Genomic DNA, 144,179 nt, shown 5'->3' on the forward strand with positions numbered 1-144,179 from the left:
CTGAACTTAGACACGAAGTCTCGCTGACTCCTGCACCCTAACGTGCCGGTCACGTGGGAAGCCGAACGAGACTTCCAGATTGGCCGCTCCGGTGCAGTGATGCTCCACTTTACCATAGGAGCCGACACTGCCGGCCGGACTAGGGGAACGAGGGACGTCACACAGCGGCTACTTACCTCCAAGGCTGCTCACCGCCGAAAGCACACCACCGCTACTCACAACTACGTGACCGGAAGTACAGGCGAACACTCGGAATGAATCGCTGCCCCCCCATGGTAAGATGACGGTTATAAGGGCAATAGGCCCCTCCCACAAATACAGGCCAACATATTGGCCTTAAAACATATTAATGGTTGGGATATTTTTGGACACAGTAATAACAATTCAATTTTTTTAATGTAAAATAGACTTTTAAACCCCTTAAGGACCCATGACGTACATGTATGTAATCTCTTGCCGTGACTTAAGGACCAGAGAAGTACATGTACGTCATGGTGATCGGGCGGGTGCAGGAGCTGCGCCCGCCCAATCAGTGGCAGGGGTCCGACAGTCACTGATAGCTGGACCCCTGCTGCATGCGCCAGCACATTAACCCCTGCACAGCCGTGGTCAGCGCTGACTTCGGCACGTGCAATGTCCATGCAGCGAGAAAGAAGCCATCGGGTCCCTGTGCTGCGGTGACGAGGACCCGATGGCATGGAGAGCCAATGAGATCCAGCCCCCTGGATTTCTCAGGCAGCAAGGCTGTAAGGCTGAGTTCACACGGGCGTTGCGGGTGACGTGCGGGAAAGGATGCGGGTGCGTTGCGGGAAAATGCAAGATTTTTCCCCGCAAGTGCAAAGCGTTTTAATGCGTTTTGCACGCATGTGAGAAGAATCGGCATGTTTGGTATCCAGACCCGAACCCGGACTTCTTCACAGAAGTTCGGGTTTGAGTTATTGTAGATTTTATTATTTTCCCTTATAACATGGTTATAAGGGAAAATAATAGCATTCTTAATACTGAATGCTAAGTAAAATGTCCATTGAGGGGTTAAAAATAATAAACAAATTTAACTCACCCCATCCACTTGGTCACGTAGCGGATCTCCTCTTTCTTCTTTCTTCAGGACCTGGGTAAAGGACCTTTGATGACATCACTGCGCTCATCACATGGTCCATCACATGATCCATCACCATGGTGCTGGATCATGTGACGGACCATGTGATGAGCGCAGTGACATAACCACAGGTCCTTTTCCTCCTGGGCATCAAAGAAGACGACAGAAGAGAAGTCGGGCTGCGCGAACAAGTAGAGTGGAGGTCAGTTAAATTATTTTTAATTTTTTTTAACCCCTCCATCCCTATTTTACTAAGCATTCTGTATTAAGAATGCTATTATTTTCCCTTATAACCATGTTATAAGAGAAAATAATAATGATCGGGTCCCCATCCCGATCGTCTCCTAGCAACCATGCGTGAAAATCGCACTTATATGGGGCCTGCGTTGCCTGAAAAATGCACAATATAGAGCATGTTGCGATTTTCACACAACGCACAAGTGATGCGTGAAAATCACCGCTCGTGTGCACAGCCCCATAGAAATGAATGGGTCCGGATACAGTGCGGGTGCAATGCGTTCACCTCACGCATTGCACCCGCGTGGAAATCTCGCCCGTGTGAAAGAGGCCTAAGTGTATTAAAGTGTGTAATATACTTACAGCCAATGCATGACAATACAGAAGTATTGTTATGCATTGTAAAGAGGATCAGACCCCCAAAAGTCTCAGAGGGGGACAAAAAATAAAGTGAAAAAAGTGAAAAAAATAAAGTTTTCCCGAAAAAAATGTAAAGTTTCAAGTAAAAAAAATTATAATATCCTTTTGTCAAAATAAAGAGAAACATTTTTTAAAAAATAGGGAAAAAAAGAAAAGTACACATATTAGGTATCGCCGTGTGCGTATCGACAGACTCTATAAAATTATCACATGACTTAACCCCCCAGGTGAACACCGTCAAAAACATTAAATAAAAACTGTGCTAAATAAACCATTTTTTGGTCACCTTACATCACTAAAAGTGCAACACCAAGCGATCAAAAAGGCGTATACCCCCCAAAATAGTACCAATCTAACCGTCACCTCATCCCGCAAAAAATGAGGTCCTACCTAAGACAATCGCCCAAAAAATAAAAAAACTATGGCTCAGAAAATGGAGACACTAAAACATAGTTTTTTTGGTTTCAAAAATGCTGTTATTGTGTAAAGCTTAAGTAGATAAAAAAAATATATATACGCTTTAGGTATTGTCGTGTCCGTAACAACCTGCTCTATAAAAATACCACATGACATAACCCTTCAGGTGACCAACGTAAAAAAAAAAAAAAAACGTGTCAAAAAAGCCATTGTAATAAAGTGTAATAGCAAGCGATCAAAAAGTCATATGCACCCCAAAATAGTGCCAATTAAACCAACATCTCATCCCGCAAAAATCGTATCATACATAAGACAATCGCCCAAAAAATGAAAAAACTATGGCTCTCAGAATATGGAGACACTAAAACATAATTTTTTTTTTTCAGAAATGATATCATTGTGTAAAACTTACATAAATAAAAAAAGTTGACATATTAGATATTGCCGCATCTGTAATAACCTGCTCTATAAAAATATCACATGAACTAACCCCTCAGGTGAATACCGTAAAAAAATAAAAATAAAAACGGTTTTAAAAAAGCCATTTTTTGTCACATTACATCACAAAAAGTGTGATAGCAAGCGATCAAAAAGTCATATGCATCCTATAATAAGACCAATCAAACCGTCATCTCATCTTGAAAAAAATTTGCCCCTACACAAGACCTTCGCCCAAAAAATAAATAAAAATATGGCTTTCATCAGGGGGGCTTCAAATGGGACATGGTGTCAAAAAACCAGTGTAGCAAAATCTGCTTTCCAAAAACCGTATGGCTTTCCTTTCCTTCTGCGCAATGCCGTGTGCCCGTACAGCAGTTTATGACCACATATGGGGTGTTTCTGTAAACTACAGAATTAGGGCCATAAATATTAAGTTTTGTTTGACTGTTAACCATTGCTTTGTAACTGGAAAAAATGGATTAAAATGGAAAATCTGAAAAAAAACTGAAATTTAGAAATTTCATCTCTATTTTCCATTAATTCTTGTGGAACACCTAAAGGGTTAATACAATTTGTAAAATCAGTTTTGTATACCTTGAGGGGTGTAATTTCTAAAATGGGGTCATTATTTTGGAGTGTCTACTCTAGGGGTGCATCAGGGGGTCTTCAAATGTGACATGGCAGCTTAAAATTATCCCAGTGAAATCTGTTTTCCAAAAACCACATGGCGTTCCTTTCCTTCTGTGCAATGCCGTGTGCCCGTACAACAGTTTATGACCATATATGGGGTGTTTCTGTAAACTACAGAATCAGGGCAATAAATATTGAGTTTTGTTTGGCTGTTAACCCTTGCTTTGTTAGTGGCAAAAAAATGATTAAAATGGAAAATCTGCCAAAAAAGTGAAATTCTGAAATTTAATCTCCATTTTCCATTAATTCTTGTGGAACACCTAAAGGGTTAATAAAGTTTGTAAAATCAGTTTTTAATACCTTGAGAGGTGTAGTTTCTAAAGGGGGGTAGTCATTTTTGGGTGATTTCTATTGTGTAAGCCTTACAAAGTGACTTCAGACCTGAACTGGTCCTTAAAAAGTGGGTTTTGGAAATTTTCGGAGAAATTTCAAGATTTGCTTTTAAACTTCTAAGCCTTCTAACGTCCCCAAAAAATAAAATGGCATTCACAAAATGATTCAAGCATGTAGTAGACATATGGGAAATGTAAAGAAATAACTATTGTTGGAGGTATTGCTATCTATTATATAGGTAGAGGAATTGAAATTTGCAAATTTGCAAATTTTTCCAAATTTTTGATAAATTTAGTATTTTTTTATAAATACAAATAAAAAAATTTTTACCCAATTTTACCACTGTCAAGAAGTACAATATGAGACGAGAAAACAGTCTCAGAATGGCCTGGATAAGTATAAGTGTTTTAAAGTTATAACCACATAAAGTGACACGTCACATTTGCAAAAAATGGCCTGGTCCTTAAGGTAAAATATGTCAGGGTCCTTAAGGGGTTAATTACTTTGTTGTTTATATTTTTCTTAACATTAAAAAAAAAATTGTTATTCCCCCAGGGAACTTCCACATGGGTTCGCTAATACCATAGTCTGCAACAGTATACTATTGCAATCTATGGGGCTCTCTATATTGCTTATTAAGCCCTGCGTGGGATGGGGGGCAGAGCTTAACAGGTAGTTTACTAGGGCAGTCCTGGGAGCTTTCACAGGGCCCCAAACCACCACAGCAATCAATCAGTACCCAGTGATTTCACCATGGGGGTGCCAATCTGAGGTCAGAGCTATATATATAATCACTATTTTTTCATCTGACTGGAGTGTCGTCCATTTTCTGGATTTACTTGTGGGGTAAGAAGTCGATTCCCTAGGAACGTGCACCCAACTTTTTCCGTTTATAGCCAGTGCCGCCATTTTTCTTATATATATATATAGATTTATAAATAAATATATGTCACGGATCAGCGGCTGTGAACCCGCTGTGCTACTGACTGGCTGTACCCTGGAGGGGCGTGACTAAGCAACTACCTGGTCTTTGCTAGATACTCTGATGGTGAGGATAGACTTGGGCTGTTAGGGTAGTTGCCAGGTGCCACTCCAGACTAGTCCCAGTGTCAGTAGCAGCTGGTCCAGGCAGACTAGAAGATACTTGAGATAGGTACCAGCAGTACAGGCATGGTAGACAGGCAGGGTCATTACCAGGAGCAACAAACCAGGAACCGAAGGATGAGGCAGAGTTGTAGTCAGACAGGCAGAAGGTCAGGGCAGGCGGCACAGGTACAGATCAGGCAATCCGGGTCAGCAACGGGAGACACAAAGCAAGCAGGCAGGGATCAGACGATAAGCGGAGTCCAGGGACGAAGTATAGGTCAGGAACACAAGTGGTTATCAAGCTCTTTAGCAACAGACTAGGACCTTGACACTCAGGCATCTGAGAAAAGGGCTGAGCTCCTTAAGAATGTGTAGGAGAGCCATGGTTGGTCAACGAGGTCACCTGACCCAACCCAGCCCAGCGAGTGATGCGTACCGCCCTTAGATAAGTGACACATGAAACCAGCCAAACTCATGCTGTGTCCAGGGCTGAATGAAAGCTGTGGAGCGGAATCCTTAGAAGCAACATCACTCACTCAACCAGAGTGTCCCGAACTGCAGCGGTAACTGGGAAGCACTGGCCACCAATCACCGAAGAGCACGGCGCCCGGGACCGCTGCGGTAAGCAGGGGAACAGCAGTCGCTGTTTTTATATATATATATATATATATATATAAAATTATATATATATATTCCATGTGGGTTGCCCTTCCGGATCTGATATTGATGACATATCCTGAATATAGCTCATCAATATTAAACACAAAGAAAATCCCTTTAATGGCTTTAAACACAGTGATAATTGGCATGACCTCAGCGGCCTATTACACAGGCTAATGCAAAGTGAATGTGGGAGAAATATTTGCTATCACAGTCATTGCTCTCTCACTCACTTCTACTGATTATCGGCAGCACATCACTGATTACACAGGAAAATGTACTGCTAATAGTCATGCATCTTTCATCCTGGAGAAAGATGCAAATAAGCCAACTAACGAGCAATTAATACGATTATTTTCTACCATGAACTTTGTTTTTGGCATCCCTCATGTGTGCACTAGGGCCAAAGACAGTGGCGTAGCTATCAGGGAAGCAGGGAAAGCGATTGCTTCGGGGCCCGAGCTTAGAAGGGGCCACGAGGCAGTACTGAATGTTTTTATTCGATCTATAGGATTCACCTACCTACTGCTGTGCTGTACTTTACAGAAGCAGGTACTACATACAGCAGCAGCGCTGGAGCTCCTCCCACTGAAGGTCCTTGCTCAGTGAGGAGGAAAGAGTACAATTGCTGTCTCCTCCTCCTATGGCCGTTCTCACTCTGGGATCCGCAGTACTGGCACAGCACTTGCCAGTACTGCTTTTTGTTTTCTATTGGCTGGCAGCTTACTATGACACTTGCTGCCAGCCAATAGCAGAGCGTCATGGGATCAAGCCCCACCCCAGCACGAAGCTAGTGTAGAGCAGGATGGCTGCTCCTGCACACAGAGCTCTATAATGCCTGCCCCCCTCCTGCGTGTCCTGTTCTCTGACCCCCCCATAGTAGGTTACTGATTAACTTCTCCAGTGCTGTCCCTGGATGGCACAGAGGGGTGATGGCACCTACTTCTCCAGGCTGCCTGTGAGCACCAGACATCAGCTGTCCACAGGAAAGGTAAGTGTCTGTGTGTAGAAATAGGTGAATAACTATGTTCATGTGTATATGTGTATATATACAGTATATATATATATATATATATATATATTTATATATGTGATGAGCTCATGTATAAGTGCGTCCATGTATGTGGTGACTGTGTATGAGTGCGTCCATGTATGTGGTGACTGTGTATGAGTGCGTCCATGTATGTGGTGACCGCGCATATGAGTGCTTCTATACATGTGGTGACCGCGTGTATGAGTGTGTCTATGTATGTGGTGACCATGTGTATGAGTGCATCCATGTATGTTGTGACTGCGTGTATGAATGCATCCATGTATGTTGTTACTGTGTATGAGTGTGTCCATGTAAGTGGTAAGCGCATCTATGTATGTGGTGAGTGCATGTATCAGTGCGTTCATGTATGTGGTGTGTGTGTGTTTGAGTACGTCCATGTATGTGGTGAACACATGTATGAGTGCGTCCATGTATGTGGTCAGCGTATGTATGAGTGCGTCCATGTATGCGGTGAATGTGTCCATGTATGTGGTGAGTATGTTTATGAGTGCGTCCATGTATGTGGTGAGCGCATGTATGAGTGTGTCCATGTATGTGGTGACCGTATGTATGAGTGTGTCCATGTATGTGGTGAGCGTATGTATGAGTACGTCCATGTATGTGGTGAGCGTATGTATGAGTACGTCCATGTATGTGGTGAGCGCATGTATGAGTGTGTCCATGTATGTGGTGAGCGTATGTATGACTACGTCCATGTATGTGGTGACCGCGTGTATAAGTGCGTCCAAGTATGTGGTGAGCGCATGCATGAATGCGTCCATTTATGTGATGACTGCGTGTATTGTGTCCAATCTGTGGACCTATAAAACTCCCATCATATCCTGACAAACAGGGGTTCTCAAGGCATGACTGGAGTTGTGGTTTCAGGACAGCTTGCACTCTACAGGTTGGCATCCACTGCTCTTGATGAAATGTAAATACTCATCATCTGAACTTTGAGGTTTCACTTTCTTTGTAGTATTGATCATTGATGGTGGTCTTGGTCTACAAGAGTCTGCTTGGATCTCCTGCCCTATATACTCTACTATACACAGTATATTTCTCCTGAATGTTGGATGCTGGCTAGTGTAGCATTACATGTTGGCCATTCAATAAATGACCATCTATATAATGTATTGACCTGTTGAGTCTGCCAATCTGGCTCAAAGTGATGGAGCCCTCTTCGGTCCTGTTCATGCGCCCTAATAGATATGCGATCTTTTTAATACACCGTGCCAGCTCTATGCATATTATGTAATGGGTTAAAAAAGGTATGATACACAGCTTAACCTATGTCTACAATATAACCATGAATTATGCCCCACTGCGTGTTTTCTCTGCTAAATATTGCCACACTGTTACCATAAACACAGTCATCTTCCGGCTTTGTTCAAAAAAAGAACGAGGAGGTAATGACATGTTTGGCTGAGAACCATTATATCCTGGTCATAGAAAGAAAGTGATCATTAACAATGTTTCATGTCCCTGAGAAGAACTGAGAAGAACTTTGAGTTACCTGCTACTTACTACCACTGATCCAAAAGTAGACATTGAGGCTCCCAGCTGTCTCAGGTCTATTCTTGTTACGATGATATTTTAGCCTTCCTTTGTAGTATAAGATAACCAGGACTCTGTGGTCTCTTTTCAAATTTCCAACACAACCAAAAATATTTTTTTAAATAGCTGGAAATTCCAATCAAAAGACACAAAAAAGTTAACAAATAAACCAATAAATTTAAAACAGCAGTATATAGTCCAAAAAAGGTAATATGTGCAATTATCTTTGTTTTTTTTCCCTTGATGATTATTGTAACAGATTTTCTGGCACCCCGACTGGGTACCTCCGTTGATGGATGCTCCTAGTGCTTCTTGAGGGCTCTAAGCACTCCGCTCGACACCTTAACCACCACAGGAACCAGGAACAGGAACAGCTCTTACAAGAGCTAGGGGTTATAGCCAGGGGAGTATACAGCGTATAGCAATCCCAACACACATGAGACGAGGCTCTATGTTGAAGCCAAAACAGGAACTCTTTAATGGGTTATTTTTCAGCCTTTTATGCAGGTCTCCTAGCAAGGAACACTCCCCCTGGGGACCTTGGAGAAGACTGTGACAGTTTATATATTAGCCAATCACATGCATTTACAGTATTGAAACCTTCCCAGCAATTGTACACAAAACCCCCTTCCCTCTGTCTATAACGCAATCAACAAAATACAATAGGCATTGCCTTTGACGCAATCAACAAAATACAATTACCAAAACACAATAGGCTCTGCCTGTGATACAATTAACAAACATAATGGGCTAACTTAATCACTCACAGGCAGAAAACACATGCAGCCAGCCAGTCGCAGGGGGAACACGTGAGGTTCACGGTGGACCGATGAGGGGTCAAATGGTATAACACACAGTTCATCAGTTTACTCACGGTTAGCAGATAGTCTCCCTGGGGTAGCAGCACAGTGTTGAGGTGGACAGCACGAAATCCTCCGGGGCACGCTCTGTGGTAGGAAGCATCAGCCAAGATGGTGGTTGAGGTGCCCTTGATGTTAAGGGTGCTTAGGGTGCTTGTTGCGGCTGAGTCCCTTGATGGTTTTAGTCGTGATGCCAGTACCGTTAATAGTGGTATAACCATAGGTAGTAATAATGAGGTAGACAGTGGTAAGATGCAACTCACAACTTTTACTTTAGATGTCTTTCAGTTGCAGCAGTACAAATATGCAGTCTTTAGATTATACAGAGGTAATTCTGCAAATCCACTGTTGTAGGCTTGTCAGGGTTTTGTGGTTTTGGAGCAATGGGTTAGGTGTACCTGGTTCCTTTAGATGCTTTGGATCCTATTCCTTGTCTTTCCCTACAAGCTAAATATTTGTAGACAGGAAAACTCAACTGTCCCTTAGAAGGTTGGTGTGGCTGCCTGAAGCTATAAAACCTGCACCATGCAAAGGTGTCTGTGGACCTCAATAATGGCTCTTATCACCGATGAATTCCTAGGAATGCTTGTTTCTTTTCCAGGGAGGCAAACCCTTTTCCTACTGGTCAGGGATGCAAGTCTATAGTCAAGCTACAGAAGGAAAACGCTCTTCTGCGCCTAACATCTAAGTAAACACCTCCTAGCGAAGTTGGCTCCACTCACTAATCTGTGTTGCGAAGTCTTCACTCTATCTTTCCTCCCACTAACTTGATCTGACTACCTCAGATCTGCTCTCTTCTGAACTACATCCTGGTTTCAACTACTCTGCCTCCACTCCTCAACTCCTCTGTCTCACTAGGCCTGACCAGGGTATATATAGAACCTGAACTTTATCCCCATCTAGTGGCGGGATGTATAAATTACACCTAATATGCCTGTTAACAGGGATTTTGCAGATACACAAATGTAAAGTTATACATGACAACCTAGTGCTTGTAATAGAGTAAAAAGTGCTTTTAAGCAGTGCTCACACACATGTAGTGGGACGCTGCATACACCCATGGTAAAATGTAAGTCGCCCTCGACGTTGGTATTGTCTGAAGCTGTAGATCTCTAAGCCGTGTCCTGAAATACACCAAATACACTCCACCAAATATGCACATGTGAATATAGACATTGCAATGCATTATCATGACTTTTCAATAACCTCCTGTAAATAAAGGGTTATGCACAAAAATACATTCTAGGCAAATATATAAAATACACTACATACATTTTTTTTTTCTTTATGGTAGATGTGTTACAGCCAAAATGGTTATAAGAGAATGATCTCACATAAGGGCAATAAAAGTCCATGACATGGGTTTAGAAGACAAAGCCCATTCCTAAAATGGGGTATAAAACATGTACAGGGAGTGCAGAATTATTAGGCAAATGAGTATTTTGACCACATCATCCTCTTTATGCATGTTGTCTTACTCCAAGCTGTATAGGCTCGAAAGCCTACTACCAATTAAGCATATTAGGTGATGTGCATCTCTGTAATGAGAAGGGGTGTGGTCTAATGACATCAACACCCTATATCAGGTGTGCATAATTATTAGGCAACTTCCTTTCCTTTGGCAAAATGGGTCAAAAGAAGGACTTGACAGGCTCAGAAAAGTCAAAAATAGTGAGATATCTTGCAGAGGGATGCAGAACTCTTAAAATTGCAAAGCTTCTGAAGCGTGATCATCGAACAATCAAGCGTTTCATTCAAAATAGTCAACAGGGTCGCAAGAAGCGTGTGGAAAAACCAAGGCGCAAAATAACTGCCCATGAACTGAGAAAAGTCAAGCGTGCAGCTGCCAAGATGCCACTTGCCACCAGTTTGGCCATATTTCAGAGCTGCAACATCACTGGAGTGCCCAAAAGCACAAGGTGTGCAATACTCAGAGACATGGCCAAGGTAAGAAAGGCTGAAAGACGACCACCACTGAACAAGACACACAAGCTGAAACGTCAAGACTGGGCCAAGAAATATCTCAAGACTGATTTTTCTAAGGTTTTATGGACTGATGAAATGAGAGTGAGTCTTGATGGGCCAGATGGATGGGCCCGTGGCTGGATTGGTAAAGGGCAGAGAGCTCCAGTCCGACTCAGATGCCAGCAAGGTGGAGGTGGAGTACTGGTTTGGGCTGGTATCATCAAAGATGAGCTTGTGGGGCCTTTTCGGGTTGAGGATGGAGTCAAGCTCAACTCCCAGTCCTACTGCCAGTTTCTGGAAGACACCTTCTTCAAGCAGTGGTACAGGAAGAAGTCTGCATCCTTCAAGAAAAACATGATTTTCATGCAGGACAATGCTCCATCACACGCGTCCAAGTACTCCACAGCGTGGCTGGCAAGAAAGGGTATAAAAGAAGAAAATCTAATGACATGGCCTACTTGTTCATATATACCCATTTCAATTATTTATTTGCACGTCATGCTCTTCCAAAGTTCTAAGCCCGCCTCCCAGGTCTTTTTGACTGACGGGAGCGGCACAACCACTATCCACCACACAGGGGGCTGTCGGATGCTGCACACACATTTTTCCCAAAACACAGAAAACACCTCAAAACCCCACATATCCCCATAATTTATACATCCATGGATAGCTCTGATCTGGGTGAACAACATATCCAAAAATCACCCATATCCGAGCAGGGGTTCCCGAATTCCATGGAAGTCACATTTGGCCGACCGCAAGCATGACTTTCCTGCTCAAAACAGTTCCACAGATTTAGGCTGTGCGGCCGGTCTGTCTTCTCTTCTCCAAAACCCAGTGGCGAGGTTATTTTCGCCACAATGATGATATTCAATGTTTATACATTGCTCAATATCTAATAAAGACAAAGGAGGGAAGTTATTATTCTAGGTGTATTTGAGAATACCTTTTAGATTAGAGTTGCTATGGGCACCTCCTCCAAATTTATGAAGTTAGCGCACAGTAATAATAAATTTGGCACAAAAGGTTGTTGCACCTATTTCAACAAAATTATGTCTGGCGTTGAGTTGCGACTTTTTTGCAAATTTTGAAAAATCTAATTTCAAAAATGTGTCACAAAAGTGATCAACTCTGCAATTCTGACCACATTTCTGCAGTGGTCTTGAGCTTTGTCTGCCAAATGGTGGTTTAGGTGATGGGTGTCTGACCCATGCATCAGTATCTATAAAGCTGTATTTCCCTGATCACTCTGCTGTCTTGTCGCACTGGCGCTTTCTGGAAGCAATATTCTTGATTTTGTTGTTCCCTCTGGAGTCTTGGTCTCACAGGAGAATTGGATCTGGTTCCTAGGAGTAGGAGCTCTAACATGTGCTTCCTCTCCTCTCTAGCTAGATAGGAACTTAACCCTCCTGGCAGGAAGCAGGACCAGCCCACTCCTACCAAGAGGGGAGAAACAGGGTGGTTAGCCTTGTTCCTGTCAACCATTGCCAAACATTCCTCCTGCTTGACCAAACAGCCAAAACAATAAAAATGCATAACATCACAATACATAACTATATTCTGACCAACCTTCTGCATCAGTCTTGATGTCCCCTGAGCTCAGAGTATGCTTCTAATTTATGATGAGGCACAGGCCCTCAACACGCCCCTTTTGGAAAAATATTTTGTCAACACAGGGTTTGCAACTTTTTGATGGGAAAAATCAGGCACAGGGAGATGATAAATCTCCTCCCAAATGTGTCGGTGTTGCTGGAGCCAAGAAGATCGCGTCAGTACAAGGGATAACAACAGGTCAAAGTCCAAAACAAGCCGAAGTCAAACAAACGAAGTCACACATGCAGAGAACGCTAGTGAGGTAATAAGATCAATCACAGGCAACCTCTGTTTAAATAGGTCTAATTGATGGGTCATGTGACGTGGCCAGCGTCACGTGACCCATGTCTATTAGATGTAAACACCTGAGCGCCGACTCATTGCCATCGGCATTCAGTTCCCCCCCTGCTGGTTGTCTAGGGGATGAAGGAGGACGGCCACACTGAGGAGGTGTGCGCGGCCAGGTCCTCCCTGCCCCCTTGTTACTATGGAGACGAGGACGCCATTCGCGTCCTCGCTCCTCCTCAGGGATAGGATGCCGGCAGCGCTGCAGGGAGCGAGCGCGTCGCCGGATCCCCGTTACACAAAGATTTAATAAGGTGAACTGCAGCTATGTGTCAAACATTTGGATAGGGAAGTCGCTGCTGACAGATTCCTCGTTTCTCCAATAACAAAGGAGAAACGAGGTAGACAAAATGCATCAACCTCGCCCACGGTGTACAGAATTTTTTTTTGCATAAAAATATGTATTTCTTAGGATTTAGAGGATCGAATTTTCACAACAAAGGTATGGCTATGTTTCGGGGCACCTGCAGTACATGGCAGTATGCTTATTCTGAGTTTAGCTTTGCAGGTTACAAAGTGGACCCTCCCCACTGCCCCAAATTTGTATAACTACCGTATGTCAAGCACACACAGGGGCCAGTTATATAGTAAGTAAAATAACCGATCAGTGCATTTTTGGACAGACAACCCAAACAAACAGGGAGCAGAAACCCACACATGAACATGGAGAACATGCAAACTATTTGCAGATGTTGTATTTAGTTGGATTCGAACTCAGGGCTTTAATTAGAGATGAGCGAAGTATTGAAAAATTCGATTTGGCTGCTTCGCCGAATTTACAAAAAAAATTTGCTTTGTGACAAAGTACTTCATCATGAAGGGCATTTCTTTGTAAGTAGTGGGTGCAATGAAAGGGAGTGGTGATTGCGGTGCTCCTCATCATTGTACCCCTCAGATGCCGCGTTCATAGCTGATCTGATGGCACCTGACAGTAATAATATAGTGTAATTTTTTTTTAAAGAATTTAAAAATCATACTTACCTCCTCTGTTTGATCGCAAAGAGCTGGCCGTCGCCATCTTGATTGAAAATCTTGCGCGGCCTATGATTACACCATCACGTCAATTGGCGTTGTGACGTCATATGCCACCGCGCACAGGATTTTGTGCGAGGTCTTCAAAATCAAGATGGTAGCGGCTGACTCTTCGTGCTCAAATGGAGAAGGTAAGTAGGATTTTTTTTTTTTCTTTATCGCCATTTAGGGAAAATCTATTCGCTACCATGAAGCTCAAGGAAATTCGGCTTTGCGGTAAGTCAAATTTTCCCTGAAATTTGGATTGAAGTCCACTTTGTGGATCTCGATTCGCTTTACCCTAGCCATAATGTTGCCCATGTGTTATAATAGACATACACTACCAACTGTGCTGAGCATTTGATCAGCATTCTCTCTATTGCCTGTAGTTTATTACCACAACCTTGTGGAATAAAATATCCCAGCGTCCCCATTATTCAGTCGAAGAGGGTCCATCATCTTTTTTAAGGATTTTGCTCTCCCATTGCAGTTAAGGAATGATCTGTATATTGATCATCCTCTTCTCTACGAGGAACCTGTCTGGATCTGTTGACCTCTTATTTCTTTGGATTTAATGATTGCTCACGAGAAGGAAAAGTATGCATTACTGCTCCAATACAATCCCATTTGGCTGCAGCATCCTTTTAAGAGCAATTTAATTAAAGTGTTACTGTATTTCTCAAATTCTATTAAGCTATGAGCAGAGTGCTAATTCCAGCTTCCAGCGCAGCTACAGGTAGATAATGGTACACAATGTAATTTTCTTAATTGGAGTTTACTGATCCAACATGCTTTTCATACTTAAATTCTCCGGATAATCTGTGGGTTTTGCATCTGTTACAGTTCATTTAATGAAAAGTGAAATCTGCAGACTGGGCTGCCTGTACTGGAGCTACGTGATTTTCATCAGTGCCTCAGAGAGGTGAAGCTTCAGGTGTTAAAAGTCAACATTATCTCATGCAAAATGTCCTTCCTTTAAATGTATGTTCTTACAACACAGAAACTGATTGAGTAGCGCGTGTGCATCAAAAGGCTTGTCCGACATAACTCAAACCTGAAGGGCAAGGAGGAGGTTGTATAAAGAATTTTTTTTAAATTACTTACCTTTTGAAACTCCCTCCATTACAGATGTGCGGTTCCAGGCGGTCACTGCCGGACCGAAAGTCAAGATTTGACATTTTTGCACAAGCGACCTCTGAGACAAGTCATTGCCTGCAGTCTTCTCATGACCAAGAAAGGAAAGTCATCACCTTTAGTCCAACAGTGACCACCTGGAATAGCAGAACTGTGAAGGAAGGAGTTTCAAAAGGTGAGTGACTTTTTATTAATTTTTTTTTATATACTGCCATTTTTTACATGTCTGCCATTTATGAGGCATGTCAGACAACATACAATATCAACTGGAAGGTTTATTAAACTTCTTACACAATATTTTATCTATCTATCTATTACCTATCTATCTGTTATCTATCTAATATCTATACATGTAATCTATCTATCTCATATCTATCTCATATCTATCTCCTATCTATCTGTAGGCGTTAGGCTTTATCTCCAGCTGTGAGCAGGGTTGCCATCCGTCCAGAAATTTCTGAACAGTTCATAAAAATAGGTGACTTTTTACCTATGTATGTGGAAAAAAAAAGATGTGTTTGTGATTTTTTTCGAGGCTGGTGGTTGTTGTCTAGATTATTTTGTTGGTAATTATCATAATTTTACAGCTCACAGTAAATGTTGGTAATGAGTTCTTATCAGGATATTTTGCTATAGACATGTATTAATTATAATATTTATAAGTCAAGTTTTCCAATTTGACCATAAAAATGTTGGCTGTCCATGATTTTGGGATGAGGTGTCTGAAAAAAAGGAAAATTCTGGTTGGAAACACTAATTGTGAGTAAAGATGTGAATAAAGTAATTTGTGTAAATGCTGAGCAGTATATATTCTGTCTGCTATTTTTCTTCTCTAAATGTCTATGGTATGATGTAATCTGATCCTTAAGTGAGCAGACAGCCTATCTTGGTCACAAAATACAGATTTCTCATAATTTTCAGATTGAAAGTTAGCTTAGAAAATGGGAGTGTAGCTGATTAATCTAGAACAAGACACTTTTCTTTGATAAAACATGTTACAATATTTATTATATTCACCTATACCATTGATTTATGCAAAATCCAGGAAACCATGCACTGCTCAGGTTTAGTGCTTAAAGAGGTTTTGCTATCTCAGACAATGGGGGCATATCGCTAGGATATGCCCTCATTGTCTGATAGGTGTGGGTCCCACCTGTGGGACCCGCACCTACAATGAGATCGGAGCGGGGAAATGAACGGAGGGAGCACTGCGCATGCGCAGCCGCCCTCCATTCATTTCTATGGGGCTGCCAACAATAGCTCGGCTATTTCTGTCTGCCCCATAGAAATGAATAAGAGCAGGGGCCGAGCGTGCGCTCCCATTCACTTCTATGGGAGCAGCGCTTGGTAGTGGATGGACTCCGGGAAAACCGGGGTCCTCCAGCCACAGCTCTCCCCGTTCTGTTCTCGTTGTAGGTGTGGGTCCCAGAGGTGGGACCCGCACCTATCAGACAATAGGGGCATATCCTAGCGATATGCCCCCATTGTATGTGATAGGAATGCCCCTTTGAGGCTGGGACTGCATGGCGATCTTGGGTGCGACACCCATTAGACTAAATATCTCTGTGTAGCAATAGTCATTGAACTGAATGGGGTTGCAGTGCAGTTGCTGTGAGGGTAAAGTTAAACTGAAAAAAAGATGTATCTTCTGCCAGAAGCTTCAATTATGCAGAATTCTTGCTTCATATATAAAGTACATGTTGGGCCAAGAATCGGTATGCAGTACTGATTGGATCATGTTTGCCCTTTAGTTGCTCACAATTGGGCCAAAGGTAGGTATACAGTATTGTTTGGGTCATGTTTTATATCTTAGGTGCTCAAAATTAGGCCAAAAGTAGGTATGTAGTAATGATTGGGTCATGTGTATTCTCTTAGGTGCTTGAAATGTCCTCCATCAACACTGCAAAATTCACAGATTAACACACAAATTTCCATTAGCACCAATGCCCATAAATGCTTCCAAGAACTCCCTTTATTCATTCACTGTGTGAGACTTTGCATGTGTCAAGTCACAAGAACATGGTGGCCATTTAATGGTGCATCAACTGAACCACCAGTGTGGCATTGTAACTCCATACTGTCAAAGCAAAATGTGCAAGTGCCCTATCTTGCTGAAAGAACAGTTTGACAAAGTCAGCCCTGGTTGCGAGTTGTGGCATCACCCCATGGCACAACATGTTTAGGTCATGGTTACCATCCACAATTGTGTCAGGAATCCACTACCACTAGACAGTCCACACCACACAGTGATGCCTGGCTGGTTCTGTTCAGTCTTGTGAGGATTTTCAGCTACCCTGTAAACACAAATATGCCTGTTCACATGGCCTGGCAACTTGAAATAGGTCTCATCGGACCAGATGATCTTATCAAGAAGATCTGGATGGTTAGAAATTAGGGTTTTGCATTATCAATTCATGGCTATGGCAGTAAAGCATTACATCCGGTTCCTCAGATGTTCAAGAGCCTTTTCTAGAACAAGCAAAACTAAACTCCTTGACCCACTATGTATAACCTCTACAATATCGTTACGGTTCTACAGAAGGGGGCCACTGAAAACCTTCCTGTTCCGCTCTTAACTACAAAACGTTATTAGTCCTTTTTTCAACATGGCCAAATGTGCCTGGATATGCATTGATCCATCTCAAATCAATGCTTTTAAAGACGTTAGACACATTTTGCTTAAGAGCAGGAGCAGGCATTTTATGTTTGACACTGTATTAATCAATACAGCTCTCAGACTGACTGCTCTCGTGGCTTTCTAAGCTGGACACTGCCTGGTCACACTGTCCTTAGGAGTTTCTTTCCTTGATACTTGCTGCTTCCTCTCTGTCTTCTCGAATTCCCAAGTGAAGGGCTTTTCTCAGATTTGTGCAAGTAATCAATAAACATGTTGAAGATGCAATGCTGCAAGCTGTCACTCTGAGTTTACTCCGCATCACTATGGACGGGGTTCATACGTGACCATGAAAAGTCTTTTACTCATTGATTATTATTTCTCCTTTTAATCCTTTATCAGCAGTGATGGAATTATAATTTTATATGATATGCTTTCTAGCAGTGGCGTAGCTATAGGGGAAGCAGGGGAAGCTACTGCTTTGGGGCCCGAGCTCAGGGGCCCAGAAGCAGCATCAGGGGTGTGGCCAGCAGGGCTATATTTCTAATAATTAAAAAATGTTTACATTTATTTTATAGTTCCCCTGAGCCTCTATCCCTGCTGCTGGTGGTGGTGGTGGTAACACACAAAGCCGTGCCCCATACAGATACGAGGAGAAGGGAGAAAGGGAATCTCCTACCTCCCCTCTGCTGTAATCTGATTGGTGGTGCAGCAGTGAGTAGAAGCTGCATCTCTACCAATCGTTGTGGTGGACCCTGCCGGCCTGCACACCTATCCGCCTGCCTCTAAGGCTTGGCTGGCAGGCCGCCTACACGACTGCCTGCCCACCCGCCCGCCGCGCACATAGCGCCACCTCGCTCCTGCTCTGGCTTTGAATGACAGCCAAGAAGAAGCAGCGCTGTATCTCAGCCCAGGCCCACCTCTGAGCACCACTGCTGCCTGCCAATGACAACCTCCTGCTTCAGATTCCCAGCCAGCCTGACCGACATTGGTGAGTCTGCCCTCTACCCTGTACTGTGTCCCCTACCTTGTACTGTGCCCAATACCCTATACTGTAGCCCATGCCCTGTACTGTGCCCCCTACCCTGTACTGTGCCCACTATGCTGTACTGTACTCACTACCCTAATGTAATGGTGCAGAACCCCAAACAACCAGAGTTTAAACAATGGTGGATTTATTAAATGACGGCAGTACAGTCCAGACCAGAAATCATATGCAGGTAATCAATCCAAATAATAACTTGTGCAGGAAAACTCACAAGGCACAGCCAGACCAGGCCAAAGTCCATATGCACAGCAATAGTCCGTGTAACGTAGTACCTAGGGACGAGACATTTCCAGGGTCCGATCCGAGGTCCAACACGAGACAAACTGTTCCGTATAGAAGTTTCCCACAGGCAGTCTCTAGCGGTGGATTGAGGAAGTCAGAGGTCATGCACAGATGCAACATACACCCGGGTTGTCAAAACAACAGTAGGCACTGACCAGCCAGAGAGATCACCTCTTAAACACCTGCTAGCCAACCACAGAGTGCCATGTGTCTATTCCTCATAGGCCATATGATTATCCTAATCCCTGACACTTGTGCGGCCTTGGCTGGTCATTGATCACTTAACCCATGCCTGCGCTCTAATCTACTAGAGTTTATGTACAGGTATATTCCCCGTCAGCGGCCGGCGTAGCGAATAAGATGCGCGTACGTTCGTCGGCGTAACCCTTTGCGAACCGGTGTAACCCTTTGTGGACGCTCAAGCGGCCCAGCATGGATACGCGTCAGCACGGACGCCGGAACCGCGTCCGCCCGCAAAGGAGTCGGAACCAAAGATTCCGCAGGCACATGCGTGACCGGTCTCGCTACTCCGAGCCCCACAAAAATTCCTGGTGGCCCCAGTGGACCGCGAAACAGGAGAGTGTCTTACACCTGTACTGTGCTCACTATGCTGTACTGTGCCCACTACCCTGTACTGGGCCCACCATGCTGTACTGTGCCCCCTATCCTGTACTGTACCCAATACGTTGTACTGTGCCCACTACCCTGTATTGTGCCCAATATGCTGTACTGTGCCCACTACGCTGTTCTGTGTCCACTACACTGTTTTGTGCCCATTACACTGTACTGTGCCCATTACGCTGTACTGTGCCCACTACCCTGTTTTGTGCCCACTACCCTGTACTGTACCCAATACGTTGTACTGTGCCCACTATGCTATATTGTGCCCCCTACCCTGTACTGTACCCACTACACTGTTCTGTGCCTACTACCCTGTACTGTGCCCAATGTTCTGTACTGTGCCCATTACACTGTACTGTGCCTATTACCCTATACTTTACAAAATATGCTGTACTGTGTCCACTACACTGCTCTGTACCCACTATCCTGTACTGTGCCCACTACGCTGTACTGTGCCCACTACCCTGTACTGTACCCCCTTATAATACACTATAAGGGGATACCCCTGTACTGTGCTTCCTAATCTGTCCTATGCCCTCTTATTTCCTGCAATGTGCTCTCTTACCATACCGTGTACTGTGCCCTCTTATACTCTATACTGTGCCCCATTATACCCTGTTATCCATTCACTATATTGCAGCATTTTCCAGCCACGGTATGACAAAGTTAACCAGTCACTGTATGGTGATTTTATCCAGACATGGTATGGGGCTATAATGTTACAGTGTTTGTTATCCAGTCGGGGTATGAGCTATTATCCAGTATAGCAGTGTTATTAAGTCTCTGTATGTTTGGGGATATATAGATTCCAGTATATTATATTGTAGTGTGCAATGTATTTGCCAATAGAGTAAATGAGCCTAGGGGAACACAGTCCTCCCCACTGACCACCAGGCCCAGGCTGTGCGCCCTTTCAGTACATGGCAGTCTCCCATCTCTGCTCCGCTGTGTACTAGTGCTTATTCTGGCACACTAAAGCAAACACATTTTTGCCATCTGTTTAACGTATCTAAAAATTGTATGCATTAACAAATGCCTAAGACAGATACAATACAGTGGCATCCGTGACAAAAGAAAAAATCTGTTAATGTATACATTTTTTTACTGGACTCTGCAGAATATGAAAGTGTGGTGTGCTGCACTTTTTTATCCCTTTTTTCCAATGTATATGGGAAAAACATGGTGTGAACCCACCCTTACATATGCACGCAAGCGATGTCAAGGTGGTCATCAGTATGTTTTTTAAAGTGTGGGAGGAAGCCAGACATTTTGCTGATTTTACACTTTTTCACATTGAACCATAGCACACCAGTGGTATAACCACTGAGTCACCATACCAAACTACCATATTAAGTTATAACATTTAAAATGTTTAATTATTAGTAAAATTGATAATATACCAGTGTTATCTCTCAAATGAACATTTACACGATGGTAAATTTCAAAATGGCTACATGTTACTTGGACAAGAAAATTTGCCAAAATAATGCCTCTTTCTCTGACATCACCTCCTGCTCTGCTGCTATTGGCTGAAGCTTCTGCTCACAGACTTCCTGCTCTGTCCACCCACTATATGCACTGTGCCCATGATATTGTAAATATTAAAGAGCATCTGTTGTCATGATCAACACTATTGAACACTATTCAACACTATTGAACCAGGCATACTGCCTGGCAGAATCAATCATGCTGAGTCAAATGATTCCTCTGTATTTGCAATCCATAGCCAAGAAAGAAAAATTTGCACTTTATTGCATATACCAATGAGGTGCTCGGAGCACCGAGAGGTGGGCCTAGCCCCTCAGAGCACCAATTTGCCTTTTCACCTTAGCTACTCCCTTTCCCCGTGATTGACAGGGCCATACATCATTACTGTATTCCTGTCTGGCCCATTAATCCCACATACACATCGGTGCATGTTGGACTGGCGCATGCGCAGGTCAGAACTCAGCAAGCTTTATGAATTGTGCATGTGCCGATTCAAAAGTCAACATTCACTGGCGTATGCATACGATTTAATATGGTTTATTGTGCTGACAGATTTTTTTTGAAGAGCTCTAGGGGCACAAAGTAGAGCAAGTAGTTTGTGAGATGAGAAGGGGCCCAATAACATGCAGACATTTCTCTATTATCCGGTGTTTTAAGGATCTAGGAATTCGAATCTGAGGAGCCAAAGTGAAAGGATTAAGTGCCCTGATATGCTAAATGAGGTTAGTAGTGCCATTTGAATATTTATGAAAAGGCATACCTTTGACTCTAGCCACTTTTACTTGTAGACCAGTCTGTGAATTACTAGAGAACAGTTAATTCATTTTGGATCCGATTCACATGTATCAGTTGTTAGATTTGATTCAGATCCAAGTAAATTCATCCTAAATCATAAGTGCCCTTATTACCCTGAAAAGTCACGTATGACACGTAGTGGTGTCCTAGGACCGTATCCAACTTGCTTTCAAGCTCTTTAATGCCAAAATATCATTAGTAATGTCAAAGTGCCAGCAACATAAATGGTGATGGGTAAACGGATGGTAGCTGATTGTAAAAAAAAAAACAGTCTGTTTAATAACACAATGCATCAGTTAAAAAAAAACTTTTGCCCTTTTTGACCTGTAAAATGGTGGCTGCCATGTTGAGCTATTTGTACTTAAAGAATTGCAAAATTCTTGGAGAAATTTGACATGACCAATTAGTTTAGAATCCAACCAATCATGTCGGAAAGTTAGCCAAAATTGGAGACCAGAGATGTTCTCTGAAGAGTTGTGTAAAATCGCTGTAAAAATAGTTATTAATCAAATGTTAAAAGGATTGTAAAAATTCTTTATTCATTGACCCATTTATTAATGTAATGGCCCGTTTTTCAGTGCATACTTGATTTCTTCTGAAAATTTTGTAATTTGTCCAGTTTAGGAATACTATTTAAAATTTAAATTTTTTCAGTAAGTAGCTTAACTATAATGCACCGCAATGCGTGTAGCTACAGTCAGGTCCATAAATATTGGGACATCGACACAATTCTAACATTTTTGACTCTATACACCACCACAATGGATTTGAAATGAAACTAACAAGATGTGCTTTAACTGTCAGACTGTCAGCTTTAATTTGAGGGTATTTACATCCAAATCAGGTGAACGGTGTAGGAATTACAACAGTTCACATATGTGCCTCCCACTTGCTAAGGAACCAAAAATAATGGTACAATTGGCTTCTCAGCTGTTTCATGGCCAGGTGTGTGTTATTCCCTCATTATCCCAATTACAATGAGCAGATAAAAGGTCCAGAGTTCATTTCAAGTGTGCTATTTGCATTTGGAATCTGTTGCTGTCAACTCTCAAGATGAGATCCAAAGAGCTGTCACTATCAGTGAAGCAAGCCATCATTAGGCTGAAAAAAAAAAAAAAAAACATCAGAGAGATAGCAAAAACATTAGGCATGGCCAAAAAAACTGTTTGGAACATTTTTAAAAAGAAGGAACGCATCGGTGAGCTCAGCAACACCAAAAGACCCGGAAGACCACGGAAAACAACTGTGGTGGATGACCGAAGAATTCTTTCCCTGGTTAAGAAAACACCCTTCACAACAGTTGGCCAGATCAAGAACACTCCAGGAGGTAGGTGTATGAGTGTCAAAGTCAACAATCAAGAGAAGACTTCACCAGAGTGAATACAGAGGGTTCACACCACAAGATGTAAACCATTGGTTAGCCTCAAAAACAGGAAGGCCAGATTAGAGTTTGCCAAGCGACATCTAAAAAAGCCTTCACAGTTCTGGAACAACATCCTATGGACAGATGAGACCAAGATCAACTTGTACCAGAGTGATGGGAAGAGAAGAGTATGGAGAAGGAAAGGAACTTCTCATGATCCTAAGCATACCACCTCATCAGTGAAGCATGGTGGTGGTAGTGTCATGGCATGGGCATGTATGGCTGCCAATGGAACTGGTTCTCTTGTATTTATTGATGATGTGACTGCTGACAAAAGCAGCAGGATGAATTCTGAAGTGTTTCCGGCAATATTATCTGATCATATTCAGCTAAATGCTTCAGAACTCATTGGACGGCGCTTCACAGTGCAGATGGACAATGACCCAAAGCATACTGCAAAAGCAAACAAAGAGTTTTTTAAGGGAAAGAAGTGGAATGTTATGCAATGGCCAAGTCAATCACCTAACCTGAATCCGATTAAGCATGCATTTCACTTGCTGAAGACAAAACTGAAGGGGAAATGCCCCAAGAACAAACAGGAACTGAAGACAGTTGCAGTAGAGGCCTGGCAGAGCATCACCAGGGAAGAAACCCAGCATCTGGTGATGTCTATGCGTTCCAGACTTCAGGCTGTAATTGACTGCAAAGGATTTGCAACTAAGTATTAAAAAGTGAAAGTTTGATTTATGATTATTATTCTGTCCCATTACTTTTGGTTCCTTAACCACTTAAGGACCACAGGTTTATACCCCCCTAAAGACCAGGCCCTTTTTTACAATTCTGCACTACACTACTTTCACCGTTTATTGCTCGGTCATGCAACTTACCACCCAAATGAATTTTACCTCCTTTTCTTCTCACTAATAGAGCTTTCATTTGGTGGTATTTCATTGCTGCTGACATTTTTACTTTTTTTGTTATTAATCGAAATTTAACGATTTTTTTGCAAAAAAATGACATTTTTCACTTTCAGTTGTAAAATTTTGCAAAAAAAACGAGATCCATATAGAAATTTTGCTCTAAATTTATAGTTCTACATGTCTTTGATAAAAAAAAAATGTTTGGGTAAAAAAAAAATGGTTTGGGTAAAAGTTATAGCGTTTACAAACTATGGTACAAAAATGTGAATTTCCGCTTTTTGAAGCAGCTCTGACTTTCTGAGCACCTGTCATGTTTCCTGAGGTTCTACAATGGCCAGACAGTACAAACACCCCACAAATGACCCCATTTCGGAAAGTACACACCCTAAGGTATTCGCTGATGGGCATAGTGAGTTCATAGAACTTTTTATTTTTTGTCACAAGTTAGCGGAAAATGATGATTTTTTTTTTTTTTTTTTTTTTCTTACAAAGTCTCATATTCCACTAACTTGTGACAAAAAATAAAAACTTCTATGAACTCACTATGCCCATCACGAAATACCTTGGGGTCTCTTCTTTCCAAAATGGGGTCACTTGTGGGGTAGTTATACTGCCCTGGCATTCTAGGGGCCCAAATGTGTGGTAAGGAGTTTGAAATCTAATTCTGTAAAAAATGACCAGTGAAATCCGAAAGGTGCTCTTTGGAATGTGGGCCCCTTTGCCCACCTAGGCTGCAAAAAAGTGTCACACATCTGGTATCTCCGTACTCAGGAGAAGTTGAGGAATGTGTTTTGGGGTGTCATTTTACATATACCCATGCTGGGTGAGATAAATATCTTGGTCAAATGCCAACTTTGTATAAAAAAATGGGAAAAGTTGTCTTTTGCCAAGATATTTCTCTCACCCAGCATGGGTATATGTAAAATGACACCCCAAAACACATTCCCCACCTTCTCCTGAGTACGGCAATACCAGATGTGTGACACTTTTTTGCAGCCTAGGTGGGCAAAGGGGCCCATATTCCAAAGAGCACCTTTCGGATTTCACAGGTCATTTTTTACAGAATTTGATTTCAAACTCCTTACCACACATTCGGGCCCCTAGAATGCCAGGGCAGTATAACTACCCCACAAGTGACCCCATTTTGGAAAGAAGACACCCCAAGGTATTCCGTGAGGGGCATGGCAAGTTCCTAGAATTTTTTATTTTTTGTCACAAGTTAGTGGAAAATGATGATTTTTATTTATTTTTTATTTTTTTCATACAAAGTCTCATATTCCACTAACTTGTGACAAAAAATAAAAACTTCCATGAACTCACTATGCCCATCAGCGAATACCTTGGGGTCTCTTCTTTCCAAAATGGGGTCACTTGTGGGGTAGTTATACTGCCCTGGCATTCTAGGGGCCCGAATGTGTGGTAAGGAGTTTGAAATCAAATTCTGTAAAAAATGACCTGTGAAATCCGAAAGGTGCTCTTTGGAATATGGGCCCCTTTGCCCACCTAGGCTGCAAAAAAGTGTCACACATCTGGTATCTCTGTATTCAGGAGAAGTTGAGGAATGTGTTTTGGGGTGTCTTTTTACATATACCCATGCTGGGTGAGATAAATATCTTGGTCAAATGCCAACTTTGTATAAAAAAATGGGAAAAGTTGTCTTTTGCCAAGATATTTCTCTCACCCAGCAGGGGTATATGTAAAATGACACCCCAAAACACATTCCCCACCTTCTCCTGAGTACGGGGATACCAGATGTGTGACACTTTTTTGCAGCCTAGGTGGGCAAAGGGGCCCATATTCCAAAGAGCACCTTTCGGATTTCACAGGTCATTTTTTACAGAATTTGATTTCAAACTCCTTACCACACATTTGGGCCCCTAGAATGCCAGGGCAGTATAACTACCCCACAAGTGACCCCATTTTGGAAAGAAGAGACCCCAAGGTATTCGCTGATGGGCATAGTGAGTTCATGGAAGTTTTTATTTTTTGTCACAAGTTGGTGGAATATGAGACTTTGTATGAAAAAAAAATCAAAAAAAAAAATCAGCATTTTCCACTAACTTGTGACAAAAAATAAAAAATTCTAGGAACTTGCCATGCCCCTCACGGAATACCTTGGGGTGTCTTCTTTCCAAAATGGGGTCACTTGTGGGGTAGTTATACTGCCCTGGCATTTTCCAGGGGCCCTAATGTGTGGTAAGTAGGTAAATGACCTGTGAAATCCTAAAGGTGCTCTTTGGAATATGGGCCTCTTTGCCCACCTAGGCTGCAAAAAAGTGTCACACATGTGGTATCGCCGTATTCAGGAGAAGTTGGGGAATGTGTTTTGGGGTGTCATTTTACATATACCCATGCTGGGTGAGAGAAATATCTTGGCAAAAGACAACTTTTCCCATTTTTTTATACAAAGTTGGCATTTGACCAAGATATTTCTCTCACCCAGCATGGGTATATGTAAAATGACACCCCAAAACACATTCCCCAACTTCTCCTGAGTACGGCGATACCAGATGTGTGACACTTTTTTGCAGCCTAGATGCGCAAAGGTGCCCAAATTCCTTTTAGGAGGGCATTTTTAGACATTTGGATACCAGACTTCTTCTCACGCTTTGGGGCCCCTAGAATGCCAGGGCAGTATAAATACCCCACATGTGACCCCATTTTGGAAAGAAGACACCCCAAGGTATTCAATGAGGGGCATGGCGAGTTCATAGAATTTTTTTTTTTTTGGCACAAGTTAGCGGAAATTGATATTTTTAATTTTTTTCTCACAAAGTCTCCCGTTCCGCTAACTTGGGACAAAAATTTCAATCTTTCATGGACTCAATATGCCCCTCACGGAATACCTGGGGGTGTCTTCTTTCCGAAATGGGGTCACATGTGGGGTATTTATACTGCCCTGGCATTCTAGGGGCCCTAAAGCGTGAGAAGAAGTCTGGAATATAAATGTCTAAAAAATTTTACGCATTTGGTTTCCGTGAGGGGTATGGTGAGTTCATGTGAGATTTTATTTTTTGACACAAGTTAGTGGAATATGAGACTTTGTAAGAAAAAAATAATAATAATTCCGCTAACTTGGGCCAAAAAAATGTCTGAATGGAGCCTTACAGAGGGGTGATCAATGACAGGGGGGGTGATCAATGACAGGGGGGTTGATCAATGACAAGGGGGTGATCAATGACAGGGGGGTGATCAGGGAGTCTATATGGGGTGATAACCACAGTCATTGATCATGCCCCTGTAAGGCTCCATTCAGACGTCCGGATGCGTTTTGCGGATCCGATCCATCTATCAGTGGATCCGTAAAAATCATGCGGACATCTGAATGGAGCTTTACAGGGGGGTGATCAATGACAGGGGTGTAATCAATGACAGGGGGGTGATCAGGGAGTCTATATGGGGTGATCACCACAGTCATTGATCACGCCCCTGTAAGGCTTCATTCAGACGTCCGGATGCGTTTTGCGGATCCGATCCATCTATCAGTGCATCCGTAAAAATCATGCGGACATCTGAATGGAGCTTTACAGGGGGGTGATCAGGGAGTCTATATGGGGTGATCACCACAGTCATTGATCACGCCCCTGTAAGGCTTCATTCAGACGTCCGGATGCGTTTTGCGGATCCGATCCATCTATCAGTGCATCCGTAAAAATCATGCGGACATCTGAATGGAGCTTTACAGGGGGGTAATCAATGACAGGGGGGTGATCAGGGAGTCTATATGGGGTGATCACCACAGTCATTGATCATGCCCCTGTAAGGCTTCATTCAGACGTCCGGATGCGTTTTGCGGATCCGATCCATCTATCAGTGGATCCGTAAAAATCATGCGGACGTCTGAATGGAGCTTTACAGGGGGGTAATCAATGACAGGGGGGTAATCAATGACAGGGGGGTGATCAGGGAGTCTATATGGGGTGATCAGGGGCTAATAAGGGGTTAATAAGTGACGGGGGGGGGTGTAGTGTAGTGTAGTGGTGCTTGGTGGGACTTTACTGAGCTACCTGTGTCCTCTGGTGGTCGATCCAAACAAAGGGGACCACCAGAGGACCAGGTAGCAGGTATATTAGACGCTGTTATCAAAACAGCGTCTAATATACCTGTTAGGGGTTAAAAAAAACACATCTCCAGCCTGCCAGCGAACGATCGCCGCTGGCAGGCTGGAGATCAACTCTCTTACCTTCCGTTCCTGTGAGCGCGCGCGCCTGTGTGCGCGCGTTCACAGGAAATCTCGGCTCACGCGAGATGACGCCTATTGGCGTTAGCGTAGCCTGGGGGAGCCGCCGCGATGACGCCTTTCGGCGTTAGCGTGGCGGCAAGAGGTTAACAAGTGGGAGGCACATATGCAAACTGTTGTAATTCCTTCACTGTTCACCTGATTTTGATGTAAATACCCTCAAATTAAAGCTGACAGTCTGCAGTTAAAGCACATCTTGTTTGTTTCATTTCAAATTCATTGTGGTGGTGTATAGAGTCACAAATGTTACAATTGGGTCGATGTCCCAATATTTATGGACCTGACTGTAAGTGCACAGGTTATATGAAACTCAAACTTCATCTGGCTCTCTAGGTGCCCATTTTAATTCACAATATTTATCAATAATAGAATACAAATCTTAAAAAATATACTTGCATTTTTTTTTTATTATGGTTAAATAACATTATAGAACATTTATTTAACAAAAAAATATGAATCTCAATTGATTCATTTTAATTGAGCAAGTGTTGCAAATTTATGAAAAAACACTGCAATAAATAATTAAATAAATAAATAAATAATGAATCCAGATAACAATTCATCCACTAGACAACTTCCCTTAGAGTCCATTGCATTTCTCAACTAAAGTCCATTAAAAATCTATCACTTAGTCCAGCAAAAAAAAAAAACCTTTTTTTATTGAATTTTTCATTTTTTTCTTTATTGCTTACACACTTTTGCATTTGTGATCCCTGAGGCCAGGGCAGTATTTAGAGTTTATGCTGCCCTAAACATGTTTGGTGCTCTCACCCCCTATACTATACTGCCTACATAAAATGATATTGACCATACGGTAAAGAAAAGCTGTTGAGAATGCACTTGGTTTTACCATCATTGCTGGTTTTGTGATGTGACTATTGGCCATGCAGTTTATACAAGTGAAATACATTTATGTTACATTTTTAATCTAGAAAAAATGCATGCAAAAATAACCACATCTGAAAACAAAGCCAGTAAAACTGAGTGCAGTGTTAAAAGCTTTTTCGTGCAATTTTGACTGTGTGATTAAAAACATCTAAATCATACATACATCTAAAACATCATAAAACATGCATACATCTAAAACATCAAAAATCATCTCAATGCAACCTTAAACAGATGCCAGTAATGTACAACTCCTAAGGCATCTCCATCAATGGATGGTGCATGCTGTGATTATAAAAATCATAGCATACGCCATCCAGCTCAGATGTTCCCTCAAGATTCATTAACTCAAGTGAGTGGGTCTGCAAGAAGAGGCCGGAACACAAACTAGTTTAATGACACTTATATGAATGAGCACTATCTCTGTGGCCGCAATGTTTCATTTTTATTTTTTTTCCTTTTAGTTATACTGAGGAGCGTTACTACTTTCATGTCAGTGTGTCTATTATGGAATGTTTTTTATGTGTGACAGGAAGAGAAATTGTCTCTGCCCATTGGTAATGTAAATATGATTCATATACTGCCTTTACCTTTCTCCTCATCTGACTGCTCTTATGTCTCCTTATCACTTACTTTTTGTTAACTGCAGCGCTGTCAAGGGATTTAACCCTTACACAGCCTTCCTGAAGAGATTACCGTTACATTAGCTATAGGTAAGCAGTGTGAGGGTTAATTACCCTGACTTGTAGCTACAATAAACAAAAGTTAGTGATAAGGAGACATGAGAAGCAGCACTAATGTGAAATAATCAACATAAATCATCAGTTTTCTCTGTGAAGTGCCTCCCCCCTACTTTCTGACGCCCTGGGCACGTGCCTGTATGTCACTATTAAAGTGCTGCCACACGTTCAGGGTTTTTTAAACAGTTTAGGAGTGGATCATAAAATGAGAGTTATATATTAAGGACAGATATGATTTCTTCTTTTCGCTTGATTGACTCCTGGTCTTAGCTTCATAAACTGCATTAAAAAGCCTAAACATGTGTCAGCACCCTTACTTTGTGCCCCTATAGCTATGCTTCTGAGTGGTTTCAATTACACTTTTTGACACAGATCACTGATTGAGTCATCAAAGTGACTACACATTTACGCAATGCTTAATTCAGTCATACGTTTTACATTAATTGGTGATCCTTTTTATAGTGTCATATTGCCAAAAGTTTCCTAGCTCTGATTGTTTAATACAAAGTTTAGTACTATGTAAACAGAAATATGAAGGCAGAAAATTTCCGTATGGAGAAAAGTATTGGGACGCCCCTCTTAATAACTGAATTCAGGTGTTTCATTTAGTCCCATTACCACAAGTGTAGAAAATCCAGCCCCTGACTTTACCAACATCTGTGAAATAATGGCTTACTCTTAAGAGCACACTGAATTCCAGCGTGGCCCTGTAATAAGATGCCACCACGGCCACAAGTGCGTTTAGGACATGTCTTTCTTTCAAAATATTCCATTGGTATTATTGTAAAGTGGAAGCATTGAGGAACCACAGCAACTCAGCCACAAAGTGGAGACCACATAAAGTTATAAAGCAGGTGCAAAGAGCATAAAAGTCACCAACACTCCATAACTGGACAGTCCAAACCTCCTCTGTCTTTAACATCGACACAAACACTGTGTGCCAGGAGCTTCATGACATGGGTTTCAATGGCTGAGCAGCTGCATGAAAGCCTTAGAGCACCAACCCCATGCCAAGCTGGAGTGATGTAAAGCATGTCTCCACTGGACTCTGGAGAAGTGGAAATGTGTTCTGTGGAGTGATGATTCACACTTTGAGAACATCACCTGACTGATTGCATTGTGCTAACGGTAAAGTTTGGTGGAGGAGGGATAATACCAGGGGGTGTTTTTCAGGCATTGGCCCTTTAGTTCCAGTGAAGGAAAATCTTAATGCTTCAGCATACCAAGATATTTTGGACAATTTTATGGGAACAGGTGGGGGGAAGGCCCTTTTCTGTTTCAGTATGACAGTGACCAGGGTACAAAGCAAGGTCCATAAAGGCATGGATGGATGAGTTGGGTTTGAAGGAACTTGACAGGCCACACAGAGCCCTGACCTCAACCCCAACCAGCACCTTTGGGATGAACTAGAACAAATATTGTGAGCCAGGCCGTGTCATGTAACATCAGTGTCTGACCTGATAAATGCTCTTCTGGATGAATGACCCAAAATTCACAGCAACACACTCCCAAAGCTTGTAGAAGCCTTCACAAAAGAGTGAAAGCTGTTTTTGCTGCAAAGGAGGACCAACTCTTAAATGATGCCTATTGGTTTTGAATGGGTTGGTCATAAAAGCTCCTGTAGGTGTAATGTGTAGGTGTCCCAATACTTTTGTCCATATAGTGTATGTACAGTAATGCTTACCCTATTATACTTTACCTAGGGCTGATGCTATTGTACATGCATTATGGTTAAGTTTATTGCCTATGTACCTCTGCTGATGCCATTACATATGCAATACAACTGATGTAATTATAGAAGAACTAAGTTTGTCTTTTTCTACATCTTGCTCTAACTGAATAGTTATGCAGGATGAAAGTTAGGTTTTTATCTTGAATTTGGCAAAGTATATTGTATCTATAGATCTCCAGATTTGTTCCTTCTCATTGCCATAACCTAAAGGATTGCAACATATCATATGATTACCATTTAGCAACCAGGCTACACATGTAATGTCTTTCTTTCCATTAGGCACAGACATGAAAAATGCAAACAGACCCTAGAGAACAAGTTATCAGCCCATGTAGAAAATTATGTGGCTGCTCCTTCAGCCTCTCCAGGATTTACTGCTGCTTCTGCCTTATAAATACTGCCTTCACGTAAACATGGCACTGATTTTTGAGTTTTAAAGACTCTTGTCAAAAGCCTAGGGAAAATACCAAAATCTGTTACTCCTTCGGCAAGATACATTTCTCTTTCTCAATTAGTGGGACATTATTTTATTGATTTTAATGGGGTTAAGGTTGAGCTTCATTTTTGGGAGAGAAAAAAGCAATGAGACCTTGGAATTAAAGCTTAGAAAAATAGAGATGAAATAAGACAACTAGGTAGTAAGTCCAACATTAAAGGGAGTCTGTCACCTAATCTGAGCGTTTTGGACTGCTCAGATCAGGATATAGACGCCTTGGCCCACATTACAATGTTACCTTTATTTGTGCTGTCCTTCGCCAAGATCTTCCAAAAAAGACTTTTAAAACTTATGCTAATGAGGTTCGGCAAGTGCCCAGGGGCAGCGTTACTGCAGCAAGTGCTCAGGCCCCGCTGCCATGAGCCCAGAAAACCACACCTCTTTTACTCCTCTGGCCCGTCCTCATTTCCTATTATTACCTCCTCCTCTCCCTCATAAATCTCGCGCCTGCACAGCTCCTCACTTGCTCCGCACCTGCGCACTGCTGTGCCCATTAGGGGCAGAGGAACAGTGAGTTGCACTGCGCATGCGCCTGTCTGTACCTCATAATCCAGCCGGTGGAAGTAACCAGCCGCAGCAGAGGGCTGTAGTGAAGTCAAAGAAGGGGCTGTTTGTCGCATGCTCAGGGCAACTCTGTAACGGTCACGTACACACACACACACAGGGGGGAGGGAAGTGACCACTGCGCTCCACCCTCACCCCTGGCCCTGCCTACTTGCCTCGCGAGTCCTAATGACAGGGGACAACTGGACTGCAATCCCTAGCTTGGAATAAGTGCAGGGATGACAGACAGACAAACAACAGAACATGAACGGACCGAGTCAATACCAGGAAATCTACAAAGTACAAATGGAGCAAGCAGAGAATAGTCAGGAGAAGCCGGGGTCATAAATACCAGGAGAGCAGAGAAGTACCAAAGGAGTCAGCAGAGGATCGTCAGGAGTTCAGCAGGGGGCTAGTATGCCAGGAAAGACAAAATCGCAGGTGGAACCTAAATAACAGGCAATCTGTGGCCTGCAGATTGCCTGTTTAAATAGGGAGCTAGAGGGGTCATGTGACGTGGCCAGCGTCACATGACTTTACACAGACTACACAGCCGAGCACCGAGTGATCAGCTCGGTGCTCAGCCCTAAAACCATTAGCATGAATGCAGATAGATGCACGCATAGTATTATCAGGAGAAAGGGTGATGCTAGACGCAATGATTCTGCGTGTGCGCTCTGGACGTGCCCGCCTCCTAGACGGCGCCGTGACAAACTCCATGTTCCTCTGCCCATAATGGGCACAGCAGTGCGGGTCAAGTGTGGAGCGGCGCAGGCGCGAGATTTGTGGGGGAAAGGAAGAGGTAATAATAGGAAACGAGGGCGGGCCAGAGGAGTGAAAGAGGTGTGGTTTTCTGGGCACATCGCCGAGTGGCCTGGGCACTTGCTGCATTAACACCGCCCCCTAACTTGCCGAACCTAATTAGCATAAGTTTTAAAAGTCTCGGTGAGGGACAGCACAAATAAAGGTAACATTGTAATGTGGGCAAAGGAGTCTATAACCTGGTCTAAAACGCTCAGATTAGGTGACAGACTCCATTTAACTGAAACTTAACAAAGCACTGAAGATTCAAGTTATATGCACATATTATAACAAGCTCAACCAGAAATTATTTACCCCAATTCACCCTTCCAACGAAAACCATAGTGAATTACTATTAGTTCCCACTTGACTACAGACTCTTCTGTTCCCTTTCCTGTCCATAAGTGGCTCAGATGTTCAATATAACCATAGGTTCTTCTGATAAATGCAGTCTGGCCACATTTTATTATGTGATGCTTCAACATGGCATAACAAGAAATGTAGGTGCTAGAGTTCTTGCCAGTATATACTGATTTCTACAATGAAGATTAGAGATAAGCAAATTTCTTACGTTTGAAACATTGAGTTTGATTCGACTGCTTTGCTGAATTTCACAAAAAAAATAGCTTTGTGACTAATTACTTTATAACGAAGCGCATTGTTTTGTAAATAGCGGGTGCAATGACAGGGAGCTGCAACAGCGCCCCCCCCCCCGTCATTGTACCCCTCAGATGCCGCGTTCATACATGATCGCGGCATCTGAGTGTAAAATGAACAATAAAATTATTTTTTCATCAAACTTACCGCCTCTATTTGCTCGCAACGGGCTGGCCACCGCCATCTTACTTGAAGATCTCGGCCGAAATCCTGTGCGGCACGAGATTACGTCATCACGCCGGCCAGATGATCTTAAAGCAAGATGGAGGCTGGCAGCCCGTCGCGAGCAAATGGAGGAGGTAAGTTTTAATTTTTTGTTTTTTTATACTATTTCAGGCTAAATCGGTTCGCTGACATGAAGCGCGAGGAAATTCGGCTTCTAGGCGAATCTAATTTATCCTGAAATTCGGATCGAATTCCACTTTGTGGGATTCGATTCGCTCATCTCTAATCAAGATAGCTGAGAGATGATGGATTATGTTCTTCTGAATAGCAAGTTAAGTTAACATAGCGGAAAAGAGTTGTTTTGATGGTGGTAGTGGTAGTCATTATTTCATATGTCTCCTGGACATACGAATATATGAATGTACTTAACTACTACAACACTTTAGATCACTGTCATGTTATACTTAGCACTGTCATACTTATTGTCTTAAATAGAGACAGCGTATGGTGGAGGCAGAGCCCACCTTAAGAAGAGTACCTTTCAGTAAGGGTTAAGACTAGAGATGGAAGCGAAATTCGATTAGGCTGCTTCGCTGAATTTCACAGAGAAATTCGCTTTGTGACAAATTACTTTGTCATGAAGCGCATTTCATAATATGTAGCGGGCGCCACCCCATGATTGAACCCCTCAGATTCCCTGTTCATCGCTGATCACAGCATCTTACGGCTTTCAGGGTCTAATCCGGTAAAAAAATAAAAATACTCACCTTATCCATTTGATTTTGTAGAGGCCACCGCTGCCATCTTGATTGAAGACACCATGCGCTGGCCAGCATGGTGACATCATACATGACCGTGTGTGAGATTTAGTGTGGTATATTGAATCAAGATGGCCACAGCAGCCATTTCACTCTCAAATGGATGAGGTGAGTATGTATTTTTTTGTTTTTACCACAATTTCTGGGAAATTGATTTGTTACCAGAAAGCACGATGAGATTCGGTTTTGCGGCAAATCAAATTTTTCCGGAAATTCAGATCAAACTCTACTTTGGATACTTTGATTCGCTCAACACTAGTTAAGACCTCTATAGTGTATTGTCAGCCAAATCCACAGTTTTTGGCAGGACAGACCAACAATCTAATGTATATGAGGTGCTGCCGACTCCCCCGAAAGATGAAGAGAAGGATTCGTATAAACCGAATCTTTTCAACCAATACGATTGTTCTCCTGGGAGATAAGCTGCTACCAGAAATGTCTTGCAGAGGCTTTCTCCTCAATATTTAAAGCACAGCCATGCATAGCCAAACCGAGCATGCATACATATAGCAGGAACCATCAGGGGATGGACATTGGAGCAGTGGGAGAGGTCATGTCAGGGGCAGATGTAGAAAAAAATTTGCAAAGTAAGAATGATTTAAAAAATAGAAGTATTACTAGTCAATTTTACCAAAACAGCATCAATTCTCCAAGGTACAGTTTTTAAAGGAACTTGGCAGGGAGGTTGTTCTAAACATTTTGGAGAACTAACCACAGATCTTCTGTGGATGTAGGCTTGTCCAATCTTTCTGTTTCTTAATTTAATCCCAGACAATGATGTTGAGATCAAGGATCTGTGGAGGCCATATCATCACTTCCAGGACACCTTGTTCTTCTTTAAGCTGAAGATAAAGCTTTACACAGGAAATAAAAGGGTTAATCAGAATTCAACGTCCACTAGGTCTAGGCTAGTATCTCTGCATAGTGGACCTTATTATGTGTACTGGTGTGATGGTCTCACTGTTACCTCAAAGAGGACAATGATAGGGGTTTAGAGGTAGCAGGGTAAAATATTTTATGAAATATGAGGCAAGAAACTGAAAGTCTGAGGCTGCTGGCACTGGAATGAAAAAAATGTTGGAGTATATAAAATATCATAATCCCTGTCTGACACTTTATGTCAGTGACTGAGAAGTCTTAACATGCTCTGACATCTTCATGATATCTTCATACAAGATGCTTCACCTTCAGCTGTACCTTTCTACGGAATACAATACAAGTAATTTCCATTTAGGAAAAATGAATTCAAGAGCTTAGTCTTTGGTAATTGCCCCTCCTGGCGCATTTCAACTTCTAAATTCATACATGATTCTTAATGTTAATCCCTTTTTACTTAAGGTGTGACTTTATGTCAGTAGTAATTTCATAAAATACATAACAGTTAACATGATGCTGTATAGAGATTATAACTAGAGATGAGCAAAGTTCTCAAAACTTAAAAAATACTCACCTTATCCATTTGATTGTGAAGAGTCTGCTGCAGCCATCTTGATTGAAGATCCAGCACGAAATCTTGCACGTTGAGTGATGACCTCATCACGTCGGCCAGCATGGTGACGTCATACATCACCACACATGAGATTTCGTGTGGGATCTTCAATCTTGCGGACTCTTCGCGCACAAATGGATCAGGTGAGTATGAATTTTTTTTTTTACCTACATTTTAGGGGAAATTGATTAGTTACCGCAAAGCACAAGGAAATTGTGCTTCGCTGCGAATTGAATTTTCCCTGAAATTCGGATTAAAGTCTACTTTGTGAACTTCGATTCGCTCAACACTAATTATAACACAGACAGCTTTGAAAAACTACTAAACAATGTATAGAAGAAGGGGAAAACTCCACCTACCTTGAATACTAAAGACCCCATCAAGGGCATACCTACCATAAAGGTACACCGCGTGTTCACATACTCTGCTGCTGGGTCGTAGAAACATGTTTAGGGCTACCGTCTCCGGGGTAACTGCATTGTTCCCAAACCAGGGGTAAGGAATTGGCCTACTGTTTGCAGTTCAGAAGGTTTGGATCAGGAAATTAACAATAAGCCCTTCGGTCCTGGGTGAGAGAACCTAATAGCATACTGGAGGGCCACTTCTAATCTTTGCTATGGGGACCCCTCTGCTATGTGACAAAGTAATATAGTTTATCAACACTGGAAAAAAAAGACATATGTTTATCCAGTCCAGCCTATAGTCCTGAAAGGTTTATCCAGAAATCTAATAACCCTAATTTTACATATAAAAATAAACAATAAAAAAATAAACATAACAGGTATCACCGCATCCAACAATGTCTGAAATATAAAAATATTTTTATATCACTGAATAATTATCCTACTAAAACTTAACTTTTAGTCATTAACATTTAAAATAGGTCCCACAGGAGTATTTAGATAGCTGCATATATAAGATACAATAGGCTTATGCACAGTAGGGCACAGGGTATGTAAACAAATAGAGAGCACGATTTTAGGCTAGATAGTCCCCACTCACGGTTTGATGATTTTTCTGTTATGGAAATAGGTCGTCCCACAGCAGGATATACGTGTTTGTGGTGGGAAGGTCCACAGGAACAAAATAGATGGGTGTTCACTGCAAATATCATAAAAAGATGATGTAGTCACCGGCTCTTCTTATCCAGGACGGATGGGTAACTGGGAAGATAATATCCCTAGCCGACTAGTGAGGCCCTGCCTAAAAGCGGAGAGGTCTCCCGCCTAGATGCGGGAGAATCACCCCAAAGGGAGCGACCCCACTTATCGACGGCTATCCCTGTTATCCTGTCCCTGAAAATAGTTTCTCCCAGTGTCAGTAAAGCCAAAAAATGTAGTTAAATTATCCCAACGCGTTTCCTCCGATAAAAATATATATCACCGGATTCATCAGGGGATGTCAAAGATACACGGATGGATCAATGGCACGGTAGCCGTCAGCCCAATAGCTTTCTGTAGATAGTATCCAACTGAATAATGCAGTCCAGGATAAAAATATTTTTCCTGCACAGTGAACACTGTAATGAAAAAAAACACAAAATTCGCCATTTTTTTGTCACCTTGTCCCCTCCAAAAAAATTGAATAATAGTGATCAGAAAGTCATAAGTACCTAAAAAATGATACCAATAAAACTAGAGTTTGTCCTGCAAAAAAATAAGCAGTGATACAACATTGTAAATGGAAATATTAAAAAAAATATGGCTGTCAGAAAATGGTGATGCAAAGAATTTAGATTTTTAAAAAGGTTTTTATTACAAAATAAAAACCATACAAGTTTGGTATTGCCATAATTGTATTGACCCACAGAATAGGGATGTCATATCATTTTTAGCACACACTGAACGTCGTAATATCAAAACCCAAGAAACCTTGGCGGAATTGTACTTTTTTTCAATTTTACAACACAATGAATTTTTTCTTATTTTCCAAGTTATATGGTGCAAAAATGAAAATGGGCCCACTCTTTAAGGGGTTAAAACTTATACAATTGCACCTTAAAGTTGTATAGAGCTTTAATATGGCACCATAGCATATTGGGCCATAATGTACTCGACAGAAATACGACAGAAATAATTATTCCATGCTCCACCAGCCGTCATATCTCAGGAGAAGTAATTGTTTGTAGTAGGTCCTCCATGATACGGCATCATACAGAGGCACTAAATGATGGTACACTAAGTGGCTACAGTCATGTGCATTGGGTCAGACGCTCGAGGTGGAGCATTAGAGGCCAAAGTGGAAGGCTGATGACAGAACGCATGATCAGTGGTCACTAGAAAACCAAAAACAAGTGGATTAATAAACAAGGAAGATGTAAGATGCTCAACAGAATTTCATGTGGCTTTGTAAATGACATCCAAAGTGTGGAAGTCAACCCTGAAACAGACGGTGACAGATAATCAATACTGAGCGTTAGCATTAGCAAAATGGCCTCTAAGGAAAACTTCCTCTCAGTTCAAGTCATTGTGGGTAGAAAAAATACAGACATACAGTTTAGTGTCTACATATTGTAGAACTACGTACATACATGTAGAGGGTCCATAGAAGTGGTCAAACTAGGTGAACCGTCATGCAACCAACGACACACATGCCTGTTCTTTGTTTCCTCCTCTGTGGTCAATTCCCCTACTTGCTAAGATGGTAGTTCTTAGGCTACTTTCACACTTGCGATTGGAGCGGATCCGTCTGGTATCTGCACAGACGGATCCGCTCCTATAATGCAAACGCTTGCATCCGTTCAGAACGGATCCGTTTGCATAACCATGAAAAAAAAAAAAAAAATGTTTATTTTTTTTCTTTTTTGGTCATGATGATGCAAACGGATCCGTTTTGACTTTACATTGAAAGTCAATGGGGGACGGATCCGTTTGAAAATTGAGCCATACTGTGTCATCTTCAAACGGATCCGTCCCCATTGACTTCCATTAGAAGTCTGGACGGATCCGTTCGCCTCCGCACGGCCAGGCGGGCACCCGAACGCTGCAAGCAGCGTTCAGGTGTCCGCTCACTGAGCGGAGCGGAGGCTGAGCGCTGGCAGGCGGATGCATTCTCAGTGGATCCGCCTCCATTGAGAATGCATCAGGGCTGGACGGCTGCGTTCGGGGCCGCTCGTGAGCCCCTTCAAACGGAGCTCACGAGCGGACACCTGAACGCAGGTGTGAAAGTAGCCTTAGTGATGAGCAAATTTCTTGAAATTTCGATTCAGATTTGATTCAGCCAGGTCAAGCAATGCAGTTTGGGTTCAAATTAAGTGGAGATCCCTAGGACTTAATGCAACTTATTTCAAGCTCTTAAAGGAAATGTGTCGCCAATTTTTTTTCTTTCTGCCAGTTAAAACCAGATAGCCACTTTCTTCTAATCTCTTTTTATTTTCTGATTGCAGATTTATTTATTCTATTTCCTGAACATGATTATGGGGGCGGCCATCTTTCCTGAGCTGTTATTAACAGCATTTACAAAGCATTAAGAAAATTGCTTTACGGCAGCCCCATGGTCCATAGACACAATGGTCAGGAGGGGACCACATTGACTTCTATGGGAGAGTCTTCTAGGCATGCTTTGTGACCTGTGCAGAGGTCATTGTACAAGGAAATAATAGATAAGATGTGACAATCACTTATTGTGTAGGGTGGATCCTGTCTTATATGTCATTCTAATTCTGCCTGTAATGATATCATCTCTGTTTATTGATAAGCAGGTAACTGTAGTCAAGTGATCTGTACAGACACAGAAATGGCTCCTACTATTAGGCCCCTTTCACACGGGCGAGTATTCCGCGCGGATGCGATGCGTGAGTTGAACGCATTGCACCCGCACTGAATACCGACCCATTCATTTCTATGGGGCTGTTCACATGAGGGGTGATTTTCACGCATCACTTGTGCGTTGCGTGAAAATCGCAGCATGCTCTATATTCTGCGTTTTTCACGCAACGCAGGCCCCATAGAAGTGAATGGGGTTGCGTGAAAATCGCAAGCATCCGCAAGCAAGTGCGGATGCTGTGCGATTTTCACGCATGGTTGCTAGGAGATGATCGGGATGGAGACCCGATCATTATTATTATTTTCCCTTATAACATAGTTATAAGGGAAAATAATAGCATTCTGAATACAGAATGCATAGTAAACTAGCGCTGGAGGGGTTAAAAAAAAATAATAATAATAATTTAACTCACCTTAGTCCACTTGATAGCGCAGCCGGCATCTCCGTCTGTATTCTTTCTTTAGGACCTGGGTAAAGGACCTTTGATGACGTCACTCCGGTCATCACATGGTACGTCACATGATCTTTTACCATGGTGATGGATCATGTGATGACCGGAGTGACATCATCAAAGGTCCTTTACCCAGGTCCTAAAGAAAGAATACAGAAGGAGATGCCGGCTGCGCTATCAAGTGGACTAAGGTGAGTTAAATTTTTTTGTTATTTTTTTTAACCCCTCCAGCGCTAGTTTACTATGCAGTCAGTATTCAGAATGCTATTATTTTCCCTTATAACCATGTTATAAGGGAAAATAATACAATCTACCGAACACCGATCCCAAGCCCGAACTTCAGTGGTAAAAATTTGGGATTTTATGGGATTTGTTTGTCATGGCCCATAAACAGGTAGGAACTAGTGTTAGGGACCACTCAAATGAGGCGACCTTGACGTGGTGAGTGGCTTATTACGCTTTGGCCAAAATGTACACCAATGTCTCATCCAGCATAGAGGCAGGGCAGAATGCTGGATGTAGAGTGCGATCACATTTGCATTTTTCTTTTGTATTTGTTTAAATATAGATATTAACATGGAAAATTTAAAATAGCACCACCTAAAAACCTTTAAAAATATGTTAAAACATAAAAACACAATTAAAACACTATGTAACTCTCTGATGACACATTTCCTTTAACCCCTTAGTGACCACCCATACGTGTTTTTACGGCGGTCACTAAGGGGCCTTAGGCTGGGCCGCCGCGTTTTTACGGCGGCCCAGTTTAAGCGCTGCACGGCTCCCCCGTGCAGCGGGGAGCGCGGACCTGGCTCTCACATGAGAGCCGGGTCCCTGCTCTAACAGCCCGGAACGGCAGGAGTGCCGATCCGGGCTGTTTAACCCTTTACATGCCGGGCGCAATGGCGCCCGCCGCATGTAAAGTGGTGACAGAGGGAGCGGACTCCCTCTGTCTCCCATCAGCACCCCGAAAATGCGATCGCGGGGTGCTGATGTGCTGGGAAGCTTACCTCACTTCCGATCAGGGCCCCGAGCCTGTCTTCAGTTACTTCCAGCAGGCTGTGCCTCTCTGGCGCAGCCTGCTGGTCAATGTTCGAATAGCATTGCTTTTGAAATGCAATGCATTATTGAGATAATGCATTACATTTTAAAAGCAATCAAAATACTGTATATTATAGTCCCCTTGTGGGACTATTAAGTAGTAAAAAAAATAGAAAAAAAATACACATTTATTAAATAAAAAAAATTCCATAAAATAAAAAAATAGGCTTTTTTTTTCCATTGAAAATACGCTTTTCAATGAAAAAAATTGCAAAAAGAAAATATCCCCCATATGTTTGGTATTGCCGCGTCCGTAACGACCGGGACTACATAAATATTACATAAATTATCCCCTATGGTGAACGCCGTAAAAAATAAAAAATAAAAAAAGACATAATTTCGAATTTATTCTTAGTTTCCACCGAAAAAAAAACGTAATAACAAGCGATCAAAAAGCGGAATTTACTCCAAAATCATACCAATGAAAAATACAAGTTGTCTTTCAAAAATCAAGCCCTCACACAATTCCATATAGAAAACTAAAAAAAAGTTATGGGTCTTGTGAAGTGGCAATGCAAAATAATTTTTTTGGTTAATAAAAGGTGTTTTATTGCAAAAAAAGTAGTAAAACGTAAACAAAATTATAAGTATTTAGTATCACTGTAATCGTACTGACCCAGAGAATAAAGATATTATGTTATTTGTACCGAAAAATGAACGCCAAAAAATGTATAATGTAAAAACGCAGTGGCAGTATTGCTATTTTTCCCCATCTCCCTCCCAGAAAGAGTTAATAAAAGTTAATCAGAAAGTTATGTGTACCCCAAAATGGCGCCATTAAAAACTACAACTTGTCCCGTAAAAAACAAGCCCTCATAAAGCTATATAGATGAAAAAATAAAAAAGTTATAGCTCTTGGAACGAGACCATAAAAAAAGAAAGAAAAACGCTTGGTCATAAAGGCCCAAACAGGCTTGGTCACTAAGGGGTTAAAGGGCTTCTGTCACCCCACTAAACTCATTATTTTTTTTTGGGGTACTTATAATCCCTATACTGCGATATATCTATACATTATGTTATTAATCATTTTCGCTCTGTAGATAAGGCAAAAAACATACTTTTATAATATGCTAATTACCTGTCTACCAGCAAGTAGGGCGGCTACTTGCTGGTAGCAGCCGCAAAAAACCGCCCCCTCCTCCTGTTGATTGACATGGCCAGCCGCGATCTCCTCTTCCGGCTGGTCCTGTCTGCATTTCAAAAATCGCGCTCCTGTCTTGATTCGGCGCAGGCGCTCTGAGAGAAGGAGGCTCGCCTCCTCAGCACTCCCTCAGTGCGCCTGCGCCGATGACGTCACCGAAAGAGAAGACGTCATCGGCGCAGGCGCACTGAGGGAGTGCTGAGGAGGCAAGCCTCCTTCTCTCAGAGCGCCTGCGGCGAATCAAGACAGGCGCGCGATTTTTGAAATGCAGACAGGGCCGGCCGGAGGAGGAGATCGCTGCTGGCCCTGTCAATCAACAGGAGGAGGGGGCGGTTTTTTGCAGCTGCTACCAGCAAGTAGCCGCCCTACTTGCTGGTAGACAGGTAATTAGCATATTATAAAAGTAAGTTTTTTGCCTTATCTACAGAACGAAAATGATTAATAACATAATGTATAGATATATCGCAGTATAGGGATTATAAGTACCCCAAAAAAAAAAATATTAGTTTAGTGGGGTGACAGAAGCCCTTTCAGTTCTCAAGCGCTGTAGCGAGACTGAAGCCGGCTGAGTGTACGAGCCGGAGCCGGGATCGCGCTACAGCAGCCCTTTACTGCGCATGCGGGCTGAGAGCGCGGTCCCGGCACTGAGATGCGGCGTGTCAATCAAGGCGGCGGGAGGCGGGGAGAGCAGGATTGGAGACGCCTAGGCCGCTGCCCCCTTGACTTCAAGCCTGACTTGAAACACGGGGCAGCAGCTGAATAAAACATTGATTTCTCAATAAGGCTAAATGCTGGGAAACGACGAAAAAGTGCTATAGAACACTACTATGTAGCACTATAAGGTACTCTGAACAGCTTAATAAGCGATTTTTTGGTGACAGGTTCCCTTTCAAGTGACAGCAACATGTATGGCTATGGGTAAAAGTCTGTCTGTTGGTGGTAACAAATAGCTTCTTAAAAAAACAAACTGTACTGTAGGATTTTTTAGTTTAAAAAAAAAAAAGACCTTAAAAATGTTCACTTTGGCAAGAAATGCCTGCTGGTGTGTGTACATATACCGCCTGGGGTCACATAATCCTCCATCTTTCTTGACTTTTGATCTGAAAAAATGCTGATGAATTTTCGATAAATTCACCCAAATCGAACCTCCAGAAATTCAGATTCAGAATTGACAGAAATTCTTAGAAAATTTGTATTGAATTTGATTTGTTTAGAGTTGATTTGCTCATCTCTAGTAGTTTTGCTTTTCTACGGCAGTCCTTTCCAGATTTTCATCATGCCTCTATAGTACGCACACCCTTCGTTTTTCTGTACCCTCATGACCCATTTGAATTTCTATTATCCGCAGATGCCACTTCTGTATAGTTGTACCAAACAATGCAACGAATTTAAAGTAAATATTGAATGTTTTTGAGACTTTTTCTTTACCAAATGCTGTGTACCCTACTGTGGTGCTCACATCATAACTAGTGTTGAGCGAAGTTATAAAATATTAGATTCCGCTGCTTCACATTTCTTTGTATGTAGCAGGCACAATGATGGGGAACGGTGATCCCCCCCCCCCCCTCTTCCCATCATTGAAACCCTCAGATGCCGCATTCATCGATGATCACAACATCTGAGATTAACATTGAGGGCTTTCAGGGGTTAATCCGGTAAAAAATGGAAAAAAAAAAATACTCACCTTATTTATTTGATTGCGTAGAGGCCGCTGCGGTCATCTTGACTGAAGACACCGTGTGAAATCTCGCATGGTGACATCATCACGCTGCACGGCAGTCTTCAATCAAGATGGCCACGGCAAAAATGGATGAGGTATGTTTTTTTTCGGCCATTTCAGGGAGACTTGATGCATTACCACAAAGCACGAGGAAATTAGAATTTGCAGCGAATCTATTTTTTCCTGAAATTCGGATCGAAGTCAATTCGCTTAACTTCAATTTGCTCATGACTAATCATAACCTTACTGAATGTATCGCAACATTTTATGATGTGACGCAGATACAGGGATTGATATTGAAATGATCTAAATTACAAAGTAAATTTTTGCTTCAAACGTACGCCATGAGAAAGCAAGAGCGCAAAACGGACGCCATCTGCACATGTTTTCAGTCCTCACCTTTGAACTGAGAAAGTCTCAATGTAGTGTCATAATTTAGCAAATTACTTCCACTGGAGAAGGTCAACCATTTTTACTTTTGGATCAATAATAAGCAGCTTACAAATCACGGGTATTGATCACTATAATCATTTCATGGAATGTAGGCCATACTCTCAAATCACAAGCACTTACGCTTAATTGCTCACATTAAAGCATTATCCCCCAAACTGTTATCATCTAACACAATGGATCGCGGAGAGCTCAATACATCTTGGTAAGTTTTAACGTCCCATTTTTTACAATATATCATTGCTAGGACTAAGGGCCTTCACTTCGACACCAATTATGCAAAGCACCCTCTATCTTGTCTATAACAATGATAAACATCAGTAATGCAAACGCAATGGGTTACGGATGGAAATCTGAGATGATGAGGCCCGCACAGTGAGTACACTGCAACAGAAATAAAAATTCTATGATTAGGGAGGAGAGAATTTCTTAAAATTCTATTTGGGTCTGAATTTGGGTCTGTTCATGAGTCAACCACCCGATTAGTTTTGGGTTCTTTTAAATTCGACACAAATTGAAACTACTTTGATCAGTGATACAGTCCTAACCTCAGTATGTGAGGAAAGGGATTTAGGGGTCATTATTTCAGAAGACTTAAAGGTAGGCAGACAATGTCATAGAGCAGCAGGAAATGCTAGCAGAAAGCTTGGGTGTATAGGGAGAGGCATTACCAGTAGAAAGAGGGAGGTGCTCATGCCGCTCTACAGAGCACTAGTGAGACCTCATTTGGAGTATTGTGCGCAGTACTGGAGACCATATCTCCAGAAGGATATTGATACTTTGGAGAGAGTTCAGAGAAGAGCTTCTAAACTAGTACATGGATTGCAGGATAAAACTTACCAGGAAAGATTAAAGGACCTTAACATGTATAGCTTGGAAGAAAGACGAGACAGAGGGGATATGATAGAAACTTTTAAATACATAAAGGGAATCAACAAGGTAAAAGAAAAGAGAATATTTAGAAGAAGAAAAACTGCTACAAGAGCACATCGTTTTAAATTAGAGGGGCAAAGGTTTAATAGTAATATCAGGAAGTATTACTTTACTGAGAGAGTAGTGGATGCATAGAATAGCCTTCCTGCAGAAGTGGTAGATGCAAATACAGTGAAGGAGTTTAACCCCTTAAGCACTTAGTGCGTATGGAAGAGGTGAAGAGGGAGGGAACTCCCTCCCTCTCCCATCGGGCTCCCTCTCCCATCGGGGGGCTGCTGTGCCTTTGCAGCCCCTGGACAGGATGGGGTCACAGAGGGAGGGAGCCCCCCTCCTTCCCCTTCCCCGTCTGCTCAGTTGTGGCCACAACTGAGCAGATGGGGAAGGTTCCCATGGCAACAGGACGCCTTCTCAAGCATCCTGCTGTCCATGGTGCTGAACAGATCTGTGCTAAAGGCATAGATCTGTTCAGACAAAGTGTAAGTAAAATACAGTACAATACACTATATAGTGTACTGTACTGTATTATTCAGACATCAGACCCACTGGATCTTCAAAATAGTACCATTCAAACCGTTGTCTCATCCCGCAAAAATCATACCCTCCCCAAGGTAATACATACAGTATACAATAAGTATACATATTAGGTATCGCCGCGTCCGGATCGACCGGCTCTATAAAAATATCACATGACCTAACCCCTCAGATGAACACCGTAAAAAAAAAAAAAAAAAACTGTGCTAAATAAACAATTTTTTGTCACCTTACATCACAAAAAGTGTAATAGCAAGCGATCAAAAAGTCACACGCACCCCAAAATAGTGCCAATAAAACCGTCATCTCATCCCGCAAAAATCATACCCTACCCAAGGTAATCGCCCAAAGACTAAAAAAAAATATGGCTCTCAGACTATGGAAACACTAAAACATGATTTTTTTTGCTTCAAAAATGAAATCATTGTGTAAAACTTACATAAATAGAAAAAAAAAGTATACATATTAGGTATGGCCGAATCCGTGACAACCTGGTCTATAAAAATATCACATGATGTAACCTGTCAGATGAATGTTGTAAATAGCAAAAAATAAAAACGGTGCCAAAACAGCTATTTCTTGTTATCTTGCCTCACAAAAAGTGTAATATAGAGCAACCAAAAATCAAATGTACCCTAAACTAGTACCAACAATACTGCCACCCTATCCCATAGTTTCTAAAATGGGGCCACTTTTTTGGAGTTTCTACTCTAGGGGTGCATCAGGGGGGCTTCAAATGGGACATGGTGTCAAAAAAAACAGTCCAGCAAAATCTGCCTTCCAAAAAACGTATGGCATTCCTTTCCTTCTGCACCCTGCCGTGTGCCCGTACAGTAGTTTACGACCACATATGGGGTGTTTCTGTAAACTACAGAATCAGGGCCATAAATATTGAGTTTGGTTTGGCTGTTAAAGGGGTTGTCCGGGTTCAGAGCTGAACCAGGACATCCCTCTATTTTCACCCCGGCAGCCCCCCTGACATGAGCATCGGAGCAGTTCATGCTCCGATGCTCTCCTTTGCCCTGCGCTAAATTACACAGGGCAAAGGCATTTTTAGGAGTTCCGGTGACGTACCGGGGCTCTCCATGGGGCTGACAGGAACCCTGGTGACGTCACCGGCACTGATGGGCGGGATTTAGCTCTGCCCTAGCGATTTAGCGCAGGGCACGGGAGCGCATCGGAGCATGAGATGCTCCGATGCTAGGCTCAGGGATGCTGCCGGGGTGAAAATAAGGGTATGTCCGGGTTCAGCTCTGAACCCAGACAACCCCTTTAACACTTGCTTTGTAACTGGAAAAAAATTATTAAAATGGAAAATCTGCCAAAAAAGTGAAATTTTGAAATTGTTTCTCTATTTTCCATTAATTCTTATGGAACACCTAAAGGGTTAACGACGTTTGTAAAATCAGTTTTGAATACCTTGAAGGGTGTAGTTTCTAGAATGGGGTCATTTTTGGGTGGTTTCTATTATGTAAGCCTCACAAAGTGACTTCAGACCTGAACTGGTCCGTAAAAATTGGGTTTTTGAAAATTTCTGAAAAATTTCAAGATTTGCTTCTAAACTTCTAAGTCTTGTAACATCCCCAAAAAATAAAATATCATTCCCAAAATGATCCAAACATGAAGTAGACAAATGGGGAATGTGAAGTAATAACTATTTTTGGAGGTATTACTATGTATTTTAGAAGTAGAAAAATTGAAACTTGGAAATTTGCCATTTTTTTTTTAATTTTTGGTAAATTTGGTATTTTTTTATAAATAAAAACGAATTTGTAGCAGTATCATGAAGTACAATATGTGACGAAAAAACAATCTCAGAACGGCCAGGGTAAGTCAAAGCGTTTTAAAGTTATCAGCACTTAAAGTGATACTGGTCAGATTTGCAAAAAATGGCCAAGTCCTTAAGGTGAAATAGGGCTGAGTCCTTAAGGGGTTAAGCATGCATGGGATAGGCATAAGCCATCCTTCATATAAGATAGGGCCAGGAGCTATTCATAGTATTCAGTATATTGGGCAGACTAGATGGGCCAAATGGTTCTTATCTGCCGACACATTCTATGTTTCTATGTTTCTATTATGTGGAAAACATCTCTCTCTTTCTCAATTTTAGGATTTAGTAGAATCAGAACTTTTTGAAATTTTTTTGAATCAAATCATTCATCTGTAATGGCCACTCACAAGTAATATATTTAATTTACTGAAATTGTCAACTTTTAAAAGAAATACATCTGAATGTATTGTTTCTCTATCGATTCTCTGCTCTTGTCACCACGTGGCTTTAAAGGCTATTTATACCTTTGGGGACATTTTTTATTGTTACATTTTACTCATTTTGGGCTAAAATCATTTTTTTTCAATTAGTCTTTATTAAAAAAGTTTAGCCATTTCTGGGTTAAAAAATCTGTCTGTTTACAAGCTGTCACAGTCTGTTTCCTTTGAATCCCGTCATCTAAAGGCTCATGTGTAGCTGTTATTTCTGATCTCCTGACTTAAAGGGAATCTGTCACATATTTTGAGCATATAAAACTGTTAACATAGCAATGTGCAATAAAGTACCTTCATTCCAGCATGGGTCTTCTTTCTTTTATTCAACTTTTCATTCAGATGAAAAAGCTATTTTTCTGATATGCTAATTAGTCCTCAAGGTGCCCAGAGGGGCGTTATTACTCTCCTCTAGTGCCCAGTATGTTAACAGTTTTATATGGTCAAAATAGGTGACAGATTCCCTTTAATCAGCATTTAAGCCATGTTCTTATGAGTTTGATGAGCATTGAGCTATAATAACACACACCACGGACCCTTACAGGTGTCTGGTCTCAATGTTATTCTCAAGCATCTTGTCCTTGACATGAAAAATTATCTTCATGGAAAATCAAGGGTTCTGCTAAAGACAGTAAGTCCTTCATCTGAATCTCATCATGGTAGAAACAGAAGCAAATACAATAAAGGAAACTCCAAATAATGCTGGAGTAAAATTCCTAAACCCTTTTCGCTTCAGAGAATTTTCAGTTCTTTCGTTTCCATTTTTCTACTCCCTGCCTTCCCGGGTCCATTACTTTTTTTTCATAGCAGTATGATTTTTTAAATTTTTTTTTGCGGGATAAGTTGTACTTTCTAATGGAACCATTTAGTATCGCATACAATGTAGTGAGAAGCTGGAAAAAAATTCCAAATTTTGCCACAGTTTTATGGGTTTTGTTTTTACCACGTTGCCTGTGCAGTAAACCTGACCTGTCACTTTTATTCTCTGCATCAGTCCGATTACAACAATACCACATTTAAATAGTTGTTCTTTTGTTTTAATACTGAAAAAAAAAATAATAATAATTTGGAAACATTTAAAAAAATTATTTTAATTTCACCATAACATCTATAGAGTTGTGTGAGGGCTCATTTTTTGCGTGTGTGTATGACATTTTGATCTTTTTTTATTCCATTTTATTGTGCAGATGAACCAACGAAAAATTGGTGAATCAGGCATTTCGTTTTTTTATCATCACAGCATTCACCGAACAGGATAGATAAATACATTTATATTTTAATACTTCAGGCATTTTGGGATGTGTCAATGCCTATGATGTTTATTTTTTAATTGTTTATTTTTATTTTAAATTATTATAGTGCCTTTACCATACATTGCAATGCATTGTTATTGCAAATCATTGAAGATTCACTATGTTGTTACGGAGCCCTGCCACCTGCAGGCCTCCGTAAGAACTACAGCTGTAAATGCCTTGGTTTCTTCAGAGAGCCCGGGGCTTTTACACACAACCAACAGCTTCCCCTATTGCCGTTCAGGGAAGTCGTTCAGATCCCAGGAGAGCATCAGTCCGGGGAATGCCTCCTCAGACGCCGTGGTCAATTGGCCTTGTTGTCTATTAGCCCTGGGTATGTGCTGCTTTAACCCCTTCAGGACACAGCCTTATTTCACCTTAAAGGGAACCTGTCACCAGTTTTATGGTGTCCTAACTAAGGGCAACATAAATAAGTGACTGATTCTCTTAGCAAAATGGTGGGTCACTTTCTTTAATAGACCCAGTCAATCTGCCAACATCTTGTATTGAAAAGCTCCAGCTGATAATGATGAGTCCTGAATATTCATGAGCTCCTGACTCTCCCCGCCCACCTGCTGCTGAATGACAGTTATTTTCCTTATGAATCAGCAGCAGGTGGGCAGGGGAGTGGCTATAGCTCTGAATTAAATATACGCTGAACTCAATGACATCACGCTGGACTCAAATCAGCTCATTAGCATGTGGCATGTGGCATCTTTGTGTGTTTATAGAATGGGGTCATTTGTGTGTTTATAGAATGGGGTCATAGGGGGAGGGAGACACTGCTTCCTTCTCCCCTGTGCTGCTGAGGAAACACAGAGAGCGCTGAGCAGCGCGATCTGTGTTCCCCATACGTTATCAGAATATCGGCAAAATAGATGCCGATACCGATAACTGTCAAAATCCTGGATATCGGCCGATAATATCGGTATCCCTAGTTAACAGCCAAACAAAACTCAATATTTATGGCCCTGATTCTGAAGTTTAGAGAAACACCCCATATGTGGTCGTAAACAGCTGTACGGGCACACGGCAAAGCGCAGAAGGAAAGGAATGCCATACGGTTTTTGGAAGGCAGATTTTGCTGGACTGTTTTTTTTGACACCATGTCCCATTTGAAGCCCCCCTGATGCACCCCTAGAGTAGAAACTCCAAAAAAGTAACCTTTTTAGAAATTTTTGAAACTACGGGATAGGGTGGCAGTATTGTTGGTACTAGTTTAGGGTACATATGATTTTTGGTTGCTCTATATTACACTTTTTGTGAGGCAAGGTAACAAGAAATAGCTGTTTTGGCACCGTTTTTATTTTTTGTTATTTACAACATTCATCTGACAGGTTAGATAATGTGATATTTTATTGACCTGGTTGTCATGAATGCGACGATACCTAATATGTATACTTTTTTTTTATTTATGTAAGTTTTACACAATGATTTCTTTTTTGAAACAAAAAAAATCATGTTTTAGTGTTTCCATAGTCTGAGAGCCATAATTTTTACAGTTTTTCGGCGATTACCTTGGGTAGGGTATGATTTTTGCGGGATCAGATGACGGTTTTATTGACACTATTTTGGGGTGCGTGTGACTTTTTGATCGCTTGCTATTACACTTTTTGTGATGTAAGGTGACAAAAATGGCTTTTTTTACACCGTTTTTATTTTTATTTTTTTACGGTATTCACCTGAGGGGTTAGGTCATGTGATATTTTTATAGAGCCGGTTGATACGGATGCGGATGTAAGTTTTACACAATAATATCATTTTTGAAACAAAAAAAAAATCATGTTTTAGTGTCTCCATATTCTGAGAGCCATAGTTTTTTCAGTTTCTGGGCGATTATATTAGGTAGGGTCTCATTTTTTGTGGGATGAGATGACGGTTTGATTGGTACTATTTTGGGGTGCATATGACTTTTTGATCGCTTGCTATTACACTTTTTGTGATGTAAGGTGACAAAAAATGGTTTATTTAGCACAGTTTTTATTTTTTATTTTTTACGGTGTTCATCTGAGGGGTTAGGTTATGGGATATTTTTATAGAGCCGGTCGATACGGAAACGGCGATACCTAATATGTATATATATTTTTTATTTATGTAAGTTTTACACAATAACAGCTTTTTTAAAACAAAAAAAAAAGATGTTTTAGTGTCTCCATATTCTGAGCCATATTTTTTTTATTTTTTGGGCGATTGTCTTAGGTAGGGGCTCATTTTTTGCGGGATGAGGTGACGGTTAGATTGGTACTATTTTGGTGGGCAAACACCTTTTTGATCGCTTGCTGTTGTACTTTTTGTGATGTAAGGTGGCAAAAAAAATGGTTTATTTAGCACAGATTTTATTTTTTATGGTGTTCATCTGAGAAGTTAGGTCATGTGATATGTTTATAGAGCCGGTCGATACAGACGCGGCGATACCTAATATGTATACTTTTTTTTCCCCCCTATATTTTACCAATTTTTTTTTACTTTATTTGGGGAAAATGACATTTTTGTTTATTTTTACTTGAAACTTTAAATTTTTGGGGGGGAATTACACAGGACGTACCCGTACGCCCTGTGTCCTTAAGTACCAGGACATCAGGGCGTACCGGTAGGCCCTGTGTCCTGAAGAGGTTTACCAGCAGAAACCCGGCAGCTATGGTGCGCTCACAAGTGGGCGCCATCTTTAAAGACCCAACTTCTGCTGCACATGTACAGAGACGGTATACTATAAACAACTTATCAGCCAAATCCCTTGTAAGACTAAAAAGGTATACCTCCAAGAACTGGTTCAGAGCATAGGGTGCTCACAACAAATGTTCAGCTTCTCTGACATGACTGTTTTAGTAGGTACTTGTGTTCACCATAAGATAACAATTCTGGAGCATTCGTTTTAGCACTCTGCATTGTGCTATTCCTATTATTCCTCCTAGAAATATCTCAATACATTGACAACTGGCTACTATCATTGCCCTTGTCCAGTGATAGACTGGGTTTCCTTGGGCCCACCAGATGAAATGATGCCCAACACCCATATCATCAATTAACTGACCCTTGTAGCAAGTAATTGGCTCAAAAGGCAGCTCCAAACGGGTTTTATCTACTGGACCTTTGAGGTCCTCTATGGTATCAGAGCCTGGGCCCACAGGAGGATCCTCTGGTGCTCCAGTCCGGCATTGGTCTTGTCAGTTGACTGTTTCCCCTACAAAGCGTTAGGGTGTATTTACATCTGGAAATCTGTTCCGCACATCTGAATGGAGTTATTTCTGTATCAAGTACATGGATTTTATTCAAGCTTATTCCTCAAAAAATCTGCTTTGTGAATATATATTAATTAGTTCCGATAGTCTCAGCCGGTGAACCTTGATATAGAAAGGCTAATGATGATTTGGCAATTTAGTCATACATTTCCAGGAGGAATAACAGGAAGCACATGATGCAGCGTTCTTCAAAAAGTTTACCAGAATTTCTATTTTGTGGGGAATACTAATATTTACCAGAGATAGAGCTGATGGTTCCTTCTTAATTATTGTATATTAGTTATATTCACCTTTGCAACCAAAAGTCTTCTGTTTTGCTGCAAAGTTGCTCAGGTTTTCAATGGAGAAATAAAAGGAAAGGAACACCAGACAGGGGCTAATAGACACCTTTTTTGCTACTGTATAGAAAGGCGTAAGTGACTACACATTTCTATATAGAGGCATTCTGCAAAAATGGCAGTCAGTGGGTAACATAAGCCACTATGGGGTTCATTTATTAAACTGGCTTAGTTGCCCATAGCAACCAATCAGATTCCTCCTTTCATTTTCCAAAGGAGCTGTCCAAAATGAAAGCAGGAATCTGATTGGTTGCTATGGGCAACTAAGCCAGCTCTACTTTACACCAAGAAAAAATGTGGGGGGTTGAGTCCGCACAACCTGTCTGTAGGTGCAGATCACTATGGCGAAATACATATACAAACAGAAAATGCAAATGTGATCGCACACTACATCCAGCATTATGCCCTGCCTCCATGCTGGATGAGACATTGGTGTACATTTTGGCCAAAGCGTAATAAGCCACTCACCGCGTCAAGGTCGTCTCATTTGAGTGGTCCCTAACACTATTTCCTACCTGTTTATGGGCCATGACAGCCACACAAAGTCCAGGGAATGCAGGTCAGCATGCAAGCCAAGCACACTCTGCTTTTAACCCCGTCCGGTGCCATTACAGCTTTCATCGGATCCAGGGATGCAAGTACCAACATGCATGCTGAGCCCACCATATACTTCTCCTGGAGCCAAATGGCTACTGGTAGGTTCTATACAAGCAGACTCAGTTTTATACTGACTTTAAAACCAGCCTCCAGGACAGATTGACTGGTCAGGTGTGCATGACTCAAAGGAAATCGCCACGCCTCCAATATATGCTACAAAGAAAAATTGTGGGGGGTTGAGTCCGCACAACCTGTCTGTAGGTGCAGATCACTATGGCGAAATACATATACAAACGGAAAATGCAAATGTGATCGCACACTACATCCAGCATTATGCCCTGCCTCCATGCTGGATGAGACATTGGTGTACATTTTGGCCAAAGCGTAACAAGCCACTTTGTGTGGCTGTCATGGCCCATAAACAGGTAGGAAATAGCGTTAGGGACCACTCAAATGAGACAACCTTGACGCGGTGAGTGGCTTATTACGCTTTGGCCAAAATGTACACCAATGCCTCATCCAGCATGGAGGCAGGGCATAATGCTGGATGTAGTGTGCGATCACATTTGCATTTTCCGTTTGTCTACTTTACACCAGTTTGATAAATGAACCCCTATATATCTATATAATGGTATAACCTTTGAGCTTTCTAAGCAATTCTACTAACACATACTGTATATCTGACTTAAGGTGTCATGAGAACTGACCCAAATTTTCACAGCAGCATGGATTTTGAAAGATATCCCTGTATCAAAAAGTTTGTTAACAGTGGTTAAAAAAAAAATATGGAAAACTCTAGGTACTTAGCAAAGTCACCCTTAACCCCCTCCTGACCCAGTGATCTTCGATTTTTTATTTATTTTTTTACTCCTTGCCGGAGCCATAACTTTTTTTTTTTGTTCACATAGCCTTAGGCCTCTTTCACACAGGCGTGTCCGGATTAGGTCCGGATGCGTCCCGGTGCATTGCGGCAAACCCGCGCGAGTAGGAACGCAATTGCAGTCAGTTTTGACTGCGATTGCGTTCCGATGTTCAGTTTTTATCGCGCGGGTGCAATGTGTTTTGCGCGCACGTGATAAAAAACCGACTGTGGTACCCAGACCCGAACTTCTTCACAGAAGTTCAGGTTTGGACTCAAGGTTGTGTAGATTGTATTATTTCCCCTTATAACATGGTTATAAGGGAAAATAATAGCATTCTGAATACAGAATGCATAGTACAATAGGGCTGGAGGGGTTAAAAAAAAAATAATAATTTTTTAACTCATCTTAATCCACTTGTTCGCGCAGCCGGCATCTCTTCTGTCTTTATCTTTGAGCAATAGGACCTTTGATGACGTCACTGCGTTCATCACATGGTCCATCACATGATCCATCACCATGGTGATGGATCATGTGATGAGCGTAGTGACATCATCAAAGGTGCAATTACTCACAGATAAAGACAGAAGAGATGCCGGCTGCGCGAACAAGTGGATTAAGGGGAGTTAAATTTTTTTATTTTTTTTTAACCCCTCCAGCCCTATTTTACTGTACATTCTGTATTCAGAATGCTATTATTTTCCCTTTTAACCATGTTATAAGGGGAAATAATAATGATCGGGTCCCCATCCTGATCGTCACCTAGCAACCGTGCGTGAAAATCGCACCGCATCCGCACTTGCTTGTGGATGCTTGCGATTTTCACGCAACCCCATTCACTTCTATGGGGCCTGCGTTACGTGAAAAACGCACAAAGAGGAGCATGCTGCGATTTTCACGCAACGCACAAGTGATGCGTGAAAATCACTGCTCGTGTGCACAGCCCCATAGAAATGAATGGGTCAGGATTCAGTGCGGGTGCAATGCGTTCAACTCCCGCATCCGCGCGGAAAACTCGCCCGTGTGAAAGGGGCCTTATGGGGACAAATTGCTCTTTCTAATGGCACCATTTACTATTGCGTATGATGTAGTGGGAAGCTGGAAAAAAAACTCAGAATGGGGTGGAATTGAAAAAATAATGCAATTCTACCAAAGTTTTATGGGTTTTGTGTTTACGGAGTTCCCTATGTAGAAAAACTGACATATTAACTTCATTCTCTTGGTCAGTACGATTACAGCTGTACCACATTTATTATACGGTAGTTTTTTGGGGGTTTTAATGCTTAAAAAAATAAAAACTTTGGAAAAATGTTTTCTTTGCATTGCCATATTTATGTCTACAGAGCTGTGTGAGGACTCATGGTTAGCAGGGCGATCTGTAGTTTTAAATTATACCATTTTGGAGAGTGTACAACTTTTTGATGCATTTTTATTCCATTTTTGGGTAGGTGAAGCGATAAAAAAAGTGAATTGGCCAATATGATTTTATTTTTCCATTACAGCATTTTGGGACACAATGATACTTAAGATGTTTAATTTTTATTGTTTATTTTTAATATGCGGACAGGAGATTATTAGAATTTTTTTTTTATATTTTTAAAATCATAACCTTTTTCACTTACTTTATGTCCTCCTTGAGGATTTGAACATGCGATCATCTGGCAGGGCACCACAGGAAGTTAGCTACCAGGTGGCTCAATCGATCTCGGTACGGGGGGAAGGGGGGTAACTGAACATGGCATCTGAGGGGTTAAACGTCCATGATCAGGGTTATCACTGATCACAATGTCTCTGGGTGTCTGCTGTAGTGTTGAGCGAAGTTATGAAAACTTTGATTCAGCTGCTCCGTCGAATTTCACAAAGAAATTTTCTTCACAACTAATTATTTGTAAGTAGCGGACGCAATGACGGGGAATGGCAATTGCGCCGCCCCCTGTCTTTGAACCCCTCAGATGCGTTCATCGCTGATCGCGGCATCTGATGTAAAAATGGAGGCCTTTCAGGGGTTAAAAAAACAAAGGTTAAAAAATAATACTCACCTTATCCATTTGAGCACAAAGAGGCCGTGGCCATATTGATTGAAGAAGCCGCGTTAAATCTCGCACGGCACTTGATTACATCATCACTCTGGCTGGCGTGGTGATTTCATACGTCACCGTATGCGAGATTTTGTGAGGGATCTTTAATCAAGATGGCACTGCCTCTTTGCCCTCAAATGGATAAGGTGAGTATATTTTTTTTTTAACGTCATTTTAGGGAAAATTTATTCGTTACCACAAAGCATCAAGAAATTCGGCTTTGAGGCAAATCGAATTTTTCCTGAAATTCGGAACAAAGTCCACTTTGGATACTTTGATTAGCTCAACCCTAGTCTGCTGTGTAAAGCAGCAGGCACCAGGCAGCTATGGCACCCTCTGTATCTGTAGGTCCACCTGCTGTTTGTTTTCTTTTTCATCTCTCGAACATGCCTAGTGAGCAAAAACATACCCCCTGAGAAGGGACGCACCCCCTGAGTCTAGCAGAGCAATGGAAGTAATGAATTTGGGAGGTCTTTTGATCCATATGAGTTACGGGTCTGGTTCTAGCTTTATTTGGCTGGGTTCACATATGAGCTGTGAACTCCGGCAGGCTGTTCCGGTGGATTAACAGACTACCGGAGTTTACTGTATCTGGAATGGCCGGACATCACCGTGCACCACTGGATCCCTATTCACTGTAATGGGATCCGGCCGCTCTCCGGCAAATATGCCCGCTTTCTAATGTTGTATTTTTTGCCTGTCCGAAAGCCGACATATACGCCGGATACAGTGAATTCCGGCAGTCTATTACTCAGCCGGAACAGGCTGTCGGAGTTCACAGTGCTGATGTGAACCCAGCCTTAGTGATCGCCATGTACTATATGATGTCTCATTTTCTAAATTAATCATAGGATCCCGTTCATGAAAAAAAATTCAGCTCGATAAAAAAAAACATGAATTCATGAGAAATCGGGGGAGACGCGCTTTGCTTTCCGTGCCGCCTAGGAGTGTCTGTTGGGTGTGGTGGGGGTGGCCCATCCAAAATCTTGCTATGGGGCCCTATGAGATCTGTGTACGCTTTTGGAAGGGATGTCTCGTTTTTCTGGCTTCTGAATATCTTGCATGACATGATATGAGTCTCATTGCAATCCTCTTCAGGATGACACATGCCATTCCTCGGTGAGAAGCCTTGCCGGTGGACAAATTTACAGCTTGTGTCAAGAAGCTTTTCTTCTTTCCAACTCTCTGAACCCGTACATTTACAGGGCTGCTGCGAGAGGCGAGAGCAGAAAGCAAGGGGGAAATTCACAGCTTTGATTTACTCATGCCTCAAGGCCTTAAAATCACGCAGAAACACTCCGAAAATGGACTTATATTCGCCAGCTTAAATGGATGTGACAGAAAAGGAGGACAATAATATGTTTCTGCCCTCCATCCGTCTTATCAGTCCATCGAATGTCATACTATTTGTAATCCGATCAGGCTGTTAACCTCCGCAACATCTCTAGGCCCTGTAGTCCCTGTGGCCAATGAAAGGTCAATAGACGCTTAACACCTTTATTGCTCCATGAGGACAAATGAAACGTCTTACATCAGGACAGAGACAGACATATACTGTATGACTGCAGAAAATATCACACAAGGTTTTACCATCACATAGCTTTTTTTTTTCTAATTAAAGGGTTTCTTTCACCAGATTTAACCCTATTAAGCTAGCTGACATTAGCTAAACCTAACTAGCCTATTCCTACTTTTATCTATTCCCCCGTTACGCCAGAAATCGGACTTATATAATATGCTAATTAGCCTCTAGGAGCGGGGGGGGGGGCGTTGTTCCTGCTCCTAGAGGCTCAGTTTTCCGACCTTTGTCGCCTCCCTAAAAGTAGGAATAGGCTAGTTAGGTTCAGCTGACATTAGCACATTGCTACTGTCAGCTAGCTTAATAGGGTTAAATCTGGTGACAGAAACCCTTTAAAATCAGATCCTTGCTTCTTATATGTTTTTATATATTTTATTTGGTGTATATGATAATAGACAATGGACAGTTCTATGGAAGAGTCTTCTTGACATGTTCTGTGACCTGCACAGAGGTCACCGCACAGGGAGAGCAGTGGCCTACTCATCAGTGGGGCAGAGCACACCACTGCCATGGGGCTCAATGGTAAACTCCTTCTCCTGTTCCCAACATAAAATTACTTCATGTTCCTTAAGCCGCCACTAGGTGGAGCTTGCATGCAAAAAGTTTTTACTTCTTCTATTGCTTTCGATGGTAGCTCTATAAAGCTCTACTCATTGAGCTCCCTCTAGTGGTGGATACAGGCAGCCAATTTAATCTTGTAATATTTGAAGGGAAGCAGGAGACATAGAACAATATAGGGGAGATTTATCAATATTGGTTTTATTTTCCAGTTGTCTGGTATGAATACATTGAGAATGAACTCTGTATTTAAACAGAACCTGTTCCGCTTTTTCCAAAGTAGAAGTTAAGAAAGTGGATAAGAAACATGATTTTTCTTTTTACAAAAAAAAGGCCTCCTCTTATTTATAAAAAATTAGAAATCCGGCCAAATGGTGGTGTTGGACAAGTGGGTGCGTGATTTTTACTTGATAATATTTTTTTTAAAATCTGGCAGAAATGGGAAGAGAGAAATGCTATGGGACCCGATGATATCTGTGTACATACCTGGGGGAGGTGTAGATAAGCTGTGACATCACCTATTATGAATGGTGGATCCTGTGTTATCTTTATATCATTGTTACTTTTAATTGTAATCCTGCCTGTGATGATAATAAGATGACTGCTGCAAAATTATCTATACAGAACAGGAAGTAATGACATATTATTAGACTCAGTAGTCACTGTGAAAAAAAATCTGGATTTTTTATTTATTTTTAATAAATAGTGACATGGAAAATTTAAAATAAAATCTAAAATTCTTAAAAAATATTTTTTACGTTACAAAACCATACAATACACTGCAAGGTGAATTAGGAGAACATTTCAATTTTAAAAGATCAGTAGAAAAAGTATTGAAATAAATATTTTTTAGCTACCAGATGAAAGGGGTTTTCTCATCAGCCAGGTATTTTCCCTACAGCACCCACTGCAGGGGAGATATGGTATTACGCAGAGGCAAGACAGATTAATAGCCATACATGTAGAACATGGACAATACATGGAGTCCTCCAGAACAGGAGATGTTCTTACACCACATATGGACAAGGGTTGTCTTAATGAGGTACGGGTTTTTATGACTTCTTTAACTTTTCAGGTATGGAATCAACACTTTTGGAGCTTGGAGACGTGGTGGACTAGAAAGAGGCATATGTGGTACATGGAGAACCTATTGTAAATTTTTGTGACGCCACAGTAGCCCATCATGGTAATATGAGTCACAAAGTGTTACTTATTGCACTCCCTCCGTGGTCATGCCATCTTCATAGATGAGAGTTGTACTCCACTGCTGTTTCCTGCTCTGTGATCAACACCAACCAATACTGTAGCTCTGTTCAAATCTCACAAGTAGACAATGAGACTCACTGGAAAAGTCTGTCAGTTTTCCTACTTCTGTGTAGAATCAAGCAAATAAATACCATGAAGGACTAATGTTAAGTGTAACTGGTTCCCTCTGTAAGATTTACTGGTAGATAATGGCCAACTGTTTAGCCATCTTTGATCTACCCAGTTAGGGTCAATGGGAGACCAAGGTTATTTTTGTAGATTTTCTCTGCTTGCTTCCATTTTAGATCATAAAGTTCTATAGCCTGCATGAAGTGGTGTCATAAACCTCTTGTTCATCTTATGTTAATGAGTATTTTCACTGCAAATTAGGTAAAAGGTTTATACATTTAGATATCCCACCTTTGGTAGAATATTCTATACACTTTCACAGCTCTTACATTACTAACTTGTCACCTCTACTGACATGTTTGTTTGACTGCATTGCCCTTAGTAACAGTTCTGGACCATTTACGGTTGCATGAAACAAATATAGGGTTTGCCCCTTTGCAAACACGTGGATATTTGCATTAAAGGGGCTGTCCCAGTTTGGAGGGGTTTTTGGCCCTCCAGGAGCACGCTGGCTCTCAGCTCCTGTGCTCTCTGGACTCTGCTACTCTGCTCAGGTCCCTGGATGTAAACCTCTGGTTTTACACTGCTGTAGCCAATCTCTGGCCACTGCAGTGACCTGCTCCCCTAGAATCATAACAAATGGACACATGACGCAAGGGAGGCAGGTCATCACTGTGGTCAATGATGTCAAACCAGAGGTTCACATCCAGGGACCCGAGCAGAGCAGTGAAGACCAGAGAGCGCAGGAGCTGGAACTAGCATCGGGAAGCAGGTACGTTTGCTTCCCTTTGCAGGTCTGCCCAGGAGGGAGGGTTTTCCAAACCCCCCCAAACATGCACAATCCTTTATAGGCCATGAATTTGACTTGGCAACACCAAAACACAAACAACCTTTTTTTTTTTTTTTCATTCATTTTTTAGATGATTTACTTATGTGGTTTGGGCCATTGTCTTGTTGCATCACCCATCTCTTCAGTTTGAGTTCTTGGACTGCTGCCCTTAAATTTTATTGTAAAATGCATGGATACACCTTAGAATTCAATATTTCCTGATTGATTGCAAAATGTCCAGGCCCTAAGGCGGCAAAGCAGCCCTAAACCTTGGTCCTCCCTCCACCCTACATCATAGTGGGCATAAAGTTTTTTGGTCTTGATGTGCAATTTTCTTTGTGAACTTGTGCTAAAAAATGCAATTTTGTCTCATCTTTTTATAGCTAATTTTCCCAGAAGCCTTGTGAAACTTCCAGGTGGTCTCTGGAAAGCTTGAGACGGGGCGCAATGGATTTTTTGGGATAGCTGAGGTTTCTTCGTGGTGCCCTTCTATGAACACCATTCTTGGTCAGGGAAGTAGATGCATGAACAGAGGTTTTTGCGGTTTGTCGAATCTTCCGTAGGTCTTTGGGTTGTGCCTCCTGAGCCCACACATAGTAATTGACAAGTTCTCACAGCATAGGAACTCATGACTGAAGGAAAGCTGTCAATCAGCCCATGTGGACAGGAGAAGCAAGACTCGCATGTTTTTTCTATATATCCTACTAGCATTTAAATAGCATTTTACTTGAAAATACTGTATCGAATGAAAGAAATGGATATACCTCTGAGATTGGTGTCTTCCCCCTCTACCCTCTGCTGACCTAAGATAAAAGACCTGACAGAGATGCTATAAATCCACCGTGCTTTGATGTTAAAACATTAATAGTCTGGCTGCTGGATGAATCATTTTTACAGACATCGTCCATTACTCTAAACATTGGTAAACCCGATAGCCTATTGTTGAGATTCTGTATTAGCGCATGTGGATTTAGTAAATCCTGACACTAATATCTCGTACTACTTTACCCAGAATAATGGCAGCTCATCTTACCGTTCAAAAAGAGACATTTCACTTCTATCAAATGTGGTTTTACAAAATGAAATAAGCATTTTCAAATACACCATTAACCTAATAAAATGTAATTTGGTGCATTAATTTCAGTAAGACAGATATGTGGTTTCACCCCTTTTAATATGCTCTCTATGCAATTTCAAACATTGTATTTTATGTAATTCTATAATCTGGAACACCATAAAAAGACAATTTTTACCCGTTTTAATTATCTAATTGTCTGCTTAAGGGACTGATGTAAAGATCAGTCCCTAAAATCTTTTCACGCATTGATTTATTTGTTTAAAAGTCTCCAGCTCACCCCTTCTTCAGTCGGAGTGAGGGGGTTCATCCGGTATATATAGCCAACTTAAAGTAACACTGCACCTAAATTGAATTAGTGATAGCACACAATATTGCCTTTATTTTGTAGTTGGGTCCAAACTGACAGAAGGCAGAGCCAACTTAAAGGGGCTGTCCCATGAAAAATATTCTACAGTTTTGAAACCAGCACCTGGATCTAAACATTTTTGGAATTGCATGTCATTAAAAACTTAGTATAGCTACTGAGTTATTCGATAAAATGTAGCAGTATAGTGCCTCCTGCTGTTTGTTCTTTTTTTATTTCTTTGTCCTGCTCACTGAGAAGGCCGCACATGCTCAGTTTCATCCTTCAACTGCCTCCTGAGCTGTGATAGGGAGAGAGCTACAGCAGAATGGACACGCCCCCTGAGCTGTGATAGGGAGATCATGGATACGCCCCCTGAACTGTGATAGGGAGAACATGGACATGCCTCCTGAGCTGTGATAGGGAGAACATGGACACGCCCCCTGAGCTGTGATAGGGAGAACATGGACACGCCCCCTTAGCTGCAGCAGAAAGAACCCTCCCCTTGAGCTGTCAGCTTGATATAAATCTAGCAGAACAATGAATGGGGAGATCTCTGGATCCATGTGAGGTACAGGGCTGGTTCTAGCTTTGTTAGAAATAGATTGTCGTGTACTTTATGGTGTCTGATTTTCATTTTTTACATTATTCATGGGATAACCCCTTTAAGTAGGAGGGGCCACTTACCACCATATTTCAGCACAATATACCACCCCAGCAGAGCCAAATACCACAGTGCAGCATACAATACCTCCCTAAAAACTGTGACTGTGTGGCGGTCAGTGCCATCTGCCACGTTCTGTGCTAGTACTCCAGTTGAATTCAGAAGTCAGTAGAGAAGCATTAGATCATTACTAACCTGGCTGGTGGCCATGAGGAGGTCTCAGGTGGCCCCCTTGCATCCACCCTCCAGGAATCTGTCCTGTAGGGTCCATAGCCTTTAGGTTATTTTTAATTGCCTTGGCTGTATTATTGGATTAAAAAAAACATAATTGCATTTTTTTTTTTTTTTGCTCTGTTTGCCCTCTGTAGCCTCTATGTATTCTCATAAGTAACAGGCTGCTCAGTCCTGTTCAGCGTAAAATCCTTGCTCTCTGGTGGCTCAGTCTGTAGCCCCTCTCTCTGCTTTCCTGAATGTGAATCTAAGCTGACATCCTAACAACCAAATCAAATAAACTTGAACCCTTCCTGACATCTGCCGTACATGGCACACAGTCACTTAGTCATGCGAGACAACTCCGATCATGGACTAAAATGGCCTAATTTTGAAATCTACATATGGCAGATTTAGTAGAATAATTAAGGGCATGATATTGTATTGTCTAGGAAAACTGCATATTAGTAGGCCTTGAAGGATATTCTTTTGCACACGACCATATTTTTCATCTGTGTGCTATCTGCATATTTTGCCGATACCACACTGACCCATTCATTTCTATGAGGCCACATCCAATTTTTTTGCAGATCCGTGTGGCCATTCTGCCAGTTCTAGAACATGTCCTCAATAGACCTCCTGCACACAACCGTATCCGTTTTGAGGTCCACAAGTCGCCGATCCGCAAATTACAGATACGATTAGCGCGCATCCCACAATTTTCACGGGGACCACTGTAAAAATATTTAGTCTTGTCTGCCATACAGACAAGAATAGGACAGGTTCTATCTGATGCAGACAGCACATGGATGACATGACATTTTTTTTGCAGATCTATAGAAATGCATGGGATCAGGAAAAAATGCGGATCGGACGCGGACCAAAAATACAGTCATGTGCATGAGGCCATACGGAAAAGAGTAGTCATTTCTATGGTTGGGAGTGAGAAAAACTAAAAGTGCATATGAAAGTTATCCATATTTTGCAAATCCATGGTTCGCTGACGGAAATACGGATACGGACGTGTGCATGAGGCCTTAGTGTCTTCCATCTTCCATTTAAATGGAGTTAGGGCTCATGCTCACGACCATATGTATTTTGCGGTCCGCAAAAAATGGATCCACAAAAAATACGGATGACGTTTGTGTGCATTCCGTATTTTGTGGAACAGAACAGCTGACCTATCCTTGTCCGTAATGCGGCCAATAATAGGACATGTTCTATTCTTTTGTGGAACGGATATATACGGACATACGGAAGCAGAATGCACACAGAGTAACTTCAGGTTTTTTTTGCAGACCCATTGAAATGAATAGATCTGCAAAAAAAAACACGTAACGGACACGGAAAGAAAATACGTTCCTGTGCATGAGCCCTAATCGGGGCAAGGGTGTGACACCCATGGCACAGTCAAAGATCGCAGTACAGCGATAGACTGGAACCCTATTCCCTTGCACCAGTTGTGCTATCATGCGATTTTTGACTTGCCACAATTAGGGCTCGTGCAGACGAATGACACAAGACACAACAGTCACACTAAATACAGCAGATATGCGGGTACCGCTACACTGCACGGACAACTGCATGTGTTGCGTTGTCCTATCCTTAGGCCTTGTTCACATTTCCGTTTTTCACTGACGTGTGCTGTCAGCATTTTCTGCGGACAACACGTACCCATTGATTTAAATGTGTCTGTTCACATTTCGGTATTTTTTTTTTATTGACCGCAGGTCATGCGATCTTTGACTGTGCCATATGTGTCACGCACTTGCCACAATTAGGGCTCGTGCAAACAAATGACACAAGACACAACGAAATACAGCAGATATGCGGGTACCGCTACACTGCAATATTTGGCCACGTGTTGCGTTGTCCTATCCTTAGGCCTCGTTCACATTTCCGTTTTTCACTGACGTGTGCTGTCGGCATTTTCTGCGGACAACACGTACCCATTGATTTAAATGTGTCTGTTCACATTTCGGCTTTTTTTTTTTACTGACCGCGGGTCAGTAAAAAAATATAATTACGGGGGCATGCACTACTTTGATCCATGATGCGAACCAAGCACACCCCTTGAAGTCTCTGGGTCTATGAAAATCACTGACACACATCCGTGTTGTGTCCGTTTTTCACTGAAGACCGATAGGAGATTCTTTGAAAATTAATCTTCAGTTGAGCAACGTCAATGAATGGTAAAAACGGACACACGGATCCTTCACGGACAGCTTCACGGATGAAACACGCACGCTTTTTTTCACCGACGTCACACTGACACGTGAATGTGAACGAGGCCTTAGGGCCCATAGTAGTCATTTTTTGCAATGTGCGATACCCCGGTCGAACAAACTCCATGCAGATGCAATTCTTGGTCCCAGAGCTGTATCCAAATAACCGGAGCTGGAGTTTCATGTCATTCGATAGGTCAGAAGTAGAGTTCTCGTTATTAACCTGGAAGTTAGAGCTTTCGGTCCGTGCTACGAGTGCATGGCCTTCCATAGAGAAAGCGGGGAGGGGGATTTACCACTTTGTGTTTGATGAGAAGCAAGGCAATAAATTCATTAATCATCATTTTATGCCTCATCAAACACTTTCCAAGCTCCTCCATGGGAGTTATACAAATTAGCCAGTGAAAAGGCAGTAATTTTAGTATAGCTAGGTAAATGCTTTTTGATTGCCTCCTTCAACAATGCTTCCCCTGACAAGCTAATAAATCAGTCTTTTCTGTCTCCGGGAGCTCAGCAAGTGCCAACAATAAAGTGTGCATTGTTTTAAGCCTCAATTTCGGCTGCGGAAAGCTCACATAGACAGTTCAAGAGATCAAAGTCTCGCTACTTTTTATTGCGCACCAAAAAAAAAAGTTTCGTCTTTTGGGGACAATAATGAGAGAAGAAGAAAAAGAAAAAGAGTAAAAAGAACTTTAGAAAACAACTATTAATAAGTAAAAGAAGGTAGGACAAGCAATTCTGAAAATCAAATCGAATCCCTTTTGGCGAGGATCTGATCACTGTGACCTTCTGCGCAGAGGTTCCCAACTCAATCTCATCCTCTTGTTCTCTGCGAGGGGGACGGTGCCGAGCAATATTCCAATTGTTACCCAGCGGTAGGGTGAAATATCTCCATTGCTACCCGTGCAGACAGCTGGGGAGTGGTTACATAAATCTACAGGAGGCTATTGTCAGGAGGGACAGATTGCAGGAGAAAGTGGCAATAACGACAGTGTTTAATCTGAGAGCAATTGATTCCGCGTCTGCTCCAGGTATTAGGCATTTAGGGGGACGGCGGCGGCGGCGACGTCTGCTTTATCCATCCGTATTGGATTGTTATGGTTTCTATGTTGTGCCGCTCCCTTTTGATCTTTCCCTAATGAGCTAATAGACTTGTAATTAGCCCTTAAAAGAGGACCTGTCCCCTCTCCTGACATCTCTTTTTAGTTTTAGTAACGACTTGCTTTCCTTATGATGTCATCATTCGGGAGCTTTTTTTGTAAAAACTCTATCTAGTGCCATTCCTCAGTTATTCTAAGGCCTCTTTCACACAACCGTATGACTTCTTCAGTATTTTGCGCTCCGTTTTTCACGGATCCGTTGTTCAGTTTTTTTTTTTTTTTTTTTTTCCGTTGTGTTTCCGTTTCAGTTCCGTTTTTCCGTATGGCATATACAGTGTACAGTAATTGCATAGAAAAAATTGGGCTGGGCATAACATTTTCAACGGACGGTTCCGCAAAAATGGAACGGATACGGAAGACATACGGAGTACATTCCGTATGTGTTCCGTTTTTTTTGCGGACTCATTGACTTGAATGGAGCCACGGAACGTGATTTGCTTGCAATAATAGGACATGTTCTATCTTTCAACGGAACGGAAAAACGGACATAGGGAAACGGAATGCATATGGAGTACATTCCGTTTTTTGTTTTTTTTGCGGAACCATTGAAATGAAAGGTTCCGTATACGGACCTTATACGGAACGCAAAAAACAGCCCGCAAACGGAATAAAAAAACGGTCGTGTGAAAGAGGCCTTACTAGAAGCTACTCATGAATTGTTAGTTGAGAGTGTACTGGACACTATCCAGCAGGAACGCGCCCCCTCTGATAACACCCAGATAGACCTTTATGGCAAACTGCTGTCCATTCATTCATAACTTCTAGAAGGAATAATAAAGGAATGGCAAAACATAGATTTATAAGAACAGGCGTTCCAGAATTGTTCTTACAAGGAGGATGCAATTAATTCCTAAAACAGACATGTCAGGACCAACCTTTTTTTCTATCTCTGTATTCTGGAGGTAATAACTTTTTTTTGTTCATCAGTTCCTATACTTACCATTTCATTTATAATTGCTACAATTTTGAGATGACAACCAAAAGCAACAACAAATTCCTTTTCTTTTACATTTTTTATAGCTGTCCCGAAAAATTTGAGAGATTATTTTATTTTATTAAGATATTTTATTTCCATTTATTTCTTCTTTCATTCAATATTATGTATTGTATGACAAAACACCGGCATACTTGATATTCTAGTATAGTCATCCTATATACAGTCAGGTCCATAAATATTAGGACATCGACACAATTCTAACATTTTTGGCTCTATACACCACCACAATGGATTTGACTTTAACTGCAGACTGTCAGCTTTAATTTGAGGGTATTTACATCCAAATCAGGTGAACGGTGTAGGAATTACAACAGTTTGCATATGTGCCTCCCAAATGTTAAGGAACCAAAAGTTATAGGACAGAATAATAATCATAAATCGAACTTTCACTTTTTAATACTTGGTTGCAAATCCTTTGCAGTCAATTACAGCCTGAAGTCTGGAACGCATAGACATCACCAGACGCTGGGTTTCATCCCTGGTGATGCTCTGCCAGGCCTCTACTGCAACTGTCTTCAGTTCCTGCTTGTTCTTGGGGCATTTTCCCTTCAGTTTTGTCTTCAGCAAGTGAAATGCATGCTCAATCGGATTCAGGTCAGGTGACTGACTTGGCCATTGCATAACATTCCACTTCTTTCCCATAAAAAACTCTTTGGTTGCTTTTGCAGTATGCTTTGGGTCATTGTCCATCTGCACTGTGAAGCACTGTCCAATGAGTTTTGAAGCATTTGGCTGAATATGAGCAGATAATATTGCACAAAACACTTCAGAATTCATCCTGCTGCTTTTGTCAGCAGTCACATCATCAATAAATACAAGAGAACCAGTTCTATTGGCAGCCATACATGCCCACGTCATGACACTACCACCACCATGTTTCACTGATGAGGTGGTATGCTTAGGATCATGAGCAGTTCCTTTCCTTCTCCATACTCTTCTCTTCCCATCACTCTGGTACAAGTTGATCTTGGTCTCATCTGTCCATAGGATGTTGTTCCAGAACTGTGAAGGCTTTTTTAGATGTCGTTTGGCAAACTCTAATCTGGCCTTACTGTTTTTGAGGCTCACCAATGGTTTACATCTTGTAGTTAACCCTCTGTATTCACTCTGGTGAAGTCTTCTCTTGATTGTTGACTTTGACACACATACACCTACCTCCTGGAGAGTGTTCTTGATCTGGCCAACTGTTGTGAAGGGTGTTTTCTTCGCCAGGGAAAGAATTCTTCGGTCATCCACCACAGTTGTTTTCCGTGGTCTTCCGGGTCTTTTGGTGTTGCTGAGCTCACCGGTGCATTCCTTCTTTTTAAGAATGTTCCAAACAGTTGTTTTGGCCACGCCTAATGTTTTTGCTATCTCTCTGATGGGTTTGTTCTGTTTTTTTCAGCCTAATGATAGCTTGCTTCACTGATGGTGACAGCTCTTTGGATCTCATCTTGAGAGTTGACCGCAACAGATTCCAAATGCAAATAGCACACTTGAAATGAACTCTGGACCTTTTATCTGCTCATTGTATTTGGGACAATGAGGGAATAACACACACCTGGCCATGGAACAGCTGAGAAGCCAATTGTCCCATTACTTTTGGTTCCTTAACAAGTGGGAGGCACATATGCAAACTGTTGTAATTCCTACACCGTTCACCTGATTTGGATGTAAATACCCTCAAATTAAAGCTGACAGTCTGCAGTTAAAGCACATCTTGTTTGTTTCATTTCAAATCCATTGTGGTGGTGTATAGAGCCAAATATGTTAGAATTGTGTCCATGTCCCAATATTTATGGACCTGACTGTATATACAGTAGGAATACACTTAGGCACCCCAGTTTACAAGAGGCAGCCCTGGGATCTTACTCCATAGTGATGTATTGGATTTAGTAATAATACAGTAGGTAGTAAGCTCCTAGGCTCCCTCTAGTGGTGGCTATAGGAAGGCAGAATGTTACGTTTTATATCTTTACCTATGCAGGGATAAGCCATGTATTAAAAAAAAACAGTGTGCTAACTGCCATAAAGATATATTAAGAAAGTCATCCATACATCGTTTTATACCTAAAAACAACCTGGCGATTAATATTGGAGATTTACTCCTGCACGCAGCCATAGTATTGGACTAATAGGACACAAGTGGTGATGGGGCTTGGTAAATGTTACAATGTATAAATGCTGCATTTTTATGTTAGTTCAGCCCCTGATACATTGTTACAACTCATGTTTTTTTAATTTTTGGGAGGTGGGCAGCTGCAAGCTGTCAGCTATAGTTGGCTGACTCAATTACCAGCTAGCGCATTTCATGGAGATAGGAGTTTCTGTGCACTGTAGAACATATACGGTAAGTATATCTCTCCCAATCCTCCCGTACATATGCATGCTCGCTGGCTCGGTTTGGCTGAGCATGCATATGTAGTGAATGGTGAGAGGAAGAAAGAAGCTGATTGACACTTGCAAAAGCGGCTTCTCTCCAATGGATCAGGCATTTGAAATCCAGCATGCTCAATCCTTATCCCTCTGACATCAGCAGTTGGGGAGAGTTGGGAGGCTACCATACAAATTAGATGGTCGGCTGAATCCGCTGGAGTTGGTGGGTTTGTCTGACATAGATCTAATCTGTATGGTCTGCCTAAGAGGTCATGCACACGAACGAGAGAACGCAGATGCGGACACATTCACTTCAAAGGGGCCGCAAAAGATGCGGCCAGCACTCTGTGTGCTGTCAGCATCCGTTGTTTCCGTTCTGTGTCCCCGCAAAAAAAAAAAAAAATAGAACATTTCCTATTCTTGTCTGTTTTGCGGACAAGAATAGGCATTTCTATTATTGGGCGGACCGCAAAACACGGCATGGTCATGAGCATCAGCCCTAACATGTAACAGACGTAAGTCACAATTTTGGAAATGCAAACAAGAGGTGGTATAAAAAAAAGAAAAGCATCTAACATGTCTATAAATATGTGCCAAATCTATCACCCAACACCCACCGCTATGAGAAATCTGGCACATCTGGTGCATCTCAGGTCTGGTTTCAAACTGTTTAAACTGAAGAGAGTAACGCTAAGGCCCCTTTCACACGAGCGTGTCCGGATTACAACCGGATGCGTTGCGTCTGCGATCAGGGAAAATCGTGCGAGTGTGTACTCAATTTCAGTCAGTTTTGACTGCGATTGCGTTGCTCAGTTTTTTCCGTGCGAGTGCAATGCGTTTTGTACGCACATGAGAAAAAACTGATTGTGGTACACAGACCCGAACCCGGACTTCTTCACTGAAGTTCGGGTTTGGGATCGGTGTTCTGTAGATTTTATTATTTTCCCTTATAACATGGTTATAAGGGAAAATAATAGCATTCTTAATACAGAATGCATAGTAAAATAGGGCTGCAAAAATTGATTGCACTAGCGTGGAAAAAACTGAAACATGAACGCAATTGCAGACAAAACTGACTGAACTTGCCTGCAAAACCATCAGTTTTTGAGTATCGTACATTTTACACCAGCTGGAATTATGTCGGTGCGCCAAAAAACGGATTACAACCGGATGCGTTGCGTCTGCGATCAGGGAAAATCGTGCGAGTGTGTACGCAATTTCAGTCAGTTTTGACTGCGATTGCGTTGCTCAGTTTTTTCCGTGCGAGTGCAATGCGTTTTGCACGCACATGAGAAAAAACTGATTGTGGTACACAGACCCGAACCCGGACTTCTTCACTGAAGTTCGGGTTTGGGATCGGTGTTCTGTAGATTTTATTATTTTCCCTTATAACATGGTTATAAGGGAAAATAATAGCATTCTGAATACAGAATGCATAGTACAATAGGGCTGCAAAAATTGATTGCACTAGCGTGGAAAAAACTGAAACATGAACGCAATTGCAGACAAAACTGACTGAACTTGCCTGCAAAACCATCAGTTTTTGAGTATCGTACATTTTACACCAGCTGGAATTATGTCGGTGCGCCAAAAAAAACTGGCAAGTTCATGCCACATATCAGTTGAGGTAGTTCTACTCCTATTTTTTTTTTTTTTTGGTGTACAGATGTGCATTGAGGCCATGCCCATTTCCTGAAAACCCACAACCCTTCTCTGCAAAGCCAACCCCCTTTGTCAGACGAGGCATACAGTAAGAAGCTTAGTAAAGTGTGTAATACAGTTGGTAGATGTGATGCAAAGCATGCACACCAGTATTTTGTACAAAATGTGCCGGAAAATTGGTTCATTCTCAATATTAATGCCTCTTTCACATGGTCAGTATTTGCTCAGTATTTTTGCATCAGTATTCGTAAGCTGAAACCAGGAGTGGGTCCAAAACACAGAAGAGGCACAAATATTTCTATTACACCTTATCTCTGTAGGTTCTACTTCTGGTTTTGGCTTACAAATACTTTTACATGGTTAATACGGTTGAAAAAAGACATAAGTCCATCAAGTTCAACCAAGGGATAGGTGGGGACACGAATCCCAGAAGGAAATTAAACTAAGATTTCTACACGTTTTCATAAGCATTAATGTAATTTACTTTTAAGAATTAATCTAAACCCTTTGTAAAACTGTCCACTATTCTTGCTGTGACCACGTCCTAAGGAAGTCTATTCCACAGATTCACAGTTCTTACAGTAAAGAAGCTTTGACGCTTCTGGATACTGAACTTTTTATTTTCCAGTCGGAGGCAGTGCCCCCTTGTCTTTTGAGGGCATTTTACATGGAACAGTTTTTCACCGTATTTTTTGTATGGCCCATTTATATACTTGTATAGGTTAACATGTCCCCCCTTAGACGTCTCTTCTCAAGACTAAATAAATTCTAATATTTTAATCTTTCTTCATAACTAAGACCCTCCATTCCCCTTATCAGTTTAGTCGCTCTCCTCTGTACTTTTTCCAGCTGCAGTGCGTCCTTTCTATGGACTGGTGCCAAGAACTGAACTGCATATTCCAGATGAGTCAACACCAACGCTTTGTAAAGTGGTAATACAGTCCTGATCAAAAGTTTAAGACCACTTAAAAAATGGCAAAAAATCATATTTTACATTTTTGGATCTTAACAAGGTTCCAAGTAGAGCTTCAACATGCAACAAGAAGAAATGAGAGTGAGACAAAACATTTTTTGAGCATTTAATTAATTGAAAATAACGATTAAACTGAAACAGGCTGTTTTTCAGCTGATCCAAATTTTAGGACCACATGCCTTCAAAAGGCCAAATCTGTGCAAAGATGTGGATTCATTGTCATTTTCTGTCAGGTAGTCACACATTGTGATGGCAAAGGCAAAAAAAACTCTCCCTTTTTGAACGTGGTCGGGTTGTTGAACTGCATAAGCAGGGTCTCTCACAGCGCGCCATCGCTGCTGAGGTGGGACGCAGTAAGACAGTCATTTGGAATTTCTTAAATGATCCTGAGGGTTATGGAACAAAAAAGTAAAGTGGAAGACCCAAAAAAATTTCATCAGCACTGAGCCGGAGGATCCAATTGGCTGTCCTTCAAGTCACTGGATGATCCTCGACCCAAATTAAGGCCTTTACTGGTGCTGACTGCAGCCACATAACCATCAGACAGCATCTGAGACTAAACGGCTTCAAAAACAAGAAACGTCTTCAAAGACCTCGTCTCCTTGAACGCCACAGAACTCATCGTTTGGACTTTGCAAGAGAGCACCAAACATGGGACATTCAAAGGTGGAAGAAGGTTTTATTCTCTGATGAGAAAAAATTTAACCTTGATGGTCCTGATGGTTTCCAACGTTACTGGCATGACAAGCAGATCCCACCTGAAATGTTTTCTACGCGCCACAGTGGAGGGGGCGCCATAATGGTCTGGGGTGCTTTTTCCTTCAGTGGAACAATGGAGCTTCAGGAAGTGCAGGGGCGTCAAACGGCCGCTGGCTATGTCCAGATGTTGCAGAGAGCATTCCTCATGACTGAGGGCCCTCGTCTGTGTGGTAACGACTTGGTTTTTCAACAGGACAACGCTACAGTACACAATGCCCGCAGGACAAGAGACTTCTTCCAGGAGAATAACATCACTCTTTTGGCCCATCCTGCGTGTTCCCCTGATCTAAATCCAATTGAGAACCTTTGGGGATGGATGCCAAGGGAAGTTTACAAAAATGGACAACAGTTCCAGACAGTAGATGGCCTTCGTGCGGCCGTCTTCACCACTTGGAGAAATGTTCCCACTCACCTCATGGAAACGTTTGCATCAAGCATGCCGAAACAAATTTTTGAAGTGATAAACAATAACGGCGGAGCTACTCATTACTGAGTTCATGTTTGTAGGTTGGATTTCTGTTTTGGGGGGGTTTAGTTTTTTTTTGGAGGTGTGGTCCTAAACTTTTGGTCAGCTGAAAAACAGCCTGTTTCAGTTTATTCATTGTTTTCATTAAATTGAATGCTCAAAAAATGTTTTGTCTCACTCCCATTTCTTCTTGTTGCATGTTGAAGCTCTAATTGGAATATTGTTAAGATCCAGCCATGCTAAATATGATTTTTTGCCATTTTTCAAGTGGTCTTAAACTTTTGATCAGGGCTGTATTACATCCCTGCCCCGCGAGTCCATGCCTCATTTAATGCATGACAATATCCTGGTGGCCTTAGAAGCAGCTGATTGACATTGTATGCTGTTATTTAATCTGCCATCTACAAGGACACCCAAATCCTTCTCTATAAGTGACTCTACCAGTGTTACATCACCTAGGACACTTGAAGCACAGAGATTATTACTACCACCAAGATGCATAACTTTACATTTGTCCACATTGAACCTCATTTGCCAAGTTGATGCCCAATCACTCAGAGTGTTCAAGTCAGCTTGTAGTATATGGACATCTTCCATAGACTGTATAGTTCTACATAGCTTAGTGTCATCTGCAAAAATAGAAATGGTGCTATTAATCCCGTCCTCGATATCATTAATAAATTAAATAATAGAGGACCCAGCACTGAACCTTGGGGTACACCACTTATAACCTGGGACCATTCTGAATAGGAATCATTGACCACAACTCTCTGGACACAGTCCTTCAGCCAGTTTTCAGTCCAATTAAACTGGATTTCCAGATATAAACTGGAAAACCAAAATAGCAAGTTCTACCAGGAGTACAGATATTCTAAATTCCCTACTGGGGTTATCTCTACAACAAGTGGTTGAGGAGCCAACCCGGAGGGAGGCCATTTTGAATTTGGTATTCACAAATGGGGATTCAGTATATGATGTCATTGTAGGCGAAACCTTGGGATCTAGTGATCACCAGTCAGTGTGGTTTAATATAAGAACTGTGAAAGAGTCCCACCACACAAAAACAAAAGTTTTAGATTTTAGAAAAACAGACTTTTCAAAAATGAAATTAGTCATAAATGAGTCCTTATCAGACTGGAACGGATTACATGGAGTCCAGGAGAAATGGGACTACTTAAAAGGTGCATTATTGAAGGCAACAGAAAATTGCATTAGACTCAGTAAAAGCAAAAAAAGGAAGAGACCGCTGTGGTACTCAGCAGAAGTGGCCCAAATCATTAAAAATAAAAAGCTAGCATTTTGTAATTATAAAAAAAACAGAGCAATGAAGATAAGGAAATCTACAAGATTAGGCAGAAAGAGGCCAAGCAAGTTATAAGAACTTCTAAAGCGCAGGCAGAAGAAAAACTAGCTCAGTCTATGAAAAAAGGGGATAAGACATTCTTCAGATATATAAATGAAAAAAGGAAATTAAAACAAGGAATAACTCAATTAAAAACAAAGGACGGAAGGTATGTAGAAGAGAATAAAGGGCTAGCCGACTGCCTTAATGAATACTTCTGTTCAGTTTTTACAAAAGAAAAAGAAGGAGAAGGACCTCCACTAGAAAGGATGACTAATAAATCGTTTGATGCATGTGTCTTTACAGAGGAAGATGTTCTAAGTTTGCTGTCTAAAGTGAAGACAAATAAGTCACAGGGGCCTGATGAGATACACCCCAAATTATTAAAAGAGCTTAGTGGTGAGCTGGCAAAACCGTTAACAGATTTATTTAACCAATCATTAGTAACAGGAGTCGTCCCGGAAGATTGGAAATTGGCAAATGTCGTGCCCATTCACAAGAAAGGTAGTAGGGAGGAATCGAGCAACTATAGACCAGTGAGTCTGACATCAATAGTAGGCAAATTAATGGAAACCCTATTAAAGGATAGGATTGTGGAACATCTAAAATCCCATGGATTGCAAGATGAAAAACAACATGGGTTTACTTCAGGGAGATTATGTCAAACAAATCTTATAGATTTTTTTGACTGGGTGACTAAAATAATAGACGGTGGAGGTGCAGTAGACATCGCATATCTAGAATTTAGTAAGGCTTTTGACACTGTCCCACATAGAAGACTTATCAATAAACTGCAGTCATTGAGCATGGACTCCCATATTGTTGAGTGGATTAGGCAGTGGCTGAGTGACAGACAGCAGAGGGTTGTAGTCAATGGAGAACATTCAAAACAAGGTCATGTTACCAGTGGGGTTCCACAGGGATCTGTACTGGGACCAATTTTGTTTAATATCTTCATAAGTGATATTGCAAAAGGCCTCGATGGTAAGGTTTGTCTTTTTGCTGATGACACAAAGATATGTAACAGGGTTGATGTTCCTGGAGGGAAACGCCAAATGGAAAAGGATTTAGGAAAACTAGAAGAATGATCAGAACTCTGGCAACTGAAATTTAATGTGGATAAGTGCAAGATAATGCACCTGGGGCGTAAAAACCCAAGGGCAGAATATAGAATATTTGACACAGTCCTGACCTCAGTATCTGAGGAAAGGGATTTAGGAGTAATTATTTCAGAAGACTTAAAGGTGGGAAGACAATGTAATAGGGCAGCACGAAATGCCAGCAGAATGCTTGGATGTATAGGGAGAGGTATAAGCAGTAGAAAGAGTGAAGTGCTTATGCCGCTGTACAGAACACTGGTGAGACCTCACTTGGAGTATTGTGCGCAGTACTGGAGGCCATATCTCCAGAAGGATATAGATACTCTAGAGAGAGTTCAGAGAAGAGCTACTAAACTAGTACATGGATTGTAGGATAAAACTTACCAGGAAAGGTTAAAGGACCTTAATATGTATAGCTTGGAAGAAAGACGAGACAGAGGGGATATGATAGAAACTTTTAAATACATAAAGGGAATCAACTCGGTAAAGGAGGAGAGCATATTTAAAAGAAGAAAAACTACCACAAGAGGACACAGTTTTAAATTAGAGGGGCAAAGGTTTAAAAGTAATATAAGGAAGTATTACTTTACTGAGAGAGTAGTGGATGCATGGAAAAGCCTTCCTGCAGAAGTGGTAGCTGCAAATACAGTGAAGGAGTTTAAGCATGCATGGGATAGGCATAAGGCTATCCTTCATATAAGATAGGGCCAGGGACTATTAATAGGATTCAGATATATTGGGCAGACTAGATGGGCCAAATGGTTCTTATCTGCCGACACATTCTATGTTTCTATGTTTCTATGTAATTACAAACTATACTTTCCAAGCCTATAGACCTTACTTTACCTATTAAACGTCTATGAGGGACAGTATCAAAGCCTTTGCAAAATCCAGAAACACTACATCCACAGCTGCCCCTCTGTCCAGGCTACTACTCACCTCCTCATAAAAACAAATCAGGTTAGTCTGACAACTTCTGTCCTTGGTAAACCCATGCTGGTTATCACTTATAATATTATTTACAGTGACATACTCCTGTATATAGTCCCTTAAGAGTCCTTCAAACATTTTTCCCATAACAGAAGTTAAACTAACTAATATGGGCACCACATTGTCTTGCGCCAATCACTTGGCACTGTACCAGTACCTAGAGAATCTTTAAAAATTATAAACGGGGCACAGCAATGACTGAACTGACCTCTTTAAGCACTCTTGGGTTTTATCCATCTGGACGCGGAGCCTTGTTCACATTTACCTTATTTAACTTATCTTGGACCATATCTAAAGTGAGCCAATTGAGTATATTAATGGATGTACTAACAGTCCCAGCACCACAGATATCAGCTCCTTTCTCTTCATTTGTATATACAGAGCTAAAAAAAAAAACAATTAGTAACTCTGCCTTTTCCTTATCTTCAGTGACTACCCCCCTTTACCATTATTTATGAGACCTACCTGCTCGGACCTTGGTTTTTTAGCATTTATATATTTAAAGAATTTTTGGGGATTTGTTTTGCTCTTTTTTGCCACCTGCTGTTCGTTTTGTATTTTTGCTAATTTTATCTCCTTTTTACAGATTTTATTAAGCCCTTTATAATCTTCAAACGCTCCAGCTGACCCCTCAGATTTGTATTTTTCAAATGCCCTTTTTTGTCTTTTATTGCCCTTTTTACATTAGCCGTGAGCCATGGGGGGTTTAATTTTAGTCGTTTATACTTGTTACCTAAAGGAATAATTTTTTTTGTGCAATTACTCAATGTGGATTTGAAGCTCTCCCATTTATCCTCAGTATTAATTTGTGACAGTAGCTGCACCCAGTCTATGCCCTGAAATGCTGCCCTCAACCCAGGGAAATTAGCCTTTTTGAAATTTAGTGTTTTTGCTCTGCCTGACAGATTTTGCTTCTTATAGTGTAGGGGGAATAGAATTATATTGTGGTCACTATTTCCTAGTGTTTCTCGAACAGTAACATTTCCAGCAAGCTCTGCATCATTAGAGATTACCAGATCCAACATAGCATTGCCCCTAGTGGGAGCTTCTACAAACTGGCCCATAAAGTGGTCCTGCAGCAAGTTGAGGAAGTTCTCCCCTTTGCGGTTGAGGCAGAACCATGACCCCAGTCAATTTCTGGGAAGTTAAAATCTCCCATTATGACCACTGTGCCAGCCTGTGCCGCCTGCTATATTAAGTTATACAGTTGAGCTTCTATCTCCTCTGGTCTCCATAAGGATTCCACATCCTCACCATCCGCACCCACAATTGCCTCTTTCACACTTGTCTTCAGATCACTCCTCACATACAGGCACACGCCACCACCTTTTCTATTGACCCTGTCTTTCCTAAATAGTGTAAAACCCTCAATATTTACAGCCCAAAAATGTGAAGAATCCAACCATGTCTCAGCCACACCAAGTACATCTATGTGTTCTTCTATTACCATAGCCTCCAGCTCCCCTATTTTGCTAGCTAGACTTCTGGCATTTGTTAAAATACTTTTTAAATTACTATTACCTGTAAATTGAATATCTGGGATTTTTGGTTTACCTTGGTTGATGTAGTATGTAACAGGTTCTTGTTACCAGCAGTTCTATTTTTTATCGGTGTATAGTTCTGCCCAGTCTTCTCCCTACTTTCCTCACTAACCCCATCACCCACTAAATCCCCACTGTCCCCTCCTATATCCCACTCTCTATCTACACTATCTACCCCCTTATTAGTATGATCCCCCACCATCCCCCCAGATCCTAGTTTAAAAGCTTCTCCAGCAATCTAACCATTTTTACCCCCAGGGCAGTTGCACCCTCCCCATTAAGGTGCAGCCCGTCCCTACTGTAGAGCCTGTAACCGACCTAGACGTCGGCCCAGTTCTCCATGAACCCAAACGCTTCCTTCCTGCACCAGCTTCTGAGCCACTTATTTAACTCTCTAAGCTCCTGTTGTCTCTCTGGTGACGCTCGTGGCGCTGGTAGTATTTTTGAAAACACTACTTTGGACGTCCTGGACTTGGGCTTCTCTCATTTTAGGGACCTTCCATCTCCCCCTGACTTTGTCATTAGTGCCAATGTGTACCATGACCGTCGGGTCTTCCCCAATCCCCAGCCCCACCCAGCAATCTGTTAGTCCGATCCGCAATATGCCGAACCCAAGCACTCGAAAGACAACACACTGTTGGCAACAGATGACACTGTCTGTCCTCCTAATAATAGAGTCCCCTACACTCCTTTTCCCATGCTTCCTGCAGGGGAATACTGATGCAAAATACTGACCAAATGTGAAAGAGGCATTAATCTGCCCCTGTATGTCTTACCATTAATATTTTCTTCATAGCGTTTTTCATCGATAGGGAAGGGGATGTCAAAACACCTGAAAAGCATCAAGAGATTCAGCATGTTTAAATATTACGTATTTAACGCTTTCTTGACCGCCGGCAGTCAGGACTTTAAAGATGGCCGGCCGGTTTCTGTTGTTTTACATTGCAGACACCCAGGGGCAAGGTCCATGGCTATGGATAACGATAGCGATAACCCCCTCAGATGACATGGTCAATTGCAACCATGGCATTTGAGAGTTCACAGCGCTCCCGTTCAGTTATTATGGCAGCCTTAGGCCCTCTGAAGGATCGGAGGCCTGCCACAGTGATGGTCCTATGAAGCCCTGTCTGTGGCTGTGCTCCATATGAACATAGCAAATTTCCCATAGACTGCAATAGTAATTCATTGCAGTTTATGGGAAAAGTGATCAGATGACTGCATGTTAAATTCTCCTATGGGGACTTAAAAAAAAACAGTTTTTTTTAAATGTTAAAAAATATATAAAAATTCACATCACCCCCCTTTCCATAGTAAAAATAAAAATAAATAAGCAATCAAAAAGTAATATTCATTTGCACCACTGCATGCTAAAATGCCCTTATGTTGAATGCTGTAACGCAAAAAAAAAAATCAAAATAGCTGAGTCAACATTTTTTCGTCGCTATCGTCGTTAGTATCAAATCAGTGGGAGTCTGACGCCCGGGATCTCTTCCGATTAGCTGTGTGACAAGGCACCGGCGCTCAGTTGTGGCTCCGCGGCCTTCTCCGTGCTTACCAAGCACAGCGCCATACATTGTATAGCGGTTGTGCTTGGTATCACGCTCAGCCCCATTCACTTTTTTGGAGCTGAGCTGCTCCTAGGTCACAAGACACATGAACGTGATGTCGCTGGCCTAGGAAAAGCTGCGAGAAGGAAGCAGCATTTAAGGGAGCACGTCTGCCTTCTGGAACAGCTGATCGGCAGGGTTTCAGGATGTCGGACCCCCATCAATCAGATACTGATGACCTATCCAGAGGAAAGGTCATCAGTAGTAAAATCTCTAAAAACCCTTTTAAAGACTATGTACACCTTTGGGGGCAATTTTTTTTAATTTTTGCATTGTACTCATTTTGAGCTAAAAATCATTTATTCAATTGGTCTTTATTAAAAATATGGAGCTCTGTTTTGTGTACAGGGCTGAGATGCTGTAGAAGCTGCCCGTCATAAACAAAAAATGCCTCTGAAGGTGTACATAGGGTATCAATAAAAACTACATAATGGATTGCAAAAAAGCCTTCACACAACAAAATAGATGTAAATATCAAAAAGGTATAGGGGTTAAATATAGTAAAAAAAAAAATTCCCAAAGTTTTTATATATATTTTTTGCATTAAAACACAAGAAAATCGGGACAGAACTGTAATTGTACTGACCCAAAGAAGGAAGGGCACAGGTCAGTTTTACCGTGTAGCATACCTCCCAACTTTTGAAAATGGCAAAGAGGGACAATATGTGCAGCGCGCATTACGGCCCTTTTTTTTCATACTAGGCCACGCCTCTAACTCCACCCAAAGCATAATTACTGACTCTGTTACTACTGCAGTAGCTGGAGATCGGTTAGGTGAGTATAAGTTCCTTTATTTTTTTACAGTATGTGGAGCCCCTGGGACAATTTTTTCTCTTGCGCTTCGATATCCATTTAAATATTAGCACATAATTCATGGGATTTTAGATATTTTAAGGTCCAAATTGCACCAAATAATGAAGTTATGGCCTAATATACAGGTATAATCCATACAGACAGTTTAGTAAGGAGCAATTTAGTAAATTTATTAATGCACATTTATGCACGAATTCCCCAGGTCAAAAAGAGGGATATTTAAGGATCAAAGAGAAACAGAGGGACATGGGTCCAAAAAAGGAACTGTCCCACCAAAAGAGGGACACTTGGAAGGTATGGTTTAGATACCACATATCATGTAAAAACGAAAACTGTGGTGGAATTGCATTTTTTTCCAATTCCACTCCATTTGGAATTTTTTCCAGCTTCCCACTACATCGTATGCAATATTAAATGATGCTATTAGAAAATACTATGTAGTAGCTATGTGAATGGAAAAATAAAAAAATAAAAATTAGAAAATCACCTGGTTGGGAAGGGGCTAAGCAAGAGAGACAAAAAACGCCACCTAATGAACAAAAAACAGAAGCAAAAAAATGCTTGTGTGTCCCGCGTTTCATATTCCCCATAGACCTTCAGCTAACAACTGGAGCTTGCGTTTTTACCACAAATTATTTATTTTTTTAAACACCAAAGTGCGCAAAAACATAACTAAAAAAAGTCCATGTGAATGAAGCCTTTCCACTAGTGGCACCTTTAAGTATAAAAAGGACTAAAAATAACTGTTAAATAACGTGTAATGAAAAAAAAATCACATAAAACAGTAGCAGAATTAATGTCCCAGTCCCTAACAGAAAATATATATTTTTAGATTAAAATACAAAATGGTGTTCCAGTTCTAAGAGTGTCTTGAAGTTTGATGTCAGAGATATGACATAAAACTACTAGAATAAAGGTCTAAATGCCGCGCTCCATCGAGAAAAAGCATTTCTCCAATCGTAAGCGATTGTAATAAACACCAATAATGATTCCTCCCGAGCACAGGGGAAGCCTCAGTCTTCCTCCACCAGTCTAGACCAAAGGTATTTTAAGTACAGTGCGTCTCTCCTTCATTAACTTTCTCTGCACACATCACTGCATGCCTCTGAAAATAACTTGGCAAACTGGGAGACGTTTATCTCTTTTATCGTGGGACCTGATCCAATTATATAAGTGCACATTTACATCTGCATTCATCAGGCCAGGAGCGGGGAGAGGTTTCAGTTTGCTTTAAGCAAATAAAGTCAATTTCTTATTTAAAAAAAAGAAAAAACTGAAAAAGAAAAAAGAAAAGAAAGAGAATGTTTCTGGACAAAGAAGAGCAGATTACGTTTGATGATTGATGCGTACGGGGGTGAGAATAGCTGAGATTTCAAGTGCCCTGCGCCCTGTACAGTAGCTGGAGTGTAATTTATAAGATTTATACAGCTAGTGAATCAAGTGTTTCAAAGGCATGTAAGAATATTATATATATATATATATATATATATATATATATATATATATATACAGTGCTGCCCATAATTATTCATACCCCTGGCAAATTTTGACTTAAAGTTACTTTTGTTCAACCAGCAAGTATTTTTTTGATGGGAAATGACATAGGTGTCTCCCAAAAGATAATAAGACAATGTACAAGAGGCATTATTGTGGGAAAAAAATATTTCTCAGCTTTTATTTACATTTGAGCAAAAAGTGTCCAGTCCAAAATTATTCGTACCCTTCTCAATAATCAATAGAAAAGCCTTTATTAGCTATTACAGCAATCAAACGCCTTCTATAATTGCAGACCAGCTTTTTGCATGTCTCCACAGATATTTTTGCCCATTCATCTTTAGCAATGAGCTCCAAATCTTTCAGGTTGGAGGGTCTTCTTGCCATCACCCTGATCTTTAGCTCCCTCCACAGATTCTCAATTGGATTCAAGTCTGGACTCTAGCTGGGCCACTCCAAAATGTTAATGTTGTTGTCTGCTAACCATTTCTTCACCACTTTTGCTGTGTGTTTTGGGTCATTGTCATGCTGAAATGTCCACTGGTGCCCAAGGCCAAGTTTCTCTGCAGACTGCCTGATGTTGTCGTTGAGAATCCTCATGTATTGCTCTTTTTTCATGCTGCCGTTTACTGTAATTAGGTTCCCTGGTCGATTGGCTGAAAAACACCCCCAAAGCATTAGGTTCCCACCACCATGTTTGACAGTGGGGATGGTGTTCTTTGGGTTGAAGGCTTCTCATTTTTTACGCCAAATGAAGGAAACATCATTGTGACCAAACAATTCATTTTTTGTTTCATCTGACCATAACACAGAAGACCAGAAGTCTTCTTATTTGTCCAGATGAGCTTTTGCAAAGGCCAAGTGAGCTTTTGTGTGCCTTATCTGGAGAAGTGGCATCCTCCTTGGTCTGCATTGTGCAGTGTCCGTTGGAATGTCTGCCTTGAGACTTTGCCACCAGCAGAGCCCAGATTCACCAGGATGGCCTTGGTGGTGATCCTTGGATTCTTTTTCACCTCTCTAACTATCCTCCTGGCCAGCACAGGTGTCACTTTTGGCTTCCACAATAATGCCTCTTGTATATCGTCTTATTATCTTTTGGGAGACACCTATGTCATTTCCCGTCAAAAAATTACTCGCTGGTTGAATAAAAGTAACTTTAAGTCAAATTTGCCAGGGGTATGAATAATTATGGGCAGCACTGTATATATGTATATATATATATATATATATATATATATATATATGTATATATGCAATAAATTAGAATATCATCTAAAAGTTAATTTATTTCAGTAATTCAATCCAAAAAAGTGAAACTCATATATTCTATAGATTCATTACACACAGCATTTATCTCTTTTAATGTTGATAATTGTGGCTTACAGCTAATGAAAACCCCAAAGTCAGTATTTCCGAAAATTTTAAATATATATCTAATATACAGTATAAAACTAAGTGTATGTGTATGTCCGCTAAAGGAATCTGCACCGTCGCATTTACAATCATGAAATTTGGCACACATGTACATCAGGTGTCCGGGAAGGTTTTAGACCAGGTCTCAGCTCTCTAGGACGTACCGTTCCTGAGATATTCCCAAAAAAATGCATTAGCCAATAGAAGCTTGGTCACATGACCCTTATCAGCCAATAGAAGCTCGCAGGTCCTCCAGCCTCCACATACACCAGTTTACTCCAGGTTTCCATAACAACCCAGCCATTTATCTTCACTGCTGTAGGAGAGCTTTAAAGGAAATCTGTCACCAGGATAATTGCTATTGAAGTAAAGCCATGGCCTAATAGCACTTAGTACCTTATTTCCAGATGTGCCTTTGTTCTAGCAATAGATGTTTTTATCCTCTGAAAATCCAGTTTATTTGGTATGCAAATGAGCCAGTAAGGTGCCCAGAGGGGCGTCACTCTTGCAGGAAGGAGCCCAGACACGCCCCCTGCCACAGTGTGTCCACCCTCAAAAGACTTAAAACCCTGCCCCCAGACCCCGCTAAGCCACGGCCCTGATCTGGTTAGGCCATGCCCCCTCCCACTCCTGAGCCAGCGGGCATTGAAAAAATGAAGGTAAAAATCAACTTCTGTCACCTGCAGGGGTAGGAGGGAAGGTGACTTTCTCCCTGCAGATCACACTCAGACAGCACAGTGCTGCTGTCTTAGAGTAAGCTGTTCAAAAGGACACACCCCCCGATCCAGTTAGGCCACATCCCCTCCCATTCCTCAGCCAACAGGGATTGAAATTAAGGTAAAAATCTACTTCTGTCAGCTGCAGAGGTGGGAGAGAGGGTGACTTTCTCCCTGCAGTTCACACTCAGACTGTACAATGCTGCTGTCTTAGAGTGAGCTGTTCAAAAGGAGACGCCCCCAATCCAGTAAAGGACACTGTTAAGGGGGCGGGCCCCTGTGGAGGTCACTGTCAAGGGGGTGGTATGCTGTGAAAGTCACTGTTAAAGGGGAAGGCTGCTGTTAAGGTCAAAGTTAAGAGGATGGGCTGCTGTGGAGGTCCAATTTTAAGAGACAGGGCACTGGGGGGGGGTCAGTGTTAAGGGGTGGGGGGCTGTGGAGGTCACTGTTTCGGGGCCGGAGTGCTGTAGATGTCACTGTTATAGTGGTTAGTGTTGATATCTTTTAACTACACACACAAACATTAAATGAAATAGATTAAATATACCCAAGCAGAGCCGGGTCCTTCAGCTAGTGTATATATATATATATATATATATATATATGTATACAGTCAGGTCCATAAATATTGGGACATCGACACAATTCTAACATTTTTGGCTCTATACACCACCACAATGGATTTGAAATGAAACAAACAAGATGTGCTTTAACTGCAGACTGTCAGCTTTAATTTGAGGGTATTTACATCCAAATCAGGTGAACGGTGTAGGAATTACAACAGTTTGCATATGTGCCTCCCACTTGTTAAGGAACCAAAAATAATGGGACAGAATAATAATCATAAATCAAACTTTCACTTTTTAATACTTGGTTGCAAACTCTTTGTAGTCAATTACAGCCTGAAGTCTGGAACTCATAGACCTAACCAGATGCTGGGTTTCATCCCTGGTGATGCGCTGCCAGGCCTCTACTGCAACTGTCTTCAGTTCCTGCTTGTTCATGGGGGATTTTACCTTCAGTTTTGTCTTCAGCAAGTGAAATGCATGCTCAATCAGATTCAGGTCAGGTGATTGACTTGTCCATTGCATAACATTTCACTTCTTTTCCTTAAAAAACTCTTTGGTTTCTTTTGCAGTATTCTTTGGGTCAGAGAACCAGTTCCATTGGCAGTCATACATGCCCACGCCATGACACTACCACGACCATGCTTCACTGATGAGGTGGTATGCTTAGGATCATGAGCAGTTCCTTTCCTTCTCCATACTCTTCTCTTCCCATCACTCTGGTACAAGTTGATCTTGGTCATCTGTCCATAAGATGTTGTTTCAGAACTGTGAAGGCTTTTTTAGCTGTCATTTGGCAAAATCTAATCTGGCCTTCCTGTTTTGGAGGCTCACCAATGGTTTACATCTTGTAGTAAACCCTCTGTATTCACTCTGGTGCAGTCTTCTCTTGATTGTTGACTTTACACACATACACCTACCTCCTGGAGAGTGTTCTTGATCTGGCCAACTGTTGTGAAGGGTGTTTTCTTCACCAGGGAAAGAATTCTTCGGTCATCCACCACAGTTGTTTTCCGTGGTCTTCCGGGTCTTTTGGTGTTGCTGAACTAACCGGTGTGTTCCTTTTTTTTAAGAATGTTCCAAACAGTTGTTTTGGCCATGCCTAATGTTTTTGCTATCTCTCTGATGGGTTTGTTTTGTTGTTTCAGCCTAATGATGACTTCCTTCACTGATAGTGACAGCTCTTTGGATCTCATCTTGAGAGTTGACAGCAACAGATTCCAAATGCAAATAGCAGACTTGAAAATAACTCTGGACCTTTTATCTGCTCATTGTAATTGGGATAATGAGGGAATAACACACACCTGGCCATGGAACAGCTGAGAAGCCAATTGTCCCATTACTTTTGGTCCCTTAACAAGTGGGATGCACATATGCAAACTGTTGTAATTCCTACACCGTTCACCTGATTTGTATGTAAATATCCTAAAATTAAAGCAGACAGTCTGCAGTTAAAGCAGATGTTCGTCGTTTCATTTCAAATCCATTGTGGTGGTGTATAGAGCCAAAAATGTTAGAATTGTGTCGATGTCCCAATATTTATGGACCTGACTGTATATATATATATAATCAATTGAAAAAAATGATTTTTAATACAGAAATCTTGGCCAACTGAAAAGTATGTACAGTATATGCACTCAGTACTTAGTCGCAGCTCCTTTTGCATGAATTACTGCATCAATGCAGCGTGGCATGGAGGAGATTAGCCTGTGGCACTGCTAAGGTGTTATGGAAGCCCAGGTTGCTTTCATAGTGGCCTTCAGTAGTGATGGCCTTGCGGTTCGCTCAGCGGTCAGTTTGCGGCGAACTTTGCGCGTTCGCGATCCGCAGAACATGCGGGCATATGGCAATCTCCGCTCGCGCCATATTCTTTTGCATTGCGCCAAACTTTGAACCATGACCCATCCAACAGGTGGGACAGGACAGCCAATTGAGACATTTCAGCACATGAACACACCCCCAACCCTATAACAGAAAACAATCTGGCAGCCATTTTACATTATGTGTTTTACCAGTGTAGGGAGAGGTTGCATTTTGGAGCAGTGACAGGCTGCTAGGAACTTAGGGACACCAAACGCTAGCTAATAATCCTTTTAAAGACTGGTAACGTTGTGCTATCGATAGCTGTGATACCCAGAGGGGTGTGATATACTTATAATATACTTTCTAACATAGAAAGTATACTATAGTGCATTTGTATGCTTCCAGAAAATGCTGATTGAGGGCTGCGATCTATCAGCTTCCACAAAATAGTGATAGAGGTTTTCCATATACCTGCGTCCACAAAATACAGATTGCGGGTTTTGATATACCTGCTTCAACTAACAACTGATTGAGGCCTGCCATATATCAGCTTCCACAAAATAGTGATAGAGGTTTTCCATATACCTTCGTCCACAAAATTACTGCTTGAGGGTGATATACCAGCTTCAACTAATGCAGCGTCCCACTCAGGAACCCATGGGAACTGCAAAACAGCTTAAGACGGCATTATTCTATTGCATGTCATTTTTGTACTACAACACCTGTTGTATCCCTGTTCATAGGCTGGTCTGGTGTAATTTATACATCCCACCACTAGATGGGGATAGCACTTAGGTCATATAAATACTTAGGTCAGGCCTAGTGTCAGGGGTCTGGAAGATTAGTAGGTTAGAGAAAGGAGTCAGAGTCAGTGGTTACTCTAAGGCTACTCACCACAGATTAGTGGGTGAAGCCAAATGCAGAAATGAGGTAGAGCCAAGGTATGAGGTGCAGGAGAGCGTTTTCCTCTTGTGACCTCCTTAGATCCCAGAACCTACAACCAGAGGATAGCGTTTTCGTCCCAGGAAGAAGTTAACCAAGCTAAAGAGAGACATCGGTGATAACAGCCATTACTAAAGGCTTAATGGGCACCTTTGCACATGGTGGAGGACAATCTAGCTACAGGCAACCTCACCATACTTTGAAGAATACAGACTAGCTGTTGCAGGATAACAGGCCGAACTGGATGGACAAATGTCTTTTTTCGGCCTTATGTACTATGTTACTATGTAACGGTTCAAGGGCTTGGAAGTTACAGAAACGAGAAGGACTAAGCATACCAAATAAGAATTACAGGCAACCTCATCAAAATAGCTCTGGTTCACTAGGAACCTGAAGCAAAGTCACCTACCAGAACTACTTCTACAGACCCTTCAAGCTAAGCTAAACTCAGCCAAACCTATTAACAGTGGATCAACAGAATTCCTCTAAATTGCAAAAGACTGTATTCTGTCTGGATGTAAATGCTGCAACTGGAACCAACATCAGTAAAAGTTGTGAGTTGTATCCTACCACTGTCTACTTCATTCTTACCATTGGTTGTACCACCATTAACGGTACTGGCGTCATGACAAATACCATCAAGGGACTCAGCCGCAACAAGCACCCTAAGCACCCCTGACATCAAGGGCACCTCAACCTCCATCTTGGCTGATGCTTCCCTACCACAGAGCGTGCCCCGGAGCATTTCGTGCTATCTTCCTCAACACTGTGCTGCCAGCCCAGGGAGGCTTTCTGCTAACCGTGGGTAAACCGATGAACTGTGTGTTATTGCTTGGCCCCTCATCGGCCAACCGTGAACCTCACGTGTTGTTGCCCCTGCAGTACTGGCTGGCTGCACTAACAACTGATTGAGGCCTGCCATATATCAGCTTCCACAAATACTGCTCTTCTATAAGGACTTTGGCACAGGGTCATTTTGAAAATGACAGGCAGAGGAAGAGGCAGGCCATTCCGCAGGGGTGGTAGGGGTCGAGCAGGTGCACCAGGCTGGAGCCTAAGTGGGAAGCTGGAGAAGGTGCGTACGATTACTTTAAAGGGCGCACCAGAGTTAGTTGAGTGGCTCACTCACCCTTCCGCTTCTGCACCCTCCTTATCCTCTGTATCTGCACCCTCCTCACTCTCTGTTGTGTGCACCCCCAAATACACCACCACCACCACCATAGCTCCTCTCCTCAAGTCAGAGGAATTATTTTCCCATCCATTCCCAGACCTTACCGATGCGCAGCGATTCTTGGCATCGGATGAGGATGAGGAGGTAGCAACGGCCGCCACCCAGCAATCTGATAAAAGTAACCAGATCAGCCCAAGGAGGGAGGTCCACACTATTGCTGCCTACTCAGAGATCTCAAATGTCAGTGGTGGTGAAGGTGACGATGATGACGGATCAATGGACGTCACGTGGGTGCCCACAAGAGAGGAAGAGTAGGGGAGTTCATAGGGAGAGACAGAACAGCAGAGAGGGAGGAGAATGAGGAGAATCAGGCAGAGCTCGCAGGCCACAGGAGGCAAATATCAGTAAATGTATCTGGAGCGAGCCATCCACCATGCATGGTCACTTCTGGCGCTCCCAGGACGCCGGCACATGGCTCCGCAGTGTGGGCTTTTTTTTAACGTGTCAGCTGCTGACAATAGTGTTGCCATCTGCAGCCTGTGCTGTTAACGCATAAGTTGCGGTAAGCCCAACACTCACCTAGGGACGACCACCTTAAGAAGGCACCTGGCCTCCCATCACAGAGCCCAGTGGTAGCAATGCTGTCAGAACCCACAAAGCCACACTCCCGGCGCTCCACGTCCTCTGCCTCTTCTCCTTCTCCTCCCATTTTTCCTTCACTCCACCTTCCACCATGCCATCGTCGCATTCATCTGGCAGAAGGCAGGCTTCCGTGGCCAAAATGTTTGAGCGTAAAAAGTTGATGACGCCGGATAACCCTCTTGCCCAACGGCTGACCGCTGGCTTGTCGGAACTGCTATCCCGCCAACTACTGCCATATAAACTGGTGGACTCGGAGGCCTTTAGAAAATGTGTGGCCATTTGCACACCGCAATGGAAGGTCCCCGGAAAGGAAATATTTCTCCCAGAAGGGCATCCCAGAGCTATTTGGCCACGTTCAGCGGCAAGTGAATATATCTCTGGCACACAGTGTCGGTGCCAAGATACATCTGACCGCAGACACGTGGTCTGGCAAGCATGGGCAGGGAAGGTACATAACTTTTACTGCCCACTGGGTGAACCTTCTGATGGCCACCAAGCAAGTAACCCGCGGCACCCTTGTGGATTTGGTGTTACCGCCACGGATTGCATGCAGGCCGGCCTCTTCTTCTCCTCCTCCTACTCCATCCTCCGTCTTCTCCTCGGCTGACTCCTCCTTTTCCACTGCTACCGCCCTTTTCCACTGCACCCCCAAAGCTCCCCAGAACCTATTCGAAGTGCAGGTGAGACGTTGCCATGCTGTGCTGCGGCTGTTGTGCCTGGAAGCCAAGAGCCACATTGGTCCTGCACTGCTTTCAGCTCTGCGGTCACAGGCTGATCAGTGGCTAACCCCTTTCAATTTGACAGTTGGCCAAGAGGTGTGCGACAACGGTGCCAATCTGCTGAGCGCGTTGAAACAGGGCAAAATGAGACACGTGACGTGCATGGCACACGTCCTGAACATAGTCGTGCAGCAAATCGTTGCCAAATACCCCGGGGTCCAGGATGTCTTGCGGCAGGACAGGAAAATCTCTGACCATTTTAGAAGATCTTACACAGCCCGTCAGACGTCTGATTTGCGACTGCCCGATGCACTGGAACTCCACCTTGTATATGCTTGATAGGCTACTTCAGCAGAAACGTGCCGTTAATGACTACCTGTACGAACTCTGCAGCAGGACAGGTTCTGGGGATTTTGGTTTCTTTTCACCGCACCATTGGCTGCTCATGCTCGACACATGCAGACTTCTGTGGCCATTTGATGAGATCACCAAACTGGTCAGTCGCAGCCAGAGTGACATCGTACCTTACGCCTTCTTTTTGTGATATTGATCAAGCCGTCGAGGAGCAGGAGCTGGAAGATGAGGAAGTCGCAATGCTGAATGAATTCCCAGGGGGGATACTCTATCTGAGACAAGTCAACAGGAGTCTGAAAAGGAGTCAGAGGTGGATGGTGGCTGGGGGGAGGAGGAGGAGCAAGAACAGGCTTTGAACATTTCGGGGATCCCTGGTGTTGTCCGTGGCTAGAGGGAGGAGACCGAGGACGACATTCTCCTGGGCGATGAGCAGTAGTCAGGGCGCTCCACCACCTCCAATTTAGTGCAAATGGGGGTCTTTATGCTCTAGTGTTTGAATAGGGACCCCCTTATAAAAAGCATAAAGGTAAAGTACCTGTACTGGGTGGCAACATACTTAGACCCCCGGTACAAACACAAAATGGTGGACATGTTACCAGCATCACAGAGGGCTAGCAGAATGCAGCATTTACAGTCCTTGCTGCGACAGATGCTGCATTCTGCTGTTGCGGGCACTGGCAGAGGAATTTCAACCCACAGCGAAACAGGTGCGGGTACCAATACTACCGTGTCTGCAAAAAGAGGGCGGTTTGAAGATGTGTTGGTCACTTTGGATATTTGATCATTCTTTCAGCCAACCAATCGACAGCCGCCCTCCGGATCTAACCTCAGGGAACCCCGTAGTTAACAGCCGATGTGGACGCTCTGAGAAGCGAGAAACCACTTGACTACTGGGTGTGCAGGCTTGACATGTGGCCAGAGCTGGCACAATTTGTCATGGCACTCTTGGCTTCCCCTCGTCGAGTGTCCTGTCCGAAAGGACGTTCAGCGCAGCAGGGGGGATTGTGACTGATAAGCGCACTCACCTAGCTCATGACAGTGTGAACTACCTCACATGGCATGGAATTCAGAGGAATTCAACACCTGTGATGACCACATGTAATTGAATTTCCTCATGCCAGCCCACATATATCCGCCATCACCCAGAACAAAGTTCAAATGGTCCTTTCTTTATGTATATACAGCGGCATAAAAGGCCTTTTATGTCAGGTGAATGCTTAATTTTTGGGGCCTGTACTGGCCGACAGTTACATATTTATCCTGTGATCACCTAATGTACCTCCAGCCACAGAATCCAAAGTTCTTTGCTGTCAGGTGAATACCTATTGGCTAATTTTTGGTGCCTGTACTGGCCGACAGTTGCATATTTATCCTGTGACCGCCTAATGTACCTCCAGCCACAGAATCCAATGTTCTGTGCTGTCAGGTGAATGCCTATTGGCTAATTTTTTAGGCCTGTACTGGCCGACAGTTACATTTTTATCCCGTGACCGCCTTATGTACCTCCAGCTACAAAATCCAAAGTTCTTTGCTATTAGGTGAATGCCTATTGCCTAATTTTTGGTACCTGTACTGGCGGACAGTTACATTTTTTATCTCTAGCCACATAATCACACCCTTGTCTCACTCTTCTACCTCTCATTATGGTGGCGCACCAAAGTGCTCATGTGCTCGGGTGCTCTAGCCGAACACATCGGTATGCTCGTGTGCTCTACCGAGCATCCAAGCACAATGGAAGTCAATGGGAGAACCCCACGGAAATTTTCCATGCAAAAGGCTACACTAATAGTCTTGTCATAAGACTCATAGTCTAATAGTCTTGTCATAGGACTATGAAACCAATAGTTGGCGTTGTTCATGAGTCATGAACACCGCCATCTATTGGTTTCATAGTCTTATGACAAGACTATTAGTCTTGTCATAAGACTATGAAACCAATAGATGGCATTGTTCATGAGTAGTGTCGATTTTCCATGCAAATGATTTTTCAGCTGAAAAACAAGGCAGATTCTGCTCATTTGCATGTCTTTCCCATATGCCCATGTTTATGCAAATTAGTTTTTACATGACAAAACTGTATAGAAAGGTTATTGAATATTATGTTAGGACAATCAGAATTTTTTTTGTCACCCTAATGATATTGATCTAGGTGTGCAGGTCCACCTAAGACATCCAACAGATCTGAAGTAACTTTGAGGCTTACTGGCTCTCAGTCATATGAGAGCTGGTTTGGAATGTCTCATAGTGCACAAGGCTGCCATTGTAAGGTATGCTGACTCAGCCTGTCATCTGTCTCATGGATATATTAATGGCTTGCATATACCTGGCTTTTGGCATATAGCCTTTGTGTGGTTTTCAATTGTATGTCGTAGATAATAGGAGTCCAAGACACATCCAGCCATCCTCTTAATGCTGGTTCCAAACCATTTTGATGGGGTTTCCATCAATTTCTAACCTTATTTTGTGAACCAGACACCCTCTCTTCTTCAGAGCAGGGGGTGTCTGGTTTGATGCTCGGGTCTCCCGTTGACTTTAATTGTATTAAATTGTACTCGAGCATCCGCAGTATTCGGCACTCCGATGTGCCGAGCATAGCGATGCTCGAGCCGAACAGCATGCTCGCTCAACACTAGTGGCGTATGAACCGCATTCACCATAAGGACCTTCTAATGTCACAGGGTCATGTGACTGTACCCCCCACCTCGTACTGTGCCCCTCACCCTGGTCACTGTACAGAGGTGTTATCCGGTCAATGTATGGCAGTGGTTTCCAATAACTGGATGGCCATAACTGTATCCCTTTCCCTGCCCATGCCATCCTTTTATGCAGATTGCGGTGCTAAGGACCTTTGCTCAACAATCTGTGTCAGAAATAAGCCTAAGGGTGGGTTCACATCTGCGTTCTGGATTCCGTTATGGCTTTCCGTTATAAAATATTTATAATGGAAAATAACGGAATCCATAAGATGGAAGTCAAAATGGAAGCCATTAGAGGCATTCCGTTTTGATCCGTCTTAATAGAAGTCTATGGGGAATCATAACGGATCCGTCTGGGTCCTGTTATGCAAGACGGAAAACAAAGTCCTGTCGACAGGACTTTTTTCTCCGTTCTGAATAACGGAAACCAGACGGATCCGTTATGCTTCCCTATTGACTTCTATTAAGACGGATCAAAACGGAATGCCTTTTAAAGATTTCCGTTTTGCATTCCATCATAATACAAGTCTATGGGCAGCATAACGGATCCGTCCTTCCGTCTTATGGATTCTGTTATTTTCCGTTATAACTATTTTATAACAGAAAGCCATAACGGAATCCAGAACGCAGATGTGAACCCACCCTAACATAGACGTATTTCTTTATAATAAATGAATACCTAATTGTATTATTATTCGGGGGTAGGGCAAATATCTTTATATTATATAGATTCTAGTGTATTATACTGTGCCCTGTATTTCCTAGTAGAAAATTATCCTTGGGAAACACAGTCCTCATCCCTGACCACCAGGACCATGTAGCACTCTGTCAGTACATGGCGGCCTCCCCTCTCCGCCACGCTGCTCCACTGTGTACTGGTGCTTATTCTGACACTAGGGCTGGGTTCACATCCTATTTTTGCCATCCATTTAATGCATACCAAAAATGTGGTGACAAACCTCATGTAATAGCCCACCATTCCCAGAAATGACTTTACTTGCCTAGTGGTGACAGGTCGTGGCCAATTTCGTATTGCCTCTATTTTGTTCACGTGGGGTTTGAAGACTCCGCGCCCAATGACATACTCCAGATACTTAGTCTCCTCTAACCCTATCGCACATTTTTTTGGGTTAGCAGTTAGTCCCGCCTTCCGAAGGGAGTCCACTACAGCCTGCACTTTGGGTAGGTGACTTTCCCAGTCGGTACTGTGGATGACAATATTGTCCAGGTAAGCTGAAGTGTACCGACGATGTGGACGCAGCACAATGTGCATAAGCCGTTGAAAAGTGGCGGGGGCAACATCCAGACAAAAGGGTAGCACTTTGTACTGATACAGCCCTTCAGGTGTGATAAAGGCAGTTTTCTCTTTGGCAGCCTCCGTTAACCACTTCCCATCTGGGCCCTTTGCCCCCTTCCTGACCAGGCCAAATTTTGCAAAACTGACATATCTCACTTTATGTGGTAATAACTTTGGAACACCTTTATTTATCCAAGTCATTCAGAGAATGTTTTCTCGTGACACATTGTACTTCATGATAGTCATAAATTTGAGTCAAAATATTTCACCTTTATTTATGAAAAAATCCCAAATTTACCCAAAAATTTGAAAAATTCGCAATTTTCTAAATTTCAATTTCTCTGCTTTCAAAACAGAAAGTGATACCTCATAAAATAGTTATTATTTAACATTTCCCATATGTCTACTTTATGTTGGCATCATTTTGGAAATGTCATTTTATTTTTTTAGGACGTTAGAAGGCTTAGAAGTTTAGAAGCAATTCTTCAAATTTGTAAGAAAATTGCCAAAACCCACTTTATAAGGACCAGTTCAGGTCTGAAGTCACTTTGTGGGGCCTACATAGTGGATACCCCCATAAATGACCCCATTGTAGAAACTACACCCCTCAAGGTATTCAAAACCGATTTTTACAAACTTTGTTAACCCTTTAGGCGTTCCACAAGAATTAAAGGAAAATGGAGATCAAATTTTTAAATTTCACTTTTTTGGCAGATTTTCCATTTTAATCAATTTTTTTCTTTAACACATCGATGGTTAACAGCCAAACAAAACTCAATATTTATTACCCAGATTCTGCGGTTTACAGAAACACCCCACATGTGGTCGTAAACTGCTGTATGGGCACACGGCAGGGCGCAGAAGGAAAGGAACTCCACATGGTTTTTAGATGCCATGTCCCATTTGAAGCCCCCTGATGCACCCTTACAGTAGAAACTCCCAAGAAGTGACCCCATTTTGGAAACTAGGGGATAAGGTGCCAGTTTTATTAGTACTATTTTTGGGTACATATGATTTTTTGATCATTCATTATAACACTTTATGGGGCAAGGTGACCAAAAAATCGGTTGTTTTAGCACAGTTTCTATTTATTTATTTTTACAGCGTTCACCTGAGGGGTTCAGTCAAGTGACATTTTTATAGAGCAGATTGTTACGGACGTGGCGATACCTAATATGTATACTTTTTCTCATTTATTAAAGTTTTACACAATAATAGCATTTTTGAAACCAAAAAATTATGTTTTAATGTGTCCATGTTCTGAGAGCTATAGTTTTTTTATTTTTTGAGAGATTTTCTTATGTAGGGGCTCATTTTTTGCGGGATGAGGTGACGGTTTTATTGGTACTATTTTGTGGGACATACGCGTTTTTGATCACTTGGTGTTGCACCTTTTGTGATGCAAGGTGACAAAAATTGCTTGTTTTGACACAGTTTTTTTTATTTATTTTTTACGGTGTTCACCCGAGGGGTTAAGTCATGTGATATTTTTATAGAGCTGGTTTTTACGGACGCGGCAATACCTAATATGTATACTTTTTTTTATTTGTTTCACTTTAACACAATAATAGCATTTTTGAAACCAAAAAAATGATGTTTTAGTGTCTCCATGTTCTAAGAGCTATAGTTTTTTTATTTTTTGAGAGATTTTCTTATGTAGGGGCTCATTTTTTGCGGGATGAGGTGACGGTTTTATTGGTACCATTTTGTGGGACATACGTGTTTTTGATCACTTGGTGTTGCACCTTTTGTGATGCAAGGTGACAAAAATTGCTTGTTTTGACACAGTTTTTTTAATTTATTTTTTACGGTGTTCACCCGAGGAGTTAGGTCATGTGATATTTTTATAGAGCTGGTTTTTACGGACGCGGCAATACTAAATATGTCTATTTTATTTTATTTTTTCTATTTTTTTTTTTTTTTTTATTCCTTACTTGGGATTTTTTTTTTTTTTACATGTGAACCTTTTTTTTATTTATTTTTTTCAACACTTTATTTTATTTTTATTTTATTTTACACTTTTCGTCCCCCATAAGGTCATACAAGACCTCTGGGGGACATTTACTTCACTTTTTTTTTTTCTTTTCACTGTTGATTTCTCCTGTAACTGGGGCTGACATAGTAGCCCCAGTTACAGTGGAAATGCACCCCTATAGAGGCTGTACAGCAGCAATCCTGCGCTGTACAGCCTCACAGCAGGGCTGATCGAGGTCTCTGAGAGACCTCACACAGCCCCTGCACTCTCCGGTCCCGGCGGTCACATGACCGCCGGGCCGGAACAGGAAGCGCACAGCGCTTCCTGCTCTGCAGACACAGCGCTCGTGAAGGCAGGGACACCTGGGCACTGTCCCTGCCTTATCTCTGGGTTGCCCTGCTGTCACTGACAGCGGGCAACCCGATCAGCAGCTGCACGATTAGCGTGCAGCTGCTATTTCTGACAGGACGTTTTAAAACGTGCTGTCAGAAATAGACGTCCACCCATAGGACGTTTATATCCTATGGGCGGACGTGAGGCGGTTAAGGGCACCTGCCAGTACCCTTTCGTGAGGTCCAAAACAGAAAAATACCGGGCTTGTCTTAACCTTTCGATAAGTTCATCCACCCGGGGCATGGGATATGCATCAAATTTGGATATCTCGTTCAGTTTACGAAAATCGTTACAGAACCGTAACGTCCCGTCTGGCTTGGTTATTAAGACTATAGGACTGGCCCACTCACTTTTAGACTTCTAAATGACATCTAGTTGCAGGATTAACTGTACTTTGGCCTGAGGTTCCGTAACAATGTCCTGCTGGATTGTGGAAGTGCGTCCAGGGAGGTCCGAGAACACATCTGTGTTCCGACTAACAAACTCCCTGGCCTCCTGAGCCTGTTTAGAGGAGAGGCTGTCTTTTACAGCAGCAACCGCTTCCCTTGCATCAGACAAGGGGCTGGAACCTCTTCCCCTAGAAAACCCGGACGAGGGCTGTCTTCCGTAGAGGTCTCCCTATCCTTCCATGGCTTAAGTAAATTAACATGGTAGATCTGTTCCGGCTTTCGCTGCCCTGGCTGGTGTACCTTGTAGTTCACCTCTCCAACTTTCTCGAGTACCTCTTAGGGCCCCTGCCACCTAGCCAGGAACATTCTGTCCACGGTCGGTACCAGAACCAAAACCCAATCACCCGGGTTAAAGATCCAGACCCGAGCCTGCCGATTATAGACCAGACTCTGGGCTCGTTGAGCTGCCTCCATATGCTCCCTAACGAGGCAACACTGTCTCTATCCGTTCTTGCATCTGGGTAAAGTACTCAATAAAAAATTTATACGGAGTGGGCTGTTGTTCCCATGCCTCTTAGGCTACATCTAAGAGACCGCGACAGTGTCTGCCATATAGCAGTTCGAAGGGCGAGAATCCAGTAGAGGTCTGGGGTACCTCTCGCACTGCAAACATGAGGTAGGGAAGAAGAAGGTCCCAGTCCTTCCCATCTTTAGCCATCACCCTTTTCAACATATTTTTTAATGGTTGGTTAAACCTTTCTACTAGATCATCCGTTTGCGGATGGTAAACGGACGTCTGTAGCTGTTTTATGTGCAGAAACTTACAGAGTTCCTTCATCACCTTGGACATAAAAGGGGTCCCCTGGTCAAAGCAAAGCCCTCCAGAACATATCAGCCAATAGTCTATCCAGCATAGCCATGGGACTAAGCACCTCAGGCTGTAGCCACTTTTGCAAAAGGTGGAGTAAGTCATAATACTGGGGTCCCGCAGGCCCACTGATGTACCCGCTGGGCCCGGACCAACACATTCATCCCCAGTCTTGCCAAAATCTCACCCTTCAGTTTTTGGTAATCGGCTGCTTGATCGTCCGGCAAGTCGAAAGTAGGCTGGACAAGTAGCAAATATGCAGTGTCACACTGCTACACAGTGCTCCACTGCAAGGGCTGATAGGATTGTATTTTGTGTACTGTATGTCCCATAGGCTATATATTAAAGGAGAGTGGGGGTCCCTAGTTAGTGCTGTTAGACAGGGCTGGCACCACCTCTTCCTCTTTAGCAGGAAGTAAGTCAGTCCAGAAAAACCTCCAAAATGGCTGCTGACTACTTTTAGGGTTGGTTTACATGTTGTGGATTTGTTGTGGATGAAATAAGCATCAAATGTTCAGGTAAATCCACAGCACACTTGTCAGTGGCAGGATTGTAAATTTAAAGCAGAGCTAAACAGGGAATATTTCAGCCCTGAAGATTAAAAACAGCAAAGTAACAACATACTGTATGTCCCAGCCCTTGATGGAAAGAGTTACTGGATTCAACAGAATAATCATCAGCCAAGGAAAAGTGCAAAGCATCTGTCAGAGAAGGTACTGTAACACATCTATATTGAGACACTGCAGACTTTCCTGCATATTGGTGTGAGCGATAAACTTCAGGTCCCCCATCAAAATAAAAGAACAGACTTGCAATCTGTTAAGAGACTGTATTATGCTGAGAATAGATTGAAGATACCAACAGAGTGAGAGTAAAAGGGACAATTTTCACTCCTTGGTTCATCTGGGAAGACTGTGCAGATTATAAGAAAGAGACTTAGGGGTAACTGCATTCCATAAACAGCCTTGAGAAATTGCACATGCCAATTGTAAAGACTGCACTTACTGTGATTAGTGTCTTTGTGAACCATCTATTGAACTGCCTTAGTAAACTAGGGTGGACTTGTATTAAACCTGTCCTTATCATTGTACCACACTGATCTCTGCATCAACACAACTCTGCATTACACAGCCCACTGTCTTGCACCTCAAAGCTCATCACCTACCCCACCTAACACCAGACAGGAGCCCGCAAAACCAGAGAGGTCCCAGACAGGAAGAAAAGGTGTGTCCTTCCCAATGCTGCACAGCCCAGGGAGAGTCGGAATGCGTGAGTACCACCTTTATTGTTGCTACCACTCCTATCCTCTCCCCACTCTTGGGCTCTCCGCAAGTGTCTTGGGCCACCGATGCACGGTTTGCACCATATTGTCTGAGATGAAAAGGAGGTCAGCATATAAGTGTTTTCTGTTCATTCCCCGGTTAGGCCTCATGCACACAAACGTATTTTCTTTCCGTGTTAAATCGGCGTCGTTAGCCGGCGCATGCGCAATAGTTACTGTGATGCCGTACAAGGAATGGGCATCGCAGTGCGCATGCGCCGGCCAAAGGAATGAGTGCGCAGGCGCGGGATATCGGCAGAATAACAAGTTAGTACAAAGGCGGTCAGAGGGAAAGGATGGGCGGGCAGAGAAGGGGCGGGGGGACGCAATGAGAAGGCCGAGCAAGCAGGGCACCTAAGAGAGTAACGCCGCCCCTGGGCACTTGCGAGCCCTCATTTGCATATCTTATAAAGATCGTTTTTGAGGGTTCTATAAGTCCAGGATTGATGCCAGAGGTAACGTTTTTATTAACTGTAAGCATGCTAGGGAGCTGTGGGAAGGGTTAAAAAAGTGAAATGCTGGTGACAGACTCCCTTTAAGCTTCATTAAAGTTAACAGAAGAAATCCAGTAATAATCCGCAAAACAATCTGCAAGTCTGATCCACATGAACAAAGCCACATGTAAAAAGTACATAGCATATCGATGGGCGGTGGAAAATTCCATACATTCGTATTGTATTGTACTTTGTCGAGGATTTGCATTGGGAGTCTGAAAAGTGTAAACTTAGCCTCATAAAAAAATACATTTTGCTTGTGCAGACCTACAGTTTATTAATGGGGCTATAAAAAAAAAAATCAGACATCATATAGAACACGACAATCTCTTTCCAACATTGCTAGGACCAGCCCTGTACCTGACATGGGTCCAGAGATCTCCACATTCACTGCTCCAAATGCTCTGCTAGGTTATTTTCAGCCTGGCACCTCAGGGGATGTGTTCTTTCTCCTGGAGCTCTCTCCTTGTATCTGCCACAGCTTCTGAACATACAGGTGGTTGCAGTTGTAGATATAAAATGAGCACGGTGGACCAGCTCAGTGAGATGGACAAAAAATAAGGAAAAGAACAAACAGCAGGTGGCGCTATACAGCTGCATTTTATTGAATACGGTAACTCACTGGTTATACAGAATTTTTAATGACATGCAATTACAAAAGTATTCAGATCCCAAAAAATGTAGAATATGTTTTGTGACACAACCCCTTGATCCAGTTTCATTTAGATTGCTAGGTGGGGCACTGTTGGAGGTCAGAAAATATTGATGAACACCTTCTCTCCCAAAACTTGGAGACATAGAAGATTATGGAAATGCTATGTACAGTACATGCCGCTGGTGATACAGCATAACGTTTGCAGACTGATCCCTTTATCTGCAGGCCAGAGACTTCCGTCTGTTCTAGAAACACAATCCTGGTATCTTCTTCTACTTCACCTTAGCAGAGGGCTTGGCTATCTATTGCCAGCTAGCATTAGATAACCAGAACAAGTGATACTACAATGCTGAGATACAGGAAGCATGGGATTCAGATTCCACAGCAACCCAGCTGGAAACATGCTAATTGATAGGACAAAATAATTAGCACCGTCATAACGACTCATTAACCAGAACAATGCTCACAGGTTAGCACCATGAATGATGCTTGCACCTTCATCATCAGCTAGGTTCCACATGCTTAGAGTGTCCAGTAAGGGCTCATGCCTCTGTGCGGTACGGAGGCACAGAGGTAGGGAACCCCACAGAAGCACTACGTAGTGAATGGGTCTGCATCCGTAATGCAGTGCACAAACGGCTGGCGCTCATATGATGCGGACACGCTGTTTGCGGGCCACAATACGGGCACGTCCAGGCAATGGCCGTATGCATGAGCCCTAAGAGTGTAAATGGTGTGCCCAACCCAACAAATGTGCTTCTTCCCACCGCCGCCATCTTTCACACAAATGTTATATTATAATTTTGTGTTTCAGGGAGGAGATTGGTAAAAATTGTAAGAATAAACGAATTTTATTTATCTGGTAAAATGAAAAATCTGGTCAAATCAGTTTCGCGGACTGTGAATTGCGGATCGGCAAAACACGGATGCGGTCCGTGTGCCTCCAGCACTTTTCGCGGGCCCGGTGAAAAAAATGCCTATTCGTGTCTGAAAAACGGACAAGAATAGGACGTGTTTAATAATTTGCAGCTCGGCCCCATAGAAACGAATGGCTGTGCGTGTGATCGTGTGCACACTTATTCTGGAGTGGTTTCAGATTGATCCAATACAAGGTCAATAAAATATAATAAAATGTATGAACTGTAAATGTTTAATATCAGTGGAGCGGCGGTGGTGTGTGTGATAAAGGTGATAAAATATGCTTACATACTCCTATACCTATGATGCTAGATAGACTGCGACAAACATGCCTGCCCGGCCGTGGGTGTCTTCTGGTTAGTAGCCTAGGCCGGAAAATGGAGTGCTAGCCCAGATTAATAAATCTTAGTAAAAGCTTGATAGTCGGCTCTTCTGCTACGTGGTATACTGAAACGTGACAGTGTATAGTTGGAGGTTTACTACTTTACGACTTTTCAATGGCTGTAAGAACTGGAAGGAACCGGACGGTGGAGATCCCTGGGCAGCTTTCATTTTTGCCCTCCCTAGGGCCCAGCCATAATACTGCTTCTAATGACCATTAGCGTTAAATCCTGGAAAGCACTTTAATCAGTATTGATCATGCTTAATGAAGAGGTTGTTAGCAGCGGATGCAGGGAATGCTGTGCTAAGGTAAGAGTGAGAACGGCAGGGCAACGCAACTAGAGAGAGAAATAAGGAAATATAGATATAGATAATTTGGGGTAGTCCCTTTGACCACCTAACATATAAGAACAAGGAACCCAACAATTTTGATGGAATTGGACAAACATCTAAAGTGTATGGTGATCGGGCAGTTGCCAGGAGGAGCATTCATTTGCCATAAAGCTGCTACTTCTGACTATATGATGATAGATAGATAATAGATAGATAGTAGATAGATGGACAGATAGATGGACAGATAGATAGACAGATAGCTAGATAGAAAGATAGACTTGAAGAATGAGGTAGCACTCCAAAATAAATTGAAAGGCTGGTGTTTGAGTGAGGCCTCGGTGGCTGAAACGTTGCCTTTGGGGGTGAATAGGGTCCACTCCTACTTTGGAGTGCTGCCTTATTCTTCAATTTAATATTAATTAGCCCAAAACCTACGGCATTGGAGGGATTGCACCCACAATATACGGATATTGACAAGTGGTGCTGTTTCTTTCTGTTGTAGATAGATAGATAGATAGATAGATAGATAGATAGATAGATAGATAGATAGATAGATAGATAATAGATAGATGATAGATTTATGGATAAATATGCAGTGACCGGGACCACAGGGGCAATGTGTGAGTTCAGTGGTGTGGTAGTTTGTACTCACGTTTCGGCAGCTCCCTGGGCCGGCGTGCAGTGATGGGAAGGCAGGCACCGGATTCCTTTGGGGCACACACTGGAGTTGAGGAATCTCCTGCCAGATGTTAGTTGAGGTGCCCTTGGGCTTTAGGTGCAGGGAAGGTTCGTGATGCCAGCACCTAGGGGTGACTAGGGTGAAGTGTTGTTTACCACCCTTCTAGAAGGAATTACAACTACATACACATAAAGCATATAATGACATTCTTAAAGATACAGGGCACCACTACTGTTTCGGAGTGGGACACTGCAAATAGATACATAGATAGATAGTTAGTAGATAGATTAATAGATAGATAGATAGATAGATAGATAGTAGATAGATTAATAGATAGATAGATAGATAGATAGATAGATAGATAGTAGATAGATTAATAGATAGTTAATAGATTAATAGATAGATAGATAATAGATAGATAGTTAGTAGATAGATTAATAGATAGATTAATAGATAGATAGATAGATAGATAGTAGATAGATTAATAGATAGATAGATAGATAGATAGTAGATAGATTAATAGATAGTTAATAGATTAATAGATAGATAGATTAATAGATAGATAATAGATAGTTGATAGATAGATAGATAGATAGATAGATAGATAGATATGAGATAGATAGATAGATAGATAGATAGATAGATAGATAGATAGATAGATAGATAATAGATAGTTGATAGATAGATAGATAGATAGATAGATAGATAGATAGATAGATATGAGATAGATAGATAGATAGATAGATATGAGATAGATATAAAACTGTCATAAAACTAACGTCACATATCAGGAAGACAGCAGCTGCAGACAGTACATTTATATTACTTGGTAACATGCATCTTATTGTAGTATCTGTCTGAGATTTGGGGATCTGTATGGAACCTGTCTTATAATATTTTATAATGAAGTTGAGATTCACATCTGCAGGATAACCAGAATGTCTCCGGGGAATGTGCTGGAAGATGGGGGACGGGGGAATGTGATATTTATTTTTTGATACGTTTGTTTGTTCCAAGGGAGAAGACATTTGATGAAGTAAGCCCCTTGCACATTAGGGAAATTGAGAACAACACATGTAACACTGTCTCATTCTACTCGGCACTGTTATACGGTGCCCACATAAATATTTTAAGCAGCCTTGCTAGTTACTGGTTGTACTGGAGCTCAGCTACACAGACAGAATTGTGTTCTGCTGCATCCTTTTTGACAGGGGGAAGTGTTTATTTAATAATTTTGCTACAAATAGAACAAATGAGTCTTAATTCTAGACATAGATAAACCCTAACGTGAATTTTTACTGTCATCATAGCGGTGTATTTATAATACACCATATGGCCATAAAACTATACGGACACCTGACCTATACCACACCTATATGAACTTGTTGGATATTCAATTCCAAAACCCCATACTAGCCATCAAAATGTGGTCCTTGTTGAAGTCACTCAGTTTTTTATGTCTGTTTCCATCACATCAACTTGAAGGGGTTGTTCACCCTTGGGGGCTTTCAGGGTATGGCAAGACCTGCGGAAGGAATTATACTTACTAAATCCCTGCCACTGGATTCTGGCTCCTTTGCTTTTCCTCTATGGCTTCCGATCTCCAATCTCCCGCATCAACTTTTGTTTTTTTATGTCTATGTATTGTATGATGTTCCCCCCCTTCCTTGTGGTTATAGCTGTACTTTTCCAAGAATGCATTTTACAAGATTTTTTATGGTTTCTGTGGCAATATGTGAGGTCAGACACTGATGTTGGACGAGAAGATCTGGCTCCTAATCTGCATTGTTATTCATTCAAAGGTGTTGGATGAGGTGGAGCTCAGAGCTCTGTGTAGGACACTTTAGTTACTTGCTTTGCAAACAGAGGCACAGTCATGGTGGAACTGAACAGGACCTTTCCCAAACTCTTGCCATGAGGTTGGAAGTTTGAAATGAAGAACATAGCCCAAACCCTGAAAAACAACCCTACAACATTTCCAGGGGCGGATTGGGAGCTTATAATGGCCCTGGAAAAAAAACTAAAAGTGGCCCCATGTTGTAGGCGAGTCCAAATTGACAGAAGATGGGCAACAGAAGTAGGCAGGACCAACAGAAGCCACAAGTAGGCAGAGATGACAGAAGTAGGCAGGACAGCCATACTGTAGTGCAGCACAAAATACCACCCCAGCAGAATGAAATACCACAGTGCAGCACAAAATACTGCCGCCCTCGCCACAGTATTCAGCTGTATCACCGTCAGGGTAGATCATCATTATCATATTGGCGGGGGTCTAAGTCCTAGGACCCCTGGCAATCAGCTGTTTCAGGGAACCGGTGCGCTCACAGAGCTCATATAGAGTTAGTGCTTGGTATTGCAGCTCAGGCCCATTGACTTGAATGGGGATGAGCTGCAACTAGACCACGTGACCGATGTACAGTGATGTCACCGGCCTCAGAAGAAGATGCTGCACTCAAGGTCTTTTCTAACAACTGATCGGCAGGGGTCCTGGGTGTCACACCCCCACAGATCTGATACTGATGACCTATCCTAAGAAAAAAATAAGTCATCAATATCTTTTCCTGGATAACCTCTTTAATAAATTTGCTTTCTTTTGATCGCTCTCTGCAACTCCTCCCTCAGCACTGTTTAAAGGGCCAACACAACAGGTTTAAACTTTTTACCACTTATACACGTGGACAAAATTGTTGGTACTCTTCCGTTAAATAAAGAAAAACCCACAATGGTCACTGAAATAACTCTAAACTGACAAAAGATATAATAAATGAAAATTTACGGAAAATCAGCTAATGAAATTCAGACTTTTTTTTTTAATTATAATTTATAAAACAAACTAATGAAACTGTTCTGGACAAAAATGATGGTACCCATAAGTTAATATTTTGTTGCACAACTGTCACGACTGTGACTGATCCTGACAGGTCTGGGAGGAGAAGGTCGCAGCGACTTGCTACTCGCGATAGCTTGTGAGTTTGCTCCGTGGTTCAGGGTATGTCATCTGGGTTTTGCCTTGTGAACCTTTTTGTCCTGACTGGGAGTTTGTAGGCATCCTCCTCAGGTGAGTCCTGTCTGCCACTCCCAGCTACTATATTAGTTTCACTTTCACTTGCAGTCATTGCCAGATATAGTCCTTACTTCCAGTGCTACTCTGACCTTGGAAGGTGATCGTTTGATGGTGTTGCTGTGGAGCTCTTGTCCGGCGTGGACTGTCGTGTTTTGGATCGCCTTCTCTGCTCGTGACTGGATAAGTCTATCTCTGCTGTTGTTTGTTTGTTGCTGTCTTCCCCTGTTGTTTTCCTAGACGTGAGTGATGGTGACTAGCGCTCCCATCGGCCTTTCCCCAGTCCAGTCTTGTTAGGGCGACTGAGGGTTTAGGCATCCTGCTCGCCGCACGGGTTCACACCCCGTCTAGGGTATCAGGGCAGACAGGTGCCAGCTTAGGGTTAGTCAGGGGTGGCCATTCTATTTCCCATCCGTAGATAAGGGTCCCCCTTCCCCTCCGTCTGGTGCGACACGACTGCTGCTGGGATAGCGGTCGTGACAACAACTATTTTTAGGCAATCATTGCAATCGAGGAACTTCTGTAACTCTCAATGAGACTGCTGCACCCATCCACAGGTATTTGGCCCACTCCTCGTGAGCAAACTATTCCAGCTGTCTCAGGTTTGAAAGGTGCCTTCTCCAGACTGCATGATTCCGCTCCTTCCACAGATGTTCAATAGGATTTAGATCAGGCCTCCGAGAAGGCCACTTCAGAATAGTCCAATGCTTTGCTCTTAGCCATTCTTTTAGCTGTGTGTTTTGGGTCATTATCCTGTTGGAGGACCCATGACCTGTGACTGAGACCAAGAGCCTTCTGACACTGAGCAGCACATTTCGCTCCAGAATACCTTGATAGTCTTGAGATTTCATTGTACCCTGTACAGATTCAAGACACCCTGTTCCATATCCAGCAAAGCAGCCCCAAAACATAACTGAGCCTCCTCCATGTTTCACAGTAGCTACAATGTTCTTTTCTTTGTATGCTTCATTTTTGCATCTGTGAACATAGAGCTGATGTGACTTGCCAAAAAGCTCCGCTGTTGTCTCACTTCTCCAAAGGACATTCTCCCAGAAGCTTTGTGGCTTGTCAATATGCATTTTTCTAGTCTCGCTTTTTATGATTTGCTTTCAGCAATGGTTTCCTCCTCGGTCGTCTTCCATTAAGTCCATGTTGGCGAAGATAGTGACTGTGGATGGTGCGATCTGAAACTGATCTACCTTGACCTTGGACTTGTCCTCTAATCTCTATGAAAGTTGTTCTTAGGGGTGCAGCGAGCCTCTCTGCTGCCTCAGGCGAACACAGATATGGCGTCCCCATTCAGTTTAAAGCCGCGGCCACATCGACTAGGGACATTTCGGTTCTCAGTGCGGCCACAGCTTTCAACCACCGCTCTGTGATCTTCCAACTCTGCCTCCCATTGAAATGGATAGGCAGCTGAAACCATGTGGCCACCTGTGAAATTTCGGTGCGGGTATCCAGAGCAAAATCCCGCCGGCAAAAAATGTTGTGTGAACGGGCCCTAAGAGTGCGTTATGCACTTGAACACCATATATTTTCATAGCGGGCCATTGCAATGTATACAGCACGGTATTTTTACTTCTAACCATCCACATACATTGGACGTACAGTATATGTTAGGGAATATTTTAAAGTATTGTCTAAAGAAAATGTCAAAAAATCCTAAGTATGAGAATTGATGTTGTATAATAGCATTTATAGTCATTTATATGCAACCAATCAGATTCCACCTTTCATTTTTGACAGTTCATTTGTAAAATGAAAGTTGGAATCTGATTGGTTCCTATGGGCAACTAAGCCAGTTCTACTTTACACTAGTATTGAGCGCGAATATTCAAATTTTTATCGCGAATATCGGCACTTGGAGAATTTGCGAATATTTTGAATATAGTGCTATATATTCCGAATGACGAATATTCGTTTTTTTTTTGTTGTTTTTTTTAACACAGTACACATCAGGTGATCATCCCTCCCTTCTTCTAGCTTGTGGGCCAATGAGAAGGCTTTGTCACAGCTTAGCAACATCCCTAGCAACCAACAGAAAGGTTTCTTACCCCTTACTATACAAGTTGCACGTATTGCGAAAAAAATATGCGCATCATTAATTGCCAAAAATTCGCAAGGGCAAATATATTGGAGCACTCTATCTGCATATAAAGCTATTCTAATGTTCTGCCGTGCCAACCATTTTCTCCAGTCTCAGGAAACTTATACCAGCTTGAAAAATGTAGCATAAGTGACCCTCGTCGGTATTTCGCTCGCATTACGCGAATAATACATTGCCGATTTTTGCAATCAAGAATATAATCTGGACTTCACAAATATATGACGAATATTCTACGAAATATTTACGAAATATCATGAATTCGAATATTGCCCCTGCCGCTCATCACTTCTTTACAGATAAATGATTGATAAATGACCCCAATTACTTCATCACAAAGTGCATCTCTTTGTAAGTAGTGGGTGCACTGACAGGGAGTGGCGATAGCGCCGATGCCCATAATTTTACCCCTCAGATACCGTGTTCATAGCTGATCGTGGCATCTGACAGTAATAACACAGTGTAACATAAAAAAAACTAAAATTAAATTATACTTACCTCGTCCATTTGATCGTTACAAGCCGGCAGCAGCCATCTTGATTAAAGATCTAGTGAGAAATCTCGCACGACTTGGGTCATATGGCACCGCGCACTGGATTTCGATCAAATAGATGACATGATTTTTTACCACTTTTTACCGCCATTCGGGGAAAATCAATCCACTACCACAAAGCACAAGAAAATTCGGCTTTGCGGCAAATCAAATTTTCCCTAAAATTCGTATCAAAGTCCAGATATGATCAACACTATATCAGCCAGTCTTGGGTGGGGCCCAGAGCTCTCTGCCTCCTCCCATTGTATGCATGGTCACATGCTGGAGGTTACTGGGAGATTGCTTTGAGTCGGACCTTGCGCACCTGTAATTCGCCCACTGGCTCCTGGTATTGCCCATACGGCCCAGGTAGGTTTAGCGTTAGGTTCCCGAGCTACTTGAGAAACCTTGGCGCGGTGCTCGGGCTCAGACATGTCCTCCAAGTAGGATATGTTGGCTAATTCTCAATTTTACACCAGTACGAGGGTTAGTAAGACCGCAGAGTGCACCTGTATTTGTTTTTGTTATGTTATTTTGACTGTTTATCACATCCACACAATTGCTATCCTGTGTAGGATGTCCATTGTGGTACTTGTGGTCCGCTGAAGGCATCCTCCATTGTATGCATTTTTGCTGGGGATTGCCATTAGCAACGGGCCACAAGTGCAGGATCTACGGTATAGATGCACCACTGCATATGGGGTTGAGCACTTCCTGCTTTTTAATACCACGCCAATTTGTAGTTTGTATGATCAACACTGATCAAAGTATTTTCTATCTTTTCTAGGGGTATCATTATTTTTGTCCAGGCCAGTTTCATTAGTTAGTTTTTTTTAATTATTCTGTTGAACCATAATTCTGAAGCAATGTCAGATTTTTATTAGCTAATTTTTAGTAAATTTTACTTTTGTCAGTTTCAAGTTATTTCAGTGACTACTGTTGGTTTTTCTTTCTTTGATGGAAGGGTGCCAACAATTTTGTCCATTTGTGTATGTAACTGAAGAACATTTTCGGGTTAGTTTTACTTTCTTTGGCAATGAGCATCTCTGTCTCCAGCTTGGCTTCCTTTATCTTTTACATATTATGTTTTTTTCCTTATAGTTTTTAGTGCTTTTTCACTACCTTCCTGTTTTTTGCTAGTTTCACACTGCAAGCATGAGTTTCAGCAGGCTGTTCTGAGAGAGAACACAGTGCCTTGAAAAAGTATGCATACCCCTTGAACTTTTACACAATTTTTCATGCTACACCCACAAACGTCAATGTATTTTATTGGGATTTTATGTGATAGACAAACATAAAGTAGCAAGTATGTGTGAAGTGAAAAGAAAAGAATATTCATGGTTTTCAAAATTTTTTAGAAATACAATTCTGGAAGGTGTGGTGTGCATTTCTATTCAGCACCCCTGAGTCAATATTTTGTAGGACGACCTTTCACTGCAATTACAGCTTCAAGTCTTTTGGGGTAGGTCTCTAGAGGCTGATACTTTTGCCCATTCTTCTTTGCAAAATAGCTCAAGCTGAGTCAGATCGGATGAAGAGTATCTGTGAACAGTGATGGCCAGTTCGCAGTGTTCGCCGACGAACACATGCGATCTGCCATCTATATTCCCAAGCCCGGCAATGCAGAGGTAAGTCCTTACCTGTGCCTGCGCTGCGAGCCGCTCTGAAACACGTGCGGTCACCGGGAGCAGGCAGTTCCGAGAACAGCCCGATGAACGCTGTGCGCTGTCAGGTTACAGTACAGTGCGGCGGGAAGAAGACCAGGCTAGGGTTAGTGAATCTTCCAAGTGGCAGCGCTTTCCGGAGCTGGAGAGGTAAGTTTATTTTTATTTTTTTTAAACGTCTCATCTGAGGTCTGATTGGATGCAGGGGGGTCTGATAGGGGCTGATCTGAGGCTAATGGAGGGTGGGGAGAGTCTGATAGGGGTCTGATCTGAGGCTGGGGATGGTCTGATGGGGGTCTGATCTAAGGCTGGGGAGGGTCTGATGAGGGTCTAATCGAAGCTGGGGGTCTGATTGGAGTCTTATCTGAGGCTGAGGGTCTGATGGGGGTCTGATATGAGGCTCAGGGTCTGATGGGGGTCTGATATGAGGCCGGGGGTCTAATCTGAGGCTGGGGGTCTGATGAGAGTCTGATCTGAGGCTGATGTAGGCTGGGAGGTCTGATAGGAGGCTGATGGAAGTGGGGAGGTAGATCTGAGGCTGAGAAAGGGACAAAGGCAGGGACAGCTGCGAAGGAAGAGGCAGGGAGAGTGAAAGCTGGGTGAACCCCTCTCTGGACCCCCCCCCTCCCCTCCTGGGATTAGCTTGGCTGCCATTAATGCCAAATAAAGAACTAAATATATAACATTCTGAACTTAAAAATTAGACTGCTATGTGTGGTCAAAATGGCACCTGTACTATATGTAATATAGAGCAGGCACCATTTTGTGCTGCAAAAATACAGCGCTCTAGATTTTTTTAAATTGAACCACAGTTTATGTAACTTACCCCTTAGTTAATCATATGTTTGACCAAATATAGCAGTCAAATTTTTAAGTTGAGAATTTTGTATGGCCCATGAAAAATCTTACAAATATCCAAATGGCTATTGGCAGCAAAAAGGTTCCCCACTCCTGAGCTTAACCATTCCATTGTAGCTCTGGCTGTATGTTTAGGGAGGTTGTCCTGATGGAAGATGAACCTCTTCCCCAGTCTCAAGTCTACTGCAGTCTCTAACAGGTTTTCCTCCAGAATTGCCCTGTATTTAGCTCCATCCATTTGCCATCAACTCTGACCAGCTTCCCTGTCCCTGCTGAAGAAAAGCATCCCCACAGCATGATGCTGCTACCACTATGTTTCACAGTGGAGATGGTGTGTTCAGGATAATGTGCAGTTTTAGTTTTCCGCCACACATAGCGTTTTGCATTCAGGCCAATAAGTTCTCTCATCTAACCAGAGCACCTTCTTCCACATGTTTGCTGTGCCCCCTATAAGGCTTGTGAAAACTGTAAATGGGACTTCTTACAGCTTGCTTTAAAAAATTGTTTTCTTCTTTCCACTCTTCCATAAAGACCAGAATTGTGGAGTACACGACTAATAGTTGTCCTGTGGAAAGATTCTCCCACCTGATCAGTGGATCTCGGCAGCTCCTCCAGAGTGACCATGGGCCTCTTGGCTGCTTCTCTAATCAGTGTTCTCCTTGCCTGGGCTGTCAATTTAGGTGGACTGCCATATCTTGGTAGGTTTGCAGTTGTGCCATACTTCCATTTTCGGATGATGGATTGAACAGTGCTCCGTGAGATGTTCAGAGCTTGGGATATTTTTTATAACCTAACCTTGCTTTACACTTCTCCACAACTTTATCCCTGACCTGTCTGATGTGTTCCTTGGTTTTCATGATGCTGTAATCACTAATGATCGAACAGCTGTAGTTATGCTGAGAATAAATTACACACAGGTGGACTCTATTTACTAATTAGGCAACTTCTGAATGCAGTTGGTCACTGGATTTTATTTAGGGGTATCAGAGTACAGGGAGCTGAATACAAATGCAAACCACACTTTCCAGATTTTTATTTATTAAACATTTTGAAAACCATGTATCATTTTATTTTCACTTCACACAAACTTGCTACTTTATGTTGGTCTATCACATAAAATTTCAGTAAAATACATTTAAGTTTGTGAGTGTAAGGCTACTTTCACACTTGCGTTTGGGGTTCCGCTTGTGAGATCCGTTTGAGGGCTCTCACAAGCGGCCCCGAACGGATCAGTTCATCCCTAATGCATTCTGAACGGATAAGGATCCGTTCAGAATGCATCAGTTTGGCTCCGTTCCGCCTCCATTCCTCTCTGGAGGCGGACACCAAAACGCAGCTTGCAGCGTTTTGGTGTCCGCCTGGCCGTGCGGAGCCAAACGGATCCGTCCAGACTTACAATGCAAGTCAATGGGGACGGATCCGTTTGACGTTGACACAATATGGTGCAATTGCAAACGGATCCGTCCCCCATTGACTTTCAATGTAAAGTCAGGAGTCCCTATTAATATACCATCTGAGTTTTCTCCAATCCGATGGTATATTTTAACTTGAAGCGTCCCCATCACCATGGGAATGCCTCTATGTTAGAATATACCAGCGGATTTGAGTTAGATCGTGAAAACTCAGATACAACAGTATATTCTAACACAGAGGCGTTCCCATAGTGATGGGGACTCTTCAAGTTAGAATATACTAAGAACTGTGGACATAACTGCCCCCTGCTGCCTGGCAGCACCCTATCTCTTACAGGGGGCTGTGATCCGCACAATTAACCCCTCAGGTGGCCACCAATGAATTTAATACTGGGGAGGGAGGGAGGGAGGGAGGGGGGGGGGCCGCACTGGCCACCAATGAATTTAATACTGGGGAGGGAGGGGGGCCGCACTGGCCACCAATGAATTTAATACTGGGGAGGGAGGGAGGGGGGGCCGCACTGGCCACCAATGCCTTTAATACTGGGGAGGGAGGGGGAGCCACACTGGCCACCAATGCTTTAATACTGGGGAGGGAGGGGGATCTGGCCCCTGTTGCCTGGCAGCCCCCGATCAGGGGGCTGAGATCCGCACAATTAACCCCTCAGGTGCGGCACCTGAGGGGTAAATTGTGCGGATCACAGCCCCCTGTAAGAGATTGGGTGCTGCTAGGCAGCAGGGGGCAGTTATGTACACAGTTCTTAGTATATTCTAACTCACCATGGGAACGCCTCTGTGTTAGAATATACTGTCGGATCTGAAAAAGCTGTTATGCAGACCGATCCATTCTGAACGGATGCAAGCGTTTGCATTATAGGTGCGGATCCGTCTGTGCAGATACTAGATGGATCCGCACCTAACGCAAGTGTGAAAGTAGCCTAACTTGTAAAAATTATTATTATTTTTTATTATTATTTATTATTAAAGCGCCATTCATTCCATAGCGCTGTACATATGATAAGGGGTGCACATACATAATACAGACAAGTGCACTAAGCAGGAACAAGACGAGTTACAGACTGGTACAGAAGGAGAGAGGGCCCTGCCCGTGAGGGCTTACAATCTACATGGTATGGGAGAAGGACACAGTAGGTGCGGGTTAAGTTGGTCATGGCGGTATAGAGGCAGCAGGGTCACGGGTTGTAGGCTTGTCTGAAGAGGTGTTTTTTTTTTTAAGGTTTCTTTTGAAGGATTCCACTGTAGGTGAGAGTCTGATATGTTGGGGTAGCGAGTTCCAGAGTATGGGGGATGCACAGGAGAAATCTTGGAGTCGATTGTGGGAAGAGGCAATAAGAGGAGAGGAGAGAAGGAGGTCTTGTGAGGATCGGAGAGTGCGTGTGGGGGTGTATCGGGAAAGTAGCTCAGAGATGTAGGGAGGGGACAGGTTATGGACGGCCTTGTATGTATTTGTTAGTACTTTGAAGTGAATTTGTTGGGCAATGGGGAGCCAGTGAAGGGATTGGCAGAGGGGAGAGGCAGAGGAGTAATAGGGGAGAGGTGGATTAGTCGGGCAGCAGAGTTGAGGATAGATTGGAGGGGTGCGAGAGTGCTAGATGGAAGGCCACAGAGGAGAATGTTGCAGTAGTCTAGGCGGGAGATAATGAGGGCATGTACAAGCATTTTTGCAGATTCAAAGTTAAGGAAAGCACGGGTGCGGGAGATGTTTTTGAGTTGGAGGCGGCAGGTGGTGGAAAGGGCTTGGATGTGCGGTCGGAAGGAAAGGGCAGAATCCAAGGTCACTCCAAGGCAGCGGGCTTTGTTGACTGGGGAGAGTGTGCAGCCATTGATCATGATAGATAGGTCTGTTGGGGGGGTGAACAAGATGGGGGAAATATTATGAATTCTGTCTTATCCATGTTAAGTTTAAGAAAGCGAGAGGCTAAGAAGGATGATATAGAAGATAGACATTGTGGGATTCTTGATAGTAAGGTGGTGATGTCTGGACCAGAGAGGTAGATTTGTGTGTCGTCAGCGTAGGAGTGATACTGAAAGCCATGGGACTCTATGAGCTGTCCCAGGCCAAAAGTGTAGATAGAGAAAAGCAGGGGCCCTAGGACAGAGCCTTGCGGGACACCAACAGAGAGGGAATGAGACGAGGAGGTGGTGCGGGAGTGGGAGACGCTAAACATCCGGTCTGTGAGGTATGATGTGATCCAGGAGAGGGCCAGGTCAGTGATGCCAAGAGGTGAGAGAGTTTGCAACAGAAGGGAGTGGTCAACAGTGTCGAAGGCAGAGGACAGGTCAAGGAGAAGGAGGACAGAGTATTGTTTCTTGGTTTTGGCTGTCAGTAGGTCATTGGTGACTTTGGTAAGGGCAGTCTCGGTCGAGTGGTGGGGTCGGAAGCCAGATTGTAGGCGGTGAAAGAGGGAGCAGGAGGAGAGGTGGGAGGACAGTTCTGAATGGACATGTTGTTCAAGTAGCTTTGAGGCATACGGAAGAAGTGATATGGGGTGATAACTGGACAAGGAAGATGGGTCAAGTGAAGGCTTTTTGAGGATGGGTGTAATGGTAGCATGTTTAAAAGCAGAGGAGAAGACACCAGAGTTTAGTGATAGGTTGAAGAGATGAGTTAGGGCTGGGATAAACACTGTGGTGAGGTTAGGGATGAGGTGGGATGGGATTGGGTCAAGTGCACAGGTGGTCAGATGAGATTTGGAGAGTAGAGTGGAGAGTTTTTCTTCTGTAATGGTGGAGAAGCGGGTTTTGGGAGAAGAGGACCGAGCAGTTGTGTAGAGGGTCTGTGGAGACTGTGCAGTAAAGCTTTCTCTGATGTGGACTATCTTTTGTTTGAAATATTTGGCAGTCCTCAGCTGAGAAGAGTGGAGAGGGTGGGGGCGATGGGGGACGGAGAAGGGAGTTAAAAGTGTTAAAAAGTTGTTTAGGGCTGTGTGACAGGGAAAATATGAGAGATGAGAAGTAGGCCTGTTTTGCATCAGCGAGTGAGGATTTGAATATGAGGAGGGATTGCTTGTATGCGGTGAAATGATCATTTGAATGGGATTTCTTCCATTGCCGCTCAGCAGCCCTGGAAGCTTGTCTGAGTTTTTTGGTCAAGTTGGTGTTCCAGGGTTGTCTGTTGATTTTCCGGATTTTGTTGTGTGTGAGGGGGGCAACAGTGTCGAGAGCTGTACTTATTGTGGTGTTATATAGGGTGGTAGCAGCATCTGGGTCTTGGAGGCAACAGATGGTAGAGAGTGGGAGAAGAGAGTCAGAAAGCAAGTGAAAGTCGAGATGTTTGAGGTTCCTGCGGGGGTGTGCTAGTGTGTGGACCGGGGGAGCTGCAGAAGAGACCAGTGAAGAGAAGGTGAGTAGGTTGTGGTCGGATAGGGGAAGAGGCGAATTAGAAAGGTTAGATAGGGAGCAGAGGCGGGTAAAGATCAGATCCAGAGTGTGACCATCTCTGTGGAAAAGTGCAAAGGGTATGAATGCTTTTTCAGGGCACTGTAGCCTGCCAGAGCTCTCTGGATCCGGCATTGTTGTATGGTACCAGAATGCCGGGATTCAGGCAAAAACCGCTACCAGACAAATTGTAGTTTTCACTGTTACTATTTTAGGGTACAGAATACTTTTCAATCACTTTTTATTCTTTTTTCATGGCTGATAAGCAAAAAACAAACAGTAATTCTGTTTTTTTTTTTTTTACAGCATTCTATTACATTATAATTGTATAGTGTGGGTTGTTAAGGTTGGAGTGATACTAAATATGTATTGTGGATTTTAATTTTGCAATTTTACAAAGTATGTTTTTTTCTTTTTTTAAACTTTTTTATATTTTTTTTAATAAAAACTCTTATTTTAACCAGATATTAGTCCCATAAAGGGGACATCTTTTGATAGTTTCAATAAAACACTGTACTGCTTATGGAGTGCAGTGTATTATACTATCAGTACGATTGTAATAAGCACTATCAGGCAGCACCTCTGGCATAGCCTGATAGGCATATGCTCCAGGCAGACCTTGGGGCTTTTATTAAACAGCTAAACTACTTGGATGCTGCATTAGCTATTGACTGCAGCATCTAAGGGGTTAAAAGTTAACTGTTACAACATGAGTCCGGCTGTCACATGAGAGCTGTGCTCCTACTCTGCGCTGCACAGGAGATGCATATACCCCTTTTTCTACCGTAAAAAGGAGGAGGCTTAGAATACGATCTGTTAATGACAGGAGACACATGCATTACTTATTTTAGGCTGCTGTAAAAAGGAGGCGGCCTAGAATGCGATCTGTTAATGACGGGAGACACATGCAGTACTTATTTTAGGCTGCCGTAAAAAGGAGGAGGCCTAGAATATGATCTGTTAATGACAGCAATAAAAACATGTATTGGCAGTCATTGAGGGGTTACAATTAGTAAATCTGGGTCATTATTTAATTTTACGTTTTGGAATTCTTCATTAATTACTTTTATAACATCGTTTTAAGGTTTGAAATTAAGATCTCCATTTGGTGTTCAAATGCAGACACTCACCAAAAATCCTGAGCAAATGACTGGCAGACCGCTCCGAATGTGCATGTGGAGTCGCTGACAGGCGCCTATACGACACTGAGGGAGCACAGACTATTTTTGGGCCATAAACAATGTAACATAAAAATTACTCTGCTCCATATGAAACTTCTTACGCATTTTACGAAATTATAAACTAACAACTTTCCCATGTGCAACATATTTACAGCACATGTGAGTTTATTTTTATAAGAAAATGTTTCTAATTGCCGCGGTTTATTGCTTTCCAACATTCCTTTTTTTTTTTTGCAATTTTTCAACAGTAACAGAAACATGAGCGTTCATTATGGTCTTAAAGAAAGATACAAGGACATGCTGTCCTAAAGGAAATAACATTTTCTGGGGGAAAAGGTATTTTTTGCAGATTCATTTTAAAGCCATAAAGTAACTGTGAGGCAGATTAATTTGCTCCTGGCCCCAATGCAAAACATATTATAGGGCCCAACAACTACTACAGTCAGGTCCATAAATATTGGGACATCAACACAATTCTAATATTTTTGGCTCTATACACCACCACAATGGATTTGAAATTAAACGAACAAGATATGCTTTAACTGCAGACTGTCAGCTTTCATTTGAGGGTATTTACATCCAAATCAGGTGAACGGTGTAGGAATTACAAAAGTTTGCATATGTGCCTCCCACTTGTTAAGGGACCAAAAGTAATGGGACAATTGGCTTCTTAGCTGTTCCATGGCCAGGTCTGTGTTATTCCCTCATTATCCCAATTATAATAATCAGATAAAAGGTCCAGAGTTCATTTCCAGTGTGCTATTTACATTTGGAATCTGTTGCTGTCAACTCTCAAGATGAGATCCAAAGGGCTGTCACTATCAGTGAAGCAAGCCATCATTAGGCTGAAAAAACAAAACAAACCCATCAGAGAGATAGCAAAAACATTAGGCATGGCCAAAACCACTGTTTGGAACATTCTTGAAAAGAAGAAAAGCATCGGTGAGCTCAGCAACACCAAAAGACCCGGAAGACCACGGAAAACAACTGTGGTGGATGACGAAGAATTCTTTCCTTGGTGAAGAAAACACCCTTCACAACAGTTGGCCAGATCAAGAACACTCTCCAGGAGGTAGGTGTTTGTGTGTCAAAGCAACAATCAAGAGAAGACTTCACCAGAGTGAATACAGAGGGTTCACCACAAGATGTAATCCATTGGTGAGCCTCAAAAACAGGAAGGCCAGATTAGAGTTTGCCAAACGACATCTAAAAAAGCCTTCACAGTTCTGGAACAAGAGCCTATGGACAGATGAGACCAAGATCAACTTGTACCAGAGTGATGGGAAGAGAAGAGTATGGAGAAGGAAAGGAACTGCTCATGATCCTAAGCATACCACCTCATCAGTGAAGCATTGTGGTGGTAGTGTCATGGTGTGGGCATGTATGGCTGACAATGGAACTGGTTCTCTTGTATTTATTGATGATGTGACTGCTGACAAGTGTTTCGGGCAATATTATCTGCTCATATTCAGCCAAATGCTTCAGAACTCATTGGAAGACGCTTCACAGTGCAGATGGACAATGACCCAAAGCATACTGCAAAAGCAACCAAAGAGTTTTTTAAGGGAAAGAAGTGGAATGTTATGCAATGCCCAAGTCAATCACCTGAGCTGAATCCGATTGAGCATGCATTTCACTTGCTGAAGACAAAACTGAAGGGAAAATGCCCCAAGAACAAGCAGGAACTGAAGACAGTTGCAGTGGAGGCCTGGCAGAGCATCACCAGGGATGAAACCCAGCGTCTGGTGATGTCTATGCGTTCCAGACTTCAGGCTGTAATTGACTGCAAAGGATTTTCAACAAAGTATTAAAAAGTGAAAGTTTGATTTATGATTATTATTCTGTCCCATTACTTTTGGTCCCTTAACAAGTGGGAGGCACATATGCAAACTGTTGTAATTCCTGCACCGTTCACCTGATTTGGATGTAAATACCCTGAAATTAAGCACATCCTGTTTGTTTCATTTCAAATCCATTGTGGTGGTGTAGAGGCAAAAATGTTAGCGTCCCCTGCACCAGGCTCCTGCAGATCGCTGCCTATGCACCTCTTTATAGGGGTTGTCCCATGAAAGATATTCTGCATGTTTCAAACCAGCACCTGGTTCTGAATACCCTGGTAATTGCATGTAATTAACAATGTAGTATAGTCACTATATTAGTCAATACAATGTAGTATAGTCACTATATTAGTCAATGCAATGTATGTGTATAGCGCCATCTGCTGCTTGTTCTTTTCCTTACTTCTCTGTCCACCTCAATGTGGTGGTCGCATGCACCCAGTTCTGTCCTTAAACTGCCACCAGCTATATGTACTGTGAGAAGCTGTGACAGTTACAGGAAGAGAGCTGCAGTGGAAAGCACAAACCCACTGAGCTGTAATAGTGAGAGAGCTGCAGCAGAAAGGGCACGTCCTGTGAGAAAGGTCACACACCCTGAGCTACAAGCCTGAAATAAATCTAGTGGAACTTCTGGAGCAATGAAAGGGGAGACCTCTGGATCCATGTGAGGTACAGGGCTGGTTCTAGCATTGATTAGTTTTTTCATTAATTATAAGATAAACTCTTTAAAGCAATGTTTCTAAGGAAAAATGTCTCTATATAATAGAGTCCAAAGGAACATGTGATGATTTTTTTTTTGTTAAAGGGTTCGTCCCATAAACTACTTTTTTACTGTTGCTCTTATTCCTCTTTGGATTGTTTTTTTTTTTTTCAGGTTTTCCTCATTTGCAGTTTTCTCTTATCTCCCATGCTTGAATCCTACTTCCTGGTTTGTCATGAGACTGCTGTCCCTTCATGCCTTAGGGCAGTAGGATGTGTCCTGACATTGGCAGATCATGTGACACTAAACACGCCGTTCTTACCAATGATGGTTCCTACGTCTACATTACAAGGCTCCAATGCAGGACGTAGCCTACAGAAACCGAATATCAAAACTGATTTGCCACAGGGTGCAATGGTAGGCTAATAACTATTAATAACTAAGTAGACTTTGATCTAAATTTCAGGGAAAATTTGATTTGACACGAAAGCAAATTTCCTTGTCTTTGTGGTAACGAATCAACTTTTCCTGAAATGGTGGTATTAAAAAAAACTACATACTTACCTCATGCTGCCCGGTTGCTGTGACATCATCAGTGATGACTAGTGATGGACGAACATCGGCCGGGACGGTTCGTGAAAGCACGATCAAATGTTCACGAACCGCGCGTTTCGCGGCGGGCCCCATTGACTTTAATAGCAGGCGAACCTGAAAAACCTTCAGGTCATATTTGCAGCCACCAAATACTTACTAGAAGTGCACAAGTAGTTCCACAACATGGACAGTGACATACCAGAGGGGGATCATTGGCAAAAATTCCCGCAAAAAATAAGTATTTTAATCAGGGGCCATTTATATTCGTCTTAAAGGGAAACTCCAAAAATGTGCCCTGCTGGAGCCTAGAAAAATTTTATTTTAGGCCTCGGGAGTATAGGCACCAAAAATTTGGCATTCACCTGACAGAAAAGAACTTGTAATGATGTGGCTGGAGGTACATTAGGCGGTCATTGGCTAAAAATTTTACTGTAGGCCAGTACAGGCCCCAAACATTAGGCATTCACCTGACAGAAATAACTTGTAATGATGTGGCTGGAGGTACATTAGGCGGTCACAGGATAAAAATTTTACTGTAGGCAAGTAGAGTACAGGCCCCAAAAATTAGGCATTCACCTGACAGAAAAGAACTTGTGATGATGTGGCTGGAGGTACATTAGGCGGTCACTGGATAAAAATTTTACTGTAGGCCAGTACTGGCCCCAAAAATTAGGCATTCACCTAACAGAAAACAACTTGTGATTATGTAGCTGGAGGTACATTAGGCGGTCACTGGATAAAAATTTTACTGTAGGCCAGTACAGGCCCCAAAAATTAGGCATTCACCTAACAGAAAACAACTTGTGATTATGTAGCTGGAGGTACATTAGGCGGTCACTGGATTCAAATTTTACTGTAGGCCAGTACAGGCCCCCAAAAATTAGGCATTCACCTGACAGAAAATGTCTTTTATGTTGCTGTATATACATAAGACAAGGACCATTCTTTGTTCTGGGTGGTGGCAGATATGTGTGGGCTGGCATGAGGAAAATTCAATTACACATGGTCGTCACTCGTCACAGGTGTTGAATTACTCCAAGAACTATGCCTCATTCATTTTTAGAAATCCTAGGTAGTCCACACTGTCCTGAACTAGGCGAGTGCGCTTATCAGTCACGATCCCCCCTGCTGTGCTGAATGACCTTTCAGACAGGACACTCGACGAAGGGCAAGCCAAGATTTCCATGGCAAATTGTGCCAGCTCTGGCCACAGGTCAAGCCTGGACACCCAGTAGTCCAGGGGTTCCTCGCTTCTCAGAGCGTCCACATCGGCCGTTAACCCGATGTAGTCGGACACCTGTTGGTCTAGGTGTTTCCTGAGGCTGGATTCAGAGGGCGACTGTCGATTGGTTTGCTGCCAGAATGATATCATATCCATAGTGACCAACACATCTTCAAACTGCCCTCCTCTTGCAGGTGCGGTAGGATTGGTACCCGCACCTGTTTTGCTGTGGGTGGAAATTCCTCTGCCAGCGCCCGCAACAGCAGAATGCAGCGTCTCTTGCAGCAAGGCCTGGAAATTCTGCATTCTGCCAGCCCTCTGTGATACTGGTAACATGTCCAACATTTTGTGTTTGTACCGGGGGTCTAAGTACGTTGCCACCCAGTACTGGTCCTTGCCCTTTATGCTTTTTTTAAGGGGGGCTCTCTTCAAACACTGGAGCATGAAGGCCCCCATTTTTACTAAATTGGAAGCAGTGGAGTGCCCTGGCTCCTGCTCATCGCCCAGGAGAATGTCGTCCTCGGTCTCCTCCCCCCAGCCACGGACAACACCTGGGATCCCCGAAAAGTTGAAAGTCCTCAAAGCCTGCTCTTCTTTCCTGGCCTGCCGAAAGATGTCCTGGACCCCGGGGAATTTGGCAACGAATCGCTGCACAACTAATTTCAGGACGTGTGCCATGCACGGCACATGTGTCATTTTGCCCTGTTCAGCGCGCTCAGCAGATTGGCACCGTTGTCGCACACCATTTTACCAACTGTCAAATTGAGCGGTGATAGCCACTGATCGGCCTGTGACCGCAGAGCTGAATGGAGTGCAGGATCAGTGTGGCTCTTGGCTTCCAGGCACAACAGCCGCAGCACAGCATGGCAACGTCTCAACTGGGACGTCAAATAGGTTCTGGGAAGCTTGGGGGGTGCAGCGAAAGAGGCGGTAGCAGTGGAAAAGGAGGAGTCAGCTGAGGAGGAGAAAGAGGATGGAGTAGGAGGAGGAGAAGAAGAGGCAGGCCTGCATGCAATCCTTGGCGGTAACACCAAATCCACATGGGAGCCACGGGTTACATTCTTGACAGCCGTCAGAAGGTTCACCCAGTGAGCAGTAAAAGTTATGTACCTTCCCTTCCCGTGTTTGCTAGACCACGTGTCTGTGGTCATATGTATCTTGGCACTGACACTGTGTGCCAGAGATATATTCACTTGCCGCTGAATGTGGCCATATAGCTCTGGGATGCTCTTCTGGGAGAAATATTTCCATCTGGGGACCTTCCATTGCGGTGTGCCAATGGCCACAAATTTTCTAAAGGCCTCCAAATCCACCAGTTTATATGGCAGTAGTTGGCAGGCTAGCAGTTCCAACAAGCCAGCGGTCAGCTGTTCGCCAAGAGGGTTATCCGGCGTCATCAACTTTTTATGCTCAAACATTTGGGCCACGGAAGCCTGCCTTCTGCCAGATGAACGCGATGACGGCATGGTGAAAGGTGGAGTGGAGGACAAATAGGAGGAGAAGGAGAAGAAGCAGGACGTGGAGCGCCGAGAGTGTGGCTTTGTGGGTTCTGACGGCGTTGCTCCCACTGGGCACGGTGATGGGAGGCCAGGTGCCTTCTTAAGGCGGTCGTCCCTAGGTGAGTGTTGGGCTTTACCGTGACTTATGCGTTGACAGCACAGGCTGCAGATGGCAACACTATTGTCAGCAGCTGACACTTTAAAAAAGCCCACACTCAGCCCAGATCGGACCGTCCATGGTGGATGGCTCGCTCCAGATACATTTGCAGTCTACTTTTTGACTCCTGTGCCCTGCGAGCGCTGCCTAATTCTCCTCCTTCTCCTCCCTCTCTGCTGGTCCTTCTCTCCTTCTGAACTCCCCTCCTCTTCCTCTTTTGTGGGCACCCACGTGACGTCCATTGACACGTCATCATCGTCACCTTCACCACCACTGACATTTGAGATCTCTGAGTAGGCAGCAACAGTGTGGAACTCCCTCATTGGGCTGATCTGGTTAATGTCATCAGACGGCTGGGAGGCAGCCTTTGTTACCTCCTCTTCCTTATCCGATGTCAAGAATGGCTGCGCATTAGTAAGGTCTTGGAATGGAGGGGGAAAAAAAAATTCTAACTCAAGTGGAGGGGCTATGGTGGTGGTGGTGGTGGTGTATTTAGGGGTGCACACAGCAGAGAGTGAGGAGGGTGCAGATGCGGAAGGGTGAGTGAGCCACTCAACAAACTCTGGTGCGCCCTTTGAAGTAATCACATGCACCTTCTCCAACTTACCACTTAGGCTCCGGCCTAGTGCACTTGCCCGAGTCCTACCACCCCTGCGGAACGGCCTGCCTCTTCCACTGCCTCTCATTTTCAAAATGACCCTGTGCCTAAGTCCCTAGAGAAGAGCAGAATTTGTGGAAGCAGGTATATCGCAGACCTTAATCATTATTTGGTGGAAACAGGTATATCGAACCCCTTAATCAGAATTTTGTGGAAGCAGGTATATCGCAGCCCTCAATCAGTATTTTGTGGAAGCAGGTATATGAAACCCAATAATCAGTATTTTGTGGAAGCAGGTATATCGCAGGCCTCAATCAATATTTGTTCAAAACAGGTATATCGAACAATCAGTATTTTGAGGAAGCAGGTATATTGAACCCTTTAATCGGTATTTTGTGAAAGCAGGTATATTGCAGCCCTCAATCAATATTTGTTAGAAGTAGGTATATCAAACCCCTTAAATCAGTATTTTGTGGAAGCAGGTATCTTGCAGGCATCAATCAATATTTCGTGGAAACAGGTATATCGAACCCCTTAATCAATATTTTGTGGAAACAGGTATATCGCAGCCCTCAGTCAGTATTTTGTGGAAGCAGGTATATCAAACCTCTTAATCAGTATTTTGTGGAAGCAGGTATGTCGCAGACCTCAATCAATATTTGGTGGAAACAGTTATATTGAACCCCTTAATCAGTATTTTGTAGAAGCAGATATATCGCACCTCTTAATCAGTATTTTGTTGAAGCAGGTATATCAAACCCATTAATCATTATTTTGTGGAAGCAGGTATAGCGTATCCCTCAATCAGTATTTTGTGGAAGCATGTATATCAAACTCTTTAATCAGTATTTTGTGGAAGCAGGTATATCGCAGGCCTCAATCAATATTTGGTGGAAACAGGTATATCGAACCCCTTAATCAGTATTGTGTGGAAGCAGGTATCTTGCAGGCCTCAATCAATATTTGGTGGAAAGTTTGGTATATCGATCTTCTTAATCAGTATTTTGTGGAAGCAGGTATATCGCAGGCCTCAATCAATATTTGGTGGAAAGTTTGGTATATCGATCTTCTTAATCAGTATTTTATGGTAGCTGGTATATCAAACCCTTTAATCAGTATTTTGTGGAAGCAGTTATCTCGCTGGCCTCAATCAATATTTGGGGGAAACAGGCATATCGAACCCCTTAATCAGTATTTTGTGGAAGCAGGTATATCGCAGTCCTCAATCAATATTTGGTGGAAACAGGAATATCGAACTCCTTAATCTGTATTTTGTGGAAGCAGGTATATTAAAATTTGAACTCAAGGTGGTGGCTCACTTCAGGCAGGGTTCTGGAGTAGGTGCTACTAGCCCAATGTAGAGGAACACCCACCCTCTATTAATGAGTATTAAATATATAACCAAGGTTAGGGCGAGCACACAACACTTAGACCACAATATTGAATAATGTGAATAAAATTTAATTAAATCACAATCATACTACACGTGTATAATATAAAATCTACAATTAGCATTGCTCCCTAAAATACTAATAAAATCAATGAGATTAAAATCAATAATAGTACTAAATTCTACACAATGGAGTTAATAAATGAAATCAGTCCCTTATATTCACAGCACACTGGAATGTAGGTATATCTATACCATATAGGTTGCTTAACAGTTACTGAACTTCAATATCCAGTGCGCACACACAAGTTGGTAATGAGGCTCCCAGCTCCTACTCTAATCTGGTGCTTATATAGTCTGTGGGTTCAAATGTGGGCAATACGAATCCACCCAACTGAACTCCTGCTCATATGGTGTCTCGCACCTCAGTATCGTTGAGCACAAAATGTATACGGTGAGGTTATTTATGCTGGTTTTAGTTTCATGCCCATCACATAAGATTCCACAAGTAGAGTCTTCCTACCTTCCCGTTGGTATATACCATATAAGCGTCTTTGTGGACGTAAGAGGTAAACGAGCGGCATGGGGTACTGCCGGCGTCTCGCTCCTGGCTCCTGTAGTTCCCTGATCCGAAGTCTCTCGAGACTTGGAGCGTGATCTGTGTCCAAGCAGTGGAGAGCAATGAATATCAGGTTATTCACTCTACGTTCTGATTGTCCCAGTGTTTTCTATTTCAATGTTGTTAGCATGGCCATGCATAAAGATGCGGAGGTGCTTCTTTCACAGGTGTGCACAGGTATATCAAACCCTTTAATCAGTATTTTGTGGAAGCAGGTATATCGCAGGCCTCAATCAATATTTGGTGGAAACCGGTATATCGAACCCCTTAATCAGTATTGTGTGGAAGCAGTTATCTCGCAGGCCTCAATCAATATTTGGTGGAAACAGGTATATCGTTTTTCCTAATCAGAATTTTGTGGAAGCAGGTATATCGCAGCTCTCAATTAGTATTTTGTGGAAGCTGGTATATCAAACCCCTTAATCAGTATTTTGTGGAAGCAGTTATCTCGCTGGCCTCAATCAATATTTGGGGGAAACAGGCATATCAAACCCCTTAATCAGTATTTTGTGGAAGCAGGTATATCACAGGCCTCAGTCAATATTCAGTGGAAACAGGTATTCGAACCTCTTAATCAGTATTTTGTGGAAGCAGGTATCGCTCAGGCCTCAATCAATATTTGGTCGAAACAGGTATATCGAGCAATCAGTATTTTGTGGATGCAGGTATATCGCACCTCTTAATCAGTATTTTGTGGAAGCAGGTATATTAACCCCATTAATCAGTATTTTGTGGAAGCAGGTATATTGTATCCCTCAATCAGTATATTGTGGAAGCAGGTATATCAAAACCTTTAATCGGGTATATTGCAGGCCTCAATCAATATTTGGTGGAAACAGGTATATCGAACCCCTTAATCAGAATTGTGTGGAAGCAAGTATCTCGCAGGCCCAATCAATATTTGGTGGAAACAGGTGTATTGATCTTCTTAATCAGTATCTAGTGGAAGCAGCTATATCTCACCCCTCAATCAATATTTGGTGGAAGCAGATATATTGAACCCCTTAATCAGTATTTTGTGGAAGCAGGTATATTGCAGCGCATTAATCAGTTTTTTGTGGAAGCAGGTATATCAAACCCCTTAATCAGTATTTTGTGGAAGCAGGTATATTGCAGGCCTCAATCAATATTCAGTGGAAACAGGTATATTGATTTTCTTAATCAGTATTTTGTGAAAGCAGGTATATCGCAGCTCTCATCCAGTATTTTGTGGAAGCTGGTATATCAAACCCCTTAATCAGTATTTTGTGGAAGCAGTTTTCTCGCTGGCCCCAATCAATATTTGGTGGAAGCAGGTATATTGAACCCTTTAATCAGTATTTTGTAGAAGCAGGTATATCGCAGCGCATTAATCAGTTTTTTTGTGGAAACAGGCATATCAAACCCCTTAATCAGTATTTTGTAGAAGCAGGTATATCGCAGGCCTCAATCAATATTCAGTGGAAACAGGTATATCGAACCTCTTAATCAGTATTTTGTGGAAGCAGGTATCTCTCAGGCCTCAATCAATATTTGGTCGAAACAGGTATATCGAACAATCAGTTTTTTGTGGAAGCAGGTATATCAAACACCTTAATCTGTATTTTGTGGAAACAGGTATATCGCAGCCCTCAATCAATATTTGGTAGAAGCTGGTATATCAAACCCCTTAATCAGTATTTTGTGGAGGCAGGTATCTCGCAGGCATCAATCAATATTTTGTGGAAATAGGTATATTGAACCCCTGAATCAATATTTTGTGGAAACAGGTATATCGCAGCCCTCAATCAATATTTGGTAGAAGCAGGTATATCAAACCCCTTAATCTGTATTTTGTGGAAGCAGGTATCTCGCAGGCATCTATCAATATTTTGTGGAAGCAGGTATATCAAACCCCTCAATCAGTATTTTGTGGATGCAGGTATATCGCACCTCTTAATCAGTATTTTGTGGAAGCAGGTATATTAAACCCATTAATCAGTATTTTGTGGAAGCAGGTATATTGAATCCCTCAATCAGTATATTGTGGAAGCAGGTATATCAAAACCTTTAATCGGGTATATTGCAGGCCTCAATCAATATTTGGTGGAAACAGGTATATCGAACCCCTTAATCAGTATTGTGTGGAAGCAAGTATCTCGCAGGCCTCAATCAATATTTGGTGGAAACAGGTATATCGATCTTCTTAATCAGTATTTTGTGGAAGCAGGTATATCTCACCCCTCAATCAATATTTGGTGGAAGCAGATATATTGAACCCCTTAAGCAGTATTTTGTGGAAGCAGGTATATTGCAGCGCATTGATCCGTTTTTTGTGGAAGCAGGTATATCAAACCCCTTAATCAGTATTTTGTGGAAGCAGGTATATCGCAGGCCTCAATCAATATTCAGTGGAAACAGGTATATCGATTTTCTTAATCAGTATTTTGTGAAAGCAGGTATATCGCAGCTCTCAATCAGTATTTTGTGGAAGCTGGCATATCAAACCCCTTAATCAGTATTTTGTGGAAGCAGTTTTCTCGCTGGCCCCAATCAATATTTGGTGGAAGCAGGTATATTGAACCCCTTAATCAGTATTTTGTGGAAGCAAGTATATCGCAGCGGATTAATCAGTTTTTTGTGGAAGCAGGTATATCAAACCCCTTAATCAGTATTTTGTGGAAGCAGGTATATGGCAGGCCTCAATCAATCTTCAGTGGAAACAGGTATATCGAACCTCTTAATCAGTATTTTGTGGAAGCAGGTATCTCTCAGGCCTCAATCAATATTTGGTTGAAACAGGTATATTGAACAATCAGTTTTTTGTGGAAGCAGGTATATCAAACACCTTAATCGGTATTTTGTGGAAACAGGTATATCGCAGCCCTCAATCAATATTTGGTAGAAGCTGGTATATCAAACCCCTTAATCTGTATTTTGTGGAGGCAGGTATCTCGCAGGCATCAATCAATATTTAGTAGAAATAGGTATATCGAACCCCTGAATCAATATTTTGTGGAAACAGGTATATGGCACCTCTTAATCAGTATTTTGTGGAAGCAGGTATATCAAACCCATTAATCAGTATTTTGTGGAAGCAGGTATATTGTATCGCTCAATCAGTATTTTGTGGAAGAACGTATATCAAAACCTTTAATCAGGTGTATTGCAGGCCTCAATCAATATTTGGTGGAAACAGGTATATCGATATTCGTAATCAGTATTTTGTGGAAGCAGGTATATCGCAGCTCTCAATCAGTATTTTGTGGAAGCAGGTATATCAAACCCCTTAATCAGTATTTTGTGGAAGCAGGTATATCGCAGGCCTCAATCAATATTTGGTGGAAACAGGTATATAGAACCCCTTAGTCAGTATTTTGTGGAAGCAGGTTTATCGCAGCCCTCAATAAATATTTAGTGGAAGCAGGTATATCGAACCCCTTAATCAGTATTTTGTGGAAGCAGGTATATCGCACCCCTCAATCAATATTTGGTGGAAGCGGGTATATTGAACCCCTTAATCAGTATTTTGTGGAAGCAGGTGCAGCGTACTCAAGTTAGGATTAATAGTGTTCCTGGGTGTTGTAGTGCAATCATGACACTAACCTGAGACGGCTGACTCTCTGCAAGGGCAGGGGATGATAGGAAATGTTCGTGACGCCAGTGCCAATTAAACGGTGGCATGCCGTTTGCTGATAGCAGGAATAATTGAGGAACGATTGAGGAACAATTGAGGAACAATTGAGGGAAGCATTTGTTTCTCCTTGTTGAGCGTTTTACATCGCGTAGGAACGCGATGTAAAACGCTCAGGTGTGAACTTAGGGTAATAGGTGATATTTTGTGCCAAAATTGTACCACAATTCTGGCATACAATTCTGTCACATAGTAAGCCACCCAATAGCTGGTATACAGTTAGAGAAAAGCGTCCATCCCCGCACCGCATTTATCATCCAGTCTGAATTTGGTTTTCATATATAATGAAAAAATGTATTTTACTAATATTGGCAACTGGAGACAGTCCTTAAAAAAATCCCGCCCAGTGAAAGGCTGCAGGTCTAGACAGCCCGTCTTAAAAGGGTTCTCTCACTTCAGCAAATGGCATTTATTATGTAGAGAAAGTGAATACAAGGCACTTACTAATGTACTGTGATTGTCCATATTGCTTCCTTCGCTGGCTGGATTCATCTTTCCATCACATTATACAGTACATTGCTCGTATCCAGGGATTACGACCACCCTGAAATCCATGAGTGGTGGTCGTGCTTGCACAGTATAGGAAAAAGCACCAGCCTCACTGGTGGCCGGGCCTGCTGGAGTGCGCGTAGGCATGCACTTATTCCTAAAGTGTGCAAGCACAGCCACCGCTGCTGGATTGTATGGTGGTCGTAACCATGGAAACGAGCAGGTATAATGTGATGGAAAAACAAATGAAGCCAGCAAAGGAAGCAATATGGACAATCACAATACATTAGTAAGTGCCTTGTATTAACTTTCTCTACAGGATAAATGCCATTTGCTGAAGTGAGATAACCCCTATGTTAATGTATCAAGTGTGCTGACCCAGAATTTCAGAGGGATTTTGCCTGTTTGGTGGAGCAGGCATCAGCACCAAATTTATGGGGCATTTAGGCCATTTTTAGTGGGGTTTACCCCAGGCTCAGCAAATTGCAAATGGCAGGGCTTCATTTTAAGCCAAATGTATCACGGCAATTTGAGGTCCCCAATGCACGGGCACCATCCGTGCGGTTTCCGCAGACGGATCCAAACCCATTCGTCTTGAATGGGTCTGTGATCCGTCTGCACAGCAAAAAAAAAAGTTTTGCGGTGCTGAGGCATGGAGAGAAACGGGAGTTCTTTACCTCCTTTCCACACCGCACCTTCCGGATTGCGGACGCATTCAAGTGAATGGGTCCGCAGTGCACAAACATCGGGGGGGGGGGGGGGGGGGGGGGCCCTGTATATTGCAGACCCGCTGATTACGGGCCACAATACGGGGACGGCCGTGTGCATGAGGCCTTAGACTGAAAAATCCTTAGGTATTCTGTTTGATAAATGTAACAAATGAAGTGCGATATTTTGTAAATATGTTTTCATAATAAAACAAACACAACCCATGACGGACACTCCAAATAAAGAGAGCAAAAAATGTCTCATGTTCATACGTTACCTCCCACATTTAATCCGTCTCCAAGATTAGTAAATCTGCCCAAATAGAAGGGTCACAGACGCTCGTACTAACGAGGAAAATGTATTTCACTAATATTGGCAACTGGAGACAGTCCTTAAAAAAATCCCGCCCAGTGAAAGGCTGCAAATCCTTGTTACACCGGGACCAACAAGTATAAGGTGTAGGAATGCAGGGCACACACACACACTTGCCATCTGTTACCTTCGTCTTCGTCTGCTGTAAGTGATGTCTGTGACATGTCATGTACCACAAGCCATGTGCACAGGCCAGTGTACTTCTGTCTGCCGCCCAGAGACAAGCGCCAGACAGCTGGTCTGAATTTTTAGCACCCATAATTAATTAAGGGTCTCATTCCTGGGACTTTTCTGATTCAATGAGCATTTCCCAATGTGATTTGCTGAATATATATAAATATAGATTTCAACGTGGACACAGGCAAACGCCTCTCCACTTTGTCTGCTCCCAAGGCGGCGCAGATTAAGGTCTTTTCACTGCTCCTTGGGTTGAAGTGCTTGGAAAAAATATGGCACATGATTGCGTGTGAGGCCAGAACAAAGCCTACATTAGAAAGTGACACTTGTTTTGTAGGGGAGACGTTTTTAGTTTTTTTTTTCTCCTCTGTTTGTGGCAGATTTCCCCCTCTTGCTCTTAAGAAAGCTGAGAGATCGGGGTCTATAGAATTAACATATTGCTCACTTGGAAAAAACAGACGCTCTTCTGTTTGAAGACACTTGCTCCACTGCCAACCCAGATGTCCCTTCTGATAATCTAAGCAGGTCATATAGAAAGGAGAATGGCGGGATGGGAGAGCCAGGGGGCACTCAACAGGCGGGTCGAGGGTTGATTTAAGTGGCTGATTTAGGCCACAATACATGCGAAATCCTGCAACGAAGATGAACTCTGCAGGAACGGGAACGGGGATAGTAAAAATGACAATTATATTCGTAAAACTGTCTGAAATGCAACATTTTAGATTTAGAGGACCTGTGATCTCCAGTCTCCATAAAGGCCTCTCTGGGGTTCCCTTCCTCTGTTGCTCCTCCTGGAAATGTATGAAAACATTGACAACTGGAGGCAAGCGATCCCCTAGTGTCAGTGTACGCTGTGACACTGTCCAATCAGAGATGATGGTGTCGCACACATAGAAACATAGGATAATAGAAGACGGACGGCAGAAGACCACAAGGCCCATCTAGAGCGCCTTTACATTTTTTAAAGTTGATACCTTAAAATATAGGCATGTTACGGGCTCATGCACACGGCAGTATGCATTTTGCAAAACGCGGATCCGCAAAAAATACGGATGACGACTGTGCGACATCTGTTTTCTTTGCGGCTCCATCGTTACAATGCTTATCCTTGTCCGCGGAACTGGCAAGAATAGGACATGCTCTATCTTTTTTGCGGGGCTACATATTGAAATGGGTCGGCATCCTATCAGCAGAAAAAAAAACGTAACGGACACAGGAATAAAATACGTTCATGCGCGTGAGCTCTTAAGTTCAGGCAGGATTCCATGTTTTTAGCTACATTTTTTTTTTTTATTGAAATTGCTGCAACCAGAGGTTACCTTGACGTTTAAAGCAAATTATTACCGACAAGTCTATATGCACAGCGTATTTGCTTTTGTCATCTTTGTGGCATTTCTGGCGCTGGTGTTTTTTTTTTTCCCTCTAGGCTTCGCTTTAGGACTTGAAAAACACCACAAGAAACTTACAGTTTAAATGTTACAAAATGTAGGAGTACCCGCACATGTGGCAGATTTGTATATGCCGAAAATCCACATGACATCTGCACTAACACCACACAAATCCGCACTATTTATCGTGGTTTGTTGTGTTTTTATGCAGTTTTTTTTTTTACAGATTTTCTGTTTATGTTAACAACCCCATTGAAGTTTATGGGGAAAACCCCAAACAATTGACTTGCTATGGATTTTAAAATCCGTCAATTTCTACACGGAATAAAAAAGCAAAGTGTACATGAGACTTGTTAAGGCTGGTATTGTATTACTCTGAGGTTTTTCATGCACAAAATTTTGCATGGAAAAATCGCACTTAATCCGTGTGCAGGTAGCTTTAAAACCCCCCCGCTATAAATGCTTCAAAATAAATGCTTGAAACTCATGCTGTTTTTCAAGTTTTTAAAACCCCTCAAAAAATCTCCCTCTGTCCTCCTGACCTTTAGGGCTCTTGCACACGACAGTATGTATTTTGCAGTCCGCAAAACTCAGATCCACAAAAAATACGGATGACGTCCGTGTGCATTCCATATTTTGCGGAACGGAACAGCTGGCCCCTAATGAAACAGTCCTATCCTTGTCCGTAATGCGGACAATAATAGGACATTCGTTTGCGGAAAGGACATACAAAAACGGAATGCACATGGAGTAACTTCCGTTTTATTTTGCGGATCCATTATTTATTTATTTATTTTCTGCACTTATATAGCGCTATATTATATTCTGCAGCGCTTTACAGACATTAGCATCCAACTGTCCCAAATGGGGCTCACAATCTAAGGTCCCTATCAGTATGTCTTTGGGGATTTGCATTGAAATGAAAGGTTCCGCATACAGTCTGCAAAAAAAAAAAAAAATGGAAAGAGAGAAAATGCATTCGTGTGCATGAGCCCTTATTTAAATGTTAGATTTCTATCATGTTGCCCCTTTTCTTCCAGACTATGCAAATTATGTTCTTTAAGACTTTCCTGAGGTTTTGTTCTCAAGACACCTCCACCATTTGTGTAGCCCATCTTTTGACCTGTTCTATTTCTTTTTGTAGGTGAGGTTTCCAGAACCACACACTGTCCTCTAGATGTGGTCTCAGTGGAGCTCCATCCAGCAGGATCACAATCTGTCCTCTAGATGTGGTCTCAGTGGAGCTCCATCCAGCAGAACCACACACTGTCCTCTAGATGTGGTCTCAGTGGAGCTCCACCCAGCAGGATCATAATCTGTCCTCTAGATGTGGTCTCAGTGGAGCTCCACCCAGCAGGATCATAATCTGTCCTCTAGATGTGGTCTTAGTGGAGCTCCATCCAGCAGAACCACACACTGTCCTCTAGATGTGGTCTCAGTGGAGCTCCATCCTGCAGAACCACACACTGTCCTCTAGATGTGGTCTTAGTGGAGCTCCATCCAGCAGAACCACACACTGTCCTCTAGATGTGGTCTCAGTGGAGCTCCATCCTGCAGAACCGCACACTGTCCTCTAGATGTGGTCTCAGTGGAGCTCCATCCAGCAGGATCACAATCTCTCCTCTAGATGTGGTCTCAGTGGAGCTCCATCCAGCAGAACCTCACACTGTCCTCTAGATGTGGTCTCAGAGGAGCTCCATCCAGCAGGATCACAGGATCCCTCTTTCTACAGAGGTTGTACCTCTCACTATACAGCCAGCATTATACTCGCTTTCTCTGCTGCCTGCCCCTGCTGTGAGCTCATCACAAGTCAGAACCCCTAAATCCCTAAATCCTTCCTTCTCTTCTGAAGTGTCCGAACACAGAACTGCCGATACTATACTCAGACAGAGGATTCATGCTCCCCTGGAGCAGAATCTCACTTTTGGAATCATTAATCTGCAGTTTCCATCGTTTTGACCATTTTTGACTCCCCTATTGACAAGGGAAATGGTAACACACAGCTGCCAATGTTTTTCACACATTTTAAGAAGGAATAACAGAGGAATAAGCACAATGTCTTATAGATTGCAAGCTCTTGCGAAAAGGGCCCTCACTCCTAGTCTTTCAGTTATATATTAGCCAGTTACGTTGTGATGTCTTTTGATTTGTACATGAGCCCTCTGAATTTATAAAGCGCTGCGGAATATGGTGACGCTATATAAATAAATATTATTCTTTTTTAGAGTTCTAAGGCAAGATGTTCCAGTTTTCGCACGTCTTGTGGAATGCACGAATTGACTAACGGGTCCAGTGTACCCATACATAGAAATAACTGGGGTATGTGTGCACAGGCCGGTAATTCATGACGCGTGCCGCCATCAATGTGGCTGTGACATATTGGGTTAAATGTCTTGTGTCACTTTATAAATTCCTCTAGTGGCGAACGTCATGTGGACACCATTTCTAGTCATATCCTACCTCTTGCTTCGAACTAGTCCACAGTGACGTCTGCGTTTTTTTATTAAACTAAAAATAAGAATATGAATTATTATTATTAATATTATAAAATGAATATTATATAGTGGGTCGTGTTGACGATTGTGTATGATTTTAATAGAGATGTAAAGAAGTCATACAGGTGAAACTCAAAAAATTTGAATATCGTGCAAAAGTCCATTTATTTCTGTAATGCAACTAAAAGGAATTGCATTAATGCAGCTTAAAATTTGAATTTAGTGAAAAGGTTCAATATTCTAGGCTCAAAGTGTCACACTATAGTCAGCTAATTACTGCATACCCCCTGAGCAAAGGGGACCTGAGATTGTGACTTTGGGGTTTCATAAGCTATAAGCCATAATTATCCAAATTATAACAAATAAAGGCTTGAAATATCTCGCTTTGCATGTAATGAGTCTCATATGTTAGTTTCATCTTTTAAGTTGCATTACTGAAATAAATGAACTTTGCACGATCTTCAAATTTTTTGAGTTTCACCTGTAAATGGGTGAAGTTTAGAAGAGGTTATCTAAAAACATAGTTAAGGCCTCTTTCACACTACCGTTTTTTTTTTCGTTTGGCGGGCCGTTTTTTGCGGTCCATATACGGAACCATTCATTTCAATGGGTCCGCAAAAAAACGGAATGTACTCCGTATGCATTCCGTTTCCGTGTTTCCATATCTCCGTTCCGTGCAAAGATAGAACATGTCCTATATTTGGCCGCAAATCACGTTCCGTGGCTCCATTAAAGTCAATGGGTCCGCAAAAAAAAAAGAAATGCATACGGATATGCATCCGTATTTCTTTTGTGTCCTTTCCTTTTTTTTTGCTGAACCATCTATTGAAAATGTTATGCCCAGCCCAATTTGTTCTATGTAATTACTGTCTACTGTATATGCCATACGGAAAAATGGAACCGAAACAGAAACACAGCGGAAACTAAAAAATGGAACAACGGATCCGTGAAAAACGGACCGCAAAACACTGAAATAGCCATACGGTAGTGTGAAAGAGGCCTAAGGGCTATGCATGGCTATGTGAGAAGCCACTTACAAGGGTCAATGGTCAGTGGTCTACAGTCCTCTTCTGGTGGAACTACAACTCCCAGAATTCCTAAGAAGCTGAAGAGCCACGTGTAGCAGCCGCTGACCCAGTACAAAGTGCATGTAATCCTGTGACATAGACTCCACAGCACACTGTATGCAAAGGGGAACACAGGACATAAGTCTGACAAGTCCATGGATCATCAGATCTCCGTTCATCAAACTCCAGTGCTACTTTCTAATAAATGTTAGTATCACCTGTATGTCAGTCCTAACGATGGATTCAATGGTTACCGTTCAGGTGATGTCATTGGTTACTGCGTCACATTCGCCATCTGCAGTGTACTTATAAAAATGGCGCAAGTCAATTCAGAAATTGTTGCAGTGTAAAGTGAAGACACATCGGATGGTGGAAATAACCAGTGGTGATGGCTGGTCACAAAGACTGAACTGGTTCTAAAACATGATGCAGTAAATGAATGAATATGTCACACTTCTCAAATATACTGTATGTTAGACTTCTACTTCTAGTTAGATTAATATAGATTTAGAATATGTTGATAGATAGATAGATAGATAGATAGATAGATAGATAGATAGATAGATAGATAGATAGATAGATAATAGGTAGATAGATAGATAGATAGATAGATAGATAGATAGATAGATAATAGGTAGATGAAAGAAAGAAAGAAAGAAAGAAAGAAAGAAAGAAAGAAAGAAAGAAAGAAAGAAAGAAAGAAAGAAAGAAAGAAAGAAAGAAAGAAAGAAAGAAAGAAATAAGGGATGATAGATAGATATGAGGTGGTTTCTAGATAGATAGATAGATAGATAGATAGATAGATAGATAGATAGATATGAGATAGATAGATAGATAGATAGATAGATAGATAGATAATAGATAGATAGATATGATAGATAGATAGATAGATAGATAGATAATAGATAGATAGATAGATAGATAGATAGATAGATAGATAGATAGATAGATAGATAGATATGATAGATAGATAGATAGATAGATAGATAGATAGATAGATAGATAGATATGAGATAGATAGATAGATAGATAATAGATAGATAGATAGATAGATAGATATGAGATAGATAGATAGATAGATAATAGATAGATAGATAGATAGATAGATAGATAGATATATAGATAGATAGATAATAGATAGATAGATAGATAGATAGATAGATAGATAGATAGATAGATAGATAGATAGATAGATAGATATATATGAGATAGATAGATAGATAGATAGATAGATAGATAATAGATAGATAGATAGATAGATAGATAGATAGATAGATAGATAGATAGATATGATAGATAGATAGATAGATAGATAATAGATAGATAGATAGATAGATAGATAGATAGATAGATAATGGATAGAATAGATAACAGATGGATAGATAGATGTTCATACAAAGGTATCTAATTAGAGAAATATACAAATTAAAAAAATACTAATACTTTAAAATCATTAAAAAAAAAAAAACATGTAAAAGAAAGAGAAGCACAGGAGGCTGCAGACTGCACTACTACAGGTCAGACTGTATAATATAGGGACAGAACATTCTCCGGGTGTGTTCCGTGCTCGGCCCGTGCTCGGCCCTGAAGGAGTTAAGCGCAGGGTCTCCATCAGAAGGCGCAGCACCGGGGCCGCTCCCGGAGAAGAGACTGCTGCTCCTCACTGTCCTGTCTGCGACCGTTCACATCAGCGGCGGCGCTGCAGTCTCTTGACCAAAATGTCAGGGGGGAGAGGTCAATGGAGTGATTTCTATAGGCGCGGAATAGCAGGGACTTCATTCACTCCGCACGGCTTCTCCCGGCTGCGACAATTCCTCCCGGATCCCCCCAAAGACCATTTCATTACAGGGAAAATCCCCCCTACTTTACATGTATGCGCTGGTCCTAATAATCCAGCAAACCAATCTAATCACTCACTTTATTGCCTCCCATCAATACGCCTTATTTATTATCCGCGCGGATTATTAGCGCCAGAGTCCCATTAAAGGCGCGTAAAATTCGTTCACGGCACAAAAGCTCCTTCTTCTGCGCCACTTTCCCAACTATTTAACCAATCTAAAAGTTTCCTATAAAAACTATTGTCATTAGAAAAAGTTTAAAATAAATTCATGTGCGACTTTTTTTTTTAACAAATCAATGGGAACAGTAATAAATAAATGCGACCCATAGGTTTCCTCTGTATATAGCTTGGTTTTATGCCTTTTTTAGTTTACCAAATGAATGGGGGAAAAAAAACTGCAACCAAAGTTTTCTGGGGAAGTAGTGGACGGGAAAAAAATCCTTCTGCAATTTATAAATATTTTCTTTCTAGCCTGAATTTAATCATTCATACAACTGAAGGCAAATTGGTTCTGGTCTGTTGGTAGCTGCTGTACAGTAGTAGTAATAGAGGAACGGCAGGTTCTGTCCTTGACTATAATTATCGGCTCTTCTGGAAGTTGTAACCAATCTGCGACCTAATAATGCAAAGATCTGTGCGGAAGATGAAATCTAACATTGGGGGGGATTATATATATATAAAATAAAAAATGTATAAAGTTTAAAAAAATCTAAAGCATGTATATATGTATATGCAGAATATATATATATATATATATATATAAACATTACATATAATATATATATATATATATATATATATATATATATATATATATATATATATATATATATATATATAAAAATCATCTATTTAGTTCTCTACAGTAATATTTAGTTTTTGTTTTTTTTAATTCACAGCACCTATTAATTACCCGGATAATGATGCAAAAACATCCAGCTTCCCCAAATCCAGCACCTTAGTTGAGCCCCACTCCCTGCACTGATCGGAATCCCTTTCTAATACTCGATTGCTTTCTTTTCCTAATTTTTTAATTTGCATTTGATTTTGATTTTGATTTCCCTATAAAAAAGACCCTCACTTTCCCACCAATTCAAATAGATGAAATCCAGCGCAACAGCGACACCTACCCGTGAGAGAAGGTAGTGGCCGACCTTTAATTACCGTAACAGCGGCTATCGCTAGGTCTGCTACAATGAGAAAATAGGAAATTCTCTCTATTTCAGAATGTTCTAGTCGTTTGTAAATATTTCATGATGAATTCGATGACTACAATAAATTATGATATATCTACACATAAATATATATATAGAGAGAGAGAGAGAGAGAGAGAGAGAGAGAGAGAGAGATGCACACACACAAAACTCAATATTGTATTATTTGTGCCAGAATAAAGCATAAATAGTACTGATTATATATAATACATATATAAGCTATATCTGTCTATATATACATACTGTACACACACACACACATATATATATATAATAAAATATAATAAAAGAAAACTATATATATATATACACCATACATACATATAATGCCCAGCAGGCTCTCGCATTAATGAGAAGATTCCTGCATAAAATCGAATTCATTAGTAAAGGTCAGTGTTTGATTGCTTAGCACAGATCAGGGCACTGGTTGAAATTAATTAGGTTAACCCATTCGCAGCCAATGACAATCAGATGATCACTGCTTGCTTTCCCCAGTCCGTCCCTTCTATAAGTTAAGAGCAGATACAGACTTGACTTGATATGAAATATCGAAAAAAAAAATATATTAAAACCATAACATTGCTCGTTTTTATTGATTCCCTGTCACTTGTCACCCTCTACTTACAGATGAGGCATTAACCCTTTTGAGGACCTATTCCTTTCCCTGCAGTCCTGTGCAAAGGACAAACCATTGAGATATTGCAATGACTACATCTCCATTCTATGGAAACCCAGAAGAAATAACAAGAGTCGTTTAAAAAAATTAAATTAAATTTGTATTATTCACTATGAAACAGTTCAGGGTAAAACATTGCGTTTTATATATTTATATTACAAAAAAAAAAAAGAAAGAAAGAAAAAACCAGCATCCATGACTGTACAACCGATCGGATTCCATAATTTACTGGAAAGATAGGGATGATCCATTTAAATACAAAAAAATTGCTACATTAAATATACAGGTTCAGACTGATACAAATAATGGGGGTTGTTCTCCTTGCAGGGGGGTTGGGGGATGGAAGTTGATCCTGCACTGGCCTGACAGATTTTGTATTCTTTGAATTATTAATATTCTGGATGGGATCTGGTGAAATGACAAGGCATTAATAAATAAGAGGAAGTCCCAGGGCTTGCAGAGAAGCCACAATTAAAGGCTAGACATACCTTTCTTCATTTCATAAGTGGAGTCTTTGCAAAGGTCTACTTGAGACTGGTTTCTAAGTTTGCACTCTTTGGCCAGAGCTTCAGCTCTGTTTAGGACAGTCTGGGTTAATCCATTGAAGTGTGGGTTGCTGTTGGCTGATGGGGTGCTGCTGGGTCCATGGTGGATGTGCCCAAAGGAGCCATAGTTCGTGTAGCCAGGGTAAAATGGGGTGCTGTAGTAAAGGGGTCTGGATAAAACTGCATTGTTAGGGAAATGACAAGCAGCTGAGGGGGATCTGGATGGTGAAGAAGTTGGAGCAGCCATGGGCTGGGCTGTGGTTGACCCTGGGCCTACTTCACTGCTTTCTTTAGTCTTGTCTGAGGAGGTGGCTATTTCCGCCAAGGACCACAGTTTTGGCTTTGAGGTGGAAGCTGGTGGCGAGTGAATGACTGAGGTGACATTGCTGGTGGCTGGGCCATGGTGGACTGTGGTATTCCTATGCACCAGGTCTATTGGGTGCTGTTGGTGGTGGTGGTGGTGAAGATGATGATGTTGGGTTGTCTGTTGCTGGTGCTGAGGATGATGGTGGTGGTGGTGAAGATGATGAAGATGATTGGGTACAGTCTGCTCTTCTTGCGTCTGTTGGGCCTGGCCTGCTTGACAAATTGTTGGAGGTGAGCTTGGAGTAGAAATTTTAGAAATCAAATCATGACCGTCTTCCCCCTCAGAGTCACTCCTGACTGAGACCAGCTCTTTAACCTGTAGGTTCTCATGTTCTGGAAGATCTGGCTCGTCCTCCAGTGGACTCCTCTTCACTGCACAAAAAGAGAGACAGAAATTTTTTAAGATGAACATTCAAAACAGAAAATGCACACCCCACACATAATATTAGCTAAATACAGACACATTGGTGAGGACTGAAGACATCAAGAGAAACCCTAGGCAACCAACCTGGCTCTACATCTGTGTCCCCCTTTTCCTCTACTTTCTGAGTCTCATCTTCATCATTTTTCTCCAGATCGATGTTCTCCTCTTCTTCCTCATCCTCACTCCTATTCCTGGGAGTCCAGGTCATCTTATTCTCCTTTTTAAGCCTCCTCCTTGCATTGGCAAACCAGGTGGACACTTGGGTGAGGGTCATCTTAGTGATAATGGCCAGCATAATCTTCTCCCCCTTGGTGGGGTAAGGGTTCTTCCTGTGCTCATTGAGCCAGGCCTTTAAAGTGGCGGTAGCATCCCTGGTAGCATTTTTCCTGTAAGCTGGATCGCCATAAGGATAAGATCCCAGAGGAGCACCATATGGATGATAACCTAAAGAACCTGCCATGCTTGTACTGTGGTCATAGGGAGAACCCTAGAAAAAGAAACCAATATCTATGGTTGACTAGGGTTTAGGGTATGAACACAAATCAGAGATATTTACTGCATAAAAAAGTAGAAAAAAGGTCTTCAAGGAGTTATGTAACATTCTAGACAATTCCATGCACTTATTATTAGGCGCCTATCACCTTTCACACATGCGATTGCAGACTTATTGACCACCACTTATCAGCACATGATCATTCAGGTTACCTTCATGTCAGATCTTCCCTGTAGATAATATTATTTCATTTTGGTTGAACATTTCTGTAATAAGCAATAGATACTGAACAGGACAGAGAACTGAGTCTCAGTATAACAGGATGACTCCACTGCACCCTTTAATTTGTCAGCATAACCACACCTAGGAATGGGCCTGGGACAGGGAACCACAGGACTACTCGTTAAGATATTCACTAACATCTAATGCTTGTCAGTCTCCACTGCATCCATGTCTTGTACATGAGAGTAAATACATAAAACACACACTATATACTATATACTGGAGAGTAGGACACACTATATACTGGAGACTACTACACACTATATACTGGAGACCACTACATATATATACTGGAGAGTACTTCATACTACACACTATATACTGGAGACCACTACATACTATATACTGGAGAGTACTTCATACTACACACTATATACTGGAGACCACTACATACTACAAACTGGAGAGTACCTCATACTACACACTATATACTGGAGAGTACAACACACTATATACTGGAGAGTACTATACACTATACTGGAGACTGCTACAAACTGGTTTCTACTGGATTACACTGCACACTATATACTGGAGACTGCTAAACACTGGTTTATCCTGGAGACTTCTACACGCTGGTATATACTGGACTACTTTATACTGGTATATACTGTAGACTACTACACACTGGTATATACTGGAGACTACTTTATACTGGTATATACTGTAGACTACTACACACTGGTATTTACTGGAGAAAACTAGACACTGGTATATCCTGAAGACTATTACACACTGGTATATACTGAAAACTATTACACACTGGTATATACTGGAGACTACTGCACACTGATATATACTGGAAACTACTACACACTGGTATATACTGGAAACTACTACACACTGGTATATAGTGGAGAATACTTGACACTGGTATATAGTGGAGAATACTACACACTGGTATATACTGGAGAATACTACACACTGGTATATACTGGAGAATACTACACCCTGGTATATACTGGAGAATACTTGACACTGGTATA

General features: G+C 42.2%; 1 protein-coding gene across 1 annotated transcript in view; it reads right to left on the reverse strand.

Annotated features, from left to right (window-relative positions):
- Window positions 1-141,197: 141,197 nt before the first annotated feature.
- IRX5 (iroquois homeobox 5) overlaps window positions 141,198-144,179 on the reverse strand; it is a 5,621-nt gene continuing 2,639 nt past the window's right edge. The window contains exons 2-3 of the mRNA XM_040409099.1: window positions 142,506-142,908; window positions 141,198-142,369 (exon numbers count right to left, since the gene is read on the reverse strand). Of these exons, the coding sequence (XP_040265033.1) occupies window positions 141,558-142,369; window positions 142,506-142,908 (1,215 nt within the window). The 3' untranslated portion in view covers window positions 141,198-141,557. The remainder of the gene's footprint in view (window positions 142,370-142,505; window positions 142,909-144,179) is intronic.

This window comes from Bufo bufo, chromosome 10 (genome assembly GCF_905171765.1).
Source record: "Bufo bufo chromosome 10, aBufBuf1.1, whole genome shotgun sequence".
NCBI lineage: Eukaryota > Metazoa > Chordata > Amphibia > Anura > Bufonidae > Bufo > Bufo bufo.